The following is a 142189-nucleotide window of genomic DNA, read 5'->3' on the forward strand; positions in this document are numbered from 1 at the left end:
CACACACACACACACACACACACACACACACACACACACACACACACTCCATCTATCCTTAGCCTTGGCCCCCGGACAGACTTCTACTCTCTCAGTAATCTGGTTAGAAATTAACCCGAGGGTAATTATCCTAAATGAGCGTTACACGATCCAAAACACGGCCTGCCCCACCCCCAACCCCCCCCCCCCCCCCCCCCCCCCACACACACACCCCTCCCCCCCACACACACACTCCTCCCACACACACACACACACACACACATACGTCTGGCCTCTCCTCCTCAGTCTCCACTACTGCCCTGTCCCCCTCAGTCACGCACTATAGGATGTTATCTACATCCCACACTTTTATCAAACCATACCCCCACTGTCTTATCTGCCTGTGTGTGTGTGTGTGTGTGTGTGTGTGTGTGTGTGTGTGTGTGTGTGTGTGTGTGTGTGTGCGTGTGTGCGTGCGTGCGTGCGTGCGTGTGTGCGTGCGTGTGCACGTGCGTGTGCGCGTGTACAGTATTTCTATCACTGTACTCGTGAGGGCCAAATGTAGTATAAATATGAACATTGTGAGGACAAATTTCCTTCTACGATTAGACATTCAGAGGTTAGGTTTAGAGGTTGGGGTTATATAGTGTTGTGCATGATTTATTATATATAGTTAAATTGCATGGCGGTTTGTCCGCGCCGAAAATTGTGGATCTGCAAGCGCGACCCTTCACGCTGTGATTCATAGATCTGCTATTTTCAGTGATAACTCAGGCTTTAGGATTAAGAATGGCAAAGAAAAAGGTAACAAATGGCATTCATATCGTTGCCGTCCTAAAATGTTTATGTCATTTACATGTATGCTAATACAAACGTGTATGTGTGACACGACACGCGCGTGTGAGATGTATGTATGCCTCTGCCAAGTGTGAGTTGACACATATATGGGAGTGGCCATGAATTATAGAGTGGCTTGAATTATATGCACACGTGCAGAATGCAACCGTAACATGCGCCTATGATATTTCATACTGTACACACAGGGAAACGTAATCTGCCACCGGATTAATGACGATAGCCCGTCCCAGGCTGATTCTATCAACATGTGCTTGTCCACTCAGCCTACTGTGTGGGTAGATGAGTCTCCTCAATGAGCCACAAATACTTCCATATCGTTGCAGAAACCTCTCATCTCCATATTTAACTTTTTGTGTTTTTCCGTGTTTTACTTGTAGATACTTTTACTATTTTATTTGAATCATGACTGATAATGTCAAAGGTTTCATGAAAACCGGTTCATTGCCAAAGCTGAACAGAAGGCCTGTTGTTGGACCAACACCCACAGCTGTGCTCTGGCCGGAGTGATTGAACGGTAGCCATGAAAAAATTGCTGAATGGTTTTGTTAAAAGCTGCACGTTTTTAAGGTCCTATCTGGGATTCAAACCAGGGTCCGCCGACCTACACACAATCGCTGAAAGATCACAGAATCAAACATTCTGGAAGGGAGACCAAATACAGCCACTGTCCGCACTATGAGTTCATAATGCCCTTGTGTTGGTTATATTGTATTATACAACAGGTCGTTTCGAGGAAGCAATCTGATTGGTTGAAACAGTCTCTAGCCGTGCTTCAAACCAGCATCATGGAACACCTAATTAAAACAAAGAATTCTGCCGTGTTGTTCTCCCAGAGAGCAGCAGACTCGGTGGCTAGGCTAGCTAGTTTCTGTTCTCCCAGAGCGCAGCAGACTCGGTGGCTATGCTAGCTAGTTTCTGTTCTCCCAGAGCGCAGCAGACTCGGTGGCTATGCTAGCTAGTTTCTGTTCTCCCAGAGCGCAGCAGACTCGGTGGCTAGGCTAGCTAGTTTCTGTTCTCCCAGAGCGCAGCAGACTCGGTGGCTAGGCTAGCTAGTTTCTGTTCTCCCAGAGCGCAGCAGACTCGGTGGCTAGGCTAGCTAGTTTCTGTTCTCCCAGAGCGCAGCAGACTCGGTGGCTAGGCTAGCTAGTTTCTGTTCTCCCAGAGCGCAGCAGACTCGGTGGCTAGGCTAGCTAGTTTCTGTTCTCCCAGAGCGCAGCAGACTCGGTGGCTAGGCTAGCTAGTTTCTTGGGACATTTGTGGTCGTAGTGGCCGTGTGGTCATTCAAAAATCATGATTTTTTTGGGACTGTCTTAGTAACTGTTGTATAATCGCAATATAATATATAGCTTAATTAACATACAGTTTGTTCAAAGTCAAACTAATGTTTTATTCCCCCCTCAAAAAGTTCTGCAGCTCTATACTTCACCGTAACAATGTGTCGCTCTGCGATGCATTGTGAGCTTGTAGATCTGCTATTCTCGCCACCTGACACCGTTGTGTTGCAACAATGTATAAATCAGCCTTTAGAGCCATGTGGTGCAAAGAGCATTAACCCTTTCAGTGATTAAGGATGAATGGCTGTTTAGACTGGCCGTCTGGCTGTGCTTACTGTTAACAACACAGTTAATGGGACAGACTGCTGGCCAAATGGACAGCACTGGAGAGTGTAACAGGGTGAGGGGGGGTGGAATGTATGGTTAAGGAAAGAGGGGCATCCGGTTGTGCTGAGAGCCCTCAGGGTGTGAGATCTGGCTTGCAATAGGTTTGCAATACGGTGCTTTCCTGAAGGTCACCCCTGATGATTTGATTCATTAGTGTGTCATATAGTGTAGTGTTTCTCACTGCCCCCCAGGGGGGGGTCAGGAGAACCTGGTGGTGGTGTCATATAGTGTAGTGTTTCTCACTGCCCCCCAGGGGGGGGGTCAGGAGAACCTGGTGGTGGTGGTGGGGCTGGGGGGTGGGTGTGGCAGTACTTTTTTTAAAGGGAGGGCTTAAGGTATACCTGGATGTTGGATGAGGCGGGGCGGAATAGTTTGACAACAACAACAACTGGACTAAACTAATGTTTAAAATGAACAAAAAGTAATTCAGTAAGTTTTACCAACAATCTGCTATTTTTGAATTTGAGTACTTTTGGTTTCTACCCGACAGAGATGAATTGCTTGTGTATTGGACAAAGTATTTAGTAAACTAATTACCCCCCCTCCCCCCCCCCCCCCCCCTCTCTCTCTCTCCCAGGTGACCTGGTGTCCCGGGCCATGCATCACATGCAGCGTCTGAGCGCGGTGCGCCCGGGGTTCAGCCCGGCGCGTCACGCCCGTCCCCAGCAGCCCGTGTCCTGGTCGCCGGACGCCCTCCACACCCTCTATTACTTCCTGCGCTGCCCGCAGATGGAGTCCATGGAAAACCCCAACCTGGACCCCCCACGCATGGCGCTCAGCAAGGAGAGGTAGGCGTGGCACGTTGGCTGAGAGAGAGAGATGAGGGGGGTGGGGGGGGGGTCTGGGTACTTTACACAGCACACCGAGTGAAGCAATCGTTTTTCCTATTATGATTTCCAAGTTTTATGTTTTTTAATTTCAAGGACCACCCCATAGGTCTGAGAGTGTACAAATGGAACCAAATGGAAGGGTTCAATTGGTTCTATTTGTACCCCACTTTGAGGACCACTGATATAAGCCATTCTTGATACACCAGTATGGCTGCATGATGCGTGTAAAGTATACATTGTCCCAACAACATGTTAGTGGGACATGTTCCAGTTGTTCCACAGAGACTGTGGTGACACAACACAATAGTAATATTAACAAGGGGCAACAACAAATAATACTGTAATGGTATAGTACAAATACAACATGAATACAAATAAGAATCACCTCCCTAATTGCAGCCGTGCAAGGCCAAGATGTTATCAGGCTAAAGAGGTGGTGATAATTACTAGTGAATGAGCAAATCCACAGTTTACATAAACAAACTGAAAGAACCCCCCCATGCCTCCTTTCTACTTCAGTTCTTAAGCGTCTGTCAAGACCAGGGCTTCCCAAAGTTTTTACTTTGAGACCCAAAAGTAAAATTGTATATGTCTCCCCCTTTTGAAATAATAATAATTCAAAAGAAAATGTACGAAACAAATAAAAAATAAAGGAGTATTTTACTCGGGACGCATACAAATGTGTCCTCCATGACCCAAAAATGGGTCCCAACCCGCTGTTTGGGAAACACTTATGTAAATGACAGAGAGAGAGACTTGCCCCCAGGTGTTAAAGTTAGTCTTTTGGAGGGGTAAACAGCACATTTTAGTCTGTTGGAGGGGTAAACAGCGTCTTTTAGGTGTTAATTAGGACTGTGGACCGAGCAATGGGTGTTGTAGTTGGAGCTAATAGCTTTTAAGCCCTCCTCAAAACGACCTCCTGTGTTTGCCTTTGTTGTCTGATTATGGTAATTTAGACGTTTCTCTCTCTGTCCTGAGAAACTGGGTGGTTGAGCCTCATTTATAATTATAGTATAGAGTGGCGCTGTCAGGCTCTGTGAATGGCAGATCTACAAGCCCACAACACGCCCACGAATGTAGTGAGCTTGTATATCTGCAATTCCCAGCATGCAACAACAGCATGCAACGCAGTATAAATCAGGCTTTATCTGGAAAGCATAGAACAATCAATGTTTTGCGGTGAGTGAAATCAAGAGCAACATGCAATACTAAATGCGTTCATGGTTCAGTGGAATATACTACAGTATTTCCTTTCAACGCAGTTTTGTTTTGATTAATGCACAATGCATGTTGTTTCAGTTTGTGGTTGTAAACTGTGTCCTCTCTCGATGAGCGTCACTGCTAATTGTGTCAGACTGCCATAGAAAACACAATATGTATTTGGTTGGGGAACCCCATCATACATACATATAGACACACACACACACACACACACACACACACACACACACACACACACACACACACACACACACACACACACACACACACACACACACACACACACACACACACACACACACACACACACAATTTGAGAACCATTGGACTATAGTCACTGTAGTGTATCTCACAAGCTCTTAGGCACCAAAGTCACTTTAGGTCCAACCCTTGTGCTGTATGTATGTATGTGGTTCCACCACAGGCCCATAAAAGCTGGATTGCATTGGTACGTGGCCAGCAGATAATGAACAGTTTGTCCCCTAAAGTTGATATTCAGCAGCCTGCAGAAGTCAGATATACTATGTGTGTGTTAACCACTTCAGCCCCTGTGAAAATACAAGATCTACAGCAGGAGTGGGTATTTGACGATGGAAAGGGCCACTATATTTCCGCACTCACTCCACTGACTCCAGAGGGCCACATTGCATATTGCTGTGGTAGCAAAAAATAGCCGATCTACAAGCTCAAAACGCTCCACACTGCGATGTGTTTTGAGCTTGGAGATCGGCTAATTTAGCTACTGTATATTTCTTTCTTTTCAAAATCTTTTTATTCAGGTTTTTCGACAATAGCCCAGGGGCAAGTATTAGACAGACACATAAAATATAAAAATAAAACTCAATCCCCTATCCCACCCTCCCCCCACCCACAATCCCAAGGATAGTCGGAACAGTCTGGAGGAAATAAAATAAATATATATATATATACATACACACATACACAAAATACATGCATACATAATTACAAAAAATAAAAATATAATAAAATTAAAAGCAGATTTTTCATAGAGCAGATTTTGTTTCTGTTGTGGTTTGGCGTTGGCCGAGGCATAGGCACGGCACACTATGCAGTTTGTGTGTTGTGGTAGAATGTCATAAACGGGCCCCAGGTCTTGTAAAACTTTTTCTCAGAGCCGGCAATTGAAAACCTTAACATCTCCAACTCGAGACAGGACATTATATCACGAAGCCACTGACGGAGCAACGGGCGGGGCAGCATCCTTCCATTTGAACAGAATGGCACGCCTAGCGAGCAACAAGGCAAAGTCGACCATACGACACTCTATGCGTGTTAGAGGAAGGTCATCCCTTCCAGCAGTGCCAAGGAGAGCCACTAAGGGATCTGGGTCTAGATTTTTGATGTAGAATGTTGGATAGAGTATTGAACACATTCCCCCAAAATGGTTGTAATTTAGGACACTATCCAATACTGATGGATCAAAGTTGCATCACCGCTCTTGCACTTGTCACAGGTAGGAGTTACGTCAGGATAAATACTAGCCAGTCTAGCCTTAGACATATGAGCTCTATGGACTATTTTAAACTGCACTAAGCAATGTCGTGCACAAAGAGAAGACTTATGTATAGAAGAAAAAATAGAATCCCAAACTTCATCAGACAGTGTGAGGCCCAGATCATGTTCCCAGTCAGCCTTTATCTTATCTAAGGGCGCTGGCCTCGAATTTGAAATGATATCATATAATATTGAAATGGCGCCCTTAGCTACTGTATTTCAATTGAAATTTGTGAATTGGAATCCTGAAAAGTAATTTCTTTTTTTATTTCAAGTGCATTTATAGTTATGTTAACTTTCTGAACTAAATACAAACGCATTGGACATACAAAAAGACAATAACATTTGAATACTAGTAATTAGCTGAAGTCAATAATATATCAGTATTCTGATATTAACCTGTGGGCCACATTTAGTGATGGTGGGGGCCGCATGTGGCCCCCGGGCCGCCAGTTGCCCATGTATGATCTACAGGCTATTTCCGCCTATAATGACATGCCCAAAATAGGGAAGCCGCAGGTCGTTAAGTGGTTGTACGTAAGGGTCCCCTTCCTCTGTGGCTCTGTCCCGCAGAAAAACCAAACTCGTCAGACACATGTGTGCATGTCCCAAAAGTAGAGATGTCCCGATAGTGTATCGGTATCGGAAAAGTATCGGTATCAGCCCTTTTTGGTCATATCGGGTCATATCGGTATCGGCAAATATACCAGTCTAACCACCGATCCGACACAGGGGTAAGGGGTTGACACTATGGCAGGTAAATAAAATGTTGGGGCATGTGGAGTTTGATTTCGAGTTGCCCAAACTGCAAGTGCACATTTGAGTGCAACACAAGATAAAATAAGTAATTTTCTTTTTTATTATTATTATAAATATTATTCTCTGGTATCTGTTCGGTATCGGTATCTGCTAACACAGAAATTGTGGTATCGGATCGGATCGGGAACGAAAAAAGTGTATCGGGACATCCCTACCCAAAAGTAACAGTATGTTCAAAATGTCAGCGCAAAGTGGTGCCGTGTGTGTAAAGGTTAATGACTCAGTTCAGTGTGATGTATGGAGGCCTGTCTGCTGCAGCGAGGTAGCACTCAATACAGCCCCCTCTATAGTGTGTGTGTGTGTGTGGTGTGTGTGTGTGTGCATGTGCGTGTGCGTGTGCAGCGTGTGCGTGTGCGCTGTGCGCGTGCGTGTTGTGTTGTGTCAACTGTGTGATTGCGTTGTAGGACATTCTTTGCGAACGGTGCTTAGCAGTTATGATCACGTGCAAACAATTATTGGCTTATTATACCAACCACACACCCTTTTTCTTGCCCATCTCAAGTCTGCAACACACACACACACACACACACACACACACACACACACACACACACACACACAGACACACACACACACACACACACACACACACACACACACACACACACACACACACACACACACACACACACACACACACACACACACACACACGTGCATGCACTCTGCAACAGCTGGCTCCCATAATCCATCCCATAATAAACAGACACAGTAGGAGCAAAGGTAGGCTCCTCATTAGCATCAAAGAGAATGCACCGTGGAACGTGCCCACACACACACACACACACACACACACACACACACACACACACACACACACACACACACACACACACACACACACACACACACACACACACACACACACACACACACGTCCTTTCTTCCCCGCTCTCTTCCTCTCTGATGTGTTCTCATTTTATTTATTTTCTAACCGCCGGGCCAACGGCAGCCTGCCTGAACGTGTGTCTGCACTGCTGGTCCATGTCATGTGACTGAGTGCGATGGAATCATTTCACATAACAGTGTTGTTGGAGCATTTTGGATGTGTGCGACCAACGCTTGGATGCCTAGCGCCAATGTTCTCCTTGGCAGGACATTTTTGTCTTGTCTGTTTATGTGTCTACAGTCACAAATCCTTAGTTTTGTTAAGAATGTAGTTGTTATTTTTGACAGATGCCACGTTCTATATCAGTGGTGCTCAAACTATTTCATGTCAAGGACCCCAACATTTTAATGTATTCGGCCGCCGGCCCCCATTTGAAAACATGTTGTTTCAGGGACGCCTCTGAAGAAAAGACTTGAGTTAAAAATGTTTGCTGTGGAAGAATATATTCGAAGATTTGAGCCACATTTTCACAGTTTTTTAAAAATAGCAGAAAGTTTTTAACTCAAATCTTTGTTTCTGGGGGGGGGGGGGGGGGGGGGGGGCAGTGACACATTGCATAATACATACATAAGTACATGGTACATATATATTTACCAGTAGGTGCGTTTCATGGTAGTCATTGCATTTGTGGATTTTTCAGTATTCCCCCTACTCCCAAGTACCCCCCCCCCCCCCTCCCACCCATAGAAAGAAAAGTAGCCGATAGAGGGAAAAAGAGAAGAATTAAAAAAAGAAAAAAGAGGAAACTAGAAAAAGTGCCCTTCTGGGCACAGGTCTCCACCAGGAGGATAGGAGTGTGTGTGATATTTGGCAAAATGTTTAGGAGTAATATAAACATGTTTTTTTGTTTGTTTGTTTTTTGCAACAATTTTCTTCATTTTGTTGAGGAAATGCAGAGCCAGATCACTCATAGCATCTCTGAGGATAGAATTGTGGATGAGCAGGACATGTGCAGCATTTTGAACAAAACGGGCCACTCCTGAACACTTTAGAAGACAATGTTAGCCAATCAGTGTAGAATCTGATAAATCCAACAGACTCGTCTTGATCACATGACTACAGAGATCATGTGTACCGATTTGCGTGAGCCAATCAGGATGGAAGATGGGAAATTGTGCAGATCTGTGTTGATCACATGACTATGGAGATAGTGTATACCGAATTGTGTGATGTACAGTATGGATAAAATGTGTACGAGTAATCTACAGAAATGTGTTTTGCCTAAATCAGCCTCATGGTGGCGCTATAACAGGCCGTTGAGGAATATTTGGGGCAGAGGTTCATCGTTGGCATCCATGGAGTGTGTGTGCAAAGTTTGGCATGGATCGGGCCAACGGTACCGGAGATTAGCTGATAACGGACGGACGGAAGGACGGAAGGAAGGAAGGAAGGACACACACACACACACACACACACACACGGAGTGCAAAACATACTCTCTCCCCATGCCTTCGGCCTGGTGGAGACAAAGAGAGAGACAAGGGAAAGACAGGGTGAAAACAGCATGTTGACTCGGCCTCAGATGGCATATGCTCCTTGTGAATTGTGACAATGATAGAACAAAGTATGCACCCTCGGGTGAATTATACACTTATCTAGTCCAATGAGATAGCTTGACGTGAATCAAAGTGAGAGATGAGAGGCTGCCAATGTTTATAAAAGTTTTCAACAGAGCCGTACAGTTTCAGAAATGACATTAGGTCCCGTAACCAGGATGTGTTTGAGGGAGGTAGATGGTTTTTCCATAGCAGTAGTATACGGCGGCGAGCGATTAAAGAGGCAAATGAGACTATATTCTTTTGTCTACATATATTTTTGGCGGTCCTTGACATGGAAATAGTTTGAGAACCACTGATATAGAAACATGGGATTTTCAGAAAACTGTCATGATTTAGAAGACATTTGTAGAATCGTCCTCAGGTCTAAATGACATTCTGAGAGTGTAAAGCAGATCCAGGTAGGAGGGCAGAGCAGAACAGACCTGCTAGTAATTACAGCGTGAGGCCCCAGTAATAATGATACAAAACGTCCCTCCTTCAAACGGGGCCTCTCCATCGCGCTTGGCTTGCCCTCCATTGAAACCTCTATAAAACTAAAAACAAAAAAAATCCTCTAGTTGTAACCGCAAGTCTGTGTGGCCCAAGTATTACAGATCAAGTATCTGGCTCCCAACAAGTCTTATCGCAGAAACCCAAGAGTAGCTGCGATTCAATTTTTATTGCATTATTTTAAAGTTGGCTCTCAATTGAAAAGTGTTGGTACACATAGGTGTGTGTGTGTGTGTGTGTGTGTGTGTGTGTGTGTGTGTGTGTGTGTGTGTGTGTGTGTGTGTGTGTGTGTGTGTGTGTGTGTGTGTGTGTGTGTGTGGCTTGAGTGCAGTGTGCGGTAGAGTGTTTTATATGTTTACATGCAGTTGGCAGTGAGTCATCACGTGCTAACTTTAATCAATGTGTAAGAACAACAACTTTCATTGGCACAGAATGTTATTATTACCCCTTTTCAACCGGGAAAACACACATACACACACACACACACACACACACACACACACACACACACACACACACACACACACACACACACACACACACACAGTGTGTGCAAATCATTGAAATTATATGGTTTAAAGCGAACATTTTTAACTCAAATCTTTGCTTCTGGGGGTCCCTGGAACAAAACCTTTTTAGATGGGGGTCGGCGGCCAAATACATATAATCTGGGAGGTTCCTTGACATGAAAAGGTTTGAGAACCACTGATAGAGCAACGTAAGTTCTTCTACTTTTTTAGGAAATAGAAGACATCATGGGGCTCCATTTTCGTCACCGCTAAACCCCTTATCCCTAAACTTCTTTTCCTTTTTTTGAGTGGTGCCAACCACTCCCTTACGGACTTATGTGTGTGGGTGGGTGCCTGCCTGGCTTGGTAGGTATGAGCATGAAAACAGCATGGTTGTTTTTCACCACCTGTGCGCAACCTAACACACACACACAAACACACACGCACACATTAACTGTATATATGATGATTTTGGGTGTGCCAGTACAGTACAGTACAGTACAGTACAGTACAGTACAGTACAGTACAGTACAGTACAGTACAGTACAGTACAGTACAGTACAGTACAGTACAGTACAGTAGAGGGACCGGCACACATTAACTCTGTCATTTCTCAACCGTTTCGGACGCGGGGCGGCACGTCGGAACCGGCCCGGCTCCCTGGGCGCGTTCCTGGGGGTCTGGAACTCCCCCCCCCCACCCCCGGGGACCCCCACATGGAAACTCTGTCATTTCTCTACCGTTTTGGACGCGGGACGGCTCGCCAGAACCGGTCGGCACCCTGGGTGCGTTCCTGTGGGTCTGGACCCCCCCCAGAAACCCCCACACGGAGTTTCACCACTCACTTCACACGGGTGTGATTTTTACTATTTTGCAAAACATTTTTGAATAGTTAAAATGGCCAGTCTACAAGCTCACAACGTGTAAATGCTAGCTGAACTATTCAAAAATGTTTTTCAAAATAGTAAAAAAAAAAGGCAAGTTTAGGGATAAGGGGTTTAACGGTGACGAAAATGGAGCCCCATGTGTAGAATGGCCCTCGGGTCTTGACGGGTTAAAGGATGGACTGATGCTTCACGGCTGCAGCTCTTCCAGACCCCCAGGCCAATTACCAAAGCATGAGTAACCCTATCCCCTCTGGGACGGACCACCCCAAAATCTCTCTCCCCCTTCCTCTTGTGGACGGAGCGGAGAGCACTAATGGATAGATGTGTTGGAGCGATAAGGTAGAGCTCCTAACCACAGATACAAGGCCAGATATGGCCGCATTATAAGCCCCTTATGGTGGCTTTACGAGGACGGAGATGGAGTCATCTGACTCCGGATCAGCGGTTAACCTTGACCCCGCATAGTGGCCAGTGACCGAGGCTGGTTTTCTAGGGAGAGCTGTTTTCAACACAAAACATGTGATCGGGACATCCCTATTCCTAATACATACATACATGTACATACAAACATATCTATATATACAAGTGAGAAGTTGTACCCAACCCAGGAAAAGGGACCCAAAGTCACACACTGCATACATCACCGCCACGTCACTCACACACTGCAACACACTACACTCACACGGCAGTGACGTCACACACTTACCCTCCGCGTCGCTCGGCCGCTATCTCCTCATATCGCGCCAAACGCCGACCCTCAACACCACCCGCGGAACATTACTCATTGCACTGACACCAACGTTGCCTCCCTTCCACACCCATGCCGGCATTGTATCTCTTCACAACAAACAATATCTCCTCAAGCACCCACACCCTTGCACGCACACACTCGCATGTTGCCAGGTCTATGAAAACAAGCCCAGAAAAAATGCCATTCAACACGCTACTTACAACTCGCTTACAAATCCCAGACCTGGCAACACTGCATCCCGTGATTCCACTCTTTTCATTGGCTGCGCCGCCAACATTGCTGCCACGTCTATGTAAACAATGCCGCAAACCCTGACTTCCTACAGCCTACAGCCTATACTTTCACACACTACCACTCGCTTACAATACGTGGACCTGGCAACACTACATCACCCCTTCCCAATGGCTCAAAACCCCACCACGTGACCCACGTGTGTTTCGTGTTACCTTTCACACTTCCGGAAACACTACCGGAAGTTACACAGTACACACACACACACGCACACACACACACACACACACACACAGTGTACAGCCTGCCGGAAACCAACAGTAGAAGAAGAAGAAGAACAACAACAACACAGGTTCTACACTGATTCTAATTTGGATGGAGAGCGCCGCGATTACATACACAGTTACAATCATGCAAACACGACCGCGTCGACACCTGGCGTGGTACCATCGGGACGAACCGAGGTGCATATATGGATAACAACAACTACACGCTGCAACAACGCGCTGCAACACAAAACGTAAGTTACGTATGTAACTATGGTTCTAGGAATCCTGAATGACTGCTTAACACTGGATGATTTGCGTCCAGTGTTAAGCACTGCCTCTGGCAGTCAGTACGGATGAAATACAACAGCTGTGTACAACGCAGTGTCACTGCAGACACGTGTGTGTGTGTGTGGTGTGTGCGTGCGTGCGCGGGGGGGGGATTTTCGATCGCCTCGCGATGCAGCTGAAATGGCACGCACACACACACACACGCCACAAAACGCTAATAATAATAATAATAATAATACAAAATTATAACACTACACTAATCATAACAACAGTACAGAGAACAGTACAGTACACATGAGTACAGTACAGAAATAAAGCTCACATCAGAATATTAATCCATGTAATAATAATAATAATAAACAATAATAACACAACACTATAACTAACATATCAACAGTACAGACAACAGTACAGTACAGTACATCAGAATATTAATCCATGTAATAATAATAATAAATAAGAACACAACACTAATAACAGTACAGAGAACAGTACAGTACAGTACACATGAGTACAGTACAGTACAGTATACTGTTCCTGCGCCTTGCCATGCTCTCTTTCAATCATAATAATACTACTAAATAATAACACTACACTAATAACAACAATAATATCAACAATACACAGAGAACAGCACAGTACACATGAGTACAGTACAGTACAGAAACAAAGCTCACATCAGAATATTAATCCATGTAATAATACAAATAATAATAAATAATAACACAACACTAATAACTATAATATCAACAGTACAGAGAACAGTACATCAGAATATTAATCCATGTAATAATAATAATAATAATAATAAAAAATAACACTAATACAACAGTACAGAGAACAGTACAGTACAGTACACATGAGTACAGTACAGTACAAAGACTTACAGTACAGCACAGCACAGTACAGTATACTGTTCCTGCGCCTTGCCATGCTCGCTTTCATACGCAAATACACAAAACCAAACAGGGCCACTCAGCCAGCTTGGCAACTTTGCGCTTTCCAAGCAAATGCATAAATGAAAACATCATGGGTTGCCATTGCCTTCTTCCCATTTGCGACGCATCGCATGGCGCGAGGATGAGCGGGCCGAAGGCCCGCGAAATTCTAGTATACATACATACATACATACATACATACATACATACATACATACATACATACATACATACATACATACATGTACATACATACATACAGTTCATAGTACAAAAATACAGTTCATAGTACAGTGTGCAAATATATCAAGAGGTTCAAGTATTACAGTATTGCACTCTCCCATCATAAGGTCTTCCCCGTTCCCCCCAGTACGCACGCACGCCCGCACACGTTTATCATTAAAATAAACATGCTCTTTGGGCTGCTGTGTTAAGTGGTCAGATGGGCGGGCCGCGGACGCTTTCAAGTAGTGGGCCCTGGTCCGGAAGAAAATTGAGAACCACTGCTTTATGAGGACGAGGAAACGGGAGTAATCTGACTCTGGATCAACGGTTAACCTTGACCCCTATAGTGGCCATTTGATGCGGGCTGCTTAGGGTCTGATTGAAGTTAGTCCAGTGAGGCGCATCGGGCAGCCTCTGGGCCATAACGACAACATGAGGCCACTGTAACCAGTCTGATCTCGCCCCGTGCTGACTGGGGTTGAACGGGTTAGAGGTCAGGGATCAAACGCACCTGACCGTGATTTAAGATAACGGTCGTTTTTGTTTTTATGGCCGACCAGGTGCTGGCAAGAACGTTGGGCTGTGAATCAAACTTCGGATTTATACGTGACCATGTGTGCCTGTGTTTGAACGTGTGTGTGTGTGTGTGTGTGTGTGTGTGTGTGTGTGTGTGTGTGAGTGTGAGTGTGAGTGTGAGTGTGAGTGTGAGTGTGAGTGTGAGTGTGTGTGTGTGTGAGTGAGTGAGTGAGTGAGCGTACTTGTGAGCGAAATGTCTCCACATGTGTAGTAGAATTTAGAAATAAAACATCGTGAGGACATTATTCTCCTTGTCCTCACAAGAGAAATGGTTGTTTAATGGTTAAAATCATAAAAAAGCAATAAAAAAGAGCTAGATTACAATTGAGAAAAGGTTCAGGTTAGCGTTAAACATTTCAGATCAGGCTTGGAGTTATGCCTGATTAATACCAAGTTGCGTGCTGGTGTCATTCAAGACATATAGGAGTCAAAAATGGCATTTCGTTTTTTAAATGGCATTCATTAAAAAACAGCACGGATTTGCGTGTGCAGTGGCTTCCCTTTATTGTCTATTTGATTTCCTTTTGGCTCCAGCACCTCGCCCCAAGTTCTCTGGCAGACGGGCTGTTTTTTCCCCCCACAAAAATGGCATTGTGTGTGTATGTGTGTGTGTGTGTGTGTGTGTGTGTGTGTGTGTGTGTGTGTGTGTGTGTGTGTGTGTGTGTGTGTGTGTGTGTGTGTGTGTGTGTGTGTGTGTGTGTGTGTGTGTGTGCGCGCGCGCATGTGTGTGTGTGTGTGTGTGTGTGTGTGTGTGTGTGTGTGTGTGTGTGTGTGTGTGTGTGTGTGTGTGTGCGTGCGTGCGTGCGTGCGCGCGCGCGCGCGCGCGCATGTGTGTGTGTGCGCATGCGTGTGCGTGCGTGCGTGTGCGTGCGTGCATGCGTGCATGCATGCATTTGTGTGTCTGTTGGCGCTAGTAGGTATAAGGTCAGTAGGCTAGCCAACAGCGCTATCCAGTTTCAGTGTCTCAGGGCTGATCTTTGATCATGTAGCCCTGAAAGCCAGGCTGAGGTGAGAGGAGAGGAGAGGAGGGGTCCAGGCTGGGGTCTGAACCTGAACCCCCAGACACTGAGGTCATGACTGGGGAGAGCCGGGGAACGAGGGGAGCAGAGAGGACAGAGAGGAGGAGAGAGAGATCCAAAGATGAGCTTGTACATTAGCCACTTCTGTGCGACACTGTGGTATGATGAAGTACCAGCACGCACGCACGCACGCACGCACACACGCACGCACGCACGCACGCACGCACGCACGCACGCACGCACGCACGCACGCACGCACGCACGCACGCACGCACGCACGCACGCACGCACGCACGCACACACACACACACACACACACACACACACCCACCAGTGACACCACATATATGCATTGCCGCAAAACTCCTCCAGGTATAGGTAGTCTAAGATAAAAGCAAGATAATAAAAGTAAAATACTACCATACTTGGTTATGGCTTGGGAGTTTCATGTATTTGTCTGCCTGCATGCTGCTCACTGACCCTGGACACTGAGGGGTTCATTGAGAGAAAAGAGCTTTCTGATGGATCAATAGAAGCTGCGTATCATGGATGATTGGAGCTGCTTTAAATCAGGGTTAAGTGCTGGTTGGCTCTGCGTGTGCCCCTGGAAGTATGCAGTAAAGTAGCAGGTTGCATGCCTGGGAGCAATCATGGATACGCACACACACACGCACGCACGCACGCACGCACACACGCACGCATGCATGCACTTGAGCACACACACACACGCACACACACACACACACACACACACACACACACACACACACACACACACACACACACACACACACACACACACACACACACACACACACACACACAGATTTTGATTATTTACACATGTGCACACACACACACCAGATTTCTCTGAACTATCTATCACCACTATATACTTATTTTACTGGAGTCCCCCAGGACTCTATAAGCTCCTAGTAGGGACTCTCGAAAAATAGCCAATCTATAAGCATTGTGAGTGAAGATGAAGACCTTTATTGATCCCGCAAATGAAATCGTGTCGCCAAAGCTTGTGGATTTGCTATTTCTGCAGAGTGTGTATCAGAGTGTCGGAGCATTGATTCCACAGACCACGGTCCTCGCACGGCTGCTTCTCTCATCACTGAACCAGCGGCCTCTCGTCACTCTGCACTCACTGACTGACCAACCAAAATAACAAAACATAACACTCACATCTGACACATGCTGTCACACCACGTTCCACCCCCTCTAACAACTAACTAACCCCCCACACCCTCCGTACCACCAGTGTTGCCAGATTCCAAACAAACGGAGAGGGAAACAAGCGGGCAGGTCTACGAAAACAAGCCCAAAAGAAGCGACTATAAGTTTAACCACTTTTAAACTATGTGCATGGAAGAATGTAAAAGAAATTGCAAGAATGTAAAATAAATTGTGTGGGGGTCCCTGTCCCATATTTTCAGATCCCTTGACATGAAAATGTTTGAGAACAACTGGTTGAAACTAGGTTAATAAGCAACTAGCCTACTCGAAACAAGCAAAAACACTGCAGCCGGTATTTTTTTACAAACAACGTGCACAGGAAACCGAGCCCAAAGTCGCTTATAATAAGCAGACGTGGCAACACTGCCAACCACCCATACCAGCCAAACCTCCATCCATCCATACATTCATCCACCCCCCCCCCCCCCCCAACCTCACAGGAGCCCCTCAAAATGCTCTTGTTTACTTGTTAACTTGCCTGTGACAGCAGCCCCCCCCCTCCTCCCCTCCCCCAGGGTGTTGATTGAGTGTTAAGATAAACCAGCCGTGTCTCTCCATCTGACACAGAGACAGACACACAGATGCAGACAACAAAAAAAGGGTTCTTTTAGTGGTGACCACTGAATGCAAATGACACTCTGTGAAAGAAGAGAAGAGATGGAAGAAGACCGCAGAAGAAGCCCTTCTGCCTTCATAGTGAGCAGCACACAGAAGCTACCTGCTGTGTGTGTCTGCACGGCAGTGGTCGAAAGTAACTATTATTTGTGCCACGTGTACTCAAGTACTGTACTTGAGTACTGTAATGTACAGTACTCAAGTACTGTACATTTACTTCACGTGTACGTGTACGTGTACTTCTACTCTGCTACATCTCTGAGGCAAATATTGTACCTTTTTCTCCGTTGCAATTATTTTAGTTAGTTGTGAGCTTGTTGATTGCCAATTTTTGAATATCTGGAGTATAAAATGGTGTATAAGTGGTTAAAGCTGCTATAAGCAATAATATGTCAAACTTTTAATGACCTTTTTTTTTCTTCGGACAGCCAGCAATGGGTAGAACGCTCCCAAAATAAATGTAGTCTTGTGAAACCAATCTCATTGTCATGCTGGCAGACCGAGGCGTAAGAGGTCGGGGGTCCACCCCAGGATGGGTGTCCATCCAAGGTCTTGGCAGTGTTTCAGATAAACGTTGGCATATTCTGCCATGGAAACTGGAAAATCCCTCATGTAAAAGCCCCTAGATGTGTCACAGAGACTACATTTTTGGGGGAGCATTCTACACATTGTTGGCTGTCTGAAAAAGAAAAGAAAAAAGTCATGAAAGTCATTCAAATTTTGACATTACTGCTTATAGCAGTAGGCTTTTAGTCATCTAAATCTGCAAATAGTGACTAAGGCTGTCAAATATCTGTTGTTTAGTAAAGATAACAAAAAGATGTAGTGGGGTAGAAGTTTGAAGTATCAAAAGTTTTACGTGAAATTAACGTATCTCAAAATTATACTTTATTACGACACTTGAGTAGGCCTAAGTGTACTTAGTTACTTTCCACCACCACCACACACAGAGTAGTGTGTGTGTGTGCATTGTTTTGGCATGCGCCTGTATCTCTTATTCATGAGATGCGTTGGCGTGCGTGCGTGCATGCATACATGCGTGTCCCCTGACGAAAAGTGGAGCCACGGGTGTAAGAATAGCATCACAGCGGGAGAGCGCTGGAGCCTCTCGTCCCCAGAGATGACACCAGCCCAGGGTAGCGTTCAAACACTCATTAACACACTCCTGACTGACGTGGCAAAGGATCAAACACGCGGCAACAACAATGGAAGCACTGCAAGATAATGTGCCATTGTTCACCCAACAATCCCATTATATTCACATGGCATGTCAACGAGTTTCTGTGGACGAGGAGGGATTGGTTTCAGATAACCGTCAAGTCTAGTGGGTTATAGATAAACTTGCTGCCATGGGGGGGGGGTGCAACGGACAGATGTGAGAGACAGAAAAGGATGACCACAGAATGAGGGTGAAAGAGAGGACATCGAGGCCCATATTTTCGGAAACCCACAGCGGGACCCATAATCACTTCAATCCGATCTACAAGATGATCTACTGGCTTACATCACGACACGTTGTGAGCTTGTATTGTTTTCATTTAGCACTTACAGTAGCACAACTAGAGACTGTTACATTTCAACAGCACAGACCATGATAGCTAAACATCTACGTAAGCACTCAAACAAGTCGTATTATTTATACTGTGGTGAAAACCGGGATAATGTGGTAGTGGACTTTGAACATCGGGACATTTGGGTATTTGATAGATATTTATTTTTCTGGACTTCTGGGACACCCAGCTTGAAACCGAGACAAACCAAACCAAACTGGGACGTCTGCTCACTGTAACTTACCACCATGTGGGGGGACCCTACAATGACTGCAAGGGACAGATGTAAGACAGAAGAGAGAGACGGATAACCACATGAAGAGAGAATACATCAAGAGAGCGAGAGAGACGAAGGGAGCAACGGGTGCATCCACTAATCCCAGTGACTTTAAGTGTTGCACGTTGACAAACTGCACAGTGCCGTCTCACCTTTAGATGGATGTTTAGTATTATAATGCCCTCTTCCCCCCCCTGTGCATGTCACACTGACATTTTGCCATGTCTGTTCTCGTGTTCGCAATATTCCCGCCTGTCAGTGAGATGTGTCCTTTTTTTCTGCAAGTAATTGGCTGCCATCTGTGAGAAGCATATTTTAGGTTGTTTACGATTCTGCTAATACAGCTTTTCGTTACTTCTTTTTTCCCCTCCTTATATTCACAATGAAAATGAAAGCAACATTCCTGGTTTCTCCTCCACTCCTCTCTGTAGTCATTCCCTTATGGCCGGAGGAAGCTAATACTTAGGCTCACACAACCTGGCAGTGGCAGCCATTAGATAAGCAAATAAACACAGATCAGTCATGTATGTACTGTGTGTTTGTGCACGTGTGCGTGTTCTTATTTTGACCGGAAAGTGCCATATTAACCATATATGGTCGGTGTGTGTGTGTGAGTGTGTCTGTGAGTGGGAGATGTGAGATGCTTGGTATGTATGTGTGTATTTGTATTTGTGAGTCAGTGTGCACAGGTCAGGGTCATGGGAAGCGCAGACCAGACACACATAAGTCATCAGGCTGAGCTTGTGGGAGCCCTGAGTCAATGATGGACACCAACAGTTGTGTCCTATCTCGCAGAGAACACTGACTGAACGTAGACCAGCGGTTCTCTCAATCGCTTGAATTTCAAGGACCCGCATAACTCTGAGAGTGCACAAATGGAACCAAATTATTTTGTCTGTTCTCAGAGTTACAGACCTGTAAGGGTCCATTTGGTACCATTTGGAGTACTGGTTCAGTTGGCACAAAATCTTTCCAGAAGCAGCCAATTACATATACATTTGGGGGACCTTGCTTGACATGAAAATGTTGAAGAACCACTGTCCAACAGCATGTTCACAGTAAAAAAAATGTCAATGGCTTACCGCCATTGCCGTTGATTAATGGCAATTGCGTTTTCGTGCATTCGATCGATCGAGCCGGTTAGCTAGCTATGTTGTTGTCACAGCACTGGATCGTCCATCTTAGATCGTCGTCGCCATAATAATCCATTCTATCTGTTTCTTTCAATCGCCTGTATCTCCTATTCCTTGTCCCAGGTGGCATTTCTGGTCAAAACAACGTTTCTTTGACGGAACAGAGCCGACGATGTGGACCTCTCCAGTGCCCCGGTTTGGATTCATCTTGTAAACAAGGCCTGTCCAGTGTGGCTTTTCAAAATAAGAGCTCAAATGGGAAAAATGGGGGCGTGAATTAGATCCACATTTTTCAATAAATGCTAGCGCTGTAAGTGTTAAAAAACTAACATAAACAACGTAAAAAGTTGAAATTTGGAGAGACCATGACAAAACGGACAAATAACACTTTACTGAGTGAAAGAAAACATCTACAGAGGCCCCCAGTCTTCTGCTCTCTGGCATGAAATCCTGTGTGTGTGTGTGGTGCGTGCGTGCGTGCGTGCGTGCGTGCGTGCGTGCGTGCGTGCGTGCTCGTTTGTGTGTGCGTGTGTGCATGCATACGCTGCAGCCGACAGATGAAGTACAGTCCGTGTGATGCTGACGACGTGTCATCTTGTCTCTGATAGGCCCTTCCTGTTGCTGCCACCGCTGATGGAGTGGATGCGAGTGGCCATCGTTCACGCCGAGCATCGCAGGAGCCTATTGGTGGACAGCGATGATGTCAGACAGACCGCCAGGCAGCTCCTTCCCGGGCTGGACTGTGAACCCCGACAGCTGAAGTAAGACAAAAGACACACACACATGCACGCGCACGCACGCACGCACGCACGCACGCACGCACGCACGCACGCACGCACGCACGCACGCACGCACGCACGCACGCACGCACGCACGCACGCACGCACACACACACACACACACACACACACACACACACACACACACACACACACACACACACACACACACACACACACACAAATTAATGCATCATGTTGCACAAAAGCTGCTCTGTGTTTATTTCTTTGAATCTATGAACTGTAGCTTCATTGTCTGACTAGTCACTCTGACAAACACGCTCCACTTAAGGATGAAATATTGATTCTTGTGTGAATAAACATTATGATTAAAGATTAAACAGATTAAAGGTGGCCTTGGTCTGGCTCGTGCACAGTAGAATCCGGGTAATTTCTTTTTTTTACATGTTCAGACTTAAATGAACACTGGATTTCTACTGTGTGGATGTCAGTTTTGCAGTCAGTATATACAGTAAAATAAATGTATTTGTAATTGTATACACGGACGGGCCACAAGAAGCTTTGTCTATAATCTTTGTGTATTCCACTGTCTTACTTTGCTGGTATGAATGGATCTCACAGAAACTACATACTGACAGGAATTGATCCAATAACAAATTGTATATCTCTTTCTCTCTCTCTCTCTCTCTCTCTCTCTCTCTCTCTCTCTCTCTCTCCCCCCCCCCCCCCCCCTCCCCCCATCAGGCCTGAGTGTTGTTTCAGCTCATTCAAGCGTCTGGACTCCAAGGCCGCCACAGACAAGTTCCATCTGGACTTGGGCTTTCGCATGCTCAACTGTGGACGCACAGACCTGATTGGTCAAGCCATCGATCTGCTGGGGCCAGACGGCGTCAACAGCATGGACGATCAGGTACCCAAGGAGTGGATTCATGCTCTTATATTAATTTCAGTATAACCTTCCTAAACCTAAATCCACATTTTTTATTTTAAGTATCCTATATCTTAACTGCATGCATAACAAACCAAACCTCACCGAGTTATGATTTTAATTGTGGAAGGACCTGCTTCAATAGACATGCATGCCTATGTTACAATGGGTCTAAACCCATTGTAACTTTAGACTCATTGAAAACACCCGTCCTTGGTTCTGGTGGCTGACATTGTCCTTCTAATCTTAATGTGTGAGGAATGGAGGAATGTGTGTTCTTCTCTTTCTTAGAAACAAAGGTTTTACACATACCCCTCATGCCAGTCACCAGAACTATACTGTACTGTTGTAAAGAATCTACACACATACCCCTCATGCCAGTCACCAGAACTATACTGTACTGTTGTAAAGAATCTAACATGGTTCAAATGGAGTGAGGAGCGTGCATGTCTCTGCATGTCATGCACGTGTGCCGTCTGGAACGGAGACACACTGTAGCAATATGCATCGGAAGTAACACTGACAGATCGCTGACCTCATGTGTATTTCTTTCCTCCTCCTCTCTCCGTCTCTCCCCTCCATCTATCCGTCACGGTTGTGGCGCCCCCTCGTTGTGTCTTTCATCAGGGTATGACCCCTCTCATGTACGCCTGCTCAGCTGGAGACGAGGCCCTGGTCCAGATGTTGATCGATGCCGGGGCCAACCTCGACGTGGCGGTAAATACTCACACGCTAGAACACAAACACATGCTGCCTTCACAGGCCGCTGTCTGTGTAAACCGCTCCAAGCTTTACTACCAGCCATTCCCAACCTGTGGGGAGATGGCAAGTGTTTTGATTGATTGATTGAATGATTGATTGATTTAATACTTCATTGAGTTTTTTTGTTTTGTTTTTTTGAGGGGTGCTAGCCCCTCCTATGTCCAGCTTTGAGGGTTTGTGTAAACACAAACATTGTCCTAACACAAACATGGAAGGCCATTGATAATGAATGGCCAGTTTTGAGAGTTTGTATAAATACAAACATTGTGTAAACACAACCATTGAAGACAAAGGTGAGGATGCAAATTGTGATTGGCCGGAATGAGATGATGTATGATGATAAGAGCGCTCCTCACTTCACACGGGTGTGATTTTGGTCCTAACACAATTTACGTCACATGTGTCTGAGCAATTTGGAAATTGTGTCCTACACAAATACGTAAATTCTCCATTTATTGTCAATGGGAATTTACGTTGTGTAGACCAGCAAATCGGCTATTTCGGTCCTACACAAAAGTTTACTTACAGTCTCGTCTGTGTGTGTACTGGTGGTATGTCACTCTGCCTGCAAATGTGACCACCCAGAGGGCGCTGAAAACGCAAGCTTGTAGATTGGCTATTTTCGACAAATGTTCCCCCTAGAATAGGGATGGTAGCGTTCGAGTAGTTAATGGTAAAAAAACTTTACCATCACCGAAACGCTTGGTGCCCCCCCCTGTAGTAACTCTGAGGACCCCCTAGGGGTCCGGACCCCCTGTGGTAGACCTCCATATTGTGGTGTGTAATAATGGGTGTCTTTCTGTGTGTTTCCAGGTCCCACCCTGCTCCCCAAAGCACCCTTCCGTTCACCCGGACAGCAGACACTGGGCGGCCCTCACCTTCGCCGTGTTGCACGGCCACATCTCTGTGGTGCAGGTAGGGTGAAAACATGCACGGTACACCAAAGACATCATACTGTCTACACGGTACACCAACGTAGACATCATACTGTCTACACGGTACACCAACGTAGACATCATACTGTCTACACGGTACACCAACGTAGACATCATACTGCTTTGGACTTTTGACATTGTGCAGCATGTTAAGATCTCATCGCTTGTTCAAAACTGCGACACATTCCGTCTGTAAGACGTCGTGAAACGTCATAGGGACTTTCATTGGTTCAATATTTATAAAACTCACAGACACACTTGACCACTTTCACTTAATTTTGTGGAAGTGAAATAATATCCATAATGCCATGGAACTCAGCAGTGTGTGTGTGTGTGTGTGTGTGTGTGTGTGTGTGTGTGTGTGTGTGTGTGTGTGTGTGTGTGTGTGTGTGTGTGTGTGTGTGTGTGTCCTCTAGCTCGTACTGGATGTTGGGGCCAATGTGGAGGGAGCTGCCGTCCGCAATGGACAGGAGAGCACAGCCGAAAGCCCGTTACAGCTGGCTTCTGCAGCAGGTGGGTGCACGTACACACATGCACGTACACATGCACACATGCACACAGGCACGCAGGCACGCAGGCAGGCAGGCAGGCACGCACGCACGCACGCACGCACGCACGCACCCCCCCCCACACACACACACACACACACACACACACACACACACACACACACACACACACACACACACACACACACACACACACACACACACACACACACATACACACACACACACACACACACACACACTTTGTTAAGCTTTTAGAATAACACCCACTGATCTTGCGAGAGATCGAATTATGGTCAATGATGGACAAAGTATTCAACCAATTGAGTCCAATTATAGATGCTCTTGGTCAAATATTACTCAACAAGTGAAGGTTCCCATGTAAAATTTGTACTACATTTGAAATAAAACAATAATACTTTTCCCCATTCCTGGAAAAGTAGTGGGGTCAAAAGTACAATATTTGTCTTTGAAATGTAGACCAAAAATAAAAGTAAAGTTCAGATTCTCAAAGTACAGCGCTCAAGTAACTGCACTGTGTTACTGTGTCCACCACTTGGCCTGCGAGAGAAGGATTGAGTTATGGTGGACAAATTGAAGGAAGAAGTGAGGAAATGAGAGGGTTGTTGTAAAGCGGAGATGAGGGGTGGAAGGAGCGCAGTGCAGTGCAGCCTGCTGCGGTGGTTCAGAAGCTGCCCGGCTGCATTCCTATGTGGGATAGTTCACAGGCCACACATAGCTGCAGCCAAACGGGACACACGCGCCACATGCACATGCTCCACAACGCAGCTGGTTGTGTGTGTGTGTGTGTGTGTGTGTGTGTGTGGTTGTGTTTGTGTTTGTGTGTGAAGGTCAGATACCAACCCTATCCTATAGTTCCGGTTGTACAGCGTCGTATTGTTTAGACAGATGCTATAAATAGGTTCATGGTTTCTGCTATACTAGTTTCTTGAGCCACTTTGCTGCTCTCAATTCATTCATTCTTATGTAGGCCTATGTGACTAGTTACAGAACCTTCCTTATTGTAAGTCACTCTGGATAAGTGTGTCTAAAAAGATTTGTCATGTAAATATAAGTAGCAAGTTTCCTATCATAATCGCTGTTACTGTCCACGAAAGCCCTATATACTTTGCCGTGTACAACGATTATCCTATAATCTATAAGCTCACACACAGAATAGCATTTTTTTAGACTATTTCCGGTATTGACAATTCTTGCCTACAATGACAAGCCCTAAATACGGATGCCCGGTTGAAAGTGGTTGCATTTGCTTTAGGGACACGTTTAGGGACCTTTGCGTACATTATCAGATTATGTGTGTGTCTGTGTGTTTTCCAGGCAACTACGAGATGGTCAGCTTGCTCCTGGCTCGAGGGGCTGACCCGCTATCGAAGGCGCGCGACGGGAACGCCCTCACCTCGTCCCTCTACGAGGACATGAACTGCTTCAGTCACGCCGCAGCGCACGGCCACAGGTACTGGGAGGAGTGGCTCCTGGGGGTCCCCAGATGAATTATTGATAGTTAGGATAGGAACCAAATAGACCCAAACAGGTCTGTAAAACAGAGAGTGTTCAAATGGAACCAAATGGACCCTTACGGGTTTGTCACTCTGCGAGTGTACAAATGGAACCAAATGGACCCCTTACACTTACAGGTCTGTAACTCTTGAGAGTCTACACATGGAACCAAATGGACCCTTAAGGGTCTGTACATCTGAGAGTGTACAAATGGAACCAAATGGACCCTTACGGGTCTGTACATCTGATAGTGTACAAATGGAACCAAATGGATCCTTGTAAGTCTGTAACTCTGAGAATATAAAATTTGTTCATACATTTGTACTTTCTCAGAGTTATAATGGTTCCATTAGTACACTGTCAGAGTTGTGCGGGTCCATTTGGTTCCATTAGTACACTGTCAGAGTTGTGCGGGTCCATTTGGTTCCATTAGTACACTGTCAGAGTTGTGCGGGTCCAGGGCCAAATGCATACCAAACTCATACCAAAACCTTAACCCATTCAGGACTTTTGGTGTTTTAAGCCTTATGTTATACTTTAGCTATTGAAAAATAGCAGATCTACAAGCTCATAGTGCGGCACCGAGTGCCGCGCTACGAGCTTGTAGATCTGTCTGAAAACAGTTTGAGAACCACTACTCCGAAGGGAGAGAGTGTGTCCGAGTTAGCGCCGCATCATGTCTTCACCTCAGTGTGTTCTGAAAGCCGCTGATGTTAGTCAGACATGCCCACTTCCTGTAGCATACGGCGGAAGGGAGAAGTGACAGGTCAGGCAATCCTTCCATACAGAGTCCATCTGTCCCAGAACAGCAGCTGGCAGAGTAAAAGCAATACCCACCTGTTCAGTGTGTGTGTGTGTGTGTGTGTGCGTGTGCGTGTACGTGTGCGTGTGTGCGACTTTGCGTGTGTGTCAGATCACAGGATATAGACTCAACACTTCACATTCCAGGGTGATTGTGACAGATTATGTAATCAGAGAACAAGGAAGGATTACTTGAGTAATTGTCATTGAGATAACCACTCAAAGCTGCACTCTGTAACTTGCATGTCCTTCCCTGAGATTCGAACCTGTAACCCCTGTGCAAGCACTGACTTTTGTTTTATCACCACTGAGCTAATGGAGCTAATTAATTACTCTGGGGAGAAATAGAATTTTGACCTTAAAGGGATAGTTCACAATTTTTGAACTTAAGTTGTATGAAATACTTGCTATTAATATATTGGTTGCAACAGTATTGCCCGAGTCCCGTGGTGGGAGTTCTGCTCTGGTTTTGGTGAATATTAAGTAGTTCAGGTCATTTTGTGGGGGGCACAGGGGGCCACGCATTAATAGTAAATGAATCCACAAAACTAGCGTCATTTGTATTGTTGACCTATTTCTAAAATATTAGTGCAACTTTAGCTCAACTTTGACCCTACTATCACATGGAACTATTTTTTGGGCGTAGTGATATGGACACAAAAAACATAGTTCTGTGTGATAGAAGGGTAAAAAATTTACGAAAGTTGCACTATATGGTAGAAATAGGTCAACAATACAAATGACGCTAGTTTTGTGAATTAATTTACTTTGAATGCGTGGCCCCCTGTGCCCCCCACAAAATGACCAGAACTACTTAATATTTCACCAAAACCAGAGAAGAACTCCCACCACGGGACTCGGCAATCAATTAATACAGTTGCAACCACTATAATAATGGCAAGTATTTCATACAGCTTAAGTTAAAAAATTCTGAACTATCCCTTTAAGGCATTTATTTTGTCTTCCAGTAGTATGCCTGCCACATGGATCTAAAATATGTCTCAATAGAAGAGCAGGTAGACTAACTACTATACCACACAGCTGTGTTAGTTACTGGATGGACATACTCCCATACAGATTGGTTACATTTTATTCGCACAAAAAGTTACCCCATTTTGCCCTGTCTTATATTCTTTGTCATACGATGGCGTTATGCTGTGAAAATGACTCATCTACAAGCTCACATCTCCTTACTCATCTTGAGACGCACTGTGAAGTTGCAGATCTGCTGTTTAATCATTTCACAATGTAGAGACACCTGGTTGAAAGTGGTTAACCAGTGGTTAAAGCTAAGTTTCTCTATCTCTCTCTTTCTTTCTTTCTTTCTTTCTTTCTTTCTTTCTTTCTTTCTTTCTTTCTTTCTTTCTTTCTTTCTTTCTTTCTTTCTTTCTTTCTTTCTTTCTTTCTTTCTTTCTTTCTTTCTTTCTCCTTCCTTCCTTCCTTGTCTTTCTAGGAATGTGCTGAGGAAGCTGCTGACGCAGCCCCAGCAGGTCAAAGAGGACGTCCTGTCGCTGTATGAGATCCTAGCGGAGGGGGTGGTGGGCGAGGAGGAGGCCGGGGGTCCCCTGCCGCTGGCCGAGGGGGCCATGCCCAAGCTCTGCAAGGCCCGCATGAAGGCGCTGCAGGAGGCCAGCTACTACAGCGCCGAGCACGGATACCTGGATGTCACCATGGAACTGCGGGCCATGGGTACGTGTGCAAAGGAAACCAGCGTCACTTTTTAGTCAAGTGCCGTACTTCAAGGACCACTTCACCGGTTTTTAACCTATGTTCATGCAACTGGTCCTCACTGAAGCTGCGTTCACACGGGCAGATCGATGCAAAGATACAGTCTATTGTCAACGGAAGCCAGCGACATGACAATGCAAGGACTCAATGATGCATGTAGCTCAAATAAATGCTCTGATCTTTGCAACTTTGCATCTTTGCGTCTGCCCGTGTGAATGCAACATAATGCTCATTATAATATTCCCATTTGTTGTCTATCCACTCTGTGTCTCAGAGTAGGGCTGTGGACAGTTCGGAAATTCGGAATACAAACTAATAGAAAGGCTTTCTATTCCTGGAAAGTTAGCATGTAATAAAAGCCACTTGCATTAATAAAAAATAAATATTGTGTTTGAAATGACCAAACCTGCCTGCCGATGATGTCACTGGTAGGCGGCTTTTTGAAGTGTCCACAGCCTTCCTCTGAGACACAGACCGGGTAGAAAACAATGCTACCCTAATTTATGGATATGGGTGAAGTGGTCTCTAAGTACAATTTCGAGGTACTCCACTACATCTCAGAGGCAAAATAATTATTGTACTTTTTACTCTGCTCCAATTATGTGAAAGCTTTAGTTAGATCAAGGCCCTGGGCACACATGTCCTACTTTTTAGCAGATCTACGAGATCACAAGCTTGTGAGGTTGCAGATTGTAGAGTAGACACAGCTATTTTAGGTGAGTGACATTACGCGCCACCAAGTGTCACTCAGACTTAAGCGCTAAATATTGAATGCATCTCCCCCCCCCCCCCCCCTCATCATGACCAGGTGTGCCGTGGAAGCTCCATGTGTGGCTGGAGTCTCTGCTCTCTTCCCAGCAGCAGTCCAGCACGGGGGTCACCCTCTCCCTGCTCAGAGAGTTCACCTCCATCAGGGAGGAGGACTACTGTCTGGAGCTGGTCGACACGGGCCTGCCCCTCATGTTCAACATCCTACGCACCACCAAGGTATGAGCCTCTCGGCTCTCACAACAACCAATGCACACTTTTTATATATCTTGTAGAGTTTTGTCATGAAATACGTAGCACAGAGGTTGACAGAGAAGTGGCGTCCTCGAGGGGGTTCACCAGCAAAATGAGCATCAGTTTAAGCACTTTAACGGTTTAACCATATTTATACACTTCAACTATATTTTATTGCTGAGGCAACACCTACCAGCAGCTCCCAGTACTGCCAGTACTTACAGCATGTCTTAGTTACCAGAGCCATGCTACTTTTTAAATGCTCACAGGAGCTTGTACATTGGCTATTTTCAAAACATTTTGTGAAAATGTGTGAAATCATTTTGAAGACAATTTTACAACATAAATATCTTATGGGGGACACAAAATCATGCCAGGTGTGAGTCCACAGCCAACAATTTGGGAGTCCTTGCCATGAAAAAATCACCAATGTACGTAGAAGTAAAAAAAATGATGTGTTATTAACAGCTGCACTCTTCTCCTGTCTGTCACGTGTATTTGCATTCAGAATGATGCTATTACCCAGCAGCTGGCGACCATCTTCAGCCACTGTTTTGGCCCAGCACCTCTACCAACCATCCCTGAGGTGAAAGCCACCCTCTCAGCGCAGCTGGGTAAGCAACGGTTTTAAAACCTTGCACGTGTTTGGACAAGTAGCGATGATGCACAAATGACACAACATTACATTTGGACTTTTGCGGTGGTGTAAAGCAACTAAATACATTTACTCAAGTACTGTACAATGTTGAGATACTTTTTACTTTACTGGAGTGTTTCCCATTTTCGGTACCTTTTGATACTGATACTACTTTTGATACTGATACTTTTGTACTAAAGTACATTTTGATTACCGGACTTAAAACTGAGTATCTCTACGTTGCAGCATTGATACCTTTACTCACCTTTAAAAACTAGTACTCTAGTACGAGTACTCTTTCCACCACCACCATTGTTTGAAATTGTTCTCCCATACGGAGATTGAACTGTTGCCGTCGTCTGTCTTCCCCCGCAGACCCTCACTTCCTGAACAACCAGGAGATGTCTGACGTAACGTTTGTGGTGGAGGGTCGACCGTTCTATGCTCACAGAGTCTTGCTGATCACCGCCTCGGACAGGTGAGAGACCCAGAGAGACAGAGTGCATGCCATGCATGCCATTTAAAAAGTTGCTACATCTATTCGCTCCGTAAGATCAGAGTTTTATACGTTTAGGGTGAGCTTTTTTGCCCCATTGGTGAGAGGCAAGGCTCAGCATTTTATATTGAGACTAGTGCAGTGACTTTTGGGCGCATGCAGAGTAGCTCATCCAAACGACTTTACACTGGACTTCCTTGGGTCCTCACCTCAGCAATACACCCGCAAAATGTAAAGTTGATTAGATGAGTGGTTTGTGAGATATGCAAAGGATAGACAGACAGACAGACTATGCATACAGAGATTCCTGGAATGTATTAGATAGATACATCGCATATGTAATCATTCTGACTGATGTGATTTTCTTGATTAGATTCAAGTCTCTGCTGGCGACCTCGGGTCCTGATGCGACCCCTGGCAAGGAGATTGAAATCGGCGACGTCAAGTACAATATCTTCCAGGTAACAAATCAGTTTGTTGAGTCTTCACTTAAAAACCTGCATCATATGTTGTACACATATTTGTGTCCTCCTACTCAAGGGATGGTGGATATCCGATTTGTGGAAGCTGTAAGGATTACTTGTATATTATCTAGAAAATGATATATATATATAGACCCTTTGGATATCAAACATAAACATTATTGTGTTCAGTAACCATTCGTTAAAGATTAGCTAATGCTTTCCTAGAGATCACTGGCTCTCAAAATTGGGTCTGGGGACAAATGGCAAATGGCCTATTGAATATGAAACTGTGGATTCTTGAAATGCCAAAAGTTGAGAATCACTGTCGTTGGGTTGTACAATTTGTATATGATAATAAGAGAAGGAATTGCCAGCACTCCAAAGTCCTTCTGGTAGTTTTTAATTCATGAAACAGCATGGGCAAACACGGGCGTGTTTCCTCGTCAAGCCTCCTTCAGTGTGAAGGAGGCTTGACACGTCCGTGTTTGCCTGGTGCCTTTTCATGAATTAAAAAGCACAGGAACAACTCTTTGTCCTAGGCTATACATTGAGTCTTGTTGAGCCCTGCACCCGCTAAACTATTGCTTTAAGCCATTCAGGCCTGACGTCGAAATAAAAAAAAAAGTTTTCTAAATCATGACAATTTTCGGAAAGATTTGAGGCACATTTTAACGATTTAAAAAAAATAGCAGACCTACAAGTTCATAGCGCGCCACTCGGTGGCGCGCTATGAGCTTGTAGATCTGCTATTTTTCAATAGCTAAATTATAACATAATGTTTAAAACACCAAAAGGGGTTCCCGCCCCAAAATGGGTTAATGGTTAATGTGGTTAAACGCTAACGTGACATGGATGCGTTCCAGGTCTCAATGGATTAAAGGGCTGAGTTGTGCTAGTTTTGCTTCTACTTTGTGTCATTTGTGACCAATAAAGCTGGACATGACAAGTGACATCTGACCTCTCCCCTCCAGATGATGATGTCATACCTGTACTGCGGAGGAACGGAGTCACTGAAGACCAACGTGTCTGACCTTCTACAGGTGAGAATGACCCAAGAATCAATCAAATGTGACCAGTTTAGTGTCACATCACAGGTTACGTGTGTGAGAAAGAAGTTGTTTTTGTGCAAAGCTCCATCGTTTTGTTGTTTTCAGAAAGGAAAGAAAGAAGAACATCTAAGATATCTACATATCGTCTCTGTCGAGGTGGAAACCTCACATATCCAAAAACCGTTACTTTTCCGGATTCAAATGTATAAAACAGCAAAAGTTGCAGATCTACAAGCTCAAAATGCATCGCTTCGTGCCACGTTTCTAGCTTGTGGATCTGCTACTTAGGAGGCTTTTGTGTGATGCTGTAGTATGATCAAGTAGGGCGTTCATTTACGAAGAAATAATAATATGGAGATAGGAGGTGGTGGTGCAAAAAAATAGGTGCCGACTGTGTGTAAACACGGGTACATCAGTTGCTCTTCATACACGTCCGCTGTGGACACCACAGTTATCACTTCATGGCACCATTACAGACCAACACAAATACAAAACAGATGCGTAGAATCGGTCCGACTTAGAAATATCCTTGACAATCTAATCATGTGGTTTGGATGCGGAACTCTTGTTGAATGAAGGGGAATTATTGTGTTTCCTGCTCCTTGCCAGTCCTGGCCCCTGCGAGTATATTCCTAGTATATTTATCGCATAATATTTTACTGCTTGGGTTTAATATTTAATTATATTCGTTTGAATCTATCTATTTAAGTAAGTAAGTAGATCAAAGTGGCTTGAACACCCTTGTTCAAGCCACTTTGATCTACTGAAAATGGGGTCTATCCCCATTTTCAAGTGCTAGACTGCTGGGAAATGGTTGCTATTGCAACACCTACCATCAGCTCCCAACTTACCGCATGTCTTAGTTACCCAAGCCATGCTATTGGCAGAGGCCAGGATCAAACCCAGTACCATGCACTCCAAAGGCTCCAAAGGCGTTGTGAGCTTGTAGATCTGCTATTTTCACTAGTTTGGGTCCTGGGGAGACATCACATTTCTCTTTCGGATGACGGTCTAAAAAGTTTGGAAACCACTGCTCTATATCGACTGAGCTACCAGGACATTTCTCCAATTATGATTTCATTACGCAGCCACTATTTGACTATGTATGTGATGTTGATGGCAACATGGAGCATTTTGGGTGCGTAACAGCACTAATTATTTCTGGTGTTCTCTTGTAGCTGTTGTCAGCTGCCAGCCTGTTCCAGTTGAGGGCGCTACAGAGGCACTGTGAGCTCATCTGCTCCCAGAACATCACTCTGGACAATGCAGTGGACATCTACAGGACAGCCAAGGTAACATGTCCGCACGCACAGTCCCACGCACGCACGCACGCACGCACGCACGCACGCACGCACGCACGCACGCACGCACACTAATGCTTGGAATGGGTTCAGAATCATGCTATTTAAAGCAGAATGAAATTTAGAAAATGTTGCCTTTGGTGGCCATATGGATTTGGGGCTCTCACAAATTTTGCTCTTATTTTGGCGAGGGGCATGGGGGCTCAATTTGTTATTTAACCTTCATAGGTGGCAAATCCTTTCTCTTTCTGACAAAGTAAAAAATGTTGATTTTAAAATGACTTTTAGCTGAGAAACATCGCTATGGCAAACAGTAATTCAATAAAAGTAAACTTTTATTCAGGAATAATAACAGACAGAATGCCTCGATGAAAGCCATGTAATATAAACAGCTTCACTATCTTCATTCTCTCCTCTTTTCTCCTCCAGGCCCACGGCTCAGTGGAGCTGAGCACCTTCACCGAGGGTTACTTCCTGCAGCACATGCACGCACTCCTGGAGAAGGAGGGCTTCAGGAGCCTGCTGCTGGCCCCCACTGGTGCCACCACCGGGGCCCGCACGGGGCCACACGCCTCGGCCACATCTCTGGCCCACAGCGGCAGGGGAGACTCGCCCGCGGAGGAGCTTGAGGCCACCTTAGCACGTCGACTGCGCTCTCTCTATGTCACCTCCAGAGTTTGAGAAGAAGGATGCAGATGAATGGAGTGGAGAATTTGATGAGGAGGAGCAGGCTGTGCATACTTTTGGACTTATATCGCAGATACAGGTATCGGATGTGATGTCAGCAGCTTTAATAGTTGATGGAAACAGACTGTTGATCGTGTTTGACAATGACGCTGACACTAGCGAGAGGACGTTCCTGCCACTCGTTTAAACCCTGCTCCTCCACGGACAAGTCAGTGTTTTATCTTCAGTGCTGGCCATTTATTGCAGTGTACGACATGTCCACCCACCAAGTGAGTGGAGCGGACGTGATGCTCTTTCTACGAGGCTCTGGAAGCTTGAACATAGAGAGAGAGAGAGGGGGGGGGGGGGGGGATGAGAGGGAAGCGAAGGATGGATGGATGGAGGCAGCAGGTGAAAACTCTGTGAATTTTAGGACACTTCTGCCCTCTAGTGGACAAACCCTGACAGTTAGGATTACAAGTGGGAGAGTCAGTGGTTGGTGTTATTTCAAGGACCCCTTATGACTTTACAAGGATCCATTTGAAACCCCCTCTCTCTCACGGAACCCTGAGGGGGCCCGCTTTGAGGGCCACTGGATCTACATTGGGGTCTTTCTGCTATGTTCCTTTCAGCGGGTTGACAGTGAGGAGGTAGATAAAATTATACCTCCGTCATTGACATAAGCTTTGGATTGTTTTCAATTCACAAGTGGATTAACAAAAGTACTTTGATTTCTTTTAAATGTAATTATTTGCTTTTATTTTCTATTTCTATTAAAAAAGATAAAGAAAAAAAAGGAAAGAAGAAAAAAAAGAAGTATGTCAGGAGAAATAAAACACTTAAGTAAGTAAAGACTGGGATGGACATTTTCTATTTAAAGAAGAAAAGATGCGAGAGTATTTAACAGGGAGTTCCCTTTTTATTGTTTTAATCTGAGTAAAATTATAATAATAATAATAATAATAATATTGTTAAAAACAAATGCTTTTTGAGTAGCTGTTATTTTTGTCCTGTTAACACTTTTAACAGTTAATTAAGCTGGCATTAAGTTGGGGTTGAATGCTTCTACAAAGGTTCAATAAGAAAATCCAACATGGGATTTTGGAATACATACACTATGATGTAATGCTTGGTATTGTAATAAAGGTCGACGTCTAGGAAACGTGGAATTCTGGCATTCATTTTATATCATGGTCGAAAACCATGAAGAACGACATGCTACAGTATGTCGTTTTTCATGATTTTCATTGTTTGTTTTATCGTCTTTAACCAATAAAAACGACATACTATAGTATGTAGTTTTTCATGGTTTTCGACGACATACTATCACACAGTATTAGGTAAGGTAAGGTAAGGTAATTTTATTTATAAAACGCCTTTCAAAACAGTTGTTACAAGGTGCTGTACAATAAACTAATAGGAATAAAACAAGAACATCACAATCAGAGATAAACCAACGATGAAACATCAGCAAAAACAGTACATAGAAATAGATAAAAACAGAAACAGAACAGTACATATTATCATACTAGCAGTATTAGTGATGCACCGAACTTTCGTCCGCAGAAAATATTCGGCAGAAAATGGCTAAAAATGCATTTTCGGCCTATTCGGTTTCGGCCCGAATAGGCAGAAAATATATCACTGAATAGTGTATGCAATTAATGCTTTCAAAAGAGCTAAATACATGTTTTATGGACCCATAATAGTGGTTATTATTGTCTCCACCAGGCCGAAGGCATGGGGAGAGAGTATGTTTTGCACTCCGTCCGTGTGTGTGTCCGTGTGTGTGTGTGTGTGTCCGTCCGTCCTTCCGTCCGTCTGTTACCAGCTAATCTCCGGCACCGTTAACCCGGTCGATGCCAAACTTTGCACACACACTCCCTGGATGCCAACGATGAACCTCTGCCCCACATTTTCCAGAACGGCCTGTTATAGCGCCACCATGAGGCAGCTTTTCACATTTTTTACCTAAAACTGCACCGATCTGCGTGAAACGTTGCATGCACACTCTCTAGAGGCCAAGGACAAACCGTTGACCTGCATTTTCCGCATCTGCCTTTTATAGCGCCACCAGGAGGCCGACTTTTGTAAAACACATTTTTTGATATTACTCCTCCAGATTCTGTCCAAAAAATCCACAAATCGTTACACACTATCTCTATGGTCATGTGCTCAAGTCGGATCTGTCCGATATTTCATATTCCATCCTAATTGGCTATAATTAGCTTTCACAGTTTGCAAAATTGCCCCGTTTTGAACAAAAGCCTCAAATCATGAACGCAGCATGCAATTTATGTGAAATCTTTCACACATTTTCTTACTAGGCTGAGGAATATATCCCACCCTTTTCACATTGGCCTGTTATAGCGCCACCAACAGGTTGATTTTAGCAAAACACATTTTTGGAACAAAATGCCTCAAAAACATGTTTATATTAATCCTAAACATTTTGCCAAACATCTCACACAGTCCTATCCTCCTGGTGGAGACCTGTGCCCAGAAGGGCACTTTTTCTAGTTTAAGTTAAGTTTTTCCATAACCATTTATTTTGCCATAAATCAGGTAGCTTTAAGGTACAGCAATGGTAGGAAAAAAGATATATCATATTAATCATATTCGGCCAACTGTTTCCTATATTCGGTATTCGGTTTCGGCCAAGAATTTTCCTTTCGGTGCATCCCTAAGCAGTATACTACTATACATCATAAAGGTGAAACCACAAAAAAAATAATATATATATAATACTACTAGTAACTAGTAGTATTATATATATATATTTTTTTTTTGTTGTGGTTTCACCTTTATTTTATATTTTTTATGGAGGGACAGACAGTAGGCTGACAGTAAATGGGGAGAGAGATGGGGGAGAGGACATGCAGTGAGGGCCGTCGGGATCGGGAGTCGAGCCCACGGCACACTGCCAGACTGGATTACCAGCCAAGGTGCCTGGACCACTGAGCCATGGCCCAGGCCTACTAGTAGTATTCTAGTAGTATACGGGTAGTAGTATACTAGAAGTATAGTAGTAGTATACTGGTAGTGTACTACTAGTCTTCCGAAACCATGAAGTATGTCGTTTTTTCATGATTTTCATAATTTTTTTTAAATCCTCCAAAAACATGAAAAACGACATACTATAGTCTGTCTTCCGAAACCATGAACTATAGTATGTTGTTTTTTCATAGTTTTAAAAATATACAGTAGTACTTTCAAATTTGAGAAATGTATAATGGGGTCAATGGCAGATTTTGGCACGTCAAAAAATCACTTTCACCTAGAAACTCCATTCACACTTTTTATGATTCAGCTTACTGTGGAGACACATGCTGGAACTTTTTACTTTGAAATGTTTTGTAGTTTCTGAGTTATTTAACTTAAATGCACAATGCATTCTCAATGGCAATAGCACAAACGTTGGCACGCTACTAGTCTTACATACTTACACCTAGAAACCCCATTCAAACTTTCAAATGTTCATCTTAAGGTGGACATGTTTGCCTGAAAATTAATCTTTGAAATGTTTCATAGTTTTAAAAATACTAGTCCGACTCCTTACCCGTTCTGAATATATGAACAGCAAATGATGTTCAGTGTGGTCGTGTGGGTCTGTTGCGCAGAAAAGTGTGTCCCAGTATTAATCTGTGTCCGTCCCAACATGCATTTCATTGGTGACACTGGTGACACGTGATTTGCGGGGAGATGTGGTTTTTTTGTCGCAAATTAATTTAATTAAGATGAATGTTAGAATGTTTGGCGTGTGTAATGCAGGGCCGATTGAGGTTGGAGGACAGGGCTGTGCGGCGCTAGGTTCCGTGAGGCGGTCCGTGCGTCGTGGCGCTGTGAGATGGCGCAGAAAGCGAGCAGCTGTCTTGCTCTATGCTAAGGAAGTACTCTGACAGACAGACAGCGACCGAGCGATTTAAACAGCGAGCGAGCGTCCGCTAAATTATTAGATAGATAGTGCTTTCAAATTTGATAAATTTATAATGGGGTTCAATGACAGATTTTGGTACGTCAAATAATCGTTTTTACCTAGAAAGTGAGTTTCATATTTTTTTTCAAATCCTCCAAAATCTTGAAAAACGACATACTACTATGTATATAGCATGTCCTCCGAAACCATGAACTATATTATGTCGTTTTTTCATGTTTTTCATAATTTAAAAAGAAATCCTCCATAAACATGAAAAACAACATACTATAGTATGTCTTCCGGAAGCATGAACGTATGTCGCTTTTATGTTTTTCATAATTTTTTAAAAATCCTCCAAAAACAAGAAAAACAACCAAAACCATGAACTATAGTATGTAGTGTTTTCATAGCTTTAAAAATAGTAGTGCTTTCAACACTTCAACCTAGAAACTACAATCTACTTCTCTCTCTACTTATCCTCAGTTGTTTTCCTTTTTCCTTGTTCTATAAGTCTCTCGGTGGATCCAGTAAGTGGTGGTGGCATGAGGCTTGAACCTGCAAGTGCTGCAGTGCAAACATCCAGGTATCAGCGAACTATGCACTCCACCATCAGTACCTTTGCCAGAGTGAATGACTTTTTTGTGCGCTTTTATCTTCTTCTTTCTGCAAAGTAAAGTTTCAGAGTGAAGAGCAGAGTTTGAACCCACAATGTCTGGATCATGTGGACAGACGCTTAACACTGTGAGCTACAACACTCTCTGTGCTCTATGATGGTTTCTCCTCTCTTTTATCTGTCTAACATGTATGATAACAAAGCACTGAAGACACGTGATGAACAGCAAACACTGAACCCAAGGGCCCATTTGAAGTGACAACCAGAAGAACAACCTAAAATAGAAGCTAAACTATGAACATTCTCAGAGAGCTCAGTGGCTCCCAGTGTTAAGGCAATGTCTATGTGAGTCAGAGGTTGTCAGTTCAAACCCAGCTGAACTCTGTTTACTTTCACCCTTGAGCGTGTTTTGGAGAAGAACACTGCAAAGAGATGGAAAGCTGAGCAGGTTCTCAAAGAGCATGGTGGCTCTCTGGGTTAAGACACTGTCTATATGATCCTCAGGTTGTGGGTTTGAATCCAGCCAAGGCTCTTCAATCTGAGACGTCCAGAAGAACACCCTAAAACTGTGATAGGTTACAGAGAGCATGGTGGCTCCCTCTACTAAGACACTATGTATATGATCCTCAGGTTGTGGGTTTGAATCCAGCCAAGGCTCTTCAATCTGAATCATAGATGGGGGACTGTTGCCAAATTATTTATTTTGTGTCCTTGTATAGTATGTTTTCCGAAACCATGAACTATAGTACGTCGTTTTTTTCATGTTTTTCATCATTAAAAAAAACTCTGTGTGGGGGTCCCCGGGGGGAGTTCCAGACCCACAGGAACGCACCCAGGGTTAGCAGGGAGAAATCCAGCAGAGCCGAACGCCAAGTCAAATATCATATGCACACTCATTACTCATTCTGTAATAAATATTGGTAAATCTATTCGTGAGTTGTCTGACTGAAATGAGACGTAGCTTGCAGAGTTAGTTCAGTCAGACATACTCGAGGGGGTTCATGCTATGCTCAAAGGCGCATACTATACTCAAGGGGTTAACATGCTGCATTACTATCACCGTCTCCACACCATAGCGCAAAACGGTCTTAAGCTGCGCACTTCTTAAGCTGCGCGCAGCTTAAATTCTGAGTTTTTAGACAGCTGGTGGATGGAAAAGAAGCTCCACCTCCGCGGAAGACTTGAGCGGAAGAGAGCGTTTCCGGGAATCTGGCCGTCGCGCAAGAATTCAGCGGAGGTGGAGCTTAATTTCCATCCACCAGCTGTCTAAAAACTCAAGCTTTAAGCTGCGCGCAGCCGAGAACTTGCGCAGCTCTTTCGACCGTGTGGCAACAGCTTATGTGGGTGTACAAGTGTGTGAAAGTCCCTCACGTCATTCGCCGATGCGGTCAGCTGACCAATTGGGCGGGCTACTTAAGCTCACCAGTCTGCATGCTCTTCCTGCCTTCCTCTGCATATGGTCCCTGGTTGTATGTGATGTTTTTTCCCACCACCACCGGTGGGCTCTGCTATTTATGTTCCCCATGGGGGGTTATTGTATATCTATCTCCCTGCTCTTAATGTTTTATGTTGTTGCTTAGGTGGTGTACAGACGAGGACGTATTCTGTGTTACTCGGGCAAGTAATTAGCCGATCTGCCCTTTTTGTCACACGGAGACGGCGTTTTGGGGGACTTAAACGGCTAATTTTGAAACTACCTTCCAGAGTGGGAAAGTTTGGAGACGCGACTTTCACGTCTCCGTGTGTACAGCGAATGCCGCCTAATTTGCTGAAACAGTGATGTCATAGTCCCCTCGCCCCCTCCAAACTAACTAGTGTTAATGGTTTATTTCACCATAACCACTTACATACATAAGTATCACAGCTATGTTATATTTGCACATAATGTCTATAAATCTCTTGCATGCATGAGCTTGTAGAGGAGCTATTTTTGGAGAACAGATATAAATTATGGTGATTACCAATCTGGAAAAACAAGAAAAAAAACGGATGATCTTCTACATTATTGTTACTATTAAATGGTGTAGTGTAGAATAGATTAGTATAGGCTATACAAGATAGGCAGCACAGCCACCGCACGTTCCTCTCAGGCAGGTCTGACTGCGCAGTGCACACTGCACAGCATGCATGGACCTCATCGTGCTTCTCTTCTTGGGTGGAAATTAAACATTCTTTGTGTAACTTCAAAACGGCTTTGCATTGAGAGACCACAGGTAGGATAAACACATTGTTTACTGTCCATATTCCTCTATAAACGGCCTGTTTTCACTGTTTCCAATTGCTCTTTTTTTCATACTTTTGTATAGCCTATGTGCAATGATTAGCGCTGTGCTGCCAGCAGGTGGAATCAATCTAAACGAGCAATTATCTGACATTCAGAGGTGTTGCGCACCAGCGAATATTCAATCTCCAAAGTCAAACTCATAAGTTCACAATGTACCATGCCGCTCCTCGTTGTGAGCTGTATGATGATCTGAGCGAGAGAAGGGGTGCGCGCTCTCTCTCTCTCTCTCTCTCTCTCTCTCTCTCTCTCTCTCTCTCTCTCTCTCTCTGAATGTGTGAATCACTTACTTTGTGCGTGCTGCTCGTTTTCAGAAGAATTAATCCAAGGTTTGTCATATTATGGTTTAAAGTAGCCATAAACTTTAGCTGGTAGTGGTAAGTCAGTGTGTGCAGAGTGAGAAGCAGCACTGCACTGCTCTGAAACCTCTGCTGATTAAATAGCCCCATATGTGCCCTCTCCCTATGCTCATTCTGTAGCTCCGAGATGAGGTCACACACTGGGCCCCTCCCTCCCAGTCCAGTCAGATTCATGAAACGTTCTTAAGCGTAAGCATGTTCTTATGATGATGAATCCAAATCCTCGTACCTTGAAGGGGTGTGCCAGTTCATTCAAATTATCATAGGTAGACGCCCCACATATCCTAATTAGCATCCTAATTACCATAAGGAACCGCCCCACCAATCCCATATAAGGCATTGGGAATTCACTTTCCTACCTGTGTTCACCCAGGTGGGTGTGGTTTTGCATGACTCCATGGCCTTGCCTGCAGTCACACCTGTGTGTGATTGCAGCACACAGAAATCACAGGACCTCACACATAGAAATAAAGTTGAGTGAACTCAAGAATACCTAAACTAAAGTCTAAATATGGTGGAACACCAGACTCCAAACATTAAAAATCAATAATACTGTGGAGGTACTGTGAACAGAAAATTTCAATATTCAATATTTCAATATTCATGAATGTATTTTATTATGTATCTCACAATAGTCAACTTGGGGGGGGGGGGGGGGGGGGGGTGATGGCGGGTGGGGTGGGGGTTATGTGGTGGGTATGGTGCGTTTGTTTGGGTTGGGTTGTGAACTCTAAACCAGTGGTTCTCAAACATTTTCATGTCAAGGACCCCCAAATTGACATGCATTCTGCAGACCCCCATATGAAAATATTTTCTGCTAGGCAAATGTTTTGAAGATTTATCAAAATGTTTCGAAAATAGCCAATCTACAAGCTCAAAATGGGCAGTAATGGGACGCGTTTGTGAGCTTGTAGATGTGGACTGCCTGGCACTTCCTCAAGGACCCCCCTTTGAGCATCATGCAGATGGCGCTGTTTTTCCTTTATGTTTTCAGATTGCACTTAAGAACAAAAAAGGCACCCTAAGAGTGCTCCACAGTGTGCGTAGATTCTGTTCTTACCTACGAAAAAAATCACAGCTAAGAAAACATTGAGGGATCGCAAAACCTTCTTAAAAACTTCCTATGTGGGTCTAAGAACAAATTTCCTCTTAAGAACTTCTTAAGAACGGTTGGCGCATGAAACTGATTAAATTGATATGACCTAGATAGCCTATGTCATATGCGCATCTGACTGGCATGATAATTAGTTATTTGGCAACACCTTTATATTTGTTTTACCTCATTTATAAAATGCTTTCATATAGCCTTCTTCGAATAAGCTTTTTCTTTTTTTTGGGTGGCCATGTACAGGCCGGCCATATGTACTACAGCTTTCTCTTGAAAACGGAGCAGTTTACCGGTCTCGTGTATACAGCATACATAATTAACATAACCGCAATGTAGACGCAGTAAAGTTTTATATCGTTCACAAACTTGCGCGGGGAACAGCCCGAGACGTCCTCGTGTGGAAAGCACCTTAATCTTGCCGAGAAATCCAGCAGAGCCGAACGCCAAGTCAAATATCATATGCACACTCATTACTCATTCTGTAATAAATATTGGTAAATCTATTCGTGAGTTGTCTGACTGAACCTGCACTTGTATGTACTCACTTTATACAAGACATAGTATGTTTGTTGTCTTTGCAGTTTCACTCCGTTTTCACTACACTCATTTGGAGTCAGCTACACCTCAAGGAGGACAGTATATCCATAATCATCTACAAATCGCCGTAATCCTCTACGAATCGCCATAATCCTCGCGAATTGCCGTAATCCTCGCGAATCGCCATAATCCTCGTGAATCGCCATAATCCTCTACGAATCGCCGTAATCCTCTACGAATCGTCATAATCCTCGCAAATCGCCATAATCCTCGCGAATCGTCATAATCCTCTACGAATCGCCATAATCCTATACGAATTGCCATAATCCTCTACGAATCGCCATAATCCTCTTCAAATCGCCATAATCCTCTACGAATTTCCGTAATCCTCTACGAATCGCCATAATCCTATACGAATTGACATAATCCTCTACGAATCGCCATAATCCTCTACGAATTGCCATAATCCTCTACGAATCGCCATAATCCTCTACGAATCGCCACAATCCTCGCAAATCACCATAATCCTCGCAAATCGCCAAAATCCTCTACGAATCGGCATAATCCTTTACGAATATAGGAATCGCCATAATCCTCTACGAATCGCCATAATCCTCTACGAATCGCCATAATCCTCTACGAATCGCCGTAATCCTCTACAAATCGCCATAATCCTCGCAAATCGCCATAATCCTCGCAAATCGCCATAATCCTCTACAAATCGCCATAATCCTCGCAAACCGCCGTAAACCTGTACAAATCGCCATAATCCTCGCAAATCGACATAATCCTCGCAAATCGCCAAAATCCTCTACGAATCGCCTTAATCCTCTACGAATCTCCGTAATCCTCTACGAATCGCCGTAATCCTCTACGAATCGCCGTAATTCTCTACGAATCGCCTAATCCTCTACAAATCGCCGTAATCCTCGCGAATCGCCGTAATCCTCGCGAATCGCCGTAATCCTCTACGAATCGCCATAATCCTCTACGAATCGCCGTAATCCTTTATTCCATAATTATCATAATCCCCCCCCCACAATCAAAACCGACACTGTCACAATTACATGGTGTTCTTTTTCTCAAATCCAAGTTGTTTCTATGCCTTATTGTGCATATTGTTCTTATTGCGTATTGCCTTCCTGCTTGGTCCTGCCTTATCGCTGCTTTCAGCTATATTTTTATTTATGTTTTACCCCTAACCTTCCATATTCCGAGGCTGCTGAATCGAATGGTCTAGATCCCAATTTTCCTTTAGAAATGTGAAAGGTCACCAAAAAGACTGGAATTTGACCTTTGTGAGAAAGTAGACAAAGTAGGGGCGTTGCTTATGTCGATTATGCAAATTAGGTTGTCCACGGGTTCGTATCGGGAGGTAATCTGACATTCCATATGTTGATCTGACCACATCAAACCCTGTACACTGAAGACACGCTCCATATATGGCCAGTACAGAATTCCTTCCATATGTTGATCTGACCCCCCCATACCAAAGCGGCAGCGCTCGCCCAGAAGTCTGCTGTCACCTAGGCAGATGTGTAAACGCAACATCTCCCTTTGGCGTCTTACTGGTAATAGATGATGGAAAAGGGGATAGCGGAGGTCTGTTGTGCGTGACGTCAGCCCAGCGCTCAGTCAGACCTATATATGGTGTTATAAACGTCACAATAGATAGAAGACACATAAGGAAACAGAAGAACGCAGTCGAGAGAAGAGAAGACAGAACCCCTCTGAGTATGTCTCCTTCAGCGGAGAACATCCGGCTCCAGTCACTCGAGGCGGAAAAGGAGCCATTCGAGAAGGTCTACCGGATGGGCTCTGTGCTGAACAGCGGGGGATTCGGCACGGTGTATGCGGGCAGCAGGATTGCTGATGGCGCACCGGTCGCTGTGAAACACATTACCAAGGTTGACAACTGGGGCACCATCAAGGGCTCCACGGTGCCCCTGGAGATCCTGCTCCTGAGGAAAGTGAGCAGCGCGTCGTTCCGTGGGGTCATCCGCCTTCTGGACTACTATAAATGTCCAGACGGTTGGCTTATCGTCATGGAGCGCCCGGAGATGGCCAAGGATCTGTTCGACTACATCACGGACAAGGGCACCTTGGACGAGGCGACAGCCCGGGGCTTCTTCCGCCAGGTTCTGGAGGCGGTGCGGCACTGCTATGCTTGCGGCGTAGTACACAGGGACATCAAGAACGAGAACCTGCTGCTGGACCTCCGTACGGGGGAGCTCAAGCTGATCGACTTCGGTTCAGGGGCTATTCTCAAAGACACCGTCTATACTGATGTCAGCGGCACACGAGAGTACATCCCGCCCGAGTGGATTCGCTTCCATAGATACCACGGCCGCTCTGCGGCAGTGTGGTCGCTGGGCGTGCAGCTGTATGACATGGTGTGTGGGAACATCCCTTTCGAACGTGACGAGGAGATTCTCAGAGGACGCCTGTACTTCAGGAGGAGGATTTCTCCAGAGTGCAAGCACTTGATCAAGTGGTGCCTGGCCCTGCGGCCTTCGGACCGGCCCTCTCTGGAACAGATCTGTAACCACGCCTGGATGCGGGGGACCCATCCTGTCGCGGACGGGCTCTGCCCTTTTGGAAAGATTGTTGTCAGTACTAATGTGGATATAAAGTGCAGTGATGGGCGAATCCGCCAGGCAACCGTGACCTCACTGAACAAGGACAACAACAGTGTTGCAGTGGAGTGGCTTGAGAACAGAGACAAAAAAAGGAAAGAGTTTGACTTGGGGAGTATATTTGCTCTAAACCCACATGTGGCCCCAGATGAGATTTTCTCCCGCCCAAAGACACCACCACCGCATCCCACTCCTTCTTCTGTTAAAATCAATAAAATGGTAAAGAACCAGAACACACTAGTGCTGTCTCCATCCAGAGATAAAAGAGTGGCATTGGCCCGCACCAGGCTGCCCCGGGAGTCTGAACGACCACCCCTTCCCCCTGCCCAACAGCCTGCACAGGTTCAGAGTCAGACACCACAACTCCAGAGGAGCCCAAAGAGGAAGTCCCACTGTGTGAAGGAGGTGGAGAAACTCCAGGAACAGAGAAAAAGACGCCGGCTAGAGCAGCAGGAGCTGAGAGAGAAGAGGGCCCAGGAGGTGACCGCCATCCCTAACTGCGAGATTATGAGCATGATCAGGGATTTCAGAGCCGGTCTAGAATACAGACCTCTGACCACTGCCGACCTGATTGAAGAACACAGAATATGTGTCTGCGTGAGGAAGCGTCCACTGAACACGACGGACCTGGTGGATGTGATCACCATTTCCAATAAAGACGTGGTGATGGTCCACAAACCCAAACAGAAGGTGGACCTGGCCCGCTACCTAGAGAACCAGACCTTCCGCTTCGACTACGCCTTTGACGACTCCACGACCAATGAGATGGTGTACAAGTTCACGGCCAGGCCTCTGGTGGAGACCATCTTTGAGAGCGGCATGGCTACCTGCTTTGCCTACGGACAGACAGGAAGTGGAAAAACACATACTATGGGTGGAGAGTTTTCTGGACAAGACCAGGATTTTTCCAAGGGAATCTACGCTCTAACGGCTCGGGATGTATTCCTTATGTTGAAGAACCCCAACTATAAGAAGTTGGAACTACAAGTATATGCAACCTTCTTTGAAATCTACAATGGGAAAGTGTTTGACCTGCTGAATGCTAAAGCAAAGCTGAAGGTGTTGGAGGACAGTAATGGGCAGGTTCGGGTGGTAGGACTACAGGAGAAAGACGTCAGATGTACAGAGGACGTGCTCAAACTCATAGAAGTGGGAAACGGCTGCAGAACACTGGGTCAGACATCGGGCAACGGCCATTCTTTTAGGAGCCACGCCATGTTCCAGATCATTCTGCGAAGAAGAGGTAATACACATGGGAAGTTCCTGCTAATCGACCTGGCTGGGAACGAGAGCGGAGCTGACACACCCAGCACCGACCGCCAGACTCGTCTGGAGGGAGCTGAGATTAACAAGAGTCTACTGGCACTGAAGGAGTGCATCAGGGCTCTGGGACACAACAAGTCTCATACTCCTTTCAGGGCGAGCAAGCTCACCCAGGTCCTCAGAGACTCCTTCATCGGGTACAACTGCCGAACGTGCATGATTGCAACCATATCGCCTGGCATTACGTCATGTGAAAACACGCTCAACACACTACGCTATGCTAACAGAGTGAAGGAACTGGTGGTAGGCCCCAACCAGGTATTGGAGAAAGATCGAACCAGTTGCCAGTCAGTCGACCAGAACCAGCTGGAGCCAACGCCACAGGGAGATGACCTCAAGTTGCTCTGTGAGCAGACCGAGGAGTGTCTCAGCTTTTTACCATCCAGGAAACGGTGTCTCAGATGGTGGCGATGGAGGAACAGGTTGTAGAATACCATGCGCTCTAGTCATCTAGCAGGTTGGAGGATGACAGAGAAGGTGGATATGAACAGATCTTCAGGCTCAAATTAGTCATACTTTTATTAAACCCCTGCACTATTTGGGAGGGGGGACATTTTTTGAGTTTTTAGAGTTGCTTTATATTTTCAATGAAGAACGTTTAGGTTTTTTTTCCCCCACCATGTTTTTTCTTCTTTTATAATTGCTTATCCTTTACTGGGATGCATTGGTGATTACTTGAGACACCCGTGTGAATTGCACACAGAATTCCCTGGGCTGTTCAAAATCTTCTATACTTCAACCTTTATTTCAACTCAATCAGAACAGTCCAGTAGCATTGCATCCGAAGGTGCCGGATTTACAATAGTCTTTGCAATAAAGGCATCAACCTTATACATATTTTAAATCATTTCTGAAAGCATATTTGTACACCAAGGCCATTTCCGTGTGCACTGCCTCTGTTATATCATGTGTTTTAACTTGTCTCTTGATGTTATTTGATGCCATTTGTTTCTAATGTTTACTTTAATGTTTGATTTTTAATTTACTGTACTTAGTGTCATCTTGTTGCTTTTATCTTGTTTTGTAAGCACTTTGTAACGTCGTTTTGAAAAGCACTTTTATTATTATTATTATTATTATTATTATTATTAAAGTGTAGGCCTATAACTTTACGACCGTATTTGGCCAAGTCAACTTTCTTAGAGTCAGTCAGTCATTTTCACTCGTGACTTTAAATATTTCATACAACTGTTGGCTTTTTGTTTGTACTGTATACATCCTGTTGCTCAGAACCCTTACCTGACATTATGTGAAAAATTGCATGTAGAACTTGAATGTGTGACTCTTCCTCTTTTCCCCACTGATATTTATATATTTAGTAGCATTCCTCAGTGGCACAGCAGATAATGATGTCAGTGGTGATGCACTGCAAAGGTTGTTGGTTCAAAATAAATTCACATGGAGAAATGTTTTACTATCTACACTTCAATTTACCACTTGAATCTTGTATACCTATTTGTCCTCCAGGCCCTATATTTTCACCTCCTTTTTCCCCCTCTACGGCAAATCTCTGCTCCCCGTTGCATGGCGAATTTGCGACTTGTTTTACAGTAGATTGTCTGTTTTCACTGAATGTTTGCCTCGGAATGAGGGACAGTGTTATAGATTCTATAACGCAGATCGCAGTTTACTATGACAACCTGCATTTCCCGTCAGTCACGCCTCCATATATGGTCATGCCTTGTGACATCACGCCTCCATCTCCATATATGAAGCTGACCTGTTCTGACATTCCATATGTTGACCCTTCCCCACCCGTCCTTCCTCTTCGATGTCTCCCTTTTGACTGATAGCTGTCCATTCAAACTCTAGACGGGCCCGTTATTAGCCCTGGCGGCCGGCGAAAACTAGAGTTCTCAACAGACCCAAGAATTAAGGCCCGGCCCTACCTGGGCCCTCATCAAACCCTGTACACTCAAGACACTGCCCCCACTGCCACCCTTAGATCTCTATATATGGAGCTGACCTGTTCTTACATTTCATATCTTGATCTGGCCTCATTAAACCCTGTACACTCAAGACACGCTCCATATATGGCCAGACCTCATCAAACCCTGTACACTCAAGACACTGCCCCTACTCTGACCCTTATATCTCATATGGAGCTGACCTGTTCTGACATTCTATATATTGATCTGACCTCATCAAACCCTGTACACTCAAGACACGGTCCATATATGCCTGGGCAGTACAGAATTCATTCCATAATATGTTGATCTGACCCCCATGCCAAAGCGCCAGCGCTCGCCCAGCAATCTGCCGTCACCCAGGCGGATGCGTGCACGCAACCTCGCCCTCAGTACAGGGCGTCTTACTGGTATAGTTAAGTGGTAGTGTCATTACGACAACCATGTTTTGGATCAATTCCTACAAGAATCTTAGAAAGAATTGTTCAATGTTCAGAGGTGGTACAGATGACATGTTTTAAACCATTACGACCTGAGGCCGATTCTACAAAAAAATACAGTTTTCGCCATAACACAAAAAAAAGTAGCCTACAAGAAATAGATGCTCATAGCGTGCCAAGATCGTGCAGCGTTGCATGCGAGCTCGTATCTGCTGTTTTTGAATACCAATGCAAAAATCTAAAATGACCCGGATGCTTTGCCGGGTTTAATTCTGGGTGCCTGCCATGCAATGGCAGAAACACAGGTTGAAATCCGAAACACATACTTAATAATCGTAATAATTATCAATACGCGAAACTTTGACCTCTATGGCCGGCCGCACGGTTTACCAAAGCCTCGCAATATATACATCAAAATGTGCGGCTCGGCCGGGAATGGTGTGCTTGTGCTTTTCTTTCCGATTTGCGTTACCGTGCCGACGTAATTCGCAATAAACGACGCAAAAAATCCCCATTCAAAGTCAATGGGGAAACACGTGGAAAAACAGAAAACGACACGTTACTTTGGAGCCACATTGCTCTGGCATACTGTTACGTAGAAACACGATTTAAACGTCAAACAGCACACGAGGCCATCGACTTTGTGGTGGTTCAGACGGAATTCGAATACGTTGCACGGTTTGCCCGCTATCGCAGTTCAAAGTGTGTGTGGTCTGAGCAATAATCTCGACTCAGAGTGTCGCACGCCCAGAGAGAGACCGGGTCAGAGTGAGAAGCCACTGTGAAGACTGTACCAAAATTCTCCGAACAAATCGTCCTCACGGCCAAAATATTCACTTTACACGCATGGGTTTCGGTAATTTTGTAGCCACACTCGTCCTCTTTCACCACCTTTCACAACCATAGCCCAGATACATACAGTACGTGAACTACAGCCCTGAAAGCAACAGGTGTACCATCATAATGTGTCATAAAACATTAGGGTACTTACAAGGTAACCATGGTTATTTAAGTGAAATGAGCGAAGTAATTCACTGTGGGAACACGCCTTCCAGGCGTGAGACAACAGAACAACTACTATAAACTCCCATATAATGATATTAGATGGGTTTATGCCTCGTGACGTCATCGCGCCCAGGCTTCGCCTGGGGTATGTGTGCCGCGGTGACGTCTCGCGAGCATTCGTAGATGATACTTTCTTCTGCTGAGACCAAGCACAAGGGTATCTTAGTGAATTACTTCGCTCATTTCACTTAAATAACCATGGTTACCTTGTAAGTAACCTAATGTTATTTTAAGTTTAATTCGCTCAGTAATTCACTGTGGGAGATTCATAACCTCCCTACAAATGAACACGAGACAAAGACCCATCTGTAGAGGTGCCCTCTCTGGGGGTCACGTGCATCCTGTGTAGTGACCACCCGGATAGGATGAAAGTTTGGGGATCCACTGGGGTCACTGACCCCGTGATCCCCAAGGAAGAGAGGGCCCCCAAGTCACCGACCTAGTGGCCCTTAAAGTAGAGTCCACCAGGTCACCGACCCGGTGGCTCATGTCCCTGCCTAAAGAGAGACAGGATCCCTTGGGTCACAGACCCAAGGAACCCTAGTCCCCTGAAAGGAGCTGGCAGTCGAAACTGCCTTATATGCTCCTGGGGTTGGCCATGTAAGACTGTCTAAGTGCTTGTGACTTAACCTAAGGCTAAAATGGCAGGGGAGGGGGGACCGGGAGATCCTGGCCTACTGTGAGGCCTAAGGGTCTGGCCCCCTGGGGGTCCAACCCACTTGACTCATCTGGCGGCAGCCGCCAAGACTGCGTGCGCCATTGAAGGCGCAGCCATGTCGAGGTTGTAGTACCTGGCAAAGGTCGAGGTAGACGACCAACTTGCCGCCGTACAGACTTCCTGTATCGACACGCCCCTGAGTAGGGCCCAAGAGGTCGATACCCCTCTAGTAGAGTGTGCCCTAAGGACTTCTGGAGGCTGTATACCCTTACTACTGTAAGCGCTGCGTATAGCCTCCACTATCCACTGGGAAAGACGCACCTTGGTGATAGGTCTTCCTATGGTACGGGGATTCCATGCCACAAACAGTTGACTGTGCCCCCTCCTAGAGGGGGACGTCCTGTCTATGTACAGCCTCAAGGCTCGAACCGGGCAGAGGCTGTTCAATCTCCTATCCCCTTCAGAGTTGAAAGGGGGCGGATGAAAAGCCACCAGGTCAACTGGGGCACAAGGAGCGAGGACATTCTTGGGTATAAAGGCCGGGTTCGGTCTTATGGTCACTCTAGAAATGTTGTCGTTGAACCGCATGCACTCTGGACTAATCGAGAGGGCATGTAGGTTAAGTAAAAAGTTTCAGCATGTGTCTCCACAGTAAGCTGAATTATAAAATGTGTGACTGGAGTTTCTAGGTGAAAGTGATTATTTTGACTTCAAGGTCCTTTCTTTACCAACTGCACAATCACTACCTTAGCCGGGTGCTTTTATCATCTTCTTTCCTCAAAGTAAAGTTTCTGAGTGGGATTTGAACCCACACCATGTGGATCATGTGGACAGCCACTTAACACATTGAGCTACCAGGCTGTCTGTGTTCTGTCATGGTCTGTCATCTGTATTATCTGATTAACATCCATGATAACACTTAAAAACACTAAAGACACCTTTGATGCACAGCAAACACTATTAAAATGCTCTGTACATGATCCGAAGGCCCCATTTGAAAAGTGACAGCAAGAAGAACAACTTAAAACTTACAATCACAGAGAGCTCAGTGGCACCCTTGTTAAGACGACGTCCATGTGAGCCAGAGGTTGTGAGTTCAAATCCAGCTGAGTTCCTCCTACTTTCACTCTGCAGCATGTTTTGGAGAATACATCCAGAAGAACACTGGAAAGAGATGGAAAGCTGAGGAGATTCTCAGAGAGCATGGTGGCACTCTGTGATAAGCTGCTGTATATGTGAGCCACAGGTCGTGGGGTCAAGTTCAGCCCATGGCTCTGGACGGCATACTATGCCGTTTTTCATCATTTTTGAGGATTTGAAAAAAAGACGAAAATCACTCGAGACCATGGACTATAGCCCATGGTCTCGGAGTGATTTTCGTCTTTTTTTCAAATCCTCGTTTTTCATATAGCCCATGGCCTCGGACAGCATACTATAGCATGCGGTTTTTCATCATTTTTGAGGAGTTGAAAAAAAGACGAAAATCACTCGAGACCATGGACTATAGCCCATGGTCTCGGAGTGATTTTCGTCTTTTTTTTTCAAATCCTCGTTTTTCATCATTTATAGCCCATGGTCTTGGACGGCATACTATAGCATGCCGTTTTTCATCATTTTTGAGGATTTGAAAAAAAGACGAAAATCACTTGAGACCATGGACTATAGCCCATGGTCTCGGAGTGATTTTCGTCTTTTTTTCAAATCCTCGTTTTTCATCATTTATAGCCCATGGTTTCGTTCCCTCAGGTCCAGCGACGCCGGCCTCCTTGAGGTCCCTAAAAGGATCAAACGAAAAACTGGGGCGACAGGGCCTTCTCTGTGGCCGCCCCTACCCTCTGGAACGTTCTCCCCAAACAACTCACAAGGCTGGTAATGTTTTGGACCTTGTGTTCTCCAGAGCCTGCTCTCCCTCTACACTCTCTGTTACTCCGTTAATTAGGTCTGACCACCACTTCATAACCTTCTCCCTCTCTCTCTCCACCCTCCCGCCTAAACCCACTAACCCTCCTAACGTCACCACCCGACGCAATCTCAAATCCCTAAACCCCTCCTCCCTCTCATCCTCTATTCTCTCCTCTCTACCCTCCCTGGAGTCCTTCCTCTCTCTCTCACCTGACTCTGCAACCTCATCCTTCTTCTCCGCTATCTCATCTGCATTCGACCAACACTGCCCGCTCTCATCCAGGCCAGCTCGCTCATGTCCACCGGCTCCCTGGTTATCTGAAACTCTCAGATCTGAACGAACACCTCTAAGGGCAGCCGAAAGGAAATGGCGCAAGACAAAGCTACCTGATGACCTATCCCACTTTCACTCACTCCTCTCTGCCTTCTCCCTCTCACTAACCACTGCTAAAACCTCTTTCTACCACACCAAAATCCAATCCTGTACTTCTAACCCAAGGAAGCTCTTCTCCACTTTCTCCTCCCTCCTTAAGCCCCCTCCCCCCACCCAACCTTCATCCCTCACTGCTGATGTTTTTGTCAACTACTTCGAGAAGAAGGTTGACGATATCAGCAGCTCCTTCCCCCCCCTCCCCCATAAAGTGGCATCTGACTCAACCAACACTAACCCCAACACACCACGCATGTCCTCCTTCTCTCCTCTTTCCCCAGACGAGGTCCTACAACTAGTGACTTCCACTAGACCTACCACCTGTCCTCTCGACCCTGTCCCGTCTCCAATCTTCCAGACCATCGCACCTGATCTGCTCCCCTTCATCACCTCCATCATCAACACCTCAGTAACCTCAGGCTGCGTCCCATCTGCCCTCAAGTCAGCCAGAGTAACACCACTCCTCAAGAAACCAACCCTTGACCCCTCAGATGTCAAGAACTACAGACCGGTATCACTCCTTTCATTTCTATCAAAAAGCATTGAACGTGTTGTCTCCAACCAGCTCTCTCTCCATCTCTCACATAACAACCTGCTAGATCCCAACCAGTCCGGATTCAAAAAAGCCCACTCCACAGAAACTGCCCTGCTGGCAGTCACAGAAGCACTACATGCTGCCCAGGCTGCTTCCCACTCTGCAGTCCTGATTCTCCTAGACCTATCAGCAGCATTTGACACAGTGAACCACCAGCTGCTCCTAGACACCCTAGCGGATCTAGGCATCGGCGGGACGGCACTAAAGTGGTTCTCCTCTTACCTCACCGACCGGACCTACCAGGTCTCCTGGAAAGGTCTGTTATCATCCCCCCGAACCCTCCAAACTGGGGTCCCACAGGGATCTGTACTTGGTCCCCTCCTTTTCTCACTGTACACTAAATCCCTTGGCACTATCATCTCTGCCCACAATATATCCTATCACTGTTATGCCGATGACACACAACTGTTTATCCTTCCCCCCCTCTGCCACCCAGGTGGAAGAGCGCATCACTGCTTGCCTGGCTGACATCTCACAGTGGATGTCCTCCAACCACCTCAAGCTGAACCCAGACAAGACTGAGCTTCTCTTCTTCCCAGCTAAGTCCTGCCCGATGCGGGAGCTAACTATTTCCGTAGACAACGCCCTGGTAACGTCTGTCCCAACAGCCAGGAACCTTGGTGTTGTCCTGGACAGTCAGCTCTCGTTCAAAACTCACATCACAGCTGTCACTCGATCCTGTAGGTTCACACTCTATAACATACGACGAATTAGACCGTTCCTCACCCAGGAATCATCCCAGCTCCTAATCCAGACAACAGTCCTGTCAAAACTTGACTATTGTAACTCTCTCCTTACTGGCCTACCGGCATGTGCACTGAAGCCTCTCCAACTGATCCAAAATGCCGCAGCTCGCTTGGTCTTCAACCAGCCAAAATTCTCACATGTCTCCCCCCTGCTCCGCTCCCTGCACTGGCTCCCGGTCGCTGCCCGCACAGAATACAAAACTCTGATGTTGGCATTTAAAGCAACCAAAGGTATGGCTCCCCCATATCTTGCCAGCATGATTGAACCCTACAAACCCTCCCGCGCACTCAGATCAGCCAACGCAGGGAAGCTGGAAGTACCCTCACTAAAAACGCCGGGACAACGCTCCACACGTCCCAAACTCTTCTCCCTTCTGGCCCCAAAACTGTGGAATGCACTTCCCGTTGCAATCAGAACTGCAGCATCACTCCCGATCTTCCGCCGTAGTCTGAAAACCCACCTTTTCAGACTCCATCATGGCCCATAGCACTTACCCTACCCCCTTAGACAACACTTCTTAGACTTATATAGCATTTGAAACAGACTTATAGCATGTCATGTAGACAGCACAATAAGTGCATTGTATGTAGTCATAGCACTTCATAGTATATATGTACAGCATAGTATAGCACATATGTGTAGTTTATATGTATAGTGTCATTATATAGATATGTTCTAGTTATAGTTTATATGTATAGTGTCATTATATAGATATGTTCTAGTCACGGTCTTAGCTTACGCATGTTTCGCGATAAATGCATTTTGTTACATATGTGATGTATTCCCATGCTTTTTGTTCTTGCCTATTGTAAGTCGCTCTGGATTAAGAGCGTCTGCTAAATGCCTAAATTGTAAATTGTAAATTGTAAATTGTAAACACATCCGAGATGCCCCCTCACTTCCCACCTTCAAATCTGCACTGAAAACCCACCTGTTCACAATCGCATTTCCAAGCTGAACATGTCAAAGGTGGGGGCAGCTCTGATGTGGGCTGGGAGTGAGTTCCACAGTGAGGGGGCGGCCACTGCGAAGGCCCTGTCACCCCAGGTTCTTTTGTTGGACTTGTGGGGTTCCAGTAGGTTGGCAGTGCTGTCCTTTTCTTGTTCCCCCCTGGCCCCAACACATGTAAAGAGTCTTTGAGTGTCATGAAAAGTGCTATATAAGTCCCAGATATTATTATTATTATTATGGTCTCGGACGGCATACTATAGCATGCCGTTTTTCATCATTTTTGAGAATTGTCGTCACGCTTTTTCGTCACGTATTATTAAAACACTGTTATTGTTTTGAGCAACGGTAAGCTGCTATTGAAAACTCTGCTCCTTTTCAGAGATAGCCTATAAAGTATGATAATGCTATATTAACTGTTATCTGTACACACTTTTTGACTCATGATCGTACAGGAGTTGATTTGAGTCAATTTGGGGATTTTGCAATGACTGTGGTAAAGCAATATTAACATGCATGGACTATAGCCCATGGCCTCGGACAGCATACTATAGCATGCCGTTTTTCATCATTTTTGAGGATTTGAAAAAAAGACGAAAATCACTCGAGACCATGCATGGACTATAGCCCATGGTCTCGGAGTGATTTTCGTCTTTTTTTCAAATCCTCGTTTTTCATCATTTATAGCCCATGGCCTCGGACAGCATACTATAGTATTCCGTTTTTCATCATTTTTGAGGATTTGAAAAAAAGACGGCGGGGGTGTTAAGTAGGGAAAGCCAGTCTGAAAAGGTGGGTTTTGAGTGTGCTTTTGAACATGTCAAAGGTGGGGGCAGCTCTGATGTGGGCTGGGAGTGAGTTCCACAGTGAGGGGGCGGCCACTGCGAAGGCCCTGTCACCCCAGGTTCTTTTGTTGGACTTGTGGGGTTCCAGTAGGTTGGCAGTGCTGTCCTTTTCTTGTTCCCCCCCTGGCCCCAACACATGTAAAGAGTATTTGAGTGTCATGAAAAGCGCTATATAAGTCCCAGATATTATTATTATTATGGTCTCGGACGGCATACTATAGCATGCCGTTTTTCATCATTTTTGAGAATTGTCGTCACGCTTTTTCGTCACGCTTTTCCGTCACGTATTATTAAAACACTGTTATTGTTTTGAGCAACGGTAAGCTGCTATTGAAAACTCTGCTCCTTTTCAGTGATAGCCTATAAAGTATGATAATGCTATATTAACTGTTATCTGTACACACTTTTTGACTCATGATTTTACAGGAGTTGATTTGAGTCAATTTGGGGATTTTGCAATGACTGTGGTAAAGCAATATTAACATGCATGGACTATAGCCCATGGTCTCGGAGTGATTTTTTTTTCTTTTTTTCAAATCCTCGTTTTTCATCATTTATAGCCCGGCATACTATAGCATGCCGTTTTTCATCATTTTTGAGAATTTGAAAAAAAGACGAAAATCACTCGAGACCATGGACTATAGCGGTCAGGGGAGGTCAGGGGATCTTAGTATAATCTTATCTGACAGAAGGAATTGACTTTAAAGAAACACGTTTTTTCTGTTTTTTGATGTTTGTTTCTGAACAAATATCAAATATTGGTTAACTTTTCTAATATTCTAGCCCAAAAAAGAAATCAGGACCATGCTTAAATTTTCGGACCGAACCTTGGTATTTTGGCACAACATGATCAACAGTAGGAATTGAATTAAAAAAAAACACCTTTTTCTGTTTTTTGATGTTTGTTTCTGAACAAATATTAAATATTGGTTCGTTTTTCTAATGTTCTAGCCTACAAGAGAAATCAGGACATGGCTTTGCTATTTTGGCATAATCTGATTGACAGTCGGAACTGACTTAAAAAAATAACTAATTTTCTCTGTTTTCTGATGTTTGTTTCTGATCAAATATTAAATATTGGTTCATTTTTCCAATTTTCTAGCACATACACAAGATCATGACAATGCTTCAATTTCTGATTGTATTGACACCTTTTGCCCGGGATCTTAGTATAATCTGATCGACAATAGCCATATCAGAGAAGAGATTTGCTCTTCAGCCCTTCCCTACCCACCCGACTTAGTCTGTCTTCTTGCACCCAGTAACAACTTGACATCCAGCAAAACGATTGAAGAGGCCGCCACAGCGTTTCAGAGACTGCTTCGCACAGCTGTCTACAAATGGCCAAAGGTATACAACCAGTGAAATCATGTCACCAAATACATATATGTCTCTTCCCATGCAGACTGTTATATGTCTTTCTTCTTTTTCATAGGTCTTTGTTCTGGATTTTCCCCTCCGTCGGGCTGATTTCGAGAAGGACATCAGCTTGGATTACCAGCAGCATCTAAAAAATGCGTACCACCGAATCTCTGCTCAAATGGGGATTAGATACATGTCTTCAGAAAGGAACTTCCCTCACTCAGAGAGGTAGGCCTACTCTATTTTGTCTTTATAAATGTTATCACACGATTTGGTAAACATTTTTTCACCCAGTGTCAATTATCTAATCTGTAATCCTGGGCTCTACACTCCCTCAGCCGGCTGTGGTGCAGTGACAGGATCCATTTGAGTGACGACCATGGCATGGTTGTCCTGAGTGAACTCATCTGGCAGACATCGTACAAAGTTCTACATGTGAAAGAGCCAGTGGCCCCGTACCGAGCAGTGCGCAGTCTACCAGTTCGTCGCCATCGTACAGGCTGCCAGCAGACACAACCAGCTCCACATCCTCCCCGCCAGCACCACAGGCCCGCAAGGAAACGGGGTTCGACAGGTCATGCTGACAGGCAACGGGAACTGTCAGTAGCTGAACGGAAACTGATGGCCTTTAAGGTACAATATGTTTTTACTTTTTATTACTCAGTTATTTATCATGCTGATTTCCATCTAATTTACATTTACTGTACATGCAGTATCTAAATTGTTATAATCGTTCTGCTTATTTCTTTTAAAGGATGCTGTACACAGGGGCAGAATCGTCTGTGTCCGTTCCGTTGCTGTGGTCTGCTCCCCTTCCTGCTATCGGGCCTCGACCTGCACACCGGCGGAACCAGCATCCATCCCTTCACTGCGTCAGAGGCTGAGATGGAAGAAGAAGTCTTCACCCCTCACTGAAAAGCTAAGTGCTGCTGTTGATTTTGATCAGGCCTGCCAAGGCTCAGGAGAAGTGTTGAACGAGGGGAATGTGATTGCAGTAGTGCAGGTTGTAGAGAGTGTGAGGAAGGTTGGAGAGAGAGGCAGGGGGAGAGAGAGGCAGGGGAGAGAGAGGCAGGGGAGAGAGAGGCAGGGGGGAGAGAGACAGGGGAGAGAGAGGCAAGGGAGAGAGAGGCGTGGTGGAGAGGTGTGGTGTTGTAGAGGAGGTCTCCACAGACATGTGCGTATGTCACACTAGTCGATACATAGCAGGGATTTTTGTCCAGTGTCCACTTTAGTTCACTTTAGTCTGGAAATGGGATATTTTTGTATCTTTCACCTCGCTGTATGGCGTGCCAATTTTTGTTTTACACCTCTGCTGCTTAGTGGACAGTGTGGAGTTGTAGAGGAGGTCTCCACGGACATGTGCGTATGTCACACTAGTCGATACATAGCAGGGATTTTTGTCCAGTGTCCACTTTAGTTCACTTTAGTCTGGAAATGGGATATTTGTTTTACCTTTCACCTCGCTGTATGGTGTGCCAATTTAATTTTTACACCTCTGCTGCTTAGCGGACAGTGTGGTGTTGTAGAGGAGGTCTCCACGGACATGTGCGTATGTCACACTAGTCGATACATAGCAGGGATTTTTGTCCAGTGTCCACTTTAGTTCACTTTAGTCTGGAAATGGGATATTTTTTTACCTTTCACCTCGCTGTATGGTGTGCCAATTTAATTTTTACACCTCTGCTGCTTAGCGGACAGTGTGGTGTTGTAGAGGAGGTCTCCCCGGACATGTGCATATGTCACACTAGTCGATACATAGAAGGGATTTTTGTCCAGCATCCACTTTATAAAGTCCATGCACTCCAGTGAATTGACTTGGGCACTCCAGTGCATAGACTTGGGCATTTATCCATTTAGATAACTTTTTTACGTTATTTCATTACTTATTTTTACACAGAAACATAATGTGTGTCTTCACAATAACTGTAATGTAATAATAATACAAATAATGTAATGTAATAATTATTTAATTAACAACGCTTTTATTCTGAAAGCAACCGGATGTCTTAAATTTGCTAGCTCTCAAACAGGAAGTTCTAGATTTGCCAAAAAGACGGAAATGGCTTCCTATTTCCAATAGCAGAAGAAGACTCGAACGAATTTAGTGTAAACATTGTAACATTATGTCAGCATAACGTGGTTATTATTAGTTGCTTTGGAATGTACCTGCCATGAAAATTAAGGTCATAATAACGCAGATCGCATCGATATGTAATATAGTGCGATAATGCACTTGTTTAGCTACAGGATTGATATCAATATATTAGCTAAATGTAGCTAACGGCTATCGTTGCGGCGTTGCCAGTGTCTGCGAGAGAAATAAGCAACCCGCCCGGTATATGAAAACAAGACCAAAATAAGCGAAAATAGCCGATCTACAAGCAATTAACAACACAAATCTTGTCCAAATCTGATATGGGGTCCCAGTCCCTGGCACAAAATACATTTTTTGATGTAGGGTTCTAGGACAATACATAATTCTGGGGGTCCTTGACATGGAAATGTGTGAAAATCACTGGAAACTTTAGAAACAAGCCCCCCAAAAACGCAACCTGCAAGGCTGCAACTACCAATAAGCTCAAAGTCGCTTATAATAAGAGGACTTGGCAACCCTCGCAACAGGAAGTTAAGTCATTTGACACTACTCGGTGAATATAAATCAAGGGGGCAGGCAGACTTTCCAACGTTGAAGCTCTGGGCCCTAGTGGTAGGAGGAGGGACTACAGGCGGACCCGTGGATTCATGACCGGGAAACCCCGTGCAGCTGGGCTTTAACATTGAGCGCTCGGTTGCACTTCCGCATTTGACCACCAAAATTTGGTGGTCAAATGCGGAAGTAGACGTTCTGAGACGGTACTTCCGGCAGTCTTCCGGGTGCTTCAAAACGCCACTGAGCAACTTCCACTGACATGAATAGCTGGGGGGGCGGAGCTTCGCGCCAGTTCAGTCTCTATTATATATATACTCTATGATATAAATAATAATAAAAACATGTAGGACCAACTTCCTGTAGCGAGGGTTGCCAAGTCCTCTTATTATAAGCGACTTTGAGCTTATTGGTAGTTGCAGCCTTGCAGGTTGCGTTTTGGGGGGGCGTGGGCTTGTTTTCATATACCGGGCGGGTTGCTTATTTCTCTCGCAGAAACTGGCAACGCCGCAACGATAGCCGTTAGCTACATTATTTAGGCGGACCAACATAAACACACTTTTTACAAACTATCAGTGTTAATACTTCTTTATCTGCTATTTCTGTTAGCCAGTTAGTAGAAGACTAGTATTATCTTCCAAAACGATTGTGTACAAAAAGGTGGATTTTAGCGGAATTTGCATACTTTAGCAGGGAAGCTGTTAGCATTGGTTAACCCAATGGTTATAACATTAGACATAGTGACATGTTTAAGCATTTATTTCATATTTATATGTCGATATCAGCTCTGACATTTATTTCAGACCTGCTCTAACATGACATGAATAATAATATAGCTTCAGATTATTTTAGACAGAAAAATAAAAAACGTCAGAGCGTGACCTTTTTACACTTAAGTCACGCCATGACGTAATATTTTTCCGAAATACGTCAAGAATTGAGGTAATTGAAGTATTTTGCCAAACGTCAGAAGGTGAGGTAATCATGATGAGACAATGTCTGAACACCTTGACACATGGTCTTCCAAAGACAAAGGAGAATCCTAAGAAGATTATTATAGTGGGAGCTGGAATGGCCGGCCTCACTGCAGCCAAGTTACTGGGTGATGCTGGACATATGGTAGGAGAACCTTGTGATATTAATGTATCATTGTCTTACATTGGGTTGTGCAGTGGTGGAAAGTAACTAAGTACATTTAGTATAATTTTGAGTTATTTACTTTAATTGAGTATTTCCAATTTCCAATACTTTTACTTCTACTCCACTACATCTAATGATCCAAATGTGTACTTTTATTCTATACTATTATTTATTTGAATACTTTAGTTACTAGATCTTAATTATTATTACAAAACATGCAGAAGTTCCAGACCCACAGGAACGCACCCAGGGTGCCGGCCCGATAACGGCGTGCCGTCCCACGTCCAAAACGGTTGAGAAATGACAGAGTTACTGTACCCTCTACTGTAGGCTACTGTACTGTACTGTCACTGTACTGTACTGGCACACCCGAAATCACCATATATCCAGTTAATATGTGTGTGTGTGTGTTAGGTTGCGCACAGGTGGTGAAAAACAACCATTCTGTTTTCGTGCTCAGACGCACCCACCCACCCACATAGCTCCGTAAGGGAGTCTAAAAAAAATGAGTAATTTTCTCACCACTGGCGTTACATTGCATTGTGTACCATTGCCTTGTTAAAACCACTTCAGGTCCTCAATATAATACACATTATAATTATCCAAAGCGCTTTACATAGATGGCGGAAGAAAACCATGCAAGGCACCAACCTGCACATCGGGAGGTTCTCCTTTCATTGTGTTGTGCTGTGGCAGTCCTTTGGCAGGGGTTAGTCACTGGGAAAGGTACACCCTGTAAACCTCATGTTCAGCTGTCCTCACTGTCAATTGAAAAAATGGGAGAAAATGAACAATGAAAATCAATGAAAAATATGTTTTGCTGTGTTGTTTGGTCTTCAAGGTAACGGTACTGGAGGCTAGTGATCGTGTTGGACGTGTGCTCACTCACAGAAATGAGAAAGACGGCTGGTATGCTGAGCTAGGAGCAATGAGAATCCCCAGTTTCCAGAAGTGAGTTTTTTGGATAGCTACAGTATAATAATAATAATAATAATAATAATAATAATAATAATACACACACACACACACACACACCACACACCACACAACACACACACACACACACACACGAGAGAGAGAGAGAGAGTATTTCAGAAAGTATTTGGACCGAAAAGGTGTAGGCTGAAACCGTAGCTTATAGTGCCTACCCCCTTACAAAAAAATAACAAAACAAAACAGCTTCGATACAACAGGCAAAACAAAATAAGTCATTGTGTCGAGATAATAAATTATAGGCGATTCATAATAATGTTTTATATTTATCAACTATATTATCTTAAACATTTACTTAAATGTATAGATTGAATTGCACATTTGATGTTGTCCATAGCCTTTCTTATGCAGGCACACAGCGTCTTAGCTCAACCTTTGATGATTGGCAGTGTTAACCTTAATTTCACCTAATTTATGAACAACAATGTACACTCCCAATGTGTCCAAGACAAATACAGCAGTTGGCCCCTTGCATTAAGGGAGAATTAATGTAATTCAAATAAAATATAGATATAACATTATAATAATCTTCTTCACCAGAATTATCTTGGAGCTTATGGACCAACTGAAAGTGAAAAAGAACGAATTGCATGAAACGGATGACAACACATTCTACCTGGTTAATGGTGGAGAGACACAGAGAACTTCCGATGTCAAGAAAGACCCAAACATCCTGAATTACACTCTTCTGCCTAATGAGAGAGGAAAGTCAGCTGAAGAACTCCTTGAAAAGGCTCTGGAGAAGGTCTGTAGAGACCTACTGTATAAAGAATCACATTATCAGCTATAGTGCCACAAAATAAAGTAATTTCCACTGCTTAAAATTGTTTGGGTTGTTGCAGGTTTGGGACGAAGTGAAACATAATGGTGTCCAAGCCATGGTGAAGATGTATGGCCATTACTCTGTAAAGGTAAATATATACTCATGTATGCGCATCAGCTAATGATTACTAAGCTATCAACTAATCTAAAAATAATTGAATTTGTCAAAACAGTCATATTTATCAGGTCATACCCAAGCGCCCCCACCACAGACAGTATAGGCGGTATGAATTACTGCACTCTGGCCATAGAGTGTGTGTGTGTGTGTGTGTGTGTGTGTGTGTGTGTGTGTGTGTGTGTGTGTGTGTGTGTGTGTGTGTGTGTGTGTGTGTGTGTGTGAATGAAGTGTGTTCGGAGTTTTAGGGTTGAAGCCCTCCGAAGGGGCTAGTGACAGGCAGCACACATTGTCATTACTCGTGTTTCTCATTTATTGACCACAGGTAGGGCCTGACAAATGTACACAGGTAATAAACCTGGAAAATCAAAGAAAATAAAACTGTATTACAATCACAAATATACTCTTTTGAATATAGAATGCAATAAATAACAGTACAATATTGTCATTGCAATATACACTCACTCTCACTGAATATAACTGCTGAATATAAATGCAAACATTGTTTCACAGCTCCTCTCACTACTGATATAACAAACTGCATCATAAATATGTACTCCCTGAATATACACTATGCAGTACATATACTCAATCATACACATATATATATAAATATATATACACACATCATGTACATGGAATATATATTCATTAAAGCAAACATAATGCAACAGCTTCTCTAACTGTTCTACAGCGGGCTGGAATCTAGCATTAACTACATTACCCAGAATGCATTTACACTTGGTTGCCTGCGCAGAACAGACGCAGCATCTCACTCACTAACACTCGTGCCGGCCGGCGCGGTGCTTCAATATTACTATGGCACAGAGTCCGTGTGTTAATACCAACGTGACTCTTCATGGACGTGTAAACCTCACAAACACCACCATGCAATAGTACAGGCTACAGGACTCTTCCACCATTTGCCACGCTACAGTCCGCTACGTTGGTTGACAGAGTAAACTTGTTTAGAACAGCCAGCGTTGGCCATGGCTAACATTGATAGCCAAACGCTAGCCAGGCTGCAGCATATAATTAAAGCCAGAGCGTTCTCACTGCACGCCACGCGTCGCTTAATAATCATTTATCTTTGTACCAACGCGGACAGTGCATGGTAAATGTTCACAATCAATTACACAAATGCTTTTTACACTGCTAACATGCATCAGTGACCAGTAGCTTATATCAAACACTTGTTACAGGTGGTTACATACCAACGGGCAGTGTGCTCCTGTCAATGGATTGTAGATAAATGAATGAACGCCACAATCAGACACATATGAGTTACCTGCGCAGTCGCGCATGCGCAAAAGCACTTTCAACAGTTACACAAATCATGAAACATCACTACAATGAAACGTATTATGTAACTATGAGATTATAAAAATAGGAAAAGTATGAAATAGACAATAGACAATAGTATGAAATACCCCACAGTTCCCATTATTTATAATAACTTTTTAACCCATGACTTTCACTGATTTTATACCCATGAATTGTACTGATGGCCCAAAAGAACCGAACACCTCCCACTTGGCCGACTGATCTAGATCCAAGGAGGCCACTAAACACAGTTACATGAGTCTCTCAGTTGGAATATCAACTTATAGTCTTTGTAGGCATATATGTAAAGAAACAAACCTGAAAGTGTCTTTCAGAGTTATCATTAGCTGAAGGGCTCACTAAGGAGGTAGGCCCCACCACCTTGCCTCCTACTGAGTGTGAGTTTGCCCCACAGCTCAGCCGCCTCCCAGGGTTACCCGCTAACTAAACAAACAAAGTTCAGTGTCCTTTGGGTACCCTTGGTGAGGACTTTCATACCTTCTGCAGGTCTTCACTGGAACTAACGACCAATCTCCGCACATCTCTGCGAAGGACGATGGTCGAAGGCAGGATAGTCTTTTAGAGTCTTTTCCCCCGGGCTCTGGATACAAGAGGGGCCGGAAGGCCCAGGCGGATGCCGGACCACCCCCGTCTTGTCTGGACACGTGATGACGATTCGGCCGAGCTGGAACTGTTCTCTCACGACGTTCTGGTCTGCGACTCAGACCAGATCTCCAACCTTGACAGTCCTCACTGTTCGGTGCCACTTGTACCTTGGTGTCGACGGGTTGCTCGTTGGTCAAGTTGGCAGCCGTCGTTCCGTTGAGGCTTTTAAGAATTCCTTTGATGAGTGTGACACGAGGATGGAGGTCCCACTGCCACTCGAGGTATTGGACGGCTACTGAGCCCCTTTTTGCAGACAGCTCAGAGCCTCTTGCCTCCCACTTTACTGGATCAGAGGCGTGGTATTTGGACTGCTTGGGATTGACTAGGCGCGAGAGATCCACGCCCCCAAGTTTCCTCTCCTGTTTTTCTGCCACTTGAGTTGCACTTTGGTCTTTTGGCGGTGACTGCAGCTCAGAATTTACGAAGCATTTACAGATGTCAGTGATGCTGGAGCTTGAGACCTTTTGTGACTGAGCCCTGGTGACTTCAGCTGAGAGTTCTTTTCTCTTCAGCCCTTTTACGTCATCAGCGACTTTGGTCACAATTTCGCAGGCCTTCTTCACAGGCCATTCAGCTTTGCTTTCTTCGTCGAGCAACTGGTTGGGCAACACCAGAGTCTTGGTCGCAAACACTGTTGTCTTACTGTTACTGGAGTCGTTTGCAGTTTCTGACCTCCCACTTTGGTCTGTCAAGACGATCGGCTTTCCTGACCTCCCACTTTGGTCTGTCAAGACGAGCGGCTTTTCTGACCTCCCACTTTGGTCTGTCAAGACGAGCGGTTTAAGGGAGAATCCTCCAGCCTTCAAGCTCTCTCCAGCCTTCAAGCTCTCTTCGACTCCTTTGGTGCTCCTTTCCAATGTCTCGAGGTCGTCCTCTTTGACCAAGGCTTCGCTAGGTCCTGTCGGGTCCACGAGGACTTCTCTGTACACCTTCGAAGTTGTTCTTAGTGACCTTGCGAAGTGAGTTTCCGACCTATGCACTGCTAGGTCTATCTCCTCGAAGAGGTCAGGATGAGTCCCACCGACCGTCTTTCCGAGAGGTCCGTCCCAGAGGACGAGGTCTCCCTCTACCTTAATTGGCTGTGGGACCAGGCGACCTTCCCTGTGACTTATCAGTAGGTCGATCTTCTCTGGGCGGACCAAGTCGTTGGTCGGGATGTCTGGAAAGAATTTCAGCAGTTGCTGTGGTGTGACTGCCTGGTTCACCTTTGCGATGTTCTCCAAGCCGTAACAGAGGAGCTTGTGCTCTACCACTATACCTTCGGGAGTTTTTACTCTTAGCCGTAGGGTGTACCTTTTGGTAGCAACCGTCTTCTCCATCCCTCCGACTCCTTGGACAATCAACTTGATGCTCTCGCCCTTTAGCTTGAGACGTTCAGCGGCGTTGTTAGAGATGTAATTGGTATCTGACGCGAGGTCAATCAGTGTACCGACTAGTTGGCCTGAGTTCGTTGTCACATCTAGAAGCATCATTATGACAGGGTACTCTTTTGGCTCACTGCCGGTGCTAGTGCACACTGTAGTTGAGATCTTGTTTGAGAAGGCTTCCTTGAACTCCGCTTTCAGCTCTGGTGAGAGTTTGGCAAGGAGCTCCTCTTGTTTGTTTGTCAGTCCGAATCCTTTCTTCTCCACTTTTTCATTACTTTGCTCTTCACTCTTATTGTCCGTATACTTGGTATGTGGCATCGGACAGAGCAAATAGTTGTGGTCTGAGGACTCTCCATTTTGACAGTCTTCTTTAGAGCAGAGAAACATCTGAGTGCACCTGCCGTCTTCATCATGGAGGAGTAAGCACTTGAAGCATGCTCCTACCTTCTCCAGCATAGCTTTCTTGCTTGATAGGTTGAGCTTTCTGAAGGCTTTGCAGGCAAACAGTCTACCTGCGTGCTTTCCGTCCCCACATGCGATGCATGAGCTTGGGTGAGAACCCTCTTGGTTGTCTCTTGACGTGGCCTTAGTGAAAGCCTGCCTTTCTTTATTCTTGTCGTGAGACTTCTCAAGATAGTCCACTGAACTGGTCTGCAGTTGATCCAACTCCTCAAGAATGTCCTCTTGTCTCTTCAGGTACTGCAGTAGACAATCAAAGTGGTTACGTGGTGAAAAACCGCTTGCAGGGTCGTTCTTGTGAGTGAGCCACTTTTCTTTCATGGAGTCAGGCAGCTTACTCTCGATTGACTGGGCCACCACCCGATTCTTTACAGCATCTTCTTCCCCCAGGACTTGGAGATCATGAAGAGCTCTCTCTACAGACTGAATCAGTTCGATTGTCTTTCTCGGGTGGTTTCCCGTGACGGGAGACAGTCCATGTACTTCCTTACAGATAAGCAGCACTATCTTCGGCTTGTTACCATACTTGTTGTCTAGGAGTCTGAACACGTCGTTGGCAGATCCACAGCTGGACAGCACAAGGTCTCTCTTGACTTTGTCGTCTAGGCTGCCTAGAAGATGGAACTTCCTCACATTTTCCAACCCATGAGGGTTTCCCAGCTGTTGAAGGTCATTCCATTCAGCTTTCCAGCGGTAGTAGTCTCTCATGTTACCGGAAAATGTGGGCAGGCGTGCTCGTTCTAGAGTAATCTGGGGCTTGAAGCTGTAAGACCCTGGGTACATGCCGGAAGCACCTTGAACTTGCAGCGGTGTGCTTGCAGCATGTGGAAATACGCCATAGCTGAGATTGTGGGGTATGCTGGGTGAGCCATGCCGGACTCCGCCTACAGGGGTTTGACCGTCTATGGGGCGGAACAGGTTAGAGACAGGGTGAGAACTAGCTGTCGTGGCTTGCTCTCCCTTCACCGCAACATCTGGCCCTGCCTGTCCTTGCTGCTCCTCTTCGTTGTCAGACCATGCATTGCGTCGCCACGCCCACCTATCCCACAGTCTCTCTTGTCGCTTCCTCAGCTTCCTGCTACGGTCTCTTGACTCCGTTAACTTGGCTAGAGGGATCATGCCAGTCCACTCATCGATCAGTTTGTTGACCTCGTAGACCTCTCGCTCTAGGTTTTTATTCTGCAATTCGCGCTCCATCCTAGTCAGCTTCATGTAGTCGGCTGCTTCGGCCTGATCCAGGGCGGAGTCAGCCTCTTTGGCGAGGGTGGAGATGTGCTCCTCAGCAAACCTGGTCCAGAAGCCATCCAGGACGAGGTGTTCAACTTCATCTAACTTACGGTCACATTTCGCTGTTTTGTCGTCGACTTGATCCGCCTTTTCCATGGCCTCTTCATTGTTTGATTCTCGTAGGGCCATGGCATACTCAAATCCTGCATCCGTGACTTTTGTATGTTCCACTTTGAAGTTCCTCCACTCACCTATTAGATCACTCTCTCCCAGTGCGTTCGCTCTGGAGATGAGATAGTTAGCTCTCTTGGTGAATGCAGTCTGGGCTGCTGAGCGCTTCTGCTTTAGCTTCTCCATTTTCTCCTCTTCTGCCATCTTGTTAAAGTTGTCTCTTTAGCTAGCAGGTTAGCAGGTTGTATGGATGGGCTGTAGCTTGATTGCAATGGCAGTGAATGAGTTAAGGTTTTCCGGTCCACTTTTCTTTGAGTAGCCGGGCCTTAGTTTATGACTGCCAGGTCATGGAGTATGACTGGCAGGCCACTTGGTTTGATTGGCAGGTTATCCGGTCCACTTCTCTCCGAGTAGCCGGGCCATGGTTTATTACTGTTCGGAGTTTTAGGGTTGAAGCCCTCCGAAGGGGCTAGTGACAGGCAGCACACATTGTCATTACTCGTGTTTCTCATTTATTGACCACAGGTAGGGCCTGACAAATGTACACAGGTAATAAACCTGGAAAATCAAAGAAAATAAAACTGTATTACAATCACAAATATACTCTTTTGAATATAGAATGCAATAAATAACAGTACAATATTGTCATTGCAATATACACTCACTCTCACTGAATATAACTGCTGAATATAAATGCAAACATTGTTTCACAGCTCCTCTCACTACTGATATAACAAACTGCATCATAAATATGTACTCCCTGAATATACACTATGCAGTACATATACTCAATCATACACATATATATATAAATATATATACACACATCATGTACATGGAATATATATTCATTAAAGCAAACATAATGCAACAGCTTCTCTAACTGTTCTACAGCGGGCTGGAATCTAGCATTAACTACATTACCCAGAATGCATTTACACTTGGTTGCCTGCGCAGAACAGACGCAGCATCTCACTCACTAACACTCGTGCCGGCCGGCGCGGTGCTTCAATATTACTATGGCACAGAGTCCGTGTGTTAATACCAACGTGACTCTTCATGGACGTGTAAACCTCACAAACACCACCATGCAATAGTACAGGCTACAGGACTCTTCCACCATTTGCCACGCTACAGTCCGCTACGTTGGTTGACAGAGTAAACTTGTTTAGAACAGCCAGCGTTGGCCATGGCTAACATTGATAGCCAAACGCTAGCCAGGCTGCAGCATATAATTAAAGCCAGAGCGTTCTCACTGCACGCCACGCGTCGCTTAATAATCATTTATCTTTGTACCAACGCGGACAGTGCATGGTAAATGTTCACAATCAATTACACAAATGCTTTTTACACTGCTAACATGCATCAGTGACCAGTAGCTTATATCAAACACTTGTTACAGGTGGTTACATACCAACGGGCAGTGTGCTCCTGTCAATGGATTGTAGATAAATGAATGAACGCCACAATCAGACACATATGAGTTACCTGCGCAGTCGCGCATGCGCAAAAGCACTTTCAACAGTTACACAAATCATGAAACATCACTACAATGAAACGTATTATGTAACTATGAGATTATAAAAATAGGAAAAGTATGAAATAGACAATAGACAATAGTATGAAATACCCCACAGTTCCCATTATTTATAATAACTTTTTAACCCATGACTTTCACTGATTTTATACCCATGAATTGTACTGATGGCCCAAAAGAACCGAACAAAGTGCTTTGCATAAAGGCGCTAATAAATGCAGCATTTACTATTTATCTCTTGAACAGGACTATCTTGTGAAGGAAGGAGAGCTGAGTCCAGGTGCCATAAAGATGATTGGGGACATCCTGAATGAGGCTTCTCTCTTCTACGCATCGCTGACGGATATGATATATGAGCAAGCAAATATCAGTGACGGCAATACGTAAGAATCTAGTTCAAAGTCTTTTGTGTGTAGTCAACAACTTTAACTGAACTTGACAAGTTACAAGATTACATAAGAGAAGAGGAAGAGAGTAGTAATTATTGGAACTTGGAACCAACTTAACGATGATTGCAAGTCAAACTACATTAGCATTCTCATATTGTGGTACAGTTCTTTAAGTGCATAAGCATATTGACAAGATTTTGTTAGGGATGGGGGGCACGGTGGCGCCCATACCCTAGTTGGGGTTGGCGAAAGGGCCTTTCTGTGTGGAGTTTGCATGTTCTCCCCGTGTCCCTATGGGGTTCTCAACGTTTTTGGCTGGGGAAACTCCCCCCTGGCATGATGTGATAAGAAGCGGCCTGCTCACTCCTCATGCATTGAAGTATAAGCATGAGCTCAGTTCGGGGCTCTCCCCAGGTCGGCAGAGGGAGAGTAGTGCCTAGGATTGCAGCTTAGGCAATTGGCTCCGGGTGGAAAATGGGTTCAAATAAAATAAAAATACATTGTTAGGAATGTGCTGTTGAAAGGTTACTCAGAAAGGTCAATAATAGTTATTTAAAGCTGCAGTATACAACTATCCTGTTCTACCGTACTCATTCTCCTACTCCTATAGGCTGAAATTTGAACCACTAAATTTGAGCTATTAGAGCCTGCCTGCATGCGAAGGAACTTAATTTTGACTTTTTAACCTATTTAACCAAATTAAAAGAAGTTAAACCATTAATATAAAGGGGTTTTAATTGAACATGGTTGAAACAGAGGTTGAAGTTACAATGGGTTTGTATAGGAAGGGGGCGGGCCAGCTAAAATGAATATATCACATACATCTAAATACTGAATCGAGCAACATACAACTGTCCAGGGTGTTCACATACGCCGGAGTAGACGCTGAAATTACCAACAGATTTTTTAAAGTAAAATATCCCTTTAAGTCATCATGATTCCCACAAATATATTTCAATAACCATCTACGTTAGTTGATGCTTTCTGTCAAATATCACAGTGGTTTTATTTTAAAAGTTATGTAGTACATAACTTTTAGCATAGCAGACCAGAGGTAGAAAACTGTCGTTCCCTGATGTCATCGCTAGGGACACAGGCATCAGTAAGCAGGAACTGGGAAGGACCGGGAAGTCTGGCGTGATATTGTGAAATCCACAATCTCGACCGCGGTCGAAAAATGATGCCATGCGTCAGGTTCACTATGACAGCGCCACCAAGATTATCCTCACCTTCAGTGAGAAGTTCTGGGAGAAGGGAACCCATCCAATCCACGGTGGAAGGAGCATCACTGACCTGCCGATTCGCTTCATCTACTACCCCAGTCATAGTTTTGAGAACAAGGAGATCGGTGTCCTCCTCGCTTCTTACACCTGGTCCGATGACTCCTACCTCTTCCTGGGGAAGAGTGACGAAGAGCTGAAAGAAATGGCTCTGAGTTGTTTGATGAAGATCCATGGAAATAAAAAAATCAAAGATTTGTGCACAGGCGTGGTGGTGAAGAAGTGGAGTCTTGATCCACACAGCCTGGGTGCTTACGCTATCTTCACCCCCTACCAGCACGAAGAGTTTGGTGAAGAGCTGTCCGACAACGTGGGCAGGGTGCACTTTGCTGGAGAACATACAGCGCTGCCTCACGGCTGGATTGAAACAGCCATGAAATCAGCCATAAGAGCCGCCAGGAAAATCCATTCATCCATTATTCAGGGCTTAATGGTATATCGCAGGGGTCTTCAACAGTGGCCCCTGGGGTCCTCAGAGTTACTACAGGGGGTTTGATAGGATAGTTTATTAATTTTGTACTACTTTAACCCTAGCATCCCAATTATGAGAAGAAGCAGATTTCAGCTATTTTCGGGAAAGTACAGAGCCAAATTTACTATTATTTAAAATGTTGATGGCTAGGTTAAATGTCAAAATAGAAATTAACATGAATCCAGGAGTTGGAATGTATTATGATTTATGGCTTGTATCTTATTGTTTCCGTTTGTGTTCCTAATAAGGTAAAGGTAAATGGTGCTGAATGCTGAGAGAATGGCAGAGAGTTGGGTGTGTTGCTGATTGCTGTGTGAGAGTAAAGTCACTGATTGAACCCAGTCCGTGGTCCAGATTGACAGGTCCAGCCTCTGGACGTGCCCTTAACTCCTCATTCGATGTCGACGTCCATGCCCTAGCCGTGATTGGCCGTGCTCAGACTCCTCATCTACAAAACCTCATTCTGCCTCGGGACAAACTGTTAAACTGCAGAGAATCACACCGTCTTGTCCTCCAGCCTTTGTAGCCCTCTTTTGTTTGCTACTTTGCTTAGTTTGGTAGTTTGTTATCTTCAGTTACTCAGCTCAGTGCTTTACCATTTTGATCTACAGTTTGAATTGTTCCTTATTACTTCTGTTACAGTTATTCAGAATCCTCATTATTTTGCCTATTAATTCTATATTGTTAACACTTTCTTTTTCACCATGTAGGAGTGTTTGGTATATTTTTGTTTGGTCCTTATTCTTGTATTTTTCTAGTTAGTTATAGTTAGGTTGGTATTTGTAATACTGTTTTCTTTTGGTTAGGGGTTTAGGTTATTGCGAATGCAGTGAGCATTTACTATGAGACCCAGCAGATCATGTCTGTGTGTGTGTGTGTGTGTGTCTGTCCCGCTGTAACACCACCCGCCCACCACCAGAGGGCGCAGCTGTATCACACACAAAAACACACACACACATGCACGCACACACACACACACTCACGCACGCACGCACACACACACACACACACACACACACACACACACAAAACTTAACTTAAAAAAAACTTAACTTACAAAAAAACTTAACTTAAAAAAAAACTTAAAAATGAAAAACTTTAAAAGGAAAGAAAAACACACACTCACGCACGCACGCACGCATGCACACACACACACACACACACACAAAACTTAACTTAAAAAAAAATTAACTTACAAAAAAACTTAACTTAAAAAAAAAACTTAAAAAGGAAAAACTTTAAAAGGAAAGAAAAACTTAAAAAAACTTAACTTAAAAAAAAACTTAACTTAAAAAAAACTTATAAAAGGAAAAACTTTAAAAGGAAAGAAAAACTTTAAAAAAAACTTAACTTAAAAAAAAACTTCAAAAGGAAAAACTTTAAAAGGAAAGAAAAACTTAAAAAAAACTTAACTTAAAAAAAAACTTAAAAAGGAAAAACTTTAAAAGGAAAGAGAAACTTAAAAAAGAACTTAACTTAAACACAAAAAAAGAGAACTTACAAAATTACGTAATTTATTCTAATTGTTGTTTTTGCAATTTACGAGCTGCGTTCGCTTCCCGCGTTCGCGCGTCTTACTTGTAGGGATAAACATTTTCTTTCTGAAGTTAGCACATTTTGAGACTGTAAACCAACACCCTAAAATCAATGGTTCTGCAAAGAAGAAGACAAAAATGAGAATTCAATCTCTGCTTAAAAAAATAAAAATAAAACAACCTTCTTTTTGGAAAGCTGTTGTCCTTATTATGTTATCCACCTAGAAGGAGGTTGTAACACCAACAAACAAGTCTATGAAGCCATGATAGCCATCTCAGCTAAGTGGTCCTTGGCCTGAAAAATGCTGAACACCCCTTGTGTATCATACATGTGCAACTACTTGTCTTGTCCCAATGTAATATTTTTGACTGCTTGGTAAACATGTTACAGAAAACTTGATGTGTTCATAAAACTTGATTTACTGAATAATCCGCTAACAGTAATTGAAAGATTCATATCTTGTGAATCCTCGCTAGTCGCACAACTCAAGCCTGATCTGCAGTTTCTCTAACACTAACCAGTGATCAAATAAACTGTAGCCTACACATACTGTCCTCAGTATTTAAAATGAAACTAATTGCTTTTCAAGAATAAAGTCATACGATGCATTTTAGAATGTCTGTCTCATCTTATCAAACCACACAATTTTTTTTTTTTTTTTAGAAGAAACAGTTCTATTGTTTCTAAATGGTTCTATTTGTTGATTCATACAACACCCCAAACGTTATAAATGGATCCAGGTTTGGGGTACCACATACTTTATATGTACAGTATATAAAGGGAAATATTGTCTGGGCTAAGTAGAAATGCGTACACTCACATCCAGGACATACCTGTATAGTTAAGAACAGGCATTCAGCTTTCTTGGATACCCTGCATGGAGTCCTGCTTGGGGCGCCGGTGGGGGATTCCATAGGGGGGACATCAATGCACACGTGGGCAATGACAGAGATACTTATGGGCTGGCGTGATTGGGAGGAACGGTCTCCTGGAGTGGTGGCTTGCTATTGGACTTCTCTGCTAGTCATGGACTGAGCATAACAAACACCATGGTCAAACATAAGGATGCTCACAAGTATATTAGTGGCAGCGGTGGCCGAACGGATAGCGGCGCGGTCTAGATACCGGAAGGTTCCCAGTTCGAACCAGCCGTCCGACACGTTAAAATTACCACCGCTGAAATGCCCTTGAACAAGGCATCAACCACTACGATGAAATGTGTTCTATGAGCAGGGCCTGGCTGGAAACAAGTTCTTGAGCTTAGCCCAGATACCCTGGGTAAATATAGATTTCATTTCATTTCATTTCATTTCATTTCATTTCATTTCATTTCATTTCATTTCATACTTCTTGGTACCTGAACCAGAGTACCCTAGGCCAATGATCAATGATCGATTTTGCAATCGTATCAGTTGATGTGCGGCTGTATGTTCTGTACAGCTGCTGAACTGTCAAATGATCACCATCTGGTGGTGAGTTGGTTCAGTTGGTTCCAAGCGCGTAGTGCGGGTGAACCAAGGGGCCAGTGAGGCTATTCAACGTTGAAGGTCTGGGCCCTAGTGGTAGGAGGAGGGACTACAGGCAGTCTTCCGGGTGCTTCAAAACGCCACTGAGCAACTTCCACTGACATGAATAGCGGAGGGGGCGGAGCTTCGCGCCAGATCAGTCTCTATCCTTTTATATACTCTATGGGGTGAACTGGGAACATTTGGAGCCAGCCTACTGCTAGCAAACTTCCTAACTCAAGCTGTGCACTGCATGTTGATTAAATTATGTACGCTGTATAATAATACTAGCGAAATTAATGTCGCAATAATACTAATCAGTAGCAGTGCTTCTCAAAGTGTAGTCTATGCCCTGGTCCAGTAATTATAGCGAGGGGATTTTTTTCACTGCTGTGCGAGGGGTCCAACTTTGCCGATAATAAACAAAACTACTCCGCTAATCACCGAAACAAAGGCTGTTTTGTGCTGGTGAAAGTCTATTCTCCTGGGAACTGGGACCGGGAAGCGTCTCTGTTCCCCATCTTCTCTCTAAAATGCACTATTTTTGTCATGAAATAAAATGCATCCAAGTGGAATGGCAACAGGTACATTGCTTTATTAAAATGGCACAACGTGCATTTATAGAGAAACTGGGTACCTGAGACGCTTCCCAGCCTGGAGAATAGACTTTTTCCTAGGTCTAGTAGGCTTGGTTTCGGTGAATAGCAACGTGGTTTTGTTTATTTTCTGTAAAGTATAATCACTCGCACGGCCGTGCTAAAGCACTGGATCATGGCTAAGTGGACCCCAGGGACGCTTGCGGGAGATCCCTCGGTAAATACGTCCGAAATACAGAAAACTAGCGTCCCGAAAGGACTAAAGGGGGTCCCCAGGTGAATGATAGGCTATTAGTAATAGTTAGGAACCAAATGGACCCGTATTGGTCTGTTACTCAGAGAGTGTATAAATGGAACGAAATTATATTTATTGTAGCATAATGCATGGCAAACTGTACCTGGGTCCTTGAAATGAAAATAGTTAAATCACTCACTGCTAGATCAGTTAAAAAAAAAAACTCATGGGGTAACTAGCTTATCTTTTCAAATGGGGGTCCGTGGGTGGGTGTCAAGAGGTACTAGCTGCAGCCTCCTCCTTCATTGTCACACATCTGTGAATGTAATGCATGTACCACAGCACTGTTCTTTTGGCAAATCTAAGTGAGCAAATATAAGACTTCCGGTGGACGATCTCTTCAAAATAAGAGTACCCTCTAGAGTATTGAAAAAAAGATTAATTTGCACATTAAAACTATAAATTAAGCATTTAAAAGATGCTATAGGACACACATTATGTTTCTGTGTAAAAATAAGTAATAAGTAATGTTTCTGTGTAAAGATAAGTAATTAAAAAGTTATCTAAATGGATAAATGCTATTCACTGGAGAGCATGGACTTTATAAAGTGGACGCTGGACAAAAATCCCTGCTATGTTTCGACTAGTGTGACATACGCACGCGTCCGGGGAGACCTCCTCTACAACACCACACTGTCCGCTAAGCAGCAGAGGTGTAAAACAAAAATTGGCACCAGGTCACAGGTCAAAAAATGTCAAAAAAAATCCCATTTCCAGACTACAGTGGACTAAAGTGGACGCTGGACAAAAATCCCTGCTATGTTTCGACTAGTGTGACATACGCACGCGTCCGGGGAGACCTCCTCTACAACACCACACTGTCCGCTAAGCAGCAGAGGTGTAAAACAAAAATTGGCACCAGGTCAGATGTAAAAAAACTTAAAAAAACTTCCCATTTCCAGACTACAGTGGACTAAAGTGGACGCTGGACAAAAATCCCTGCTATGTTTCGACTAGTGTGACATACGCACGCGTCCGGGGAGACCTCCTCTACAACACCACACTGTCCGCTAAGCAGCAGAGGTGTAAAACAAAAATTGGCACCAGGTCACAGGTCAAAAATGTCAAAAAAAAATCCCATTTCCAGACTACAGTGGACTAAAGTGGACGCTGGACAAAAATCCCTGCTATGTTTCGACTAGTGTGACATACGCACGCGTCCGGGGAGACCTCCTCTACAACACCACACTGTCCGCTAAGCAGCAGAGGTGTAAAACAAAAATTGGCACCAGGTCAGATGTAAAAAAAACTTAAAAAAACTTCCCATTTCCAGACTACAGTGGACTAAAGTGGACGCTGGACAAAAATCCCTGCTATGTTTCGACTAGTGTGACATACGCACGCGTCCGGGGAGACCTCCTCTACAACACCACACTGTCCGCTAAGCAGCAGAGGTGTAAAACAAAAATTGGCACCAGGTCAGATGTAAAAAAAACTTAAAAAAACTTCCCATTTCCAGACTACAGTGGACTAAAGTGGACGCTGGACAAAAATCCCTGCTATGTTTCGACTAGTGTGACATACGCACGCGTCCGGGGAGACCTCCTCTACAACACCACACTGTCCGCTAAGCAGCAGAGGTGTAAAACAAAAATTGGCACCAGGTCAGATGTAAAAAAACTTAAAAAAACTTCCCATTTCCAGACTACAGTGGACTAAAGTGGACGCTGGACAAAAATCCCTGCTATGTTTCGACTAGTGTGACATATGCACGCGTCCGGGGAGACCTCCTCTACGACACCACACTGTCCGCTAAGCAGCAGAGGTGTAAAACAAAAATTGGCACCAGGTCAGATGTAAAAAACTTAAAAAAACTTCCCATTTCCAGACTACAGTGGACTAAAGTGGACGCTGGACAAAAATCCCTGCTATGTTTCGACTAGTGTGACATATGCACGCGTCCGGGGAGACCTCCTCTACGACACCACACTGTCCGCTAAGCAGCAGAGGTGTAAAACAAAAATTGGCACCAGGTCACAGGTAAAAAAACATAAAAAACTTCCCATTTCCAGACTACAGTGGACTAAAGTGGACGCTGGACAAAAATCCCTGCTATGTTTCGACTAGTGTGACATATGCACGCGTCCGGGGAGACCTCCTCTACAACACCACACTGTCCGCTAAGCAGCAGAGGTGTAAAACAAAAATTGGCACCAGGTCAGATGTAAAAAAACTTAAAAAAACTTCCCATTTCCAGACTACAGTGGACTAAAGTGGACGCTGGACAAAAATCCCTGCTATGTTTCGACTAGTGTGACATATGCACGCGTCCGGGGAGACCTCCTCTACGACACCACACTGTCCGCTAAGCAGCAGAGGTGTAAAACAAAAATTGGCACCAGGTCAGATGTAAAAAAACTTAAAAAAACTTCCCATTTCCAGACTACAGTGGACTAAAGTGGACGCTGGACAAAAATCCCTGCTATGTTTCGACTAGTGTGACATATGCACGCGTCCGGGGAGACCTCCTCTACGACACCACACTGTCCGCTAAGCAGCAGAGGTGTAAAACAAAAATGTAACAACAGACATTGTAATTACTGGTGTTGGAACACTAATGTCTGCATGAATGGTAATGGTAGTACTTAACTACTGTGAAGTACTATGTAGATCGACCATTAACAGTCATAGTGAAACATTGATAGCTCTAAATTAGGGCTTTTAGGGTTTGACAAGTTGTTAACGGCATGCATGCACACTTGAGTACAGCCATTACTGCCCCCCCAACCCAACCATCTCCCCGGACGCGTGCATATGTCACACTAGTCGAAACATAGCAGGGATTTTTGTCCAGCGTCCACTTTAGTCCACTGTAGTCTGGAAATGGGAAGTTTTTTAAAGTTTTTTTACCTGTGACCTGGTGCCAATTTTTGTTTTACACCTCTGCTGCTTAGCGGACAGTGTGGTGTTGTAGAGGAGGTCTCCCCGGACGCGTGCGTATGTCACACTAGTCGAAACATAGCAGGGATTTTTGTCCAGCGTCCACTTTAGTCCACTGTAGTCTGGAAATGGGAAGTTTTTTTATGTTTTTTTACCTGTGACCTGGTGCCAATTTTTGTTTTACACCTCTGCTGCTTAGCGGACAGTGTGGTGTTGTAGAGGAGGTCTCCCCGGACGCGTGCGTATGTCACACTAGTCGAAACATAGCAGGGATTTTTGTCCAGCGTCCACTTTAGTCCACTGTAGTCTGGAAATGGGAAGTTTTTTTATGTTTTTTTTACCTGTGACCTGGTGCCAATTTTTGTTTTACACCTCTGCTGCTTAGCGGACAGTGTGGTGTCGTAGAGGAGGTCTCCCCGGACGCGTGCATATGTCACACTAGTCGAAACATAGCAGGGATTTTTGTCCAGCGTCCACTTTAGTCCACTGTAGTCTGGAAATGGGAAGTTTTTTTAAGTTTTTTTACATCTGACCTGGTGCCAATTTTTGTTTTACACCTCTGCTGCTTAGCGGACAGTGTGGTGTTGTAGAGGAGGTCTCCCCGGACGCGTGCATATGTCACACTAGTCGAAACATAGCAGGGATTTTTGTCCAGCGTCCACTTTAGTCCACTGTAGTCTGGAAATGGGAAGTTTTTTAAAGTTTTTTTACATCTGACCTGGTGCCAATTTTTGTTTTACACCTCTGCTGCTTAGCGGACAGTGTGGTGTTGTAGAGGAGGTCTCCCCGGACGCGTGCATATGTCCCACTAGTCGAAACATAGCAGGGATTTTGTCCAGCATCCACTTTATTAAGTCCATGCACTCCAGTGAATGGACTTGGGCACTCCAGTGCATGGACTTGGGAATTTATCCATTTAGATAACTTTTTTACGTTATTGAATTACTTATTTTTACACAGAAACATAATGTGTGTCTTCACAATAACTGTAATGTAATAACAATACTAATAATGTAATGTAATAATTATTTAATTAACCACGCTTTTATTCTGAAAGCAACCGGATGTCTTAAATTTGCTAGCTCTCTGGCAGGAAGTTCTAGATTTGCCAAAAGAACGGAGCCATGTACCACATGCATACTGTAAAGCAGGGGTTCTCAACCCGTGGGTCGCGACCCCTCGGGGGGTCGCCAAATTATTTTAGGGGGTCCCCAAATTATAAAAAAAAAAAAAAAATGTCACGATTTTTCAAAAATAGCAGACCTACAAGCTCGTAGCGCGCCAGTGGCGCTAGCTAAATTATAACATAATGCTTAAAACACCAAAAGGGGTTCCCACCCAAAATGGGTTAAGGTTATTGTAGCAGTCAATTTATATTGGGGGTCGGGAGGGGGCGGGGCGGGGGTCCCGAGACATTGCCAAAGCATTTCCGGGGGTCCCCGGCCAAAAACGTTGAGAACCCCTGCTGTAAAGCAGCGGTTCTCAAACCTTTTCATGTCAAGGAAACCCAACTACTATGAATTTCGTTTTATAGTATAGGCTTGTTGATTATTTTTACAATATACAATTTAGGCATTTAGCAGATGCTCTTAATCTAGAGCGATTTACAGTAAGCAATAATCAAACATGGTAATATATCAAATGCATGATAAAAGTAATCAAGAATGAGACATACGCTATGCTAAGAACCTAACAGTGGAATATCTATATAATGAAACGTGTACAATAGGTTGCTATATCTACATAAAATGCTATCTAAGTTACATAAGTTGAGCCGTTGCATACGCCTGTAAGGTCGCCGAGGCTACGGGCATAATGCAGTAATGGTCTTTTTTTTCTTTTTGCAGGTATTACAAAGGTCTTAAAAGTCCTTAAATCATCACTTTACTGTTACCGTGACCTGGGGAGTGGGGACCCTCCCAAACATGTGTGGACCCACAGTTTGAGAACCACTGACTTGGATCACCGGAGACCTCCTGGCTGGAGACAGGCAAATCCGGCTGACGACGGCAACCTTTTTTTACATTAAAGAGCCATGTTTTAATTTTCTTGATAGTGTGCCAGATCAACATTATGTTTAATTGTCAAATTTGTCACCACATCGAAATCAAATATGTCCAACTGAGGCTAGGGGCCAAAGTTCCATTTGTACACTCAGTTACAGACCCATAAGGGTCCATTTGGTTCCAATCTATCTAATCTATTGTAAAATGACTTATACTGGATCTCTTGTCCACTAGTCCCTTCCTAACATTTTAGTCTAGTTTTTATTTGTTGATGAAAACTAGACTAATTGTTGGTTTTATTTCATTTCTATTTAGTTTGTCAGTGGTAAAAGGTAGTCGATGAACATTGTTCGTCTTAGTTTTAGTCGACGGAATCAACACTGGGAACCACTGATGTATAAATGTGAGGGCGGGGACTTCATGTAACTTTTTTGAATGCTTAATTTTAAATGAAAAAACCTCTCCCAGCAGGAGCTGATGCAGGAGAGATGGGAGATGGACGACAATTGGGCCATCGCATGTGACGGCTACGCATCAGGAAGAAAGCCAGCTAACACCATGCACCAAATGCCTTATTCTTTATAATTACATACAGTATTAACCCATTTAGACCTGAGGACGATTCTACAAATGTTTTGACAGTTTTCAGAAATGTTTCTATGTCAGCGGTTCTCAACGTTTTTCATGTCAAGGTCCCCAACAACTATATGTAATTGGCAGCCGACCCCATCTGAAAATATGTTCCAGGGACCCCACAGAAGCAAAGATTTGAGTTAAAAGCGTTCGCTCTGAAAGACTATATATTAAAAAAATTGAGACACGATCTTTAAAAAATAGCAGATCTACAAGCTTGTAGATCTGCTATTTTTCAATAGCTAAAGTATAACATAATGCTTAAAACACCAAATGGGGTTCCCGTCCAGAATGCGTTAAAACATTTATATTGATGGCCTTTGTAAAATGTTGTATTTATTAATTCAATTATTCTGAATAAGGTTATATTTTAGATTTTTGGATTGATTTGTATTTTATATTTGTATTATCTTATTATAGGATAATATTGGAGGAAACAGACCCTAAAGGCTCATACATAGTCTGGATTTTCGGTGGTGGGGTGACCACCGAACTACAACATGACGTCACGAGCCGCGGTGAAGAGCAAACCACCGCCACCGCTCTTCGCTCTGTTTTTACTCACCACCGTTCAACGTTATTTCAGCTCCGGTGGTCACCTCACCACCGAAAATCCAGACTATGAATGAGCCTTTAATGGGTCCAGACCCACTGTTAGAGAAGATTGAAAACTCACAAATATTTGGAAAATTGGATTGAGTACGTTAGCCCATCAAGGGTCAGGGGATCTTAGTATAATCTGATCGACATGAGGAATTTACTTTAAAGAAACATGTTTTTGTCTTCTGTCAATGTGTAATGATGCATGCATATAGAAATGTGGACTGCTTTCAGTCCACATTTATCACAAACACATTTAGCTGTTCTGCCAAATCACAACTAAAAATAAAGGTAGGTTCAACATGAATTGCATTATTGATTCGGTGTTGTAGTAGGCTAATATTAGTTATATTACATATACTGTATATGTATACACATAAGAAGTCATGGCTGGAATAGCTGCTGCTTTCATCTAGTGAGAGGTTCTGAATCCAAAATATTCTGTACCATGTGTTAGCTTTTAATAGTTTGGTTTAAACAGTCCTTTTAACAGATGGGCCTACTGTATATGTACACATCAAAACGTCAATGAATGAATCACTCAAACAACATGGTTTGTATTTTATTGCATGGAGTTGCCTGATCACTACATCCCTGGTTCATATTCTGATATGATAAAGTCAAGTGTCGATTCCAAGCAGTGTATTCAAAGTAGACCTACTCTATTGACATCCATCCAGAAGAGTGGGCACTAATGAGTGCATGCCATGGGCATCTCAATTTGAATGTTCTGTTATATATATATATATGGAAAATTATCTGAAGTAATAACCTACAGTACAAATTGACACTCATTGGCATGTGGACCCCCATTAGAAATGATATGCAAGGGACCCCCATAAAAGATTTTTCTATAGCAGTGATTCAACCATTTTCATTTCAAGGACCCCAGGTTTGACCTCAATTAGGCCCATTGAATGGCATTTCTATCTGGGACCCCAATGTTTAGGCCTATTGTAAATTCAAAGTTAACTTAACTTACAGTACAAATGGGTCCATTTGGTTCCATTTGTACACTGAGTTACAGACCCAAAAGGTTCATTTGGTATTTTGGTTCCTAATTATTATATAGCTGGGGACCCCCTGGAACACTCAAGGACCCCTGGGGGTCCCCAGACCCCACTGTGGGAACCACTGGGCTAATGTGCATTACTACTGTCACATGACTGACAGTTGGAATCATAGCTGCTGGCTGTCATTATTGAGAGGTTCCAAAATGTACTGTATATGTGCTCTTGTATTCAAAGTACCTACTCTATTGACCGGGATCCAGAAGAGGGGGCACTAATGAGTGCCACCCATTGGCATTGCCACTGGGCACCTCAATTTTAATGTTTTGTAATATATTTGGAAAATTATCTGAAGTAATGTAGCCTACAGTACACCAGGGCTGGACTGGGACAAAAATTCGGCCCGGTCATTTTCGCGTGAATTTGGCCCAGACCGGCCCACCACAACCAGCGCGCAGATAGCAGAAACTCTACCACCCACTCCGTCGAGGCACACACAAACAAACAAGCCCTAATACCAGGGCCGGTTCTAGGCATAAGCGGTATAAGCGGTCGCATAGGGCCACAACCACTGAGGGGGCCACATCACAGGGAGAAGATTATTATAATTTTTTTAATGTATCCCCTATCCCATACATGGGCTACTGGCGGCCTGAGGGCCACATGTGGCCCCACCTTCACTTAATGCGGTCCGCAGGTTAATATCAACTGTAGGCTGGGGGCCACATGTGGGGGCGCTGTTTATACCAGTCTCTCTGTCATACCATCCCTCCCCACTGGGGGCGCTGTTTATACCAGTCAGTCTGTCATACCATCCCTCCCCACTGGGGGCGCTGTTTATACCATCCCTCTACACTGGGGGTGCTGTTTATACCATCCCTCCCCACTGGGGATGCTGTTTATACCAGTCTCTCTGTCATAGCATCCCTCCCCACTGGGGGCACTGTTTATACCAGTCTGTCATACCATCCCTCCCCACTGGGGGCGCTGTTTATACCAGTCTGTCATACCATCCCTCTACGCCGGGGGCGCTGTTTATACCAGTCAGTCTGTCATACCATCCCTCCCCACTGGGGGCGCTGTTTATACCAGTCAGTCTGTCATACCATCCCTCCCCACTGGGGGCACTGTTTATACCAGTCAGTCTGTCATACCATCCCTCCACACTGGGCCCCCACATGTGGCCCCCACCTTCACCTAATGCGGCCCGCAGGTTAATATCAACTGGCGGCCTGAGGGCCACATGTGGCCCCCACCTTCACCTAATGCGGCCCGCAGGTTAATATCAACTGGCGGCCTGATTTTTTTTTGGCGCCGCCCTATGGTCGCGGCCCACCGGGAAAATGCCCGGTATGACCTGTGGCCAGTCCAGCCCTGCAGTACACCTTGACACTCAGCCTGTGGACCACCATTACAAATTATATGCCAGGGACCCCCATAAAGTTTGACCTGAATTAGGCTACGGGCGGCCATTTAATGGCATTTCTATCTCTGGGACCCCAATGTATATTGTAAATTCAAAGTTAACTTAACTCGGTGTACAAATGGGTCCATTTGGTTCCATTTGTACACTGAATCCATTTGGTTCCTAATTATTATTTAGCTGGGGACACCCTGGAACACTCAAGGGCCCCTTGGGGGTCCCCGAACCCCACTGTGGGAACCACTAAGCTAATGTGCATATTACCACTGTCACTGACAGTTGGAATCATAGACGCTGGCTTTCATTAGTGAGAGGTTCCAAAATGTACTGTATGTGCTCTTGATCATTTTGACAGATGGGCCTATATGTACACATATCAAAACGTCAATGAATGAATCACTCCAACAGGGTTTGTATTTTGAGAGAACTGATCTCTGCTTCATATTGTGACATTATATGCAGAAACATGGCAGATTTTATTTGTCAAGCTTGGGAAAGAAGACAGAGTACTCTGTATAAATCTTAGTTGTAATGTAATGTAAACATGCTGTAAATGCAATTGTGAAAAAGTGTCTTATAAATCCATGAGGGTTGGGCAGATTGTGTGCAGGACACGGAAATAAATAAACAATAATAAAAAAAAGTCAAGTCTAGTAGTACAGTAGGCCTATACATGACTTGGGCATAGAGCCAACATGGTACAATTGCATCATTAACAGACCTACATTTATCCCTCAACGTATTGTTTATATGCCCAAAATGATTAGCTCTAGGTTTTGGAAAATACAATAGTCATGCATAGCCGACTTTACATTTAAATTACTAGGCTACGATCATACTCTCCAGTCATCTCCATGAACATGGCATTCATATTAACTTTGTTATATAACTACCAAAGCATATGGGGTGGTTTAAAGTATGCGCTTACTTCATTTATAGCCTAATCTCGCATCCTCTGTGTAAAGCACTGATGTCCTTTTATATCTTTGGTCTGTGGTCAGGCGGATTATTTATTATGGGTCGGGTGGATTAACAAATTAATGCGAGGGGGATCCCAAACTTCACGGAGTCGACGCGACACCTGAAGTATTTGATGGCTTGCATGCAATCTCTTTTGATATGCTACTGTACTGTTTCTGGGTTAGGAGTAGCTCTGGTCCATACCCTAAAATTCTTCTATGATTCTGCCAATGCAGGGCAGAATCATAGAAGCATTAGGCTATGGACCAGAGCTAGGTTAGGAGTGAATGACAAAATGCATGCACCTTGAATTATAATGTTTGTTTTAATTTTCTGTTCGGCCACGACGGGCAGGGATTCTATTTTCCTGTTGAATTGCTTACTGTACCAGACCAAACTACTTTACTTTACAATAAAATCTGTTTCGTTCCGAAAATGCCTCTTTCCTCTTCCGTGACTGTGCAGCAAAAAAAAATACAATTGTGAAAAGACCGCCCAGTGTAGCGTAACAAACGGACCTTCTCTGGCGGGTAAACCCAACCCTTTTTGTCTTGTCTGAAGTCCCACCCAGGTCTTTCAATGTTTGGCCTACAGCTTGCTTCATGCCTTGTGTCTTGCCCTCCCCCCCCCATGTAACAAGTTTGTCTCATCAAACCACGTGACTCCCATTAGAAATGAATTGGATCTGTTGTACCGCTCCGTGTTTGATAAGACTTTGATAAGACGGCTGTCTGCTAGGTATGAACGGCGCCTCAGAGTTTCAGACCCATAAGGGTCCATTTCAGAGTTCACTCTCCACTCTCAGAGTTTCAGAACTGTAAGGGTCCATTTTAGAGTTCACTATCTCCACTCTCAGAGTTTCAGACCTGTAAGGGTCCATTTTAGAAGGAACCCTGAGGGTCCCTGGACCCCACTTTGACAACCACTGTAAATCAGTTAAGACAATAGCAACACCTGCCGCATATCAAAGCCTCCAAGCCATTCTCTCTCCCACAGACACCTGGCTTCACAACTCTTATTGCGACCTCAGGCCACAGTTAACTATGGAATCTAGCATTTCCCATCAGTGTGTGTGTTTTGGTTGGTTGGTCACCCCAGGCAAGCCCCCAGGTCATCGTGAGATCACATCACTTGACAGCAGCCCCCTGGTCACCCCAGGCAAGCCCCCAGGTGCAGGTCATCGTGACATCACATGATCAGCCCCCATATATGGTGCCCAGGTCATTGTGACATCACGTGACATCAGGGATGGATACGTAGTAAAGCGCCTTGGATAAAGGCGCTATATAAATGCACCATTTACCATTTTTTACCATTTATCACTTAGATCTCCACATACTGTATGGAGCTGACCTGTTCTGACATTCCATATGTTGATCTGACCTAATCAAACCCTGTACACTCAAGACATGCTCCTTATATGGGAAGTACAGAATTCATTCCATGTTGATCTGACCCCCCATGCCAAAGCGCCAGCGCTCACTCAGCAGTCTGCGGTCAACGAGGCGGATGCGTGCACACGACCTCGCCCCCCTGACCGCGTTGCGCCGCCCGGGCGGGGAACGGCCCTCATACACCTGGCGCTAGGGGTCGGTGACAATGTCAGCTACCCAACAGACCCGTCTTGAAACACAGACCAAGGAGTCTAACACGCGTGAGTCAGAGGGCTCGGCTCGAAACCCTGTGGCGCAATGAAACTGAAGGCCGGCGTGCGCCGGCCCAGGTGGGATCCCGGCACACCACCGGCCCGCCTCGCCCACAGCGTCGGGGAGGTGGAGCATGTAAATATTTGCTTTGCAAGTATGATGAATGATTGAAGATAAAACCCCTCTCCATTATACCAGATGAGGCGATTGCACTGTGTCTGTATTTTCTCACAATTTTACAAATATAGGGTTGCACGAGTCTTTGCACAATGCATATTTATACCTTTGTATAGACTGTGGGCTCCATCTTGCGCCACCCTTATCCCTTATCCCTAAACTTATTTGCCATTTTTTACTATTTTGAAAATCATTTTAAAATAGTTCAACTAGCCGATCTACATCTACACGTTGTGATCTTGTAGATCAGCTATTTGAACTATTTTAAAAGGTTTTTTTAAATAGTAAAAAATGGCAAATAAGTTTAGGGATAAGGATTAAGGGGTGGCGCAAGATATAGCCCAATTTAACTTGATTGTTTTTTATAAAAACACTTGACAAATGCATTGTGTTGGATGCCATTGCTGGTGAAAGCATGGCATCATGACAGAGTTCAACAGCCATGCTGCACGACCTCTCTTTCTCAGTGATGTAATATTAAGTCAAGCCTAAAGGCAAATCTGTGCACTGGTCAAGTGTACTGTATGTTATCATTTTCTAAATATAAACTGTGCTTCTTATTGCTGTTTTTCATTCCAGTCCTCTCAATTGACTGAAACAAGCCTTTTTGTTATTTTTCTCTTTATTTCGGTATTTCTTTAGCAGTTCTTTTTTTTCCTGTTGTTCTTTTCTTTCTTTCTTTCTTTCTTTCTTTCTACACATACGCAACAATCAATGAGATCCTACCTCAAAGTGGCGACACCACCACCACAACAACAGCAGCAGTGCTTTGATTGAACCTGTACCTCATCCCACTGGGTATTGGCTTTGTGAATGAAGTGGCCGAGCCCCCAGATGTCTGTATTGATACGGCTGTGAAGACAGGGCTGAGTGTTTACTGGACAACCTGCCCGTGCATCCCATGTATTCCATTAGGCCCCTCTCCTCCTAACACACACATAATGGCGTACATCAGAAATACACACATGCATTTGTATTATACTTATTACAACTGTAATTGTAAGGACGCCAACATTTTCGGACGACTATTTAATGAATGACATTTTTGCATTTTTAATCCCTAACACGAAAGCGGAAAATAGCCGATGGACTATTGTCTTTGCACAGCACTGCAATGTAAGTGTAAATCAAGCATAATTCCAACCCCAAACTCTAAATCTAACCTCTATCATGGGTCTTCAACAGGGGGTCCTCCCAAAATTAATTCAGGGTGTCACCTCACCAAGAGAAACCTTTAAAAATAAAAACCTGATGTGGAATACTTCAATGCTAGTCTCAAATCTCTCTCATCCGATGGTCACTTAAAAGAATAGTTCCAAACTAGTCTGAAATCTACTTATACTTCCAATTTAACTAGTCTGAAATCTCTCTCATCCCAGTCAAACAGTCAAAAGACATTAATGACCTCTTATCAAGTTGTATGGAAGGCTTTCTAAAAAAAAAAAAAGAATGTTGAATAGGATTATGCGTCTCTGTCACAGCTAAGGGGTCCTTGGTTTGAAAAACATTGACGACCCCTGCTCTATATGCTAAAACCTAATCCAACCCCCAACCTGTAAACTGTAAAGCCCTAACCACACCAAAGGGTCACCATGTAACTCCTTGGGTCCAAACGGTTGCAAGGAGTTAACGCTAAAACCATCTCGATCCTTTGGTGTGGTTTGGGCCATTGAATACCATGCGTTGAATCACTAGGTTCAACGTGGGTCAACGTGCAACAAGACATATCACACCGCAGGGACAACGCTAAAGCCGTCTTGACCTTTGGTGTGGTTAGGGCTTACTCCCCAAACTATAGCTTTACAGCATTAACAACCATCTCCCTTGTGAGGACCAGGACAATTCTACTATAGGCCTACTTGGCCCCCACAAGCACACACCCACACACACACACACACACACACACACACACACACACACACACACACACACACACGCGCGCGCGCGCGCATTACCTTGCTGAGGGCCTGACACACTCCGCTGTGGCATTGATCCAACTTATGGCAGCCACAGTTCTCTGGTCACGATTTATGTCATTTAAGACCAAATGCAATTTATTTCATTCATGTGTGCCGATAAGCAATTTACAATTTACAATTTAGGCATTTAGCAGACGCTCTTAATCCAGAGCGACTTACAATAGGCAAGAACAAAAAGCATGGGAATACATCACATATGTAAAAATGCATTTATCGCGAAACATGCGTAAGCTAAGAACGTGACTAGAACATATCTATATAATGACACTATACTATTCAGTATTGTTTGTTGATTTCTTCTGTGTGTGTGCGTGTGTTCTTTGCATGCACCATCATCTTGCCCTGCGACAGTCATGCCTTTCAACCTGCACGCACGCACGCACGCACGCACGCACGCACGCACGCACGCACGCACGCACGCACGCACGCAAGCCCATTTAAAACCTGGCAATGATGATAACTATTGGGCTTACATCCAAACGTTTTTAATGTTTGAAGAAGGAAGGCACTGTAGACAATAAAAGTGTTTCAATGTCAACATCTTCATCAGGTCATGGCTTGATGAAGATTGACATCACTCTTATCAGTCCTGCTCCTGAGATGCACCTGACCAGCCTGAATTTGGCTTGTGGCGCGATGGAACCCCCTTTGTTCCAAAAAGTGACTAGTCTCAACAAGGTTTCAAAGACACCTGTAACCAGGTTGTGAAGCCTGGTTGACCCGACCGGCGTCCCTCAGGGCTCTATTCTGGGCCTGCTCCTTCTTTTTTAATTATAGGATTCTTTTATGCTGTATGTGTACATGAGTGACACAGTAAACACAGCATGGGCTTCAGCAGGGTGGATGTTGTCACATCACGTGGTGGATCTAGAATTGTGCCCCCCAGGGCAGGTGGCTGACATCGGCCCATTAAGGAAAAGGTAAATCTAATCAGGAATCTATCCATTCACAGTGCAGCGTGTCACCGCTGGAGGGGTGGGGGCAGAGCCGGATTTACCTTGCTGAGGGCCCCCGGGCTGGAGCAAATTCGAGATTTTTTTTTGGGCTATTTTGTTTTCATTTTGGGGTACCCAGGCCCCTAAAAAGAGAGGCAGGCAGGCAGAAGCTCTCAATGGTTTAACCATAATACAACTAAATACAATAACAATACACACATTTCACTTGAATTGGATTTCACTTTACAATTTTATAATTCTTTTCTTTTTTTTGGGCCCCCCTAGTCGGGGGCCCCCGGGCTTCAGCCCACCCTAGCCCAATGGTAAGTCCGGCTCTGGGTGGGGGCAATGTCATTAAAGCTGCTCCCCTGACCCAAGCAACAGAACAAATGGTTGGATATATGACTCTAAGGTTACTTACCCATAAACAGCTTGATAATCCTTCCTGGACACCGACCGGACACATAAACAGCTTGATATTCCTTCCTGGACACCGACCGGACACAGCGGGGTGCTGAGTTGGTGTGAGTGCTGCTGACTGACGCCTGTCATGTTTCGCTGCATGTGGTGGTGAAAAGTTTTTACATGATATACGTGTCATCGTGTTATTCTTTTATTTATTAGACAGGTGGGGTGGGGGTGGAGTGGAGGCAGGAGCCTATCTCATGTTTGTGTACTGTGAGGCGGCTTGACAATACAGCCCCCATCAAGGCCCGCCAAAACACATTTTAGTCGACTAAATCACTTATTATTTAGTAGATTTAGTCTTATGATATAAAAAACTAGACTAAACACTAAAACATTCCAGGTGACTAAAATGTGAGTGAAACTAAATGAAAACGTTTCAAGAGACTATGACTAAAACTAAAATATAAATTTGCTGCCAAAAACCACACTGCTACAGCATCAAGCGCAATCGGTCGTGATTGCAAGCGCAATCACGACCTCACCAGCCACACCTCCTGGGGGGAATAAACGTGGACATATTACAGTATACCACATCCATTCTTTTCCTGTCCTGTATGATTTTATGACAGTGGTTTTCAACCTTTTTCATATCAAGATCCATTATTTATTCGGCATTTGAGCCACGGATCACCATTTGATGAGATTTAGCCTCTCAGTCCTAAGACTTGGAATATTTTGTTATCGTTGGAGATAATTTGTCTACAATTCCATGCTGTATGTGGTACCATTAAGAGAGATAACAAACGTTGATCAAAATAATAATTCTTCTACATGCTCTAATTGTGTAGATGTACATTAGGTAATGCAGATGTTTAACAATAATTTAACCCTTATGGGTCCATTTGACAACATGTTACGCTCTCACGAATTAAAGATCTATAAGGATCCATTTGGTTACCAACTCTTCATATAGCTGGGGACCACCTGGAATCCCTTCAAGGACCACTGGTGGTCCCCGGACCACTGACCAGAAGAGTGACAGTAGTACCTATTTATTACTACCACTAGAGAGTTTGAGGACTTTGTCATGGCTCATTGAATCTGTAATAAATTAATGTAGTCTATCACACAGAAACACATATTTCTTGGCATATGTTTAATTTGAATAAAAATCATCATGGATGGAGTGTTGTTTTTGTAGGCCTTCTAATCACTGGGGAGTCATTTGTTATTGCAGGTGGCTCCTCTCAGTCATCCCCTTGAGTGTCTTGAAGACAAAACTAACACAAATCAAAACAATGGTTTTGCAATTTTAGCTACATAATACTCCTCTCTTCTATAGATACAGTGCAAATACAGAAAGCACTTGGACAAATTTGCAGATAAAGATGGTGTCAATGACACACATACCTTCCGGGAACCAGATTAATCTCACTCCAATCTGGGTACCCATCGGCAAAACAAAGGAAAAACAGTGCGCTCTTTTCCTTAGTCAACAGTCTGTCTCGAGAGACTAACAGACTCTACCATTGCATAGAAGAAGCTGAGTTTGGTTTGACGGGGAGGTTGGAGTTCCATACACTGGCCATGCCGTTCAGGGCCCTCCATGCAAGTGTCTTCCTCACTTTAAGATCTTTCTCCGTTGAGTTGACCCATGAGCCCAGGTCATTGAAGTCATTGACTTCCTTCAGAGCAGTGCCTTCTGTTGTCGTCAGCGGTGAATGCTCCGATGGGATGTGTTATGAATCATGCCATGTACAGCGAAGTAAGTCTGTGTGCTTGAACTTGAGATACAGTGTACTTGATATGTTTCACTACCTGCATTGTACTTCCTAGAGATGAGAGGCATCTGTTACTGTATAAAGGCGCCCATAAGGTCCGACAGTAAGGTTAGCCGTGTACATCGTGAGGTCAACCTTGCACATCATCATGCCACGTTCCTATGTCGCATATATCTTCATATCTTGCTGTCTCGTTTCTACGATCCAGCACTATAAATATTCCCTGTCTGTCTAATACACTTTGTGAACCGATAGTGTGATACTGCGTACTGTGTCTCATTATTTGTTCTCCTGGGCCCGTCGCCGTACCAACAGAAGTACTTCAACTGGATCGTCACACACCACCCAGCCTATACACATGCACACTGCCAGCCTGTCAGAGCCAGACCGAGGGTCCTTTTAGAGATCACAACAGGATGTTATAGGTGATAACTTCAGTTTTCTTGGCGTTCAGCCGGAGGCCAACGTTGGCACACTCTGATTCCACTCTGGTAAGGAGCTTGTTCCACGTGGTCAGAGAGCAGGCTGATGTCATCTGCGTAGTCCAGGTCTGTCAGGACTACTGTGGGGTGTCATCTCGACCTCCTTGGTGTTATGGTGAGGCCAAGATGTGTCTGGACTGCAGGGTGGTTCTGGTTTTGTCCAGAACGGGCACAGACAGCTTGGTCACCTCCTCATTTGTGACAACGAATCGCCATAAGCGGCGGGTGGATTTTAACTTTAGCTAGGTGGGACGACGACGACGCAGATTTATTTATTTATTTCCCCCAGATGGTCTAACAATGTCACGATTTGACCAATTTATTACCAATCTCGTACACCATTGCTCACGAAAGCAAGATCCTTGACCCAATTACAGCCACTGCATCTTACCTTTTAATTAAAGTAAAAGAGGAAAAGGAACAGTTCTGTTCCCCGGACATTGTTTTGGGATATTTTGGCTGAAAAAAATCCCCGGACATGTGCATATGTCACACTAGTGGATACATAGCAGGGATTTTTGTCCAGTGTCCACTTTAGTTGACTTTAGTCTGGAAATGGGATATTTTTGTATCTTTCACCTCGCTGTATGGCGTGCCAATTTTTGTTTTACACCTCTGCTGCTTAGCGGACAGTGTGGTGTTGTAGAGGAGGTCTCCCCGGACATGTGCATATGTCACACTAGTCGATACATAGCAGGGATTTTTGTCCAGTGTCCACTTTAGTTGACTTTAGTCTGGAAATGGGACATTTTTTATCTTTCACCTCGCTGTATGGCGTGCCAATTTTTGTTTTACACCTCTGCTGCTTAGCGGACAGTGTGGTGTTGTAGAGGAGGTCTCCCCGAACATGTGCATATGTCACACTAGTCGATACATAGCAGGGATTTTTGTCCAGTGTCCACTTTAGTTGACTTTAGTCTGGAAATGGGACATTTTTTTATCTTTCACCTCGCTGTATGGCGTGCCAATTTTTGTTTTACACCTCTGCTGCTTAGCGGACAGTGTGGTGTTGTAGAGGAGGTCTCCCCGGACATGTGCATATGTCACACTAGTCGATACATAGCAGGGATTTTTGTCCAGTGTCCACTTTAGTTGACTTTAGTCTGGAAATGGGATATTTTTGTATCTTTCACCTCGCTGTATGGCGTGCCAATTTTTGTTTTACACCTCTGCTGCTTAGCGGACAGTGTGGTGTTGTAGAGGAGGTCTCCACGGACATGTGCGTATGTCACACTAGTCGATACATAGCAGGGATTTTTGTCCAGTGTCCACTTTAGTTGACTTTAGTCTGGAAATGGGATATTTTTGTATATTTCACCTTGCTGTATGGCGTGCCAATTTTTGTTTTACACCTCTGCTGCTTAGCGGACAGTGTGGTGTTGTAGAGGAGGTCTCCCCGGACATGTGCATATGTCACACTAGTCGATACATAGCAGGGATTTTTGTCCAGTGTCCACTTTAGTTGACTTTAGTCTGGAAATGGGATTTTTTTAATCTTTCACCTCGCTGTATGGCGTGCCAATTTTTGTTTTACACCTCTGCTGCTTAGCGGACAGTGTGGTGTTGTAGAGGAGGTCTCCACGGACATGTGCGTATGTCACACTAGTCGATACATAGCAGGGATTTTTGTCCAGTGTCCACTTTAGTTGACTTTAGTCTGGAAATGGGATTTTTTTAATCTTTCACCTCGCTGTATGGCGTGCCAATTTTTGTTTTACACCTCTGCTGCTTAGCGGACAGTGTGGTGTTGTAGAGGAGGTCTCCACGGACATGTGCGTATGTCACACTAGTCGATACATAGCAGGGATTTTTGTCCAGTGTCCACTTTAGTTGACTTTAGTCTGGAAATGGGATATTTTTGTATCTTTCACCTTGCTGTATGGCGTGCCAATTTTTGTTTTACACCTCTGCTGCTTAGCGGACAGTGTGGTGTTGTAGAGGAGGTCTCCCCGGACATGTGCATATGTCACACTAGTCGATACATAGCAGGGATTTTTGTCCAGTGTCCACTTTAGTTAACTTTAGTCTGGAAATGGGAAAGTTTTTGACCTTTCACCTCGCTGTATGGCATGCCAATTTTTGTTTTACACCTCTGCTGCTTAGCGGACAGTGTGGTGTTGTAGAGGAGGTCTCCACGGACATGTGCGTATGTCACACTAGTCGATACATAGCAGGGATTTTTGTCCAGTGTCCACTTTAGTTGACTTTAGTCTGGAAATGGGATATTTTTTTACCTTTCACCTCGCTGTATGGTGTGCCAATACATTTTTTACACCTCTGCTGCTTAGCGGACAGTGTGGTGTTGTAGAGGAGGTCTCCCCGGACATGTGCGTATGTCACACTAGTCGATACATAGCAGGGATTTTTGTCCAGTGTCCACTTTATAAAGTCCATGCACTCCAGTGAATAGCATTTATCCATTTAGATAACTTTTTAATTACTTATCTTTACACAGAAACATTACTTATTACTTATTTTTACACAGAAACATAATGTGTGTCCTATAGCATCGTAATTTATAGTTTTAATGTGCAAATTAATCTTTTTTTCAATACTCTAGAGGGTACTCGGTCTAGGGGCAGCGGTGGCCGAACGGATAGCGGCGCGGTCTTGATACCGGAAGGTTCCTAGTTCGAATCAGCCGTCCAACACGTTAAAATTACCACCGCTGAAGTGCCCTTGAACAAGGCATTGAACCACTACGATGAAATGTGTTCTATGAGCAGGGCCTGGCTGGAAACAAGTTCTTGAGCTTAGCCCAGATACCCTGGGTAAATATAGATTTAATTTCATTTCATTTCACTCTTATTTTGAAGAGATCGTCCCCCGGAAGTCTTATATTTGCTAGCTTAGATTTGCTAGAAAAACAGTGCCTTGGCTGAGATGGCTCTGCTTGTCAAGTCTCAAATCATGGCTCTTTACAGACGGGCCGACGGTACACAGACAGCAGCCTCTCCGCTGACTGTGTTAGTGTTGTGTTGCTGCAGGAGATGGAGTGTGAATGAATCGTGTGGTCACTGGAACAAAGCCACCGTATTAGCATTTGAATACCTGTTCTGTGAACACCGTAAAGGTGTGTGCCTACCAAAATGACCAGGGGGAGGGGATCTTCAGCCTTAATCTCAGTGGGTGCTATTTGGCTTGTTATTTTTTCAGTGGATGCCCAAGCCCTCAGGCACTCCCAAAGTTGATGCCGCTGCTTCCAAAACATTTGAACAAAAGACCTGCATTTTTAGGTTACATTTGAAAGCTGTGGGGGGAGGGGGGGTGCATGCATGGTAGCCTAATTGCCAAATGACGCCCCTGGGGTTTGACGTCAGTAAGTAGCCTACGAATAATTGACCCTAGCCTGATTATCAGAGTGGGCGGGGTCTTTGGGCTGGTTCCAGGCTAAATTGACCCCCCATAAATAACCCATGCACCACACTGCAGCACGGCACAGCACAGCACTGTGAGGTCCAGCCAGCAGCCAAACATCCGCACGCACGCACGCACGCACGCACACGCACACACACACACACACACACACACACACACACACACTCTCTCTCTCTCGCTCTCTCTCTCTCTGAAACATGGACATTTCGAGCAGCTCCACGTCTTCCATGAAGAGCATCCACCGGGCGGCATCCGAACTGGAGAGGTCTGATTCTGTGACGGTAAGATTATAAAAACAAAGGGGGGGAAGTGACTACGGTTGAATTAGACGGGATCCATGCAGTGTTAAAACAACGCGTGTCGTGTGTAGAGGTCAGGACCGTCACAATGAAGGCTGCGCACGGAAAGCCTTTACGCACCGGAGCTGTCCAATGCAGTGCACATTGCAAAACTATTGAACGGTACGCACCTCGGACTAGCGCCTGCTCCCGTGCTTGCGGTTATGGTTAGGTTAGGGGTTAGGGGTATCGGATCAATGAATCGTCGGACCAAACACATGTACCCCATGCGTGGTGCTTTCATAGGCTATTAATCAAGGAAGAGTAGGCCTAGTATTTATTTTATGGCAGCTACATATCCATCAGAATTTTAGAACAGCCGTCTATGTCGCAACTACTTCTCTTTTTGAGATGTGATAGCCTAAAAGTGTTATTTTTCTTACGGTAAATTTGTCTTTGTAGGCTAGCTAGCGGCTATAGCCTACAAAGACCAAATTAACCGTAAGAAATGCCAACTATAGCTCTGCACATGCAGTAGGCTACTATAGTAGGCCTATAGCTTTTCTTGAAACTTGTCGGAAGTTGTCATTGTCCAGTGCATGTCACTGCTAACTTCTCAACAAGTGATGGAAGAAGTAAGCTACTCACATGGTTTACTTAAGTAAAAGTATCAATACTGCAAATACTACAAGTAAATAAGTCCGGAAAATTAAAGTATACATGTAGCTACAAAATATTTGGCATCAAAATGTATTCTTAAAGTGGCATAAAGTGCGGGCTACTCAAAATGTTCCATTTAACAACTTTTCAAAATATTTTGAAATGATCGCATTCATATTAAGTTTTTTTTCTTGACCTGTTACCCTTCAGTCTATGACGACGTAACACACTACGCATTGTGAGCTTTCAAATGGCCACAATGTAGGCTATATATATAGGGATGGACTGGAGTGGTTAATGTATAGGTTATGTAATAATCCAAATCTACAAAGTATATTATAGGCTGACTAGTAACTACATTTTCAAATAATTGTAGTGGAGTAAAAGTGTAGGGCTACAGTAGCCTATAAAGCATTGCAGTGCATGGGTGTGGTTTTCTGGAATCACTGAAAAATCGACCATTCATTTTCCCCTTAGAAAATTATTGATATACATATTTTTATAAATCTCTGGGAAAAATGAATTGGAGAGTTTTCAGTAGTGGGTCCAGAAAACTACGCCCACTGCTTTATGCTCTATAGGCCAGGGGTGCCCAAAAGGTAGATCGTGAGTAGATCACAAAGGCTCTGCAGGTAGACCACATGACATGCTCCTAAAAATATATATAATTTAAAATTAAAATAAATAAAATGTCCTATTCCAGGACATTTGTAAAGCCAGAGCCGCTATAGAGCGTCGCAGTCCCGCCTCCTACCCGGGACCAGGAAATGAAATCCAATGCATTATTCTCATAGACATTTCGTAAAGTATTTATTTAAAGACGGTTACGCCGCGGACAAAGCCAACTCGAGTCGTGACAACTCATGACAACACAAACAATATTTTGGACCAAACAAATAATTAGAAAGAAGAAAAACAACAAAAAAAGTGTTGTAACCTGCCGTTTTTTTCTTCTTTCTAATTATTTGTTTGGTCCAAAATATTGTTTGTGTTGTCATGAGTTGTCACGACTCGAGTTGGCTTTGTCCGCGGCGTAACCGTCTTTAAATAAATACTTTACGAAATGTCTATGAGAATAATGCATTGGATTTCATTTCCTGGTCCCGGGTAGGAGGCGGGACTGCAACGCTCTATTCCAAAGCCCCCTCAGGTACATTTATAAACTATTTTCAGCAATGAGAATACTTTTTTTGGTTGGTAGATCTTGTTCTCAATTCAAAAACGTGTGCATAGGCATGCACCCTGCTCTAGGCATAGCAATGGTTGTGGTTTTCTGGTTCCACTGAAAAATCAGCCATTCATTTCTCCCATATAGATTTTCAAAAATATTAATATTAATTATTTTAAGCTTAGAATCAAGCCTTCCAGGATCCTGGTGAATCATGACCATAAAAACGTTGATTCTGTATTTATTAAATGTGTAGGCCTATTAGCCTATATCATTTTCATATATCATAATTTTATTTTTTTCCACAGAAAATAAGTTGTATGATCATGAATAACCAGGATCCTAGTTGGCTTGATTCTAGGCTTAACATATTTTTTGTAAATCTCTTGTATTTTCTGTGTTTCAAAAAAGTGTCTCAAAACACTTGCACACTAGCCTATATGCATGATGACTTTTGTTTTGTATTTGTGTTTATAGTCACAGTCTCCGAGGTTCGTCGTCGGCAGACGGCAGAGTTTGATTGTAGATGCATGCAAAGAGCGAGAGGCAGCGGCCGCCGCGGCTGCAGCAGAGGCAGCAGACACCGGGGAACAGATCGTGTTTGAAGAAGACGATGGTAAAGCTCTGCTCAACAAATACTCCCAAAACAATTCAATGTAAGTTACTTTGTAATTTTACTTTTGAATACTTGAGTAATTTTAAAAGCATGTATACTTTTTTAATATTGAGTACTCCAGTACTTTGAATGAGCACTTGTAGTTGTAGTAATATTTAACTCGAGTACTGTGGTTGAGTACGTAGTCCACCACTAGTCTAGTTGTTGTCTGGTCTAGTGACTAGTGACTAGACATAACCTGAGGATTTACTAAAAGTGTGCTTGTCTGCTCTTGTCCTCAGCGGGGAGATCATTCCCAAACTGGAGTACACAGAAGAGGAGATAAGCACTTGGTACTTGATTTATGATATTTATTATGTATCCTTCTGCTTGTGTGTTTACATAATTAACGTTTAGTACAATTCCACTATTGTTTAATAATTATATTGTGTGGTAGCTCTCTCTCTCTCTCTCTCTCTCTATCTCTCTCTCTCTCTCTATATATATATATATATATATATATATATATATATATGTTAAGGACAATGTTAAGGGCAATTTGTTTTTTCCCCATGCGGCGCCAATATATTCCTCAATGAGTCAGCTTCATAAGCTTCTTTGTTACACACATGCTTGTGAGTCATGGCAATATGATTTGGCCTCCATGGTTATTTTGATAAATTAGTTACAGGTGGAGGGTGCTATTAAAGCAATCTAGACATCAGCTTTAGATCATCTAAGTGCAAAATGTCAGCGAGGGTGCAGTGATTGAATGGATTGCCACTCAGTGTAGCAAATGGTGGTGTTGTTTTGCTTTGGGAAAAAATAATCACAGATTTGTTTTTTAAAGAGTTGTGAAATAAACCACTGCTCATCCGTTAACTAAAAAATCACACGTGTGTGAAGTAAGTGGTGCAACTCCGTGTGGGCGTCCCCGGGGGGTCCCCAGAAATTCCAGACCCACAGGGATTCGCCCAGGGTGCCGGCCCGGTTCCGACCAGAGACACACAAAGCTCCGTAATGAAGTGGTTGCACCACTTAAAAACATAAGATCGGGTGCTGGAGCTGAATTATAACAGTATAAAACACCGTGCTGCAGATATCTGTGTTTTAGTGCAGGTTTTGGGTTGTGTGGATGCAGCATTAAAAGGGTTGGAGCATGTGTCATCACTTAAAAGACACATTGACACCTAGCTGTATCCAACATTCCAATGTCTAGATTGACATCAAGCAATCAGACGCTGTACTCACTCAATTATTACATAATCGCCTAATCACAATTATTTATTTGAGATAATTACAATTATTTTTGCATTAATTGTCAATCGTTTCCAAAAATGTAAGATTTTTCAAAAATAGCAGAATTAGTAGATCAACTATTTCTGCTATTTTGTACATTTTTGGGGGAAAAAACATAATTAAAAATTATTAAATGTGTCAGTGATTTCTTTGTCATATCTGCACTGTGCAATTTCTGATTACGAAGCCCAAAAGGCAAACAGAAATACAATTGTAAAGTTCCAATGTTCAATGCTAAAAACACAATTAAATCCAATCGTCAACTTAAATTTGTAATCGTGACAGCCCTACTACTCACTCACTCACAAAATAACATAACATGCTTTTTAGTACGTTCAAATCATTTCTGCAATCTGTAATCCTCATGAATGGATTGCGCGGTTGTGTTGTGCAGGAGAACGGTGTACAACACCCTGAGGGATCTGTACAACACCCACGCCTGCACAGAGCACCTGGAGGCCATCCGTCTGCTGGAGAGGCATTGTGTGTACAGCCCAGACAACATCCCTCAGCTGGAGGACGTCTCGCGCTTCCTCAAAGGTACATACTTGACGGCACACTTTGCTGTAATTGTACTCGTATTCTTTTGAATCCATTTAGTTTTAGTAATATTTTTAGTCATCTGAAATGTTTTTAATTTTGCCGGGCGTTGTAATGCCTGATTTATAGGTGTGTGCCGAAAATAGCTGATCTACTACTTGTACATCTGCTATTTTCGGAGCGTGACACCCACGCGCAGCCAAGCATAACATGACTTGTCTTCGTTTGACTGGATCTCTTGTCCACTACTCCGTAACATTTTCATCTCATTTTAATTTGTTAACTGCATAGAGAAAACCCTATTCGGATGAATCCTTAGTTAGAATGCCATGTTTAATTTGCCCTCGATCACTAACTTCTCTCTCTCTCTCTCTCTCTCTCTCTCTCTCTCTCTCTCTTACACACACACACACACACACACACACACACACACACACACACACACAGAGCGCACAGGGTTCCAGTTGCGTCCAGTCGCAGGTTTGGTCTCCCCCAGGGATTTCCTGGCCAGTCTGGCGTTTCGGGTGTTCCAGTGCAAGCAGTACATCCGTCATGCCTCCTCTCCCATGCACTCCCCAGAGCGGTGAGTACACTACAGTACATCCGCCATGCCTCCTCCCCCATGCACTCCCCAGAGCCGTGAGTACACTACAGTACATCCGCCATGCCTCCTCTCCCATGCACTCCCCAGAGCTGTGAGTACACTACAGTACATCCGCCATGCCTCCTCCCCCATGCACTCCCCAGAGCTGTGAATACACTACACACCACCCTCCTCATCCTCATGCCTTCATCTCTTTCATCATCATCTTTACACTTTGGGCTGTTCTCCCCAATTAGGACAATCCTCTGTGCCACTCTCTCTATATATACTGTATCAAAGGCATAAAAAGCCCAGAAAATATATTTAGGACCCCCATAACTCTGAAAGTTACAGACCTGTAAGGGTCCATTTAGTTCCGTGTGTACTCTCTCAGAGTTATAGATCTGTAAGGGTCTATGTCGCACCCCCTCAAGGAATGCTGAGGGTCCCTGGTCACCACTTTGAGGACCAATCCTCTGTGCGCTCCATCAAGTCACATCACACTGTAAAAACCACAGGAGGCACAAGGGGGCGCCAGAGGGGCCAATTGAAAATATCAACCAGGAAAGCATCTATGTCATTTTAGATTTTAGCTATATAGACCAATTATTTGTTTACAAACATTGGGACTGGGCACAGGGTGACTGTTTCATGTAATCAATTCCCAACAGATCTCCAAGCCTGTTGTTTTGAGGAGCACTGGTTTCAGTCCATTCAACCTCCTCTTGTGTGTTGACTAGTGAGGTGCACCCTAGGAGACATTTATACTTCATTGCGCAACAGTAGAGAACAGCTGATATACAAGCTCACATCGCGTTGCGGACGTGACTGTTGTGAGCTTAGAGGTCTGCAACTTATTTGAATTGCTATTATTGTTCACACACAACAGAAACCAATGGATTATATATTTCAAGAGTGAGAGATCACAATAAAAATCATAATCATTCTTCCTCCACACTGGGAGGAAAACAGCATCAGAAAGTTTGATGGGACATGTTTTTACATGAGCTAGAACATTTCCATTGCATCTTAGTGGTGTTCTTGTGCTGCCGGCATGCACGCGCATGCTGTTGCTTATCAGTGTGACGTCGTCTGGCGTCTATAGCGATACGTTGTTTTTTTTGTTTTTAAATTGGATTTAGATGATATTTGTAGAATTGGCCTGACACAGCACACATGCACGTGCAAGCACGTTTTGTTTTGTTAGTTTTCCAAGACAGATATTTCTAGGTCTGCTATGCTCTAAATCCGATCATGCTGCTCTTCAGATGTTCTCTGTCTCTGTTGCTTTATCTTCTCATCTCATCTGGGGCCATAATGTTGTTGTGGTGTGTCTCTCTCTCTCTCTCTCTCTCTCTCTCTGTAGAGACTGTGTCCACTTTGTCCATGAGCTTTTGGGCAATGTGCCCATGCTGGCAGACAGAACCATCGCCCAGTTTTCACAGGTGAGTACTCACATTCCTCTTACTGCAGTGTAGAAATACTCCGTTACAAGTAAAAGTCCGGAATTCAATATTGACTTGAGTAAAAGTACAAAAGTATTGGCATCAAAATGCAGAATGTCCCATTTCAAGTTTTCAAATGTATAAAAATCTTTTGAAAATAGCAGATCTACAAGCTCACAATGCATCAAATCACTATGCAAGCTTGTCGATCTGCTATATTCAAATGGCTGATAGGGTTGAAGTGGTTAATGTTTGTTTTGTAATAATAATCACAATCTACAAAGTTAACTAGTAAAGTTTTCAAATAAATGTAGTGGAGTAAAAAGTACAATATTTGGATCTGAGATGTAGTAGAGTATAAGTAGGCCTATTGGAAATTGGAAATACTCAAGTAAATTCCTCCAAATTGTACTTAAGTATCGTACTTAGGTAACTTTCCACCACTCGCTACATCCAACATTTCACTCTTTTCTTGCCGCTCCGTGCACTTCTGTTATGATGAAGTTGATATGATGAGAGCCAGGTGTGTGATAACGTCTGCCAAATGTGTGTTGTAGAACATCGGACTGGCATCGCTGGACGCTTCAGAGGAAGATATTGAGAAGCTGTCCACAGTGAGTGGCTATCCTTCCCAATTTGACGTTGTATTTCTGTTTAGTAAAATCCTCTGTTCATTTACCCATTTGTAATGTTATATCCTCAGAGTTAAAGGTGCTGTAAAAGTTATATGTTATGTCAAAATAAGTGTTAAATAGCTCTACATTAACATAGCAATCACATTATAGACTCTATAACTATTACTGAATAATCACTCTAGTCTAAAGTGTACTACTAGAGTGTTTGCTCAGTAACAGTTTCTTGTCTCTCCAGCTCTTAAACAGAAAATACATTTTCAGGTTGGGGTAAAAATTGTATCCAATCAATCAATCCAATCAATCCAATCCAATAAATTAACCCAATCCAAGCCATCCGCGTGATATCTCGAGGAAAGCTATTATTACCATCTGGGCCATCCACAACAAACACGAGATTTCATTAAAAAATATAATAAAACATTAATTGCCCAGGGTTATTTAATCCATTAAATCAGTGGGCCCAGTGATTTATAGCAGCGGAGCACTTTTACAGACGGACTGGATGTTATCCCGGTTGTGGATGTAGAAGCTAAATGTAGCCAAAACACTATAAAGGCGATCGACAACAACGGGAGGTATGATTAAATCTACCGCTACTAGCGACTGGACCACGGTGGGCCATCTAACACATGATCTTTTCTTAGAATTAGACATTATGATTTAGATCACGAGTTATGAACTGTTCTCTCGCCTAACTGGATGAAATTGGTGTCCCACCAGAAAATGTATTTTCTACTTTTCCTAAAGAGCTGGAGAGAAGGGGAAACCCCTGGTACTGAAGAAACACTATAGCAATGATTACTTTTTAAAAGTAAAGTGAAATCAGCTAACTTAATGTTTACATGTCTGATTGTCCCTCAGCTGTTCTGGTACACGGTGGAGTGTTCTAGGCAGAACGGCCAGGTGAAGGCGTACGGAGCTGCACTGCTCTCCTCATTTGGGGAGCTCGAGGTACGTACAGTCCAGTGCCCAACACGTTTTCTCTTTTCGTCCTGTGATTTTATCTCTCTGTCCGGAACATTAAAAGGAGAGCGCTTCACCCACTTTCTTTTCTTTTTCTTAATTCAAAGTTTTCCCAATCCATTTTCAAATTGATCTTCAAATTGGTCCGTTCAGTTCCGTAATAGTCCAGTTCAGTAATAGCTGCCTATCAGTGACATCATGGACGGGGATTCCAAGCTAATAGAAACAACAGCCTTTCATAGTCATTTGGAAAGTTAGCAGGCTGAAATAGAAGCCATTTTAATAATAATAATAATAATAAAACCTCAAAATGAACAAAGCTGCCTACCGATAATGTCACTGGTAGGTGGGTTTTTGAACCTGTCCTCAGGCCTCTTCTGGGTGAAGTGGAACTTTGAATCTTTTTCTCTTTGCCTCTCTTTGTCTTTGACAGCACGCCCTGTCCGATGAGCCTGAGAGGAGGGAGTTTGACCCTGAGGCGGTTGCGGTGCGGTGCATCCTTACCAGCTTTGGTTACACACCGCCACTCCGAAGCACCCCCATTCCGACAACCCTCCTTTCCGACGCACCCCCATTCCGACGCCCCCCCATTCCGACGCATCCCCATTCCGACGTAACACTCAACCCCGCCCCCCAACCATCCAATACGCACATAACAGCAGAATGCATAATAAATTAATGATACCACACCAGTGTGATATTTCCTTCCTGAATGTGTAGGCTATATTTCTATCCTTTTATTAAATAAAAATAAACTGTACATGATGTACATCTGTCTCGCCTGTTATTCTTGCTTTATGTCTTCCATCTGGAATAGAGAGATTCCGTTTTTTTCGGAACCGGTGGGGAATGTAATTATGTAAAGTAAGGCTGCCTTGCGCACAGCGCAGGTGGAGAGAGAGAGAGAGAAGCTGAATAACATTAGGTGCAATTAAAAGTCTGCGGCTAGATGGTTGGGCAAGCATTGGATTATTATTATTATTATTATTATTATTCCGGGAAAGCGCCTTCTTCTATGATTGATACTTTGATAGGACAGCCCACTTGATATACTTTCTGGAAAAGTATAATGAACGGCGCTGATTTACGTGACGTCGCTGTCTGTATGCATGCGTCAAATATAAATTATATATTAATATGGCCTATTATTAAAATATATAGCCTCTGGGTGGCTGAAATTCCCCCGAAGGTAAGGTATAGCTAATCAGAGATATTGAATTCTATATATCGTGTCTCTTTCCTCCTTTTTATGTTATTTTTTTGTTTCGGTTTAGATGTAAGCACAAGTGATAATACTTGCTGGGCATTTCTGCCTGACGCACCTCCGACGGTGCCATGGTGCTGGCTGCAGGGTCATCAGCCGGGAGCCACCCTTCACAGATGTTTCGCTCCTTTAATCCCGGAACATCTCTGGGTGGTGGAGCAGCGACAGGGACGTCTCCCTGCCGCCCCCTGCAGCCAGCGGAAGGATCCTTGTTCTCCCCACACTCTGTCCCCTGTGTTATTGCTTTTGTGGTTGTGGAATGAGTCCCAAGGGACTATGCATGGCAGGGACGTCCATCTCCCTGAGTCAGGCGTGGGCTGACCGCATACCACAGCATCTCAGGGTGGTGGAATATAGTAGCAGGAAAGGTTCCCTACTGCCCCCTGTCTAAGCTCCTTGTTTTCCCCACGATTTGTCATTTCTCCTGAGCCACAACCAGAAGCTTCCTTGTTCTGCCTCCTCTGCCAGGACTTTGAGGGCATTCTTAAGCTTGGAGCCTTTGATCCCAAGGGACTTTAGTAGCCGCTGTGTGTATGTGAAGGCTCTCCACCCTGCTTGTGAGCACTCACTTGCCAGCTCTGAATATTTGTCCCTCTTTCTCTCAAAGGCAGCCTCCATTCCCTCCTCCCAAGGAACTGTCAGCTCTACCATGATGACTGTCTTAGTAGAGGTGGACCACAACACGATGTCTGGTCGTAGAGGGGTTGTGGTGATCTCTTGCGGGAACTTCAACTGCCGGTCTAGGTCAGCCCTCATGTTCCACTCGCTTCCAGCTGACAGGAGGGACTGTGGGCTCTTGGTGATGCTCTGCGGCTTGCCCCCTTGCTTGACAAACTGGATCGACCGCTCTGCTGTTCTTGAACTGGCGCCATTTGCTTCCATTCTGCGTACTTCCAGGATTTCAGCCAGTTTCCGCAGAACGCGATCGTGGCGCCATCCATATCGGCCCTGCGTCAAAGCCACTTTACAAGGATGTGATGCAAGCTTGCGTTCTGGGAGTCACAGAGCTTGCAGGTCACCTCTGTCCCGTACCACACATGCAGATTCCAGGGACTGGGAAGGGTGTCGTATGTGGCCCTGATGAGGAAACTCAGCCTCGCTTGGGGAATTCTCCACATGTCTGCCCATGTAATGACCCTGTTGACTACGGCCTCCCAATTGGTCCATCTCCCTTGTTGCTGTTGGCCCACAGCCTTGATCACATAGCTCTCCTCTTCCATTTTCACCACTTCTGAAACCACAAGGTCTTTCCTTTCCTTCTTTGAGGCTTTGGACCACTTTGTGGGTGCTGTTCCCCAGCCAAAACCAGCCCTGCCAGACTGCATTTGTCCTACCATTTCCTGGTGTTTCAGTCGGACGATGGCCTGGTCTACTGTCTGCATAGCATTCCATTTACGTCCTGTGCGGACTTGGGCCTTGGCGTTGCGGACAGTTGGATCAGGTGAGTCTCTCAGCTCGAACACAAGCCTCACCTTCTCCTGTTTGTAGCCCAGGCTGATGGATTTCAGTGGCAGCTTCAGTGTGGTTCTTCCAAACAGAGCTGTGTTGGAAAGACATCTGGGAAGGCCCAGCCACTTACGGATGTAATTGTTGGCTTTTGAATCCATCTTGAGGACAGTTGTGGAGGTGATATCACACAACTTTAGGGGCCACATCAAACGATGGAATAGGGTGAACTGGTAACACCAGACCTTGAGTTTCCCTGGGAGAAAGCTTTGGTCAATTTTGTTCAGGCCGTCCAAGAGCTGAGATGTGACTGAGGCAGCCATGTGCTTGTCAGACAGGTCGGCAGTGTAAAGCCTTCCAAGGCTCCGAACAGGTTCATCAACCACACGTGGGATTTCCTCACCATCCACTGAGAATGAGATGTTGTCATTCCTGACTCCTTTCCGGATGGAGAGGCTGCGTGACTTGGTAGGTTTTATTTTCATCCGGGCCCATGTTAGAAGCTCCCCAAGTCTTTTCAGGAGTCTGGAGGTACACACTGCTGTCTGGAGGAGGGTGGTGACGTCATCCATGTAGCTCCGTAGGGCCGGGAGTCGCTGACCTGATTGGGATCTGACTCCTCGGACCATCTGTCTTCCACCAATCAGGATGATCTCAAAGGCTATTGTGAAGAGGATTGGAGAAATGGAGCAACCCATTGCTATCCCCTTCTCTAGCTGGTGCCAACCAGTTGAGACCTCCTGAGTTGTGTAGCAGACTTGGAAGTTGTTAAAGTAGTTCACTACAAGGCTCTGCATGCAGGGTGGAATATGGAAGAAGTTGAGTGCAAAGCTGATGAGTTGGTGGGGAACCGACCCATAGGCATTTGCAAGATCCAACCAAACCACGTGTAGATCTGCTTTTTTGCGCTTGGCTGTCTGTATTTGCTCCCAGATCATAGCCGAGTGCTCCACGCAGCCAGGGAAACCTGGGACGCCTGCCTTCTGACAACTGGTGTCGATGTAATTGTTTGCCAGAAGGTAGTTGGTCATGCGCTTTGCCACCACAGTGAAGAAAATCTTCCCTTCCACGTTGAGCAGGGCTATGCCTCTGAACTGGCTGATGTTATGAGAGTCTTTCTCCTTTGGGATAAAGGTTGTGATTGCCCTGCTCCACGCTGATGGCATGGCTTGGGTTTTCCAGGCAACGCCCATCAGCTTCCATAACAGCTTCAGGAGTCCAGGACAGCTTTTGAACACCCTGTATGGTACTCCATTCGGGCCGGGTGCTGATGCAGCTCTCGCTCGCTCAACCACCTGCTTGACCTCAGCCCATTTCGGGGGAGTGGTGTCAAACTGCGAGGAAGGCTCAGGTGGCTGAGGTACATGGCCTGGTGATCCGAGGGGGTTGTTCTTTTGGCTGTCACTGAGCTAAACTGTGATGTATTCCTCCAACTCCTGCTCACTGATCTGCAGTGTCCCATTCTTCTTTTCCTCCAGCAGGCCTCGGGCATACTTGAAGGGGTCCCGGGAGAAGCTTGCCCTTGCTTTCTCCTTGCGGCTTCTGCGTTTCCTGATCCTTTCAGCTCTCCTCAGGTGTGCGAGTTTTACTTTGATCTGGTTCCACAGGTTCTTCAAGCCGTCTTTATCCTGGTCATTGGCTTTTCTCCATTGTTTCCGTAAGAGGCGTCGTTCCTTTACGAGCTGGAGGATTTCCCTCTCCCGTCTCCCGATCTGATTGGGAATAATCCTCCTCTGAGGCATTTCTCCAAATCGCTCTTTGCCTTCCTCGTAGATGATGTCCCCCATGATGTTCAGTTTGGAGGTTACGCTGCCTCTTAGTGTACTTTGGAGGGTGGTACATAGATTTTCATCGAAGCTGCTCCAGGATTCTTTGTCATTGGCTTTTGGCCACTTGACTTTGGCTTTCCGGATTGGCTTCTCTGATGCTCCTCTTGTGGGTTCGCTGCTTGGCGTTTCGTTGTGCTGTGGGCTGTGCTGTTGTTGCTGCACCTCCTGCTGGGAAGGCTGGTCCTCCTCTCTCTCACCAGTTGCAATGGTTGGATCAATAGCACTGTGGTGCTCAACCTGGCTATGATTCCTCCTTGTCTGATCTGCTTCTGCAGTGCAAGCTTGCATCTGGTTGCGGCCGCCGCCGCATTTTGCCTTCCCCTGATGAATTCGCAGGCCCCGGTAGGTTGTTTCCTTGGCCCACCCACAGCCACATTCTCTGAGGATCTTCGTATCATTCGTCATTGTCATATCAGTCGTTTCCGTGTTATCCGTCCTGCTTGGTCCAGTAGTATATTAGTATAGTATATTAGAGTCCAGTCACACACATCTATCAGACACACTAGTGCTTTCGTAGTGTAGTGGTCTGTGTTTACGCCAATGGATTTTTGTTGCATGTGGCAGCAGGTTCAAGTCCCGTTCATAGCAAACACGTATTTTACTTTTTAGTTATCCTTCCTTATATTGTGTGTGGAGATAATATTGATAGCTTTGATTTACGTTTTGATTTACATTAATCTGACAGCAACATCGTGGTGCATGCTTGATAACACTTCTATCAAGAAAGACGTATGTTTTAAACAGGCTTGTTGCTATGGTGATTGTCAACATTGGATTGTCAGCCAGAGGAAAGGAAAGAGAAACACGGAAACGGAAACAGATAAACGGAAACAGAAAAGGGGCGTTCCCTTGTTCCCTTCAGTCCTCCGTCCCGGACAGGCTCCCGGGGGTCTCGTGCCCAGGTGGGGGTCCGCGGGGGTCCGCGGGGTATCTCGGCCGTCCCTGGGCCGTTTCGGACGGGGGGAATCTCGTTCGAACCGGGCCGCCGTCCCGGACGCGCTCCCGGGGGTCTCGTGCCCAGGTGGGGGTCCGCGGGGTATCTCGGCCGTCCCTGGGCCCAGGTGGGGGTCCGCGGGGTATGCACACACACGCACGCGCGCAAGCCGCACACACACGCGTGTGTATAGAGGGAGGGCAGGGGGTCTCAAGGTTCGGGGACCCCCAGGGACCCCCAGGGACCCCCACATGGTAACTCTTTCATTTCTCAACAGTTTTGGACAAGGGGGGGTTCGTTGGAATCGTGTCACCCCCCTGGGGGAGTTTTTGGGGGTCTCAAGGTTCGGGGACCCCTAGGGACCTCAAGGGACCCCCCAGGGACCCCCACATTGTAACTCTTTCATTTCTCTACCGTTTTTGACGGGGGTGGGTTCGTTGGAATCGTGTCGCCCCCCTGGGTGCGTTTTTGGGGGTCTCAAGGTTCGGGGACCCCTGGGGACCCCCAGGGACCCCCCAGGGACCCCCACATGGTAACTCTTTCATTTCTCTACCATTTTGGACGGGGGTGGGTTCGTTGGAATCGTGTCACCCCCCTCGGTGCGTTTTTGGGGGTCTCAAGGTACCTATGTAGAGAGAGACAGAGATCATGTTCAGACAGAGAGAGAGACAGAGATCATGCCCCATCATGTTTGAAGAGAGAGACAACCCTAGCACACAACCCTAGCACACAACCCTAGCACACACACACAACCCTAGCACACAACCCTACTTGTAGATTGGCTATTTTGTAAACCTTCTAGGGGCTATATCTCCATGGGGAAATGATATTAGAAGCCCATCTTTGGATATGTTATAGAGCTCGTCAAGATGAACAATCTGAGGCGTGTTTCGTGTTTTCTACGCGAACTCTATAATTAGCCAACTAGGGGCCAATTACGGCACTTCTGGTTGTCGGATTGAGATATAACCTACATATTCTGATTCAGCGCCATTGGTTTAGTGGGGGTAGAAGGAGTTTTGGAGCAAAATGACTAAAATTCGAGAAAATATGATTTTTTTTTAAACTTTCAAACAGCAATTTGACCCATTTCTAAGTCTTCTAGACAGTTAAAACTAACACCATTAGATTTCCCTTACTTGACATAGGGGGGGAAAGTGTATTTAGAGGAATCCTTAAAGAATTTGATTTTTAGTGGCCTCCAACGCGTCAAAATCAATTAAAAATCCAAAATTTGTCCGTTTGTTTTGAGCAGGCAAATTCTTTCTTCTTCTCATCCAGCTGAATCCAATGAACTTGGTCCTGAGTCTCTACGACACTTCTAACTATCAAAGGTCACGCCCGAGACCTTTGTATGGCGTCAAGGCCCTTTAAGGCTATAATCGACAGGGAATAACCAATTTTTCTAAAACAAAGGGTGTTTATCCATGACTGAAGCACGGGGAATCCAATGGAATTGGTTTCAAGTCTCTACGACACTTCTAAATATTTTAGATATTTTTTTAGACACGTTTTTCTTACCCCACAAACACAAATCATTTGTTTTATTTTTTAAAACTACTTACTCTGACTCACTTTTTCACGCTGGATTTAATGGAATTGGTCCCGTTGAACAAAAATGTTTTTTTCTTTTTCTAACCTCTATAAAGCCTCTAAGACAAAAACCCTTGGTCATTAGGAGCCCATCTTTTAGTATGTTGTATAGCTTGTCAGGACGAACAATTTGACATGTCTCTCATTTCCGTACGACACTCCTACACAAAGTTGATGTTTAACCTTCTAGGGGCTATAAAACCAAGGGGAAGTGACGTCAGAGGCCCATCTTCGGATATGTTGTAGAGCTAACCCAGACTTTTTTCCTGATGGTGCCAGTTTGAGCGACATACATAGGGGGTATACTCCTTACAGGACCTTGAAAGACAACTTTTTGGAAGAAGCTTCTCCTAGGACAATCTTCGTGGGACCACACTTATATGGCCGTATTAAGCTCCTCAAGATGATCGTGTGGAGGGGTGTCACGTTTCTGTGCGACCTTCCTACGCGATGTTACAGGGTCTAGAAGTCTGGATTTTTCCTAAAATCACTATAGGGTATTAAGGGTCGGTGTTTCGTGGTCAGGCCCTAATTTATGAGTTATTTTTGGGAAAAAATACTTTGGAGCAAAATAACACCAATAACCCTAAGAAAACCCCCAAAAACACCACCGGAAGTAGATGTTAAGGCACTTCTCGTTGTCCGATTTGAAAAGTTCTTGCATATTCAAACTCAGCGCATATGAGTTAGGGGGGGGTAGCCAAAATCCTGGCGTTCTTTCCTAGCGTTATTTCCTAGCTTCTTAGGGGCTTTATTTCCATGGGGAAATTGTATTAGGGGCCCATAGGGGGAATGTTATAGAACTTTCCGAGACGAACATTTTAATATAAGTTTCAGCCCTCTGCGATATTCCTACAAGAAGATACAGTTTTAGCCAATTAGCAGCCAATTAAGGTACTTCCTGTTGTTGACTCGCAATATAACCTACATATTCGGATTCAGCGCCATTGATTTAGTGGGGGTAGAACAAGTCTTGGAAAAAAATGACGTAAATTCATGACATTATGAATTTTTGAAACTTTCAAACAGTAATTTCACCCATTTCTAAGTCAGCTACACATTTAAAACCAGCACCATTAGATTTCCTTTACTTGAAATAGGGGGGGGGAGTGTATTTATAGGAATCTTTAAAAAAATTGGATTTTTGAATTGGTCCGTTTGTTTTGAGCAGGACAAATTCTTCATCATCTCATCCAGCCGAATCCAATGAAGTTGGTCCTAGGTCTCTACGACAATTGGAACATTCCAAAGGTCACACGTTGACCTTTGGAGGCCGAAGGGACCTTTTAAGGCTATTTTCGGAAGGGAATAACCGATTTAAAAAAAACAAAGGGTGCTTATCCATCTATAAAGCCTCTAAGTCAAAAACCCTTGGTCATTAGGAGCCCATCTTTTAGTATGTTGTATAGCTTGTCAGGACGAACAATTTGACATGTCTCTCATTTCCGTACGACACTCCTACACAAATACACGATAGGTCCCCACGGACCTATCGTTCCCGAGCTATCGCGCATTGAAAACTAACCCTAACGCTAGCCAATTAAGAGAACCGTAAGTCCGTGTGCTGGGAAACACATATCAGCGTGTTCAGCTTGTCGTGTTGAGTCCGAAAATGGTCTCACTTTTTTCCAGACGTGTTTCGAGGGCAAGGGACCGATAGGAGGCGTTTACACCCACTTCCTGTGTTTCCCCTTCCGTCTGCTATTTCACCACTTTCTAGACGTAGCACAGCAACAGCAATATGTGCATTGGATGCAGCGTCAAAAAGTGAGTCTACATAGGTACCTTGAGAACCCCAAAGACACCCCCAGGGGGACACGATTCCAACGAACCCACCCCCGTCCAAAATGGTAGAGAAATGAAAGAGTTACCATGTGGGGGTCCCTGGGGGGTCCCTGGGGGTCCCCAGGGGTCCCCGAACCTTGAGACCCCCAAAAACGCACCCAGGGGGGCGACACGATTCCAACGAACCCACCCCCGTCCAAAATGGTAGAGAAATGAAAGAGTTACCATGTGGGGGTCCCTGGGGGGTCCCTGGGGGTCCCTAGGGGTCCCCGAACCTTGAGACCCCCCGCCCTTCCTCTATACACACGCGTGTGTGTGCGGCGTGCGCGCGTGCGTGTGTGTGCATACCCCGCGGACCCCCACCTGGGCCCAGGGACGGCCGAGATACCCCGCGGACCCCCGCGGACCCCCACCTGGGCACGAGACCCCCGGGAGCCCGTCCGGGACGGCGGACTGAAGGGAACAAGGGAACGCCCCTTTTCTGTTTCCGTTTATCTGTTTCCGTTTCCGTGTTTCTGTTTCCTTTCCTCTAGCTGACAATCCAATGTTGACAATCACCATAGCAACAAGCCTGTTTAAAACATACGTCTTTCTTGATAGTGTTATCAAATTATTTACAATAATGATACCTTCTAAAATGTAGCCTTTCCACTGAAGGTGACGTCAGTCTATAGGAAATAAATACTTTATATTTGAGTTTATAATAAAGTTTATATTTTGCTCAAAAAATAACTTTGGCTCTTGCATATCGTCACCTTATTAAACGAATTGCCCAAGTAATTTTTTCAAGGTTTTCAGGAAACACAAAAAACTGTGCCAAATGTAGAATATATTATATTTCTTAATTATTTAAATTCCAAAAAATATGACTATTGACATACAAATAAAGGTGTATGGATAATAGACCATGGTTTAGGGTCAGTGTTTAAAATAATATCAGAGCACAAAGACATTTGATACTGAAGGGGAGTGAATGGGACTGAATGTGAGTGAATGGGACTGAATGGGACTGAATGGGAGTGAATGGGAGTGAATGGGACTGAATGGGAGTGAATGGGAGGGACTGATACTATGGGAGTGAATGGGAGTGAATGGGAGTGAATGGGAGTGAATGGGGGTGAATAGGAGGTACTGTTACTATGGGACTGAATGGGAGTGAATGGGACTGAGTGGGATTTAATGGGACTGAATGGGAGTGCATGGAAGTGAATGGGAGTGAATGGGAGTGAATGGGAGGTACTGTTACTATGGGACTGATACTATGGGAGTGAATGGGACTGAATGGGAGTGAATGGGATGAATGGGAGGTACTGTTACTATGGGACTGATACTATGGGACTGAATGGGAGTGAATGGGATGAATGGGAGTGACAGTCCCATAGTAACAGTACCTCCCATTCACTCCCATTCACTCCTATTCACTCCCATTCACTCCCATTCACTCCCATTCACTCCCTTTCACTCTGAATGGGAGTGAATGGGATGAATGGGAGTGACAGTCCCATAGTAACAGTACCTCCCATTCACTCCGATTCAGTCCCATTCACTCCCATAGTAACAGTACCTCCCTTTCACTCCCATTCACTCCCATTCACTCCCATGCACTCCTATTCACTCCCATTCACTCCCATTCACTTCCTTTCACTCTGAATTGGAGTGAATGGGATGAATGGGAGTGACAGTCCCATAGTAACAGTCCCATAATAACAGTACCTCCAATTCACTCCCATTCACTCCCATTCACTCCCATTCAGTCCCATAGTAACAGTACCTCCCATTCACTCCCATTCAGTCCCATTCACTCCTATTCAGTCCCATTCACTCCCATTCAGTCCCATTCAGTCCAGTTCACTCCCATTCACTCCAATAATAACAGTACCTCCAATTCACTCCCATTCACTCCCATTCAGTCCCATAGTAACAGTACCTCCCATTCACTCCCATTCACTCCTATTCAGTCCCATTCACTCCCATTCACTCCCTTTCACTCTGAATGGGAGTGAATGGGATGAATGGGAGTGACAGTCCCATAGTAACAGTACCTCCCATTCACTCCCATTCACTCCTATTCAGTCCCATAGTATCAGTCCCATAGTACAGGACCTCCCATTCACTCCCATTCAGTCCCATTCACTCCCATAGTATCAGTCCCATAGTAACAGTACCTCCCATTCACTCCCATAGTATCAGTCCCATAGTACAGGACCTCCCATTCACTCCCATTCTATCAGTCCCATAGTAACAGTACCTCCCATTCACTCCCATTCAGTCCCATTCACTCCCATTTTGAAAGGTATGTTAAAATGGCCTAAGTCACATTTTATTATGACTTAGGCAAAATAAAATGGCCTAAGTCTCACTCTTGACATAGGCCATTTTTTTTGAGTGGTGCAAACCACTCCAATAACCAGCTTTGTCTGTATACGTGTTTGTGTCTGTGTATGTGTGTACCTGTACGTGGGGCCCAAAAGAATGAGCATGGTTACTATGGTCACTGACATTACATCAGACCACAGCTGATCAGGCTATATAAGACCTTGCACCACTCAGTTCACACGGGTGTTACAGGAAGGCCTTTTACGTTAGGGCTTAGGCGATTTTACCAGAGGTGGCCATCATCACCAGGAGTTGATTTAGGCCAAAAACTCATTTTCGGCAAAATAATGACTTAGGCCATTAGTTTAATAAGGTGACGATATGATTGTAGGACATTATATAAAGTTATATAATACTATATACTATAAACCGAAACAAAAAAATAAAATAAAAAGGAGGAAAGAGACACGATATATAGAATTCAATATCTCTGATTAGCTATACCTTACCTGCGGGGGAATTTCAGCCACCCAGAGGCTATATATTTTAATAATAGGCCATATTAATATATAATTTATATTTGATGCATGCATACAGACAGCGACGTAAATCAGCGCCGTTCATTATACTTTTCCAGAATCTCGACCGTACACACACACACACACACACACGTACGCATCGGAGGCGGGGGGCGGGGTGATTGATTACCCAAAGGGGAGAAACCCCGCCATTCCGATCAATGGAAGTCAATGGTCGGAATGGCGATGCGTCGGAATGCCGCTCTGTTCCCGCTTTGGTGACGCCAAGGAGAAACTCAGGTACACGGTGCACATTGACGCTTGCACACGCATGCACATACCACCTAGACTCTCTCTCACATGCACGCACACATACCACCTGTCCTAGACTCTCTCACACGCACGCACGCACATACACACGCACGCACGCACGCACGCACGCACGCACGCACGCACGCACGCACACACACACACACACACACACACACACACACACACATACACAGCCAAAGGGTTATGTAGGGACAAGGTCAGAGAACAGCCAGCCAGTCCCTGAGGCCAACGCAGAAAGGTTTGTAGTGTTGTTGTTTGTCAGCCCGTCGAGCCAGCAGACAGCTGTTACCAATGTAATTCTCTCTTACCGAGGCAAAAATGCTGTTTTGTTTCACTTGGCGGCCAGATCAAATGTTGCCTTGCGAAAACAAGTAGCTTTAGTGTGTGTTTTCACTGTATTCGGTCTCTCTAACTAGGAGGCTGCCGTATGACATCTCTCCTCCTGTAATAATGGATAAGAGAGCGTTAGCGTGGGAAAGCGTTAGAATGGTGTTTTACGAGGATGGATGGATTACATCTCAGGTGCTGAGGAAAGCAGGAAATGTGGTGGTTGCCCATAAGTTATAGAGTATGCACAGCCTTTGTGGATGTAAGAGGTCAGACAGGATTCAAGATCCAGGTTTCTGACACGGGGAACCCAAACATCTACTGGTCGTCTAAAGGGGGAATTTCCCCCCGGCTAGGACAAATATTTGGGTTTACAAGAAGGTTTCAGAGAGTTTGCCGGTAATGCACTCGAGCAGAGAATCCTGTAGGTTTGACCGACTTATACGTTTTTGTTTTTAACGTTACGTCCGGCGGTTGGGTTGCGGTTTTCGCCTCATTCCGTTTGTCTCTTTGTTTGGCTGCCTGTAACTGCTTAAAAACCTCATATACTGCGTATAGTTGACCCCCCCCAGGGTTGTGCTAGGTCCACCCCCCCCCCCCCCCCCCCCCCAGGGTTGTGCTAGGTCCACCCCCCCCACATAGAAATCTCTTCACCAAAATCTACAAACTCACTTGTAGCCTATTTGAGTTATCTTGTGTTGCTACGCGTGTCAAACAGACCAGCAGTTCCCAAACATGTTAGCTCGAGACCTAAAAGAGAAATTTCAACTTTAGCATGGGACCCAAACTAGTGAAGAAAGCAGATCTACAAGCGCGCAACCCGTCGCTTTGTGATGCATTCTGAGCTTGTAAATCGACTATTTTCGCTACTTATTAAACATTTGTTTTCTAGAGTTTCAGAGTTTTTAATACAGGTGAACAGAGAACGCTTCACAAACATACACTAACATCATGTGACAATAAACAACGACCTGACAAGGACTGACTGGGGAACAGGGATGATTACAAATGAGATACATCTGGGGAAGACATGAACAATTTAACATAGAACTATATGAAAACTAGAACATGAACATAACACAGTCATAGACAATACAAGACCTAGACAAGACAGGCAAAATCTGTGACTGTGGCAACATGTTGTGATTTTGTACATCTGCTACTTTAATGCTATAGGGTTTTAGTGTGAACGGATTTGCTCTCTGACTGTGCATGCATGTCTCTCATGGAATTACAATGACACGTACAAATATCATGCTGATTCTATATCATGTATAGTGAAACGTGCTGTCGGGCTGTAGGTGTGGCCACTAACACAATGATTGAGATTTATAAAGACCAGAATCATGTGAACATTTGACTTAACGTTTGACATTTCTGTCCTTGTGTGTGCAGTTTGCGCACAGTGTTATTTAAGCATTTTTATGAGCAGTCTTCGTGCCGTCGCTAAAAGGCCTAATTAACAATTAGGTTCTAATTAACAAACTTTCTCCAGTCCATGCATATGATAATTGAGGCCATGCATTTATATGATAATTAGTTTTTTGGAGGCTGCATGCTAAATCTAAGTACTTCCCCCTGAAAGATGCATATAAGCACTGGTGCTTGCGGTGCTTTTTCAATATGCTAAGCCTGACCACACCTGAAACCATGGCTCTGCCATGATGAAAAGAATATTCAGTTTCAGTATGCTAAACTTGACCACCAGTGTTGATTTTGGAAAAAAAATTGCCATGATGACTAATACTATAAGACTAAATAGTAAATACTGACAATTTCATCAACAAATAAAAACTAGACTCAAATCTTAGGGGGGGACTAGTGGAGAAGAGATCATGAAAAGTATAAAATCTCCATTTACAACGCATCAAGGCCCACCAAAATGCATTTTTGTAGATTTAGTCTACTAAAATTGTATGATATTTAGTCGACTAAAATTTGACTAACACTAAAATATTTCACGTGACTAAAACTAAATTAAATTTTATTCAAAAGACTATGACTAAAACTAAATCAAACCGTTCTCCGACAGGACATACTTGGCTGGCATCAAGCGACCATTCTCCGTGAGGTTCGATCCGTACACGTGCAGCATCGAGGTCCTGGACAACCCCCTGAAGATCCGAGGAGGCCTGGACTCCCTGGAGTATGTGAAGGATGAGCTCAAGACTCTGGCAGATGCCCTCAATGTTCTGTCGTGAGTCCCCCTCCATGCAGTCCCTGTGTACCACTACTGCTGTGTTCTGCTCTCTGCTGTCTGATGTCTGACACGTACCAAGACCGTTGTGTTCATAACTTTCTGTGCTGTTTTATGCTGCTATCTATTGTATGAAATGTCGTCTGGTCAGTGGTGGCAACCATTCAAACCTCAGTGCATAGTATAGGGCATCATGTCCAAAGATAGAATGTCCACTCGCGCCTGGATGTTGATTCATTCATTGACACAGCCAGGGTTCGATTAGCTGGTGGTGGCGTTTGATATTTATGATTGATGTCACAATTTAACAATCTAATTAAAAAATTAACTAGTCTACTACATCAAAGATTATTTGTCTTAAAATGTAAAAAAAAATATATATAGCTTAAATACCCAATCTATAAGCTCACAACGCGTCACATTATGTTGATATTTTTGGTATTGGTATAGCTCTTGATACTTAAGCTATTTTTCAGTGGTAAAGAAAATGACCTGCTCTATTTATTTTACAAATGGAACTGTGGTTACAGTTTAAGTACATTTACTTGAGTATTTAAAATTTTCAACACTTTATACTTCTCCCCCACTACATCTCAGAGGCAAATATTGTACATTTTACTCCACTAGCATTATTTGAAAACTTGAGTTACTAGTAACTTTAGATTAATATTACAAAACAATCAATCCAATTTTATACTTTGGTTCTTCTATTTTCGGAGATCGTCACTGTTGAGATGTATTAAAAATGATCATTAATTGTCTGTGTATATAAATATATCATTGTCACTGTATGTATATTTATATATGCTTTTATACTGAAACCGGATGCCGGATGTGTCAATTGGGTTGACGTGTATATAATGAGTAAAATAAACACTCGCTTCTCTCAGCCATGGTCTAAGGAAGCAAACCCACATCTGCTCTCTGAGTCTCCTTATTATTCCTCCGTAATGCTTCCGGCTAGCTTTGGTTGTTGTTGAATCTGACGCGATACGCTAGCTTTGTTCAACAGGTCATGGAGCCCAGTGGTAGAGGCAACAACCAATGGAACCGTATTCGCTTTGACGGAGATGAAAGGAACTTTGAATTATGGTTGGTAAAATTTCTCGGTTACCTCCGGCTGAAAGGGCTGAAAGACACCATACTGTACGAGCCCGATATCGACGACGAAGAAATACTCGATGGAGATGAGGCCGCAGTAAGAGACACAGCAGCCGAGGTAAAAGCCGCTGAGGACGCCGAGAAAAATGAAAATGCTTACGCTGAATTGGTTCAAGTGCTCGATGATACGAGTTTGTCGTTAGTTATGCGTAAGGCAGCGGATGACGGAAGAAAGGCGTTACAGATTCTGAAAGATCACTATGCGGGCAAGGGGAAACCGAGGGTGATCAGTTTGTACACAGAGCTGACGTCGCTCCGGAAAACTGCAGATGAAACAATGACAGCATATATTATACGAGCAGAAACAGCTATCACGGCACTGAGAAATGCGGAAGAGACTTTGAGTGATGGCTTGCTAACAGCAATGGTTCTGAAGGGGCTGCCAGAATCTTATAAGCCATTTTCCATCCACATCGCACAAAGTGATGACAGGATCACCTTCGCCGACTTTAAGTCTAAACTGAGGAGTTACGAGATCACTGAAAGGTTCAGTAGCAGTTCCGGGGATGACAGCGTGATGAGACTAAGAAGCAAGGACAACGACGTGAGACTGTCCTGTTATAACTGCGGCCAGAGAGGGCACAAATCGTTTGAGTGCGGAGATGCTGCTGGTCAGAAAGAACAGAGACAGTGGTGCAGTCTTTGCAGAAGTCCAACACATAATGACACCAACTGCAGACGAAGAAGACGGAAAGACAACGTCAATGTGACGCAGGATGAAGAGGAGCACGCGTTCGCCTTCAAGGTGGGCCAGGTGAACCGCGACTCGGCCGGCGCCGGGAGACCGAAGCAGAGACTTTGTCGGAGTAATACTCTGAGCAGAGGGCTGATGGTCGACACCGGGGCTACGTCACATATTGTGACCGACGTGAAGAAGTTCCGAAACTTCGATGAGAATTTCGAGCCACGGAGGAATGTTCTGGAGATGGCTGATGGAGTGAGGGCCTCTGGCGTAGCGCTGAAGAGAGGTACTGCAGTGTTTTACCTGAGAGATACCAAGGGTCGAGAGGTGGAAACGATGCTGAAGGGGGCGCTGTATGTTCCATCCTTTCCCCAAGACATTTTCTCAGTCAACGCAGCAACATCAAATGGAGCCACATTCATCTTCAAAGAGGGACAGAACAAGTTCATCCAGAGAGACGGCACGACATTCGACATTAAGGTACATGACAGGTTGTTTTATGTAAACACTGTTGATGAGAGTATTGATGTTGATGAATGTAATGGATGCTATGACATCAAGACGTGGCATGAGATTCTGGGACATTGCAACTATGAAGATGTGTTAAAACTGCAGAATGTAACTGATGGTATGGAAATTAAAGGCAAGGTTGATATTTCCAAGTTGTCATGTGATGTGTGTATAGAAGGTAAATTTGCTCAGAGCCGAAATAGAGAACCAGACCAAAGAGCTAAAGCAGCATTAGAACTTGTACACACTGATTTATCTGGACCAATTGATCCAACGGCTAAAGACGGATTCAAATATGCTTTAGCATTTACTGACGACTATTCAGGAGCTACTTTTGTTTATTTCTTGAAATCTAAGAGTGACACAGTCCAAGCTACAGAGAAGTACATTGCCGATGTTTCACCTTATGGGAAAATTAAGTGTATTCGTTCGGATAATGGTACTGAGTATACTTCTGGTCACTTTCAGGCATTGTTAAGCGGAAAGTCCATTAGACATGAGACCTCAGCTCCATACTCACCCCATCAGAATGGGACAGCTGAAAGAAATTGGCGAACGCTGTTTGAGATGGCCAGATGTATGCTGATTGAGTGCAAATTACCAAGGGAATTGTGGACATATGCGGTAATGACGGCTGCTGTTATTCGAAATAGATGTTTCAATAAGCGTGTAGGACAGACCCCATATTACATGCTGACAGGAAAGAGGCCAAACCTTTCAAGAATGAGAACTTTTGGGTCCCCATGCTATGCATATAAACAAAATAAGAAAAAGTTGGATTCACAATGTGAAAAAGGGATATTTGTGGGATATGATAAGAATAGCCCAGCCTATTTAGTGTTTTGTCCCGACACTGGGAAGATAACTAAGCACAGATTGGTAAAGTTCATTCAAAGGAATGTCATTGAGATTCAGACCCAAACAGAGTGGGATGATGATTGCAGTGGGGGAAGGACTGTAAACCACCTCCCTGAAGATAGGGAAACTAACGAGACACAAGAACAAGAGGTGGTTGTTGAAATGAGTGATTTGGCAAATGTTCAGGCAGGTGAAGATGGCCAAACCAGTGAGATACAGGAACAAGAAGCAGGGGAGATGGATGATTTGGTCAGTGCTCAGGCAGGTGACAGTGGCCAGAGTGCAACATATCTCAGAAGAAAAGTGAAACCACCTCAGTATTTGGAGGATTATGAGTGTCAAGTAAAATCTGATGACCTAGATGACATAACCTTTGATTATTGTTATAGAGTCATTTGTGATGTGCCACACACAGTAAAGCAGGCAATGGAATCACCTGACTCTAAGTTATGGGCAAGAGCTATGGATGAGGAAATTGAATCACTAAAGGAAAATGACATGTTTACCCTGACTAAACTGCCAGAAGGCAAATAAATAGTGGGGGGTAGATGGGTGTATGCTTTAAAAACAAATGCAGATGAATCTAAACAATTCAAGGCACGTTATGTAGCCAAAGGTTTCAATCAAAAACCAGGTGTGGATTATGAAGAGACTTTTTCACCAACGGCAAACCAGACTAGTGTGAGGGTATTGATGCAAAAGGCAGCACAAGATAATATGATCTTACACCAAATGGACGTCAAAACGGCCTATTTGCATGCACCAATAGATTTTGAGATTTACATGAGACAACCAGAGGGATATGAAGTTACATCTGAGAATGGGGACATGCTGGTGTGTAAACTAAATAAATCTTTGTATGGTTTAAAACAATCAGGGAGAAATTGGAACAAGATGTTGCATGATTTTTTAACTAAAAATCAATTTATTCAGAACCCAGTTGATTATTGTGTTTACACAAGGGAAATGAAGGATCAAAAGGTATTCATTTTATTTTGGGTCGATGATATAATAATTGCAGCAAGTGATGACAATGTGATGATTGATGTCAAAGAAATGCTTACAGCAAAATTCAGAATGAAAGACTTAGGCAAATTGAAACATTTCATTCGTATTGATTTTGAACAAGGTGAACATTATGTGACTATGTCACAAAGGAAATATGTTGACAAAATATTGACTAGATTTGACATGCAGGACTGCAAGCCAAGAACAACACCCTGTGAGGCAAAATTGAACTACACTGACAGCAGTGAGTCATTGGGGGATGTGAGAAAGTACAGGGAAGTTGTGGGTAGTCTAATATACTTGACTACTTGTACCAGGCCAGATCTGAGTTTTGTAGTGGGAAAACTTTCACAATATTTTTCTAAACCAACAGAAGAGCAGTGGATCACAGTGAAACATGTGCTGAGATATCTGAAGGGAAACAGGGAAAAATCCTTATGCTATAGAAAATGTGAGGAACTAGGCTTGATAGCATATAGTGATGCAAACTGGGCAGAGGATGCAAGTGACAGACGTAGCACTAGTGGTTATTGTGTCAGCCTAAACCCAGAGGGCCCTTTGATTTCATGGAGGTCTAAAAAGCAATACACCGTAGCACTTTCAACTTGTGAAGCTGAGTACATGGCTTTAGCGGCAACTCTACAAGAGTGTTTGTATTTGATTCAATTGAGAAATTTTGAGGGTTTCATGTTTGGAGAATAACACACAGTCCAAAGTTTTTTTTCAAGGGTTCTTTGTTTTTTTTTGTTTGGTTATTTATCTTTATGTTTACCAATTCACGATCAAGTGGGGGTGTTGAGATGTATTAAAAATGATCATTAATTGTCTGTGTATATAAATATATCATTGTCACTGTATGTATATTTATATATGCTTTTATACTGAAACCGGATGCCGGATGTGTCAATTGGGTTGACGTGTATATAATGAGTAAAATAAACACTCGCTTCTCTCAGCCATGGTCTAAGGAAGCAAACCCACATCTGCTCTCTGAGTCTCCTTATTATTCCTCCGTAATGCTTCCGGCTAGCTTTGGTTGTTGTTGAATCTGACGCGATACGCTAGCTTTGTTCAACAGTCACATTTAAAAAAAATGTCAGCAAAGTTTGATGCAAATATTTACGTATTTTTCCTCAAACAATTTACAATGTAAAAGAGTACTTACATTGTGGTATCGTTACTTGAGTACTTATTTCACCACTGATGTCGGGCTGTGTCTGTTGGGCATTCATGGCTTTAGAGACAAACTTTGTTGCTTGAAAAATCTGTCTGAAATAACCAAATCAAATAGAAGTGTTATTATGAATGTATTAAAAGAGACAAAAATAAATGCATATGGTGTCATGGATTTTAAAACAAAACAATGTCTAATTTTTATTCGTTGTAATGGTGAATAAACTTTATATTTTAATCACATATAAATCTAGTGAATTGTATTTAAAAAATAAAATACAAATCTATGTGCACAAGAGTTTACATTTTTGCAATAGTGTGTGCTGTTTGAATGTTATGCTGTTTTTGTCTTAAATAAAAAAGTATGCATAATGCTTTAAATGTATTGAATTGTCAGTTGCATTTTCTTTGCTATAATAAATGATCACAAATCACCATTAACTGTTTCTATCATTATAGAGGCCAACACGCTATAATTCTTCGCCCAACAATTTCTGTTTAAAAATCAACTAGAATTCCTCACTCGACTATACTCATGTTAACAAAATATCGCCTCTGTTTGGTGGATAGGCTACCACTACCTCATGTCCAAAACTGTCTTTTCAGGAGTCTTGCAGATCTGCTACTTTCGATGCTTTTGTGTGACGCTGTAGTATATGATCAACTAGAGGCGTTCATTTACTAAAACAAATAAAAAGTTAAAATGTGGAGACTCCAGGCCACTAGCTTACTATGCCTCTAACCATTGGCCACAGTTTCACACATTTCCCATATAGTCCAGTATAGGCTACTGTATACAGTAGCTATACTTTTACTGCAGAGTTTGACCCAGTCCTGCTGAAGGACAATTATTAATACTTGAGATGTACATAATGTTATCTGCCACAGGAGGGTGCTATCTTACCAGGGTTGTCATACACAAAATCACAGTAAGCCGATGAAAAAGGGAAATAGTTAACTGAAAATAAGGGCTATAAATGTATTATTATCATACACTCTCTTTTGCTTTAAAAAGGCACTAAAAAGGATCTAAATTTCTTAGAATTGGCAACAGTGGCTCTTGTGTCTTTAGAGAGGTAAATGAAATGAAATGAAATGAAATCTATATTTACCCAGGGTATCTGGGCTAAGCTCAAGAACTTGTCATAGAACACATTTCATCGTAGTGGTTCAATGCCTTGTTCAAGGGCACTTCAGCGGTGGTAATTTTAACGTGTCGGACGGCTGATTCGAACTAGGAACCTTCCGGTATCAAGCCCGCGCCGCTATCCGACCTGCTCTGGGGACGACATGTCCAGACAGAGTGCATCAGGTGTTAGCTCAAGTGGTCATCCTCTGGACAAAGGGAGGCTATTGACATAATAATCCTGAGCATTGTTCCCCAGCCATTCTGAAAGCCTCGACAAAAACAAATGGAAGTTCCGTTAGCAGACCACTAGGTGTCATCCTAAAGACATGGCCAGACTGATATATCCTTTTGCAGAAGCCTTCCCCAGGGAATCCTCCTCACACAGGGTTATAGCACTGAAGTGAATGTGCTGGGTTGGGTTGTATGTAAAAATCTGATGTTTCATGTCTTACGGCCAATGTAGTGTAGCCTACTGTGATACTGATGCTTGACACCTGTGTGAGACCATTCTGGGCGGGAACCTCTTTTGGTGTTTTAATTATTATGTTATACTTTAGCTATTGAAAAATAGCAGATCTACAAGCTCGTGAAAATGTGGCGCAAATTTGTAATATACTGTATATTCTTTCAGAGCGAACATTTTTAACTCAAATCTTTACTTCTGGGGGGACCCTGGAACAACATATTTTCAGATTGGAGTCGGAGGCCAAATACATATAATTTTTGGGGTCGTTGACTTGAAATAGCCTGAGCACCACTGATATAGAAACATAGGGTTTTTCAGAAAACTGTCATGATTTAAAAGACATTTTGTAGAATCGAGCTCAGGTCTAAATGGGTTAATGGCAGTAATGACATTTTGGCTATCTTTGTGCCCTTATTGTAAACACAACTGTTCCTCGTCCATTGTCATCAGCTCATCCATCCCATCCCTCCATCCACAATGGAATTTCTCCTTGTGACATTTGTTGTGTGTTGTACCTCGTGACCGTTTACACTGACTACTAATAAAGTCATTTGATCAATCATCGAAAACTAAATCCATCCTGGGACTTCCTCTTCATATAATATCAGAATATATTATTTTATTATATATATGTATAAAGTGGGGGAAATACGTTTTTGTGCAAGCTCCGTATTGTTTTTTTCCGAAAGAGAACACACTAGAGGGGAACAAAAAGCATGTCGAGGAGAGGCAAAACCAGCTGTATATGTACATAAGGATATGGTAATTATGTTCACATAGTGACCTTAAATGAAATCTTTAGAAACCTCAAATCCATACTGTCACTGATCAGTAGTACTATGGTATACACCATGGTCAGGTACATGGTCAGATGGTTATAGTATATCAATGAGTCTGCCCATGTACCTCCCATTGACCTCAAACTATACATGATCCAGATAGAATCGTCATTTGGTAGGTGTAAGTTGTAGTTTTTGTTGTTGTTTTTGTCCCTGTATGTTTGTTAGGGTCAGATGTCCGAACTCTGGTCTTTTGTAAGTAACTATATGTATATATGCAAAGCCTTTGTAAATATTCTGATACCCAATATTCTGAGCCTTTGTAGATATATATTTCATTCATTCTGAGCCATTACATATATATCTATTTATTCTGTCATGAGCAAGTCTGTAAATAGCTATTTATTAAATAATTTTACATAAGTGATCAGTTTCGTCCTTCCAACTATTATGGGCCAAGTTTGCCCCTAGACCAAGAGTGGTCAGGGACCATGGACTATAGCCTGTCGCTTTTCCGTGATTTTCACCTTTTTTTTCAAATCCTCCAAAATCCTGAAAAATTGGCACCTTATAGCATGTGGTCCGAGACGATGGATTATAGCCTGTCGCTTTTCCGTGATTTTCACCATTTTTTCAAATCCCCTGAAATCGTGAAAAATTGGCATCCTATAGCATGTGGTCCGAGACGATGGACTATAGCCTGTCGCTTTTCCGTGATTTTCACCATTTTTTCAAATCCCCTGAAATCGTGAAAAATTGGCATCCTATAGCATGCGGTCCGAGACCATGGACTATAGCCTGTCGCTTTTCCGTGATTTTCACCTTTTTTTCAAATCCCCTGAAATCGTGAAAAATTGGCACCTTATAGCATGTGGTCCGAGACGATGGACAGCCTGTCGCTTTTCCGTGATTTTCACCTTTTTTTTAAATCCCCTGAAATCGTGAAAAATTGGCATCCTATAGCATGTGGTCCGAGACGATGGACTATAGCAGGGGTGCCCATTACGTCGATCGCGGTCGACCAGTCGATCGCAAGCGCTGCGCAGGTAGACCGCTTGGCCTTGCCATGAAAAAAGAAAAAAAGAAAAACAATCCTCGCCTCGGGCAGGCGGCGGCGCGCCGGTGGCTTTGAAGGAGAACGTCGGGTCTGTTCTGTTGTTAAACAAACAAATTAAAAGGATATCTATCCATCATTGTTCATATAGCAAGATGCGCGCGGCAAAGAAGCCTAAAACATATCACTTCCATGGAGAGTGGGAAGATGATTATTAATGCTGGGCCGTTATCGGCGTTAACGCGAGACTCTTATCGCGCGATAAAAAAAATATCGCCGTGTGCGCATGCGTGCTACACCGGGCGATTTTGGGCGAGTTTGTGCGCGCAGTGTGCTTACGTCAAACGCATGCCCGGTGTAGCTTGGCCGTAACTCAGAAAACTCAGACTGATGGTCTCAAACATGGTGTACGTCTCATATGAATCAAACGGAAACGATTGATCTGTATCTGCCATGCAGCCCTCGGGTCTCAGGAAGACTCACAAATCATCTGTGTTCGGGAGGTTGTACATTGGCTTCCCTGATTGGCCAGCCCAAACCGTTGGCTTTCACGGATTGGCGGAGTGTAACGTTGTTACATAATCGGTGATTGTATAGGCTATATATATATATTATATATTATACAGTGATTATATTTATATATAGTATACAGTGATTATGGTAATACGGTTATTTGTCAGTCACATGCTGTTGTATTGTATAGAGTGCTGATTTAAGTTCTCAGTCACAGGTCTGGTTGCTGCTGTTGTGCTCGGCGGAGAGCCATCCACCTTCCACCTGCCCACCTTGTCACCGTGAGCCTATCGGCAAGCAGAGGGCCGGCCTGTGGAAGCCTATTTAAGCGCAGCTGTGAGTCTGAGACTTGAGCTCATGGGCATTGTGACTCAGTCTGGCATACTCTGTCCAAGGGAGCTGTGAAGCTATCATTGTTAAAAAGCCAACACTAGGGACTCTAAATGTTTGGAGTGCCCTGTGTGTCTGGATAGTATGCCTCTGTCTCACTGTTGATGTTACAAGCAATTATTCTTACGTTATGGTTTAACTGGTAAGGTATAATTTAAAGGAGTATGGGAGCTTGCTTTTTGTAACGGTCATTCTTTTGTTAGGCATAAGGTAGAGTAGAGTTTATATAGTTTGATCATTTGTAACCCTTTTTCCTTTTGTTGGCTAGGTTTAGGTAGAGGGTTCATTTGCATTTAGGTTAGGGATAGTTCATTTTGTTTGTTTCTCTGGGTTGCCCCATACAGCCATTTTTGGTCATTATATAATTTAAATAACACTACCTTTAAGTTGTAACACGATACGGCTCGAGCAGCGTGCTCAGCCCTTCATATTTGATTTGGTTGGAAACCCATTAAACTATCGTTATTAGTCCGTCATGGTTGTCTAGATAGAAGATAATATATACTCCCATATTTATTTAACTGATTTGCTGTATCATTGTGCCGCAACGCCAATATAAATGGAACAACTTGCTTTGTTCCCGACATGAAAGGCCTCAAGTAGGCTGGGGCGCGTGCTCCTAGTATTTAAATCATCTACAGTATGTTGCATGTAAACCTCATATAATATGTCAAACTGTTACTGTTCAGGATTCAAATTGAAAAATAGCAAAAATTACAGTTCTACAAGTTAAAAAAAAACGTGTCGCTTCGCGTCACATTTCCAGCTTGTAGATCTGCTGTAGTATGACACAAAAAGTTAGAATATGGAGAAGAGAGGATTCTGCCCGACAAGGAAACATACTGTATAGGTATGACACCTTCTTCACACACAACACGAAGACATAAGAGGAAACCAGGCACACGCCATAACTGGATGAGTTTATTTGTTTCAGCACTGAAGATGCTCACAGTTATGTTACATGGGGATTACATGAGTCGGTTTTGTTCCTGCTCTGTAAAGGGGCCTCTGTTGGCCTCAGAATCAGATGTCCGTAGTGATGCTAGCTTCCCATTGTAGAAAACAAGTATACTGAAGTACTGAACAATAGGGTATTGCTTTGTGTCTGTAGTACTGAGATCCTCTAACTAAGGCCTAAGTTATACTCGGTCACTCCACGAGAATCGTGTTGTTTTTGTCGAGCGACGCGGTCGTGCGACAAAGTATGAACTAGGAAAGAAAATAAGAGCTCCAATCATACAGAGAGGTACAGAGTAAAGAGGAAGCATCGTTCCAAAAAAAAGAAGGAAATAAACGGTATAGAAGGGAGTAGGAAAAGGAGGTCCAAAGGGAGCAGGGAGAGAAAAGACGGGCATGCCAAAGGAAGGAGAGTGAGAAAGAAGGGGGGGGGGGGGTTGAACAAAACAAAACAAAACAAAACAAAACAAAACAAAACAAAACAAAACAAAAGAATAAAATAAGTTAAATTTAGTAGAGGGAGGAGAGAAGTGATGAAGGCTGAGAGTGAGTTTGTTTATGGGACGTTAACACTAAAAGCCATGCAAAGAAAAGCTCATGTCAACATGCACACAGCAATACAAGCTAAAAGCGTAGAGAGCAGGAATCCCCAGCGTGGTTGAGAAAGACGGTCAACCCCCACAGTTTGTCTGTCTATTTACAAAGAGAAGAAGTTTCGGATCAGGAGCTGGTGTACAAGCCCCGACTTGTACTTTGGGCGACACCGTCGGGCGCCAAACATAGCAGATATACAAGCCCACAACGCGTCGCGTCCGCGGCGCAGTGTGGGCTTGTAGGTCCGTTACGTTCGCCGTGTGACGCTGTCGCACGACGAAGCACAAACTGGGCATTATCCTTCGGCCTGGCCTACACGCACAATGATATGAAACGGACACATATCAATAGAAGAGCATATTCCCTCTCCAAAAAGAGGCTAAGTCTACATTCTTTAATTACTGGTAAATCATTATTATTAGAATTCCTTTTTTCCCTCCTTTTTTCCACAGACCCAAGTTCTCTATCCCTCCCTCTCAGAAAGGTCAGGGGAAGAGAGAATTTGTATAACTTTGTTCTTGTCCTGTTCTGTTAAAGTCAGAAAAAAGAAAGAAACAATTAAAAAAGTTTTTTTTTCTTTTTCTTCAAATGTTGCCCCATTTACGAACACACAAGAAGGTAATAAATAACATTCAACTGACCTAACAGCTTCTTTCATATAAATATCCAAGTTATAATAAATTAAGAAATCAAACAGGTGAGATGAGGAACAAACATGAATAAATTAAGGGAGAAATTACAAAAATATCCACGATTTGCATTTAACACTTTTTTCAGTTCCTCTGAATCCTACTGCTGGTAAGTGAGACTAAATGGCCAGTATATATACTTTGTCGTACCACGGTGTTGCGTGCACTGAATATGGCAGATCTACAAGGCCACGATGCGGCGCGTCCGCGACACGACAGGCTTGTGTATCCGCTATGTCCGCCACGCAACTTCGATTCTGCCATACGACGAAGCATACATCCGGGAGAGAGAGAGAGAGAGAAAGAGATGTATGAATGGGAAAACAAAGTCAAAGTGCGTCAGATAATCATAACAGGAGGACAAACAGGAATGTTTGTAATCATCAACAGATCGATCCAGCGAAGTCGTACATGATCATGTTACAAAAAAAACCCAAAAAAACAACAAATGACAACAATACAGGGAGGAAAACAAAAGAACAGTATGTGACAAATGGTATACAGCAGGTATATCTAAACATAGTGTCACAACTAGACAATCCATATTTGTTCTTTTCTTTTACATAAGAAATGATATTGGTCTGTACAACAGAATAGATCATTCATTTTAAATACCCACATACCCACCCATGCCACCCCACCCCACCCATGCCCCAATACTATCTCGTAATTTCCGCTAATGCCCCCACCCACCCACCCACCCTATTCTGCTCACATACACCCCTGCCCGCTCTGAAATAACAATTCCAGTCCATTTTGCAGCAATAGTGATGAGTCTAATAAAGTCATTTTTTTCTTCTTCTTCTTTTCTTTTCCTTTTTTTAAACCCAACTTCTTCACAAAGAAAGTACATTTAAAAAGCAAACAATACAATCGGGCAAAAAAAGCGTCCACATTTTGGCCGTTGTGTATGTCCCACACACAACTCCTCTCCCGGTTCTCCTCCTGCCTAGCGTGTCTAGGTGTGTGCCGCTTGTTTTGTTCATGTTCTCGTTAATACATCCCAGAGTTTTGTCTGTACACAATTGTACCTGTGCGTGTGTAGTGTCGTACATGTCATGTGGGTTTGGGTGGGCTTAACATATGGTGTGTCGGTGTTGTAAAATGTTTACGCTTCGTGTCATTGCAATGTTCAGATAAGTGTGATGACTGGAGAGAGGATGGGGTCAGGTGGAGGTGGGGCGAGGGCTTGTGTTGTCGTAGCCTTTGTAGCAATGAGGCCTTGTTAAGCTCGGTTTATACTTTGCTCAGAAGCCGTGCATGGCGAACAAATCAGATCTACAAAAGCCTGTGAAGAATCATATCCGCAACACGTCGTGGGCTTGTCGATCTTCTATGTTCGGCACGCGACTTCAGCACGCGACTACGTCATACAATGAAGTATAAAATGGGCTTTAGTCTGTGTGTGTGTGTGTGTGTGTGTGTGTGTGTGTGTGTGTGTGTGTGTGTGTGTGTGTGTGTGTGTGTGTGTGTGTGTGTGTGTGTGTGTGTGTGTGTGTGTGTGTGTGTGTGTGTGTGTGTGTGTGTGTGTGTGTGTGTGTGTGTGTGCGTGTGTGTGTGTGTGTGTTTCGACCGGGGAATAAGGGTTATTTCACTGTACGTCTAGTGAGGGTGGAGGAGGGGTAACAGAAGAGCAGGGCAGTGGTGGTGGTGGGTGGTGCAGATAGGTATAGTAGTCCGTATGGAGGGCCTGCCACACACCTCAAAGAGCGGCCCGCCCTCCGTCAACAAACCGTCCGTCTCGGCCCGGGTGCGCTCGGTGGGCGGGGGGATGGAGGGATGGAGCAGGAAGGAGGAGGAGGGCCTTAATAGGTCTTCTGGATAATTCCTGGTGTCAGAAAGAGGTCAGGTCATCATCACGCAAACACACAGGTTTAGCAGCAATGCAGCAACGACAGAACAGGACAGGCGTTGAGATGGATGAGGATGGAAGGTTGGTGATGAATGATGATGGTGTTTCATTGGCTCTTTTCCCCACTACGAAGGGTTTTGAACCTTCATAGTTTTAGCTTCCAGGACCATGACCTGTGTGATTCTGTGATGTTTCCATATATAATCGGTGGTAACTAAGTACATTTAGTCATTTCCCATTGTCTGTACTTTTACTTCTACTCCACTACACCTCAGAGGCAAATATTGTAATTTTAGTCCAGTCAAAATATTTGGGAACTTTAGTTCCTGGTATACTTTGTAGATTTTGATTATTTTTTCCAAAACATATTAACCACTTCAGTGTCGCATCGTGACGCATTCTGAGCTTGTAGAGCTGCAATTTTCAAAAGATGTCGCTGAAAACTTTTTGAAATGGGAGAATTGGTACCCAATGCTGATACCAATACTTTTGTACTTTTTGTACTTTTTGTACAAATTTGGAAATTTCAGGAGTACTTTTCCCACCACTGATTATAATCAGAACTTTACGCAGTAGAATGAAATGATAAGTTGTCTCAGAGGAGCTCAGGGTTAGTACTACCGCCTATAAAGCAGGTCCTGAGATGTTCACCTGAAAGCGAGCCATAGTGTGACTCTGACGGAAGCACATTCAGAAGCCGTGAAATGCGTTTCTTGGCACGGCACGGTTCACTTATTTCTCCTATAGTCGGGAAGCAGCTACAGTATATGTTATGTGAGGGGTATAGGCTAATGATAGGACATGGGGGGGTGATGGGGGGGGGGTCTAGCGTTTGTGTCGGTGCAAGTGTGGGTGCAAAAAGACAGTTTGTAAAATATCACTTTGGCTCTGTTTAATATATTTCTATCTTTATAAAGTCATTTTCATACCAAAAAACAAATCAAAACAAGAAACAAAACATGTCCGTAGATCGACTAGCTATGTACACGTGTGCAGAGCGCCTCTGGGACTCAGATAGCGATATAGGGATAATTGGGGCAGGTGTGAGGGGGTGGACTTTAGCTTTCATTTAGCCTCTACGACTCCTCCTGTGTCCCCAGAGACGCCAGTGCCAACTTAGATCTGTCTCTGCCCACCGGCGGCGCCGCGGTGGTGGTGGCACATTTGATGTCATTAGAGTCCGGCTCGTGTCTGCGGACGGGCATGGGCGACGAGGGGTTAGACTCCAGCTCGTGCCTCCGGACGGGCATGGGTGAGGCGGGGCAGTGCTTGGCGGGCGTGCCAGCAGGGGCGTAGTAGAGAACCCGGCCGTTCTTCTCATCTGAAAAAAGTTGTACATTTTTTTTCCGTCAAAGAACGTGTATAGACTCATTGTCGGGCTGTGCCTCTGAAAGCCACCAGTTAAATACTGGTGACTGGTGGCCGTCGAGGCCGTGCACCGGAAATAGCAGATTAGATGTATAAGCTCACGGCACGACGCGCTAGTGCGCGACGGGGTTGTTGTGAGCCATATGTAGATCAGCTGTTTTTGGTGCACGGCACCTGGGGCGCATCTATAATATCAGCTGGTATAAATCAGCCGTAGGTACATAGACATAAATGGGCAAAAAGTGTGTGTGTGTGTGTGTGTGTGGGGGGGGGGGGGGGGGGAGAGAGAGAGAGAGAGAGAGAGAGAGAGAGCAAAAGACAAACCAATGAACAGTGGGGTTTCACAGCAGGATGCGTGGTGACAGACAGACAGACAGACAGACAGACAGACAGACAGACAGACAGACAGACAGACAGACAGACAGACAGACAGACAGACAGACAGACAGCGAGGTGACCAGTGTTGGGATGTAAAGGATTACATTAGTAACATAATGGTATTACATTAGAGAGAGTAAACAAAGCATTGTAATGCTGCTAATACATTCCTTTTCATTATAGTTTTTCAGTACCAGGTATCTACCAATCACTATTTATTTACACTTTTATGTGATTCCTATGCTGAGCCAGCAGAGGGTGATGTAGCTTCTGGGATGTTTGTGTTTCATCATGATGTTAATATTTAGGCTGCACAAATATCATTTGAACACCAATATGTGACTTTCTTTTTTGTTTTTCTTATATAGCTTCTTTTGGCCTTGTTTTCAGAGACCAAAAGGGTGACGCTTTATTGTGAAGGCCCCTTCACGGCGCAGTCAGGAAATAGAAACATAAACTGGGCTGCTTGGCTGCACGTTAGATTAGACTGATTTGCTCCGGTCTGTCCGGTGGCTGTATATATACAGTTGTTAGCCCTGCTCTGCAATCGCCTGATAAAGGTGAGTTTTGATTCTTTGAACAGTCAAAACAAGACCTAAAATTACCACAGGCACTTTCAAAAGAGGACAAGATAGATGGAGTAAAGGTGGAATACAAACACAACAGCTCCATCCACATGCACTTAGTCTTACTTAGTGGAGGTGAGTGAAGTCGCATAAAAGGAATACCAGGCCTGGGCCATGGCTCAGTGGTCCAGGCACCTTGGCTGGTAATCCAGTCTGGCAGTGTGCCGCGGGTACGACTCCCGATCCCGACGGCCTTTACTGCATGTCTTCCCCCCATCTCTCTCCCCATTTCCTGTCAGCCTACTGTCTGTCCCGCCATAAAATATATAAAATAAAAGGCGAAAGCCACAAAAAAACAAACATTTAGAAAGGAATACCAAGACAACAGTATCAGAAAGATGCCCACGTGAACTTTACCATTTGAATTGAAACATTAAGAGACTATTTAATCAACTTTCCCGAATCCCGAAGCTGTCCCATTCTTCACAGCCATGTACAGACAGCAGGCACAACTATATGTGAGTAGCAGCCCTACACCCTCCAGTATTTGATTAGCTCCGTTAGGAGTGAATGGATATGGACATTTCGACATGTAACGTGATTTTCAATATGCAACCTGTGAGGCTACATTATGTGTATTCATTGCCTCAGGTATGCTGCAACTGAGCCACGTTGAGGGGTTTAGTCCGAAGTGGTATTTAGCCACTTTGTGCCTCACCTTAACATTGTCTGTGAGAGGCTAAAATATTTTCGTCATTCCACCTCAGTTACCCCTGCTTCCCAGCCTGCTCCTCCTGTCAGACTCGGGGTCATGAACCTGCAGCCTGCCTGCCCCAAGTCTTCCCCACTGAAGACTGAATCAGTGAGCCGGCTGCACTATTTTAGTAGCAAGGTTAAGATTCCTACCTATACTGAGCAGCTGCTAGACCCCACGCCTTCTGATGCACAGTTGGGTTCTCGCAAGAGGCCTGGTCGCCGTCGTTCCCGGCGCCACCCGCGTCCCTCACCGCCCAGCGCTCCAGAACCCACTCTGCTCGGCGCTTCAGAACCTGCTCTGCTCGGCGCTTCAGAACCGACTCTGCTCGGCGCTTCAGAACCTGCTCGGCACTTCAGAACCTGCTCTGCTCGGCGCTTCAGAACCTGCTCTGCTCGGCGCTTCAGAACCTGCTCTGCTCAGCGCTTCAGAACCTGCTCTGCTCGGCGCTTCAGAACCTCAGAGCCGCTTCAGAACCCGTGGTTGTCTGTATGTCTGTCGGCCTGTCTGACTGTGTGTCTGCCTGCATGTTTGTCTGTGTGTCTCCCTATCGGTTAGTCTGTTTGTTTTGGGGCCCCTGTGTTTTTCTGTAGCCCCTGAACCCTCCTTCCGACTCCCCTCCACCCACCCTGCTAAGTATTCTGTGATTATTATTTTTTTGTTGGAATGTCTAGGATCCATTCCTTGGGGGGAGGTACTGTCACAATATCTGTCTGTTGAATACCTTTTATTATGTAGTGATGTCCTATTGTTTCCTGTTTTCCCTAGTTACTGTTTCCTGTCTTGTCTCACCTTACTAGTTTTCTCCACCTGTGTCCTGTTAGTCTCCCAGCCAATCCCTGTGTTGATTGTTAGGTCTGTTCACCTGTGTATTGTTATCCTGTGTCTACTTAAACCCTCAGTTCCTTGTGTTCCCTGCCAGATCTTAGATGTTGTTACAGTGTTCAGTTCTAGTTATGTTATCTTGTGTTCCTGTGTTTTGGAGAATAAATCACCTACATTTGACCTGCTCTGCTCCTGCTCTGTTTCTGCTATTCAGTATTTTAGCTGTGACGTGAGCGCGAGCACGTGAGATACTTCCGGGTCCTACTTTTGTGTCCCCATATACGCTTTTGTGTCCCCATAGAGTTATACTGTGACGCTCCGTCTGACTAAATCTGAGACGAAAACAACCACGAAAGTCCCATTTTACCGCTTCCCTCGCAACAACAAAGCTGCGCTGCTCTCCCAAATCTGGCTGTGACAGGCCGTCTGCCCCACACGGAATAATATCGCCATTTTATTTCATTGTGTCAACTAAATCCTCATTAATGCAAACTAGATTCAACATACTCAAGCCTGCAAACATTCTAAATATGCCCCCGAAATATTTTACTGAGCAAATGGACTGTTACCACCTTCAATAATAATGATAAATATAGCTGCAAGCAGCGATAAAGCGGGACCAAGATAGAAGAAGAACAATGCGCAATAAGAACAACACGCACAAATGAGACTGACGAGCCGAGTTGTAGGTGCCGGGATTTGAACTCACAACCTTGTGGACCGAAGGCGGGAGCTATACTGACTGAGCTACACAGAGACAATCAGTGACTACATTGTAAACTGTAAAACCATTCAGTGATTTGGTAACAAGAAGGTGTGTCCTCATTTTGGGCATGTCTTTCCATTACTACAGTGTGTTTTCACGCACAGTTAAAGTGTGTGTGTGTGTGTGTGTGTGTGTGTGTGTGTGTGTGTGTGTGTGCGTGTGTGCGTGCGTGCGTGCGTGCGTGCGTGCGTGCGTGCGTGCGTGCGTGCGTGCGTGCGTGCGTGCGTGCGTGCGTGCGTGCGTGCGTGCGTGCGTGCGTGCGTGCGCGCGCGTACAAACTTCTCTTTGTGCGTGCGTGCGTGCGTGCGTGCGTGCGCGCGCGTACAAACTTCTCTTTGTGTGTGTGTGTGCGTGCATGCATGCGTGCGTGCGTGCGTGCGTGCGTGCGTGCGTGCGTGCGTGTCTGCATGCGTGTGTGCGTGGCTGCATGCGTGTGTGTGTTAGGCAGACAATCGTTCATAACCATGGATTTGGATTGAAGATCATCTCTTTAGTTTTTGTGGTGTTTAACATAAGGTGGCTATTATCACACCAGTCTTTAAAGTTATTGATCTCACTGAAATAGCCCACAGGGCGTTCAACAATATGTACAAATAAGACTGACAAGCTGAGTTGTCAGTAGCTGGATTTGAACACACAACCTTGCGGTCCAAGGGCAAGAGGTCGACTGACTGAGCTACACGGAGACAATCAGTTACTCCATTGTTAACAGGAAAATCATTCAGTGTTAGTTCAGCATAAGTACTCAAACTTTAGTGTGTGTGTGTGTGTGTGTGTGTGCGTGCGCGCGCAATTTTCATTGGCTCATAAAAACTTCATTTTTTCACTTAACAAAAATGTGCTACGATTATTTGTCCGTATAGGTCCAAAGTTCACGTGTAGAAGTTTTCGTGCATTTTGAGCAAAGATTCTGGGAGGAGTTACATTTGAACTGTTTTTCATATAATTCAAAATGGCGGGTGATCTAAAGGTCAGAGGTCAAAATTCAGAACACGAAAGTTGTTCGGCATGAGGAGACACATATGTGTATCAAAGTGTCATTGCCAACGGTCAAACGGTTCATGAGATATGCACGTTCAAAGTTTGCAAGTTTGCAAGTTTTGCATCAATTGAGTGCTATAGCGCCACCATTTGGCCAATCGTGATGGGCTTCGCATAGTCACCGTTTGGCATGGTCAGAGGTACACGGTCAGAACACGAAAGTTGTTCAACATGAGGAGACGCATATGGTTATCAAAGTGTCATTGCCAACGGTCAAACGGTTCATGAGCTATGCACGTTCAAAGTTAGCATTTTCAATTGAGTGCTATAGCGCCACCATTTGGCCAATCGTCTTGGGCTTCGCATATTCACCGTTTGGCATGGCCCTCTACCAGATTACCGCGTTTCGCGAAAACCGACTGCACCATTCAGTCAGAACAGCTATTTTTGGCGGAAGAAGAAGGAGAAGAAGGAGAAGAAAAATAAACACAAAAACAATAAGTGACCAAAGTCACTACGTGACTTCTTGGTCCCTAATAATAGTCTTTATTGTCTCCACATCATATTTTTTTTTGTCATGGAAACTTGTACAAAACATTAATAATTCTACTCGAGTTGGAAGCATTAAGACCCATTTTAACCCTCAATGGCTTCCTTTCTGAAAAATAACGTCATTGTAAAAAGATTCACACGTTTAGATATTCTATTTACAATGAGATGCGGACGGGAGCTGGTGCCACTTGGACCCGGACGTAACGTAGCACTACAAAATGACGTCGGACTTAAATACTGAATTGGGTCCTACATCTCCTGAGTCGCACCGTGACAAAATGAATATAATTGAAGTAAAGTAGCCATTTAATCCACAGCTAAAAGCTACTGCCAACTGGGCCTCTCAGTCAAACCTTCAGTCGTGACAGAGTTACGATAAAGCAGTGGTTTTCAACCAGTGGTCCTTGAGGGGATTCCAGGTGGTCCCCAGCTAAATGATGGAGAGTTGGTAACCATTTGGTTTCATTTTACACTCTCAAGAGGTAATTATTAATAAACATCTGCATGCTTAATGTACAAGAAGTCTACACAATTAGATAATGTAGAAGAACAATAAACATTTGCCTGTTATCTCTCCTATGGTACCACATCAATACAGCATGGAAATGTGGACAAAATCTTATCCAACGATAAGAAAATATGCTTTAGTTTAGGGTCCGAGAGGCTAAATGTCATCAAATTGTGGTCCGTGGCTCAAATGCTGAATAAATAATGGGCCTTGATATGAAAAGGGTTGAAAACCACTGCGATAGAGTAATAACACTATATAACACTACTAAAGCCAATGACATCATTTATTTAATGCAATGCCCCTCTGAGCTTCTGCACCGAGAATACAGGCATCACCCTGTTCAAGAGAGACATCAACTATATGACACGTTTTTATGGAGAGTATTTCAGTATTTTAGCCTCATATATTTCGGCACGCCCCCGGTGTGTAAAAGGTCTTAACACCAAGGATTCTCCCACGTTGTGTGTGTGTGTGTGTGTGTGTGTGTGTGTGTGTGTGTGTGTGTGTGTGTGTGTGTGTGTGTGTGTGTGTGTGTGTGTGTACATTTTAATACTTGTATTTTCTACCAGGGCTTTAATGGTTCCTCCCACTGCTCAGGGGAAAGTAGTGAGGAGCATCAGACATGAGAAACGATGCGAGTGAAAGAGTTGGTGTTGCTTTGCGTTAATGGTGCCAACACAGCACATCTCCGGGACCGATCTGTCACACGAAGTATACTCTCCCCAAATACTTAGCATAACAACAACCATTAGTCGCTGGAGAGTCCTGCGGGCCCACTAATGAACAGTGACAGCATCAGTGCAACCCCCCCCCCCCCCCCCCCCCCCCCCCCCCCCACGCACACACGCACGCACCACACACACATGCCCATTGGATAGATAATGCTACTGAATCTGCTTCCAAAAAGCCTCAGTGCCTCAAACAGACTGCTTGAGAAATCACTGTTACTCTTCCCGGGCCTGAAAACTGCCAAAAGTAGTTTGGATCAGGGGGGGGTGTGTGTGTGTGGGGGTGTGGGTGTGTGTGTGTGTGTGTGTGTGTGTGTGTGTGTGTGTGTGTGTGTGTGTGTGTGTGTGTGTGTGTGTGTGTGTGTGTGTGTGTGTGTTGGCTTTGATTCCTCCATTATCCAGCTGGATCCTGAGCAACCATAGCCTCTCCGCGATGTTCTTTCGTTCGCATAATTTCCTCTCTTTACTCTTTAGCTCAATCAGTCTATTCTGAACGATTAGACGATAATCATGATATCCAAGCCCTTAAACTCTTACTGTATATACTTTGTCATGCGGCGAATAGCGAAAACAACCAAGCTTGTGTATCGCCTGTTTCTGCCGTATTTTAAAACGACGTGGTACATAGTGGATAATGATCATTCTCGTCTCCCTAAAAAATAAAACACTGCAAAACAGAACAATCAGAACTGTCCTCTAAGTCAGGGGTTCTCAACGTTTTTGGCCGGGGACCCCCGGAAATGCTTTGGCAATGTCTCGGGACCCCCGCCCCGCCCCCTCCCGACCCCCAATATAAATTGACTGCTACAATAACCTTAACCCATTTTGGGCGGAAACCCCTTTTGGTGTTTTAAGCATTATGTTATAATTTAGCTATTGAAAAATAGCAGATCTACAAGCTCATAGCGCGCCACCGAGTGGCGCGCTACGAGCTTGTAGGTCTGCTATTTTTGAAAAATCGTGAAAAAAATAAATAAATAAAAAATCTTTTTTTTTTTTTTTTTTTTGAAAATAATTTGGGGACCCCCTAAAATAATTTGGCGACCCCCTGAGGGGTCGCGACCCACGGGTTGAGAACCCCTGCTCTAAGTCAATGACACTATAATCTTCCTCACTGGAATCTTCCTCTCTTCTCTCTCCCCTCGTCCCTGCTCAGTCCTCCCATTGTCTCCCTCGCTCTCACAGGTATACTGCTGTGATTAGACAGGACATAATGACCAGAATTGATGAAGTTCTTTGTTTGCCATGTTGCTCTGTTGTGCAACGCCGCTGTATTGTCGGTCTAAACTCTATTCTTAATTTACGCTACATGCTCTTTTATGCCGTTTTTCTTTCTTTTTTTTCTCCACAGGCCCTTTGCCCTGGCTGTCAGCTAGCGTAGGCGGTTACAGTCATGGTATAGGAGGGTAGCAATCCTCAGCAAACGTCTAACAATTCTTTCAATTATATATAGCTTAGCGCATGCTGGTCTGTTAAAGACAGCCTTCGATTTTATTACCGTGGGAAGATTTAACCCTATTAACCCAGCCTCTACACCGGTGGCAAAGGAAAAAGATTTACTGACAAAACACGTCTCAAATGGAGTTGTGTTTTCCCCCCTGAACAATGAAAACAACGACCAGGTCAAACATCACCCTTACATTTGTAAAACAGGTTTTGCTACAGAGCACACGCTGAATCTGCACTACACTACAACACCACCATTAACTAATAATACAACACTTTAAAGGAGTACTTTAAAAAAATCATTTTCCATCAATTACACAAAGCCTTGAATTCATGTCGCCAATTCCTGAGCCAATAATTTGAGCCACCCGGTCATCGAATAAACCAAAAACATTGTCATGTAAAGTACGTTTTT

At 44.2% G+C, this 142189-nt stretch overlaps 4 protein-coding genes and 1 pseudogene across 5 annotated transcripts in view; 4 read left to right on the top strand and 1 right to left on the bottom strand.

The window, feature by feature from the left end:
* The window catches only part of abtb2b (ankyrin repeat and BTB (POZ) domain containing 2b), an 83314-nt gene extending 48286 nt beyond the window's left edge, over nucleotides 1-35028 (top strand). Inside the window, exons 3-17 of the mRNA XM_079501345.1 lie at nucleotides 3076-3286; nucleotides 20939-21091; nucleotides 21815-21980; nucleotides 22626-22715; nucleotides 23574-23675; nucleotides 24112-24208; nucleotides 25543-25678; nucleotides 27977-28212; nucleotides 29060-29238; nucleotides 29762-29867; nucleotides 30266-30368; nucleotides 30760-30847; nucleotides 31822-31890; nucleotides 33078-33191; nucleotides 33630-35028. Coding sequence (XP_079357471.1) covers nucleotides 3076-3286; nucleotides 20939-21091; nucleotides 21815-21980; nucleotides 22626-22715; nucleotides 23574-23675; nucleotides 24112-24208; nucleotides 25543-25678; nucleotides 27977-28212; nucleotides 29060-29238; nucleotides 29762-29867; nucleotides 30266-30368; nucleotides 30760-30847; nucleotides 31822-31890; nucleotides 33078-33191; nucleotides 33630-33881 — 2102 coding nt within the window. The 3' untranslated portion in view covers nucleotides 33882-35028. The remainder of the gene's footprint in view (nucleotides 1-3075; nucleotides 3287-20938; nucleotides 21092-21814; nucleotides 21981-22625; nucleotides 22716-23573; nucleotides 23676-24111; nucleotides 24209-25542; nucleotides 25679-27976; nucleotides 28213-29059; nucleotides 29239-29761; nucleotides 29868-30265; nucleotides 30369-30759; nucleotides 30848-31821; nucleotides 31891-33077; nucleotides 33192-33629) is intronic.
* Nucleotides 35029-44416: 9388 nt separating this feature from the next.
* Nucleotides 44417-58453, top strand: LOC306923923 (kinesin-like protein KIF2A; annotated as a pseudogene). The gene is made up of 3 exons: nucleotides 44417-47064; nucleotides 58005-58125; nucleotides 58293-58453. The product of its transcript is annotated as a kinesin-like protein KIF2A (transcript).
* Nucleotides 58454-61169: 2716 nt separating this feature from the next.
* Nucleotides 61170-72170, top strand: LOC306923924 (L-amino-acid oxidase-like; the record flags this gene model as incomplete). Its single annotated transcript, XM_079502269.1, has 7 exons — nucleotides 61170-61304; nucleotides 62167-62276; nucleotides 62859-63063; nucleotides 63161-63229; nucleotides 70252-70388; nucleotides 71254-71272; nucleotides 71589-72170. The coding sequence occupies 7 exons, from the start codon at nucleotides 61170-61172 to the stop codon at nucleotides 72168-72170; spliced, it is 1257 nt and encodes a 418-aa protein (XP_079358395.1).
* A 24403-nt stretch (nucleotides 72171-96573) lies between these two features.
* On the top strand, nucleotides 96574-119088 carry LOC306923925 (tyrosine 3-monooxygenase-like; the record flags this gene model as incomplete). Its single annotated transcript, XM_079502270.1, has 12 exons — nucleotides 96574-96657; nucleotides 98960-99138; nucleotides 99380-99430; nucleotides 100771-100916; nucleotides 101364-101499; nucleotides 102866-102944; nucleotides 103502-103558; nucleotides 104441-104530; nucleotides 104976-105029; nucleotides 106414-106550; nucleotides 108817-108909; nucleotides 118920-119088. 12 exons carry the CDS (start codon nucleotides 96574-96576, stop codon nucleotides 119086-119088), a joined length of 1275 nt encoding a protein of 424 aa, XP_079358396.1.
* Nucleotides 119089-132649: 13561 nt separating this feature from the next.
* LOC306923926 (serine/threonine-protein kinase BRSK2-like) overlaps nucleotides 132650-142189 on the bottom strand; it is a gene marked incomplete at both ends in the record, with an annotated part of 353012 nt that continues 343472 nt past the window's right edge. The window contains 2 exons of the mRNA XM_079502271.1: nucleotides 132650-132875; nucleotides 133980-134220. Coding sequence (XP_079358397.1) covers nucleotides 132650-132875; nucleotides 133980-134220 — 467 coding nt within the window. The remainder of the gene's footprint in view (nucleotides 132876-133979; nucleotides 134221-142189) is intronic.

Source organism: Electrona antarctica, assembly GCF_951216825.1.
Source record: "Electrona antarctica genome assembly, chromosome: 5".
In the NCBI taxonomy this organism is placed as follows: domain Eukaryota; kingdom Metazoa; phylum Chordata; class Actinopteri; order Myctophiformes; family Myctophidae; genus Electrona; species Electrona antarctica.